Source organism: Anarhichas minor, unplaced genomic scaffold (assembly GCF_050575085.1).
Source record: "Anarhichas minor isolate MPS153535 unplaced genomic scaffold, ASM5057508v1 ptg000018l, whole genome shotgun sequence".
In the NCBI taxonomy this organism is placed as follows: Eukaryota; Metazoa; Chordata; class Actinopteri; order Perciformes; family Anarhichadidae; genus Anarhichas; species Anarhichas minor.
Window position 1 is genome coordinate 4,711,575 of NW_027466464.1, and position 144,179 is coordinate 4,855,753.

A 144,179-nucleotide genomic window follows, 5' to 3' on the forward strand; every position below is an offset into this window, starting at 1 on the left:
GCAACAATAGTGTTTATCTAACTGCCATAATTAGAGTGAATGTCATCATTTAATATGCTTGTTTAAAAACATATCAGTCAACAAGATTCTCATTCTCAAATTCAAGGAACAGAGGAGGAACTGATTTGGCCGGATGCGAGCTCTGTATTCACATCTAAGATTTCCAGGGTTTCATCTCCAGACTTCAAGTGTTCTAAGGCAATTGACATTCACTCTAATGTATCCTCAGCTAAAAGACGAGAAGCTGCTGCTGAGTACGCAGCCACCCAAGCTGTGTTAAAGATTATGTCTGAGCAAGACTGCCACCAAGAGAAGCTGCAAAGACTTGAAGTTGTAGACCAAGAAGCATCTGCCTTAACTCGCCGTCTTCAAGGAGAAAGGGAAGAGGCTGAACGTAGGATAGAAAAGGAGAAGACGTCTATTCAAGAAACAGCAAGAAGAGAACGCTGCGAGAAAAAAGTCGGTAGAAGACTAGAAAAGAGACGTTGAGCGTTTTCAGGAGCTAAAAAGGCTGAAAGCAGCCCGAGCAAGGCTGTAAGTCTATGATGAAAGTGAGGTCCATCCAGACCAAAGGTTTATACCACATAAGTCTGAGCTGCCTACGGTTCAGCAAGCACTTAATCAGGTGAACCCTGCGTATCAGCACCAACAACCACTAAGAGTTGTGGCTCCAATAAGTGTGCTTCACAACGACACGGGAGAGCTTCCTGGCTGAGGATATTTCAGTATATAGGCTGGCCATCCCAGAGCCTGCAGTCTTTAGGGGCGATCCACTCAAGTTTCAGCATGGAAAGTCGTCCTTTCAGACACTAATTGAGAGGAAAAATATTACATTTGCGGAGAAAATCTTCTGCCTTCAGAAATAAGTGGGAGGAGCAGCCAAAGAGGCCTTAGAACAGACCTGGGCATTGTACGGCCCGCGGGCCGGAAGATTGGTTGGTTCTCTTTGGATCGACCTCCATATGTGAACAAATATTCTCCGTGATGAAGTTTAATTAATCCAGATCCAGATCCTCTCTCACTGACCATCACCTGTCAGCTGTCCTTCACATCTCAACTCACACATTCAACCTGACTTCAGTTCATCGTTCACTGAACTGACAAACAGAAAATTAGGTCATTGGACGACAGTAACAATAGTAATAGAAGTACTCATTTTGCAGAAACATGATCCCTGTCAGTGTTCTACTATTATATATGGATATTACAAATGTATATGTTGTTTGGATCATTATTCCTGCTGCAGATGTTTAAGGTGGAGCTTATTTTAACTCCTTTATACTCTGTTGTTCAGTTTGGGTAGTTAGGAAAGGTTTGACAAATGATATTGTGCAAAGTAACTAAAGCTGTTAGACAAATGTAGTGGAGTAAAAACTACAATATTCCCCTCTGAGATGTATGGAGTGGAAGTACAAAGTTGAATAAAATAGAAAGAAGTACCTTGTCTTTGTACATAAGTACAGACTTAAGCAAATATACTAGTTACATTCCACCACTGATCATAACATTCACTCTTACCACTCACAGCTTATCAAAACCAAACAATTTACTTTTTATAAAGAGATGGAATAATATCATGTGCCCCCCCCTGCCTTAGAAGGTGATTGATTCAGGAGATTCATATCACGCAGCATGGGACCTGCTCAATGAACGATATGGCGGGCCTTTTGTAACCCAACTGGTTAGGTACCTGATGGAACACAGAAGGTTCCCCAGCTTTAATTATTTTTGTGACATTGCTAACAATGGAAGAATTGCGTGCAACCCGACTGTGGACGAATGTGTTCTTTCTTATTTCAATAATCACCAGCCTGGTTTTGAAAATACTACAAACGTAAGTCCGTGACACACATATTCTAAAACCCATCTCAGTCTACAGAGGCCTCTCGTTTCCAACGCATCCTCACCTGCTGCTCATGCATCCAATCACATTGACAACATATTTCCAAACCACACAGCACATTCCCGCCTCTGACTGTGTGTTTTAAGCCTGTTTTCAGAAGCCATCTGCCACGCCGTTAGCATTCTGCTCCTCTCTCTCCCCCTGGTTCTCCCTCTGACTTACAGCACAGATCTAATATTAGCACAGACTCAAACAAAGCAGGGCTCGATCACTCGGCTCCATAATTAGGAAAATAATGAGTCGGATCATAATGAATGATGAACAAATACACACGTCTCGTTGCACTGAAACCACTCGGATGTTCTTCCAAGACTAACAGGTCTGGCCGCTGAGATCATGAATCCCTTCAGCATCGCACGGATCTGGTCGGCGTGTAGCTTCTTGTCCTCCGTCAAGGCTCTCGCCTCTCTCTGAGATAAGGGCCCTTCCTCTTTGTCCGACCGTCGCCTCAGGATGAAGCTGTCATTAAGATAAAAGAGGAGCGCTTGTACATCCCTGAGCACCTCAACACTCTGCTCTCACAATGTGTCAAGTTCAAAGTTGCATTGTTACGGTGGGAAAGGGAAATAGTTTGGGTGGCAGGGTGTTGGACACAGGACAGGGAACAAGAACAGAGGTGTGTTCAAGCTGATATTTTAGTATTCTTAAAGTAGTAAAGAACCCACAGCCCTTGGATTCAGCAGCTTACGCTTCGTGACCGTTCTCATCCCGTCTCTGGAGGCAACCGATCCCTATCCGAGTAGTTATGGTTGATCTGCAACCTCTGGGGTAAAGGTTTGGCTACATTTGGGCCGACAGGAAGGCTCTGACGAACAAAGAGCCGGATCACAAAACACTTGAATGATCTATTCTGTTCGCTAGGTATGAGGAGCAGTTGCATCGATCAGCTGGTATTCTACTCTTAGCAGGACGGAGAAACAACCTTCAGATCAGTTGTTGCCATCACTTTTCTTTTAGACCTTCAGGTACCACACCTGATTCTGTTTATTTCCATTCATCCATTCTATCTGTTGATGCAAACCCAGGGCCTATTAGAGACAGTGCCCAGCACAATGTCCAACCCTTCAATTTGATCTTCAATGTGATGTCAGTGTTTGAATCAACAACAAAGCATTGCAACTATTTCAGTATTCAACTAGAAGAGCACTCAGAGAGCGCAGACCTCCGGAATAATGGGTTCTTCCTCGTCCACGCTCCACCTTCTTCCAAGTTTCATGAAAATCAGGCCAGTAGTTACTCTGTTATCCTGCGGGAAAACAGACCAACAAACCAAAGCGAAAACATAACTTCCTTGGCGGATAAAAATATTTAAATGAATGTTGATGCTCAGTCCACTTTTGGTCCACAACCCAAGAGTTGGGAACCACTGCCTGGAAACATCTCCGCCAGCAGACATAAAGGATAATACTTTAGAGCTTGCCTGAATGTCTCGGTGTGATTCCAAAAGACTAAAGTGAAGAGGACAAACTGATTTGATGAACCATGATCCAGATTAGTCAGTGCCTTGTGAGTGTGCTTCCTTTTCAGTCCTTGTCCTCACCAATCTGACTGCATGGTGGTGTGAAAAAAGACGACTGAGTCATGTAAGACACGGGGTTAAGCTGAAGGCACATTAATTGTCTAAAAGAGGATTCAGCAGTCTACAGACCGGTCGGACCATCCAGTCTGCTCCGCTAATCCCAGACAGTGGAGCGACTCGGCCCCGGATTTACTCCAAGAGACCATCACTAAGTAGGTCTAATATCAGGGAGAGGACAGGCAGAGACCCATTTAAAGCACTTTCTATTCCTTTTACACCTCGAGCACACTCACTGAGTGGATATGTGCTGAACGATCATTTATCAAGCAAACGTGTCAAACATTGGTCCAGAGTGAGGTTTGATTCTTTCCTCTGTTTTATGTCATTCATTGAATTTCTTTGAGATGTTGGGCAGACAAGGTAAAATGCTACTTGAACACACTGCCTCCTGCATTGGCACTAAACGTGGACGCTGAACGTAAATCCCGAGGTGTGGAATGGTCCATTCTGAAAGTCCTATACTGGGCTGCTCATTTAGAAGCATGCAAAGTGTCACAAACATCCAAGTGGAAGAAACGGAAAAGTCAGAACTTGATTGTATGACGTGTCACCAGACGCACATCTAAAAGAAAAAGTGTGTATGGCTGTTCTGGATGGACACACTCAAAGGCATTAAAGAGAGGACGGAGCGTTCAGATGGGAATAAAGGGGTCTCACCTTCAAAATACTCATGGTGAATATTTTCTGTTTATTATGAAAATGTGGCGGACCTAATTAACGGGAAAAACTGGAACCTCGACTCTTTTTTGGTACCAACCACAATGTGAACTAAGCATCGAGTACCAGAACTCACCAGTACTCATTCAATGTCTGATCAGAATCCCAATCTTCAATAATAATGTGTTTAAATTATAATTCAATTATAACTACAATGTTGCCATTTTTAGACTGTAAGGCAAAGTTGTTGTATGGCTGCTTGTACTTGGACATCATTTCATATTTGAGGACTTCTCAAAGGTATCCAGAAGAGATAGTGTTGGTCATTGTACCAGCACTAGTACCCAAAACATCAAACAAGATTCAGCCCTCTGCGCTGGATCCCTGTTTCAGTGATGTGCAGTAAATACAACAGAATGAGTCCAGTTTTGCTGAAGATGCCCACTGATTGAGTCACACCTAACCGACTTTGAGTACACATGCATGGAAGTGAACATGCATTTTGTCATCCGCCTTTTTTAGTTCTATTTCTGTGCATGTAGGCTAAGTGGAAGATGAGAGCAAACAAAAAAAAAAAGAAGCCCACGGCGAGTTGAGCCGAGCCATGCAGAGGCCAGAAGTAATCGCAGCACAAATGAATTTGCCAAACAGTCGTTGTGTTGCAGCCAAAGGCAGTTTTCCTCACAGGGGAGTAACACGGGATGATCCGTCTTCATACTGGAATAGTCTTTTAATGTGTTATGCATAATTAATGCGTGTTTCCAAGGAAATGGATGTTTAACACACTCCTTCTATGAGCCGTGAATTTACAACTTCAACAACCTATTCGTGCTGAACTGACTGTGCTTTTATTTATGTTTTTTGACAATACCGTCAGCATAAATTTATCTTTTTTTTGTTGCATCCGTTTAGTTATTTGGAGTTCTGAGGTCAATATTCCTCAGTCTACCTGCATGAGGAGGAATTTAAAACGATTCTCATCGGAGTCGTTTTAACAACAACAACAGCTGAGTTTCCATGAAGCTTCTGCTGCCACTGCTTGTCATTAGGGTCTGCAGCACAGCATGGAGTGCCAACCAAAAGGACCACATGTACGCATATTTCCACTTACATAGAGTAAAATGCACAAAGATGAATAATGTGAAAAACATGTTTTGGAAAATGTGGGCTGTAACGTTTCCACCAGAACCAGGAAGCAGAGAACAGCGAGTCAAACCTGCTGATAAATGATGATTTCAGGGTTCTCTGTTAAAAAAGCTTGCGTTGTTAACGAGTCTTGTTTCCCAGAACAGTTCTCATTATTTATGGGTTCTACGCCTCACAGACTACAGTGTTTACTTCTAAGAATATCCTACTTTTATGAATGTTTCTCCTTTCACAACACAAACATGTTGCCCTAATTGAAAGAAATTGGGCATTTTTCCTATAAGGTTTGACTTTGACCAAACCTGATGCATGATTTTAAAATGTTCTTGTTTCCATGTCTATGTATTTTTGCTGATTAGAGAATCAAGAATAAATGTTGTCATAGAGTTTAGTGTGACACAGGACATAATACAGAATAATAATTTAGTATAATGGTGTCCTTTTGTGTGAAAGAGTAATTGTGTTAATAAGTTGCTAATTCTAATAATATTACATAATTGATCATTCTTCAAATATTGCGATATAGCCTACAGTAGATGCTTTATGAGTCGTGCTCGCTGAGCGTTTCCTCGCGTCAAGAGAAAGGCGTGCAGAACTTCATCGAGTTAACTATTCATTTAAGGAAGACTTGATTGTCGGCTAAATGGTATTTTACACAAATAAACTTGACAGACGGTCTTACTCATTCGGACGGATCCTTCCATTCGGCGTACAGATAAAAGACGTTGCAGCGCTAGTTCCAATATTACAGCCGCTTTGCCTGCTGGATCACCTGTATATTCCGGTAGATTCCCCGGGCTGTGCAGCGGCGGGCAGCGTTAAGAAGTTGTGTTTTAATATGCACCACCGTTGCTTTTCACCTCATAGTATACACACCGTGTTCATCAGCGTGATTTATTTCTTTAATAAAACACAGTGTTTGTTTCACGCGCCGTGTGTTTACATTACGTGAAGAGAGACTAAATTGACACATTTTACAACGGAGTTTTGAATGGGCGAAGATGTATACCTCGCTATACAATTTTAACAAGAGCAAATAAATAAATAAAATAAAAATATGAAGGCGACACATGAACGGGGACTTACGGTGAGCGTTCAGTCTAAGATCACGAGGAGTCTCTCTGGAGCAGGTGATGCTGCAGCGTCCGAGCTCCACGGCGCTCCGGGGAGGGGGGGGGGGGGGGGGGGGGGGGCGCGCAACAGGGGTGAGTGTCGCTCCGCGGGGTGAGGGAGGGAAAACGCGCACCACACGGAATCACTGGGCAATATCACCCAGGCACGGTCTCTCCTGGCTGCTCCAAAAGCTGCCTGGTCTCATTGGACGGGAGGGAAGAGGTGGGTGCAGGAGGAAAAACCAGGCCACATGAGCGCGTTACGCAGCAGCACGCGCACTGATTGGACACACTGGCGACAGAGGACTGTTTTTATGCGCCATGTGTAACACGCTATGTGTGTAAGTCATAGACTGTATAGAAGGAGGTGAACGCTCCAGTGTTTATAATTATCTTTAGATAATAAATGTGAGAAATATGATCATTTAACAATAAATCAGTGTAAGAAACACATCTGAGGAGCTTTTATTCTGAAAATATTCGGGCTATCTCTTTGTATGACTTCATGAATCCAAAATTCTGTCAACAGCCATAAAAATGATTTATTTATTTTTTCAAAATCTCAATGTTTTTAGAAATAGAAATGCTGTATAAATCAGGCTGTGAATGATATCTGAACAACCCCCTCTGTACAAACCTTCAGAATAAGACAAACATTTTATACTATGTTTAGGCAACAAAACGACTTAGTTCCCACAGGACATGTTTATCTCCATCAACCGTCTTCTGGGTTTAACTGCTCCACCACCCAGACCTCATCTATGTGGACTCATTTAAATTCATTTGTGACACATCAACAGCAAACATCCACGACAAAATAAGTTTCCCTCGAAACGTAATTCACAATGCAGATTTGTTGAGAACATCTTTATTGGGGACACGGCTGCTGCAGCAGTTTGTTCTTCCTCGTTATGTTACAGCCTCCTCATGTAGAGAGCTCAAGGGGTGACCTAGTTTCCCAACAGGAAGTTAGCATCACTGGTTCCCTGCACTGAAAGCCAATGTGTTTTTTTCCATTGGATTGTGGATTACTGTAGAGAATAAACTCTGTGGACAACAAACATTTACAAGTTTTGTTCAGCAAGATAATCTTCACGAACACCACTTTATGATTTCTAAAGCGTGAATGCAACGTTAACCACAGACCATATTTCAGACATTCAACCAACAAACACATTCAAAAAACACTTGAAACCTTGTAAAGTGTAAAAATGCTGACTCATTCCTGGTTTTAAGACTCGTTCATTAAGCTCTCTATTGAATTTTTCCATTGTGCATGTTTTAATTCCCCATTTAACCACGTTTGTGTTTATGATCAGGCAGAGACGAGGACTTGGACACACTGACTTGGATTTGCAAAAAATGACTTGTGAGCATCTCTGCTATCAGGCAGTAATGGCTTTGGGTTCCCCAACCCATTCCATCTGGTTTAACCTTAGTACACGTCTGTGGATAAACCTGCACTTCATCCTTACTCTCAATTATATTACTTGTCGAATTACAAACAAAAACGCGACAAGAGTTGTAATTTCTATTGTTGTACTCGGAGTGTGTGAATCTGTGAACCAACACATCTGGATTTATTGGCACTTATTAACATTCCTCCGTCTACTGGAAGCACAGTAGACGTAAATATGGACTTTGAGAAAGCACATTAGAATTGAATAGCTGAGGCGTTCCACACAAACATCGTTTAGGAGCGCTGAGGACTTTGCTTGTGTTACAGGATAACTAAAGAAGAGCTACACATGGCCTCTGATGGCACACTGTGACCTTTTGACCTCTTCTTTTTAGCCTTTTGTTTTGTGGTTTCGTTAAGAACAGCTGTGAGTTTTATTAGAATGAATATGAATGCCTCATACATCTTCATGAGCGCCACAGAAGTGTCAAAGCTCTGCTTTTTTCAAAATGTAATTGATTGTTTTAAACATCTGTGGTTATTATGTCTGGACGACATATTTCATCCTTTATTGTCCCTGTTTTTATGTGTCGCTATCACATCAAGCATAAAGGAACAGCCTGCCATCATCCTTTATTTGTGTATGAACCTCAGGTTTCCAGAATACCGTACATGTACCATATCATATAAAAAACGCACCAGTCCCCCTTCAGCGTCTGTATGAGGCGCACTGGAATTTCGAGTAACTAAACTGTAGACCCCGACAAAGTCTGTAGAGGAGGTCTGGGTGGATGGATGTGTGTAACAAACACAGGACTTTCACAAAGGAGACCGCTGTTAGTGTCCTGTGTGATACCAGGAGTCAACAATGATTTATTTAGAGTTATGTATGTTTAAGTACTTCACTTACATCACTCACATAATGTAGGCTGCAGTAACTGAAGCCAAGTAACAAACGCAGTTATTCTAACCGAAACCACGATTCTTTACGAAACCAAACAAAGTAGTTGTGTTGCATAAACCGCCAAAGAGCCAGCAAGCTGCCGTATTTGACGAGTTGGGAGTGAGAACGTGTTAAAGTCTGGGTGTTCGGAGTGATTCACAACACAGAAAAATGCGTTATTAAGGATTAAGGATTAAATCAATTTAGGTTTCAAAGTGTTGATTACATATGTACAGTTACAGGATGGACAGTACGTGTGCTCAATCGGCAGAGCATACGCACCAGAGACGTCCGCCGGCTAACTTCCTGTTTAGCCCTATGCTAACTTGAATGGAGATTAAATCATTTCTGGACTTTCCAAATGTCATCGTTCTGAAATTATTAAAATTCTGATCGTGGAACAAGTCATTCCTCTCTAAACAATTGAATTAGCTTGCTGTTACATTAGGGAAATGTGATATTCATGCATTTCAAAATCCATGACAGGCTCAAATAGAATGTGCTGGAGAACGGAGACATCATTGCAACATTAGAACATTACAGTTTTATTTCATACTATTGAAAAACCAAGGCCACAAGCAGAAACATGTTGGTCAAACCATAAAGTTGTGTTGGTGGAGTTTGGACCTCCTCTCCGTGCCTCTTTAAGTAGGTGAAGTTGTGCCACAAGTCTTTACTCCTGAGGTCAGCACAATGTGATAAATGTCTCTCTGCCAACAGCAGCTTTCATACTCGGCTTTCTTCATGTTCAGAGTTAGTGAAGGAAACTTTTCCATGTAGGTGTTGCAGTGCAACCAAATCCCACGCTGATTATTTTTGGCGCAGCAGAGACATGGCACCAGTTGTGTGTTGCTTATGACCTCATGACAGCTACTGGAAATCATCCAATGTGAAGAAACTGACATCAGGCTTCACATGCGACTCTGGGTTAGAAAGTAAACGTTTTTTCTAACAACATGGGACTCAGTAGATATCGGTATAAACCCCTTTTCTGTGAATAAACACGAAGGTGGAGGCAGAATAACTCTGTGAACACGTTAGTTAGCTTTAGCTAGCTTAGCAAGTTTTATGTTTACTTGTTTTTAACAAGAGGAAAATAGGAGTTTCTTTGAATATGTGAAAAAAGTTGCTCTTCCAGCATTGGCAACAGTTGCCGACATTGCAAAGCAACCCAAAAAACGTCAGTCAAGAGAGTATTCCAATACCGCCGAAGCGTGTCAGAGTTGTGCTTGTGGCTATGGTTAGCATAAGGCTAAACTCTTAGCTACATTTTCTCTCTCTTTCTAAGAGTTTAGTCGATTATCAACATTTCATCTCCGTCCCAGCCCAGTTAGCTCTTCTCCAGTCAAAGAAGCTTTAGATTCAGTAGTTGATAAATCTATATGTCCCTTCAGACCAAAGTCACGCCACCAAAATGATCATTACGTACATAAACAACCACCATCGGTACGGTTCGTACTCAGAACTGTCAAGAAAGAAGCTTGTGGAAGACTCTGGTGAGGAGCAATGAAACATCTTTGTTTTTGTCAAACCATTGGATTCATTGATTGCTGTCAGAATGAAATGAGAACAAATCAAAAGAAAATTACCAACCCTGCCTTTTAGATGTGGTTGGGATTATCTACTTAAGATAATTCCATTATAAACTAAGTGAAAATAAAAACAACTACAGGTCCGTGGAGTAAGAAGAAGGTGTGACACAAATACCAAACACATGTCTTCCATGTTGCAGAGTGTTGCAATCATTTTGGCCCTGAACACATCCCTGATTGATCACAAAACATAAGTAGCTGCTGTATTGTCACATTTCCACTGAAGTTATGAACTAGTTAAAACAATAATGGTTCAACACGTGGGACCTGTATTTGTGTTTTCGCTCAGGTTAACTCTGTAAAAGGAGGCAGCAGACAAGAGGAAGCCCTGCAGCAACCGTTCCTGCTTAATCACCAACACACTCAGGATGATTTCTTACCGCCAGGAATGTTCTATTATTCACCAAACATGTTGATCTGATAAATTGTTTGTTTTGTTCCCAGGTTGGGCAGCATCCCGCAGCAGACAGGAATGAGTCATGAATGAGAAATATGTGACTGAGCTGGAGGGGCCCGGAGCTGATCCAGAGTCAGAAGAAATGTACACACCGGAGAACAAACACACGAAGGTGCTCGGTCACTCCAGTCATGCTCCTCTTATACAGCTCTGGTCTTTGAACAGAGGGAAATATCATTCATATAAATGTACAGTGGCCCAGAGGGGCCATGCAGCACAACTTTGATCAAACGCAACACTGAGAACAACAAGCACCTGGAGGAAGAATGACTCTTCAACTCGACTCAGCAAATACTGCATTTACATTTCTGCTGCCAATAAAGACAGGAACAGAGAGGTATTTATTCAAGTCGGACATGTTGCCTTCAAAATAAAAGACTGAAAGCTGTGAGAATAAAGTGGATGGATTGTGATCTGGTCCGACATTTTCGACTTGAATGAATAATGTATTAATAATGTATGATCTCTCAAATAATAATACTCATAGATGAATTAATGTAACATAATGTGTCGTGTAGGAGAGCAGGCAGCAGGGGAAGAAGGAAGTCACCATTCAGAAAGTCCAAAAACAAATAGCAATAAAGTATAGAGAGACAATATTATATATATATTAACAAATTGTTGGTTGATAGGTTTTAGTCTTTTCATGAGTTTGGTGACTAGAACAAAAATACAGGATAACAGTAAATAAATAATGGTTCTTTAGTGCTAACAGAGCTAACAGAGTTCACCAAGAGGGGACCTCTCGCCCTCTGTAGCCCGCTGCTCATCTCTGCTGCAGGACAAAGGCTCCAGGATGCATTACCCCAAACAACCAACTGGCAGAAATCAAGATGCATTGTGGGTAATGTAGGCGCCAGGTTTACACAAAGACAAATGTGTGGAATAAAAAAAGAAACTGTGTTCCTGGTTCTGCTGCATCGATTTGATCCCTTTTTAATGGTTAATGTTCCTGTAGTTGAGGGACTCTAATCTGTAATCCCAGAACACACAAAGCTGACACACTGACGAGTGATCTAGGATGTGAAGCGGTTCACCTGCAGCTGTCTTCTTTTATGATTTCTATCTTTTTTTCCCTTTTCATGTCATTCAAAGCACGTCTTTCATTCTTCGCCGGGTGTTGTGAGTTTCCGCAGGAGTTGAAATGAAGACGTTTGTCTGTGGAGAGACTTGTTGCAGCTCGGCCCCTTAATCCTCTTCCTGCCTCTGCCTCTGGTGTTGACTTTAGGTCAGACTCTGCTGTCAGAGTATCAGCTGGTGATGAAGTCTGTCTCCAATGGTCCATTAGGCAGAGCAGGAATGTAGGACAGTCAAAATAAGAGTATGTCCGTACCTGTGTGAGGAGGTCCAACACATCCACTGCTCCATAACGTCCGTGTATGTAGAGAACAATGAGCTCTGATTACTCTGTGCTCTTATCCATTATTAATGAGCCCTAATGACAGCGCTGAAGCCTGTATTGATCAGGTTTTTCTTACCTCTAATCTAATCATAGCCGACTCTTCCAGAGGGCCGAGGGCTGAGCCTCCTTCTTTTCTTTGTCGCTGACATATCTTCTTCCATCTCGGTGCAGAGGAGCTCACAAACTGGAAAACTTCACTAAAAGTGACTGGAAATGTCTGATTTCATTGCAATATTATTGTGCTTTAATTTAGTACTGCACTCAAGTACATTTTAGAGGTGTACTTTACTTGAATGTGCCCAAAACTTTCTAATTCTACTCCACCACGTAGACATTTTACTTCACCATATTTATTACCATCCAGCCATTTTAATATTGATACTTTAAGCACTTTTTCCAGATATTTACATAGTTTTCCAGAAGTAACATTTCCAATGCAGGACCTTTACTTGTGAGTATTGTTAGTGTGGCATTGATACTTTTACTCACAGTGATAAAGTATTTCCTCCACCACTAATAAAATAACTACAAAATAAGTCATAATTATGATGTTGCCTCTGAAATAAGAGATAATAGTTTGTGAATTAGTTCAAAGAAGTCTGTTTTTTTACTGCAATAGAATGTTAGAATCATGTGAACTCATTGAGATGATGAATTTTATTCTGAAGCGGCAGAAACGAGATTCTGTACAAACAGATATTGAAGTTTCTGAAAATATTCCACAACATGTTGATGTGCTGACTGATGATAGTCTGACAATATTTTCATTCAGCGCTCGGCTCGGTGTTGCCCTGACAAGATGTTCATTTACATGGATCAGTGCAGTTGCTATGGTTATTGCTGATGAGTCACTCGCTGCTGCTGATCTTATTCTCAACACGGCACGATGAGAAGATACCCAAAATAGAAGAGAGGGGATGATTGTGGAGGTGTTGATGGAAACAAGGCAGATTTGTTTGCATCATTTGATTATCACATCTTTTTGACTCGGAGCCAAAACCAACATACCTGGAGACGTTTCATCATATAGAAAACACACATGAGAGCTGATTGTTGAGTGTACTGAGATTTATTACAGAAGAGGAGAAGTGGCTAATAAAGCTGGGAGGATATCGGTTACAGTCAACACTTACAAACACCACCCTTTCTGCTCCTCTCCTTCTTGGTGGGGGAGCAGTCAGCAGCATCCTTCAGTCCGGGGTTGAGAGCGATCGGGTTCTTCCTCCTCCTAAACCCAAGGAGGTTCCGGGGTCGGGTTCCCCCTGACAGAAGTGTTGACTGGGATTTGTTGATTAACGTGTGTGGAAGCACTTCCCCCGCTGCTGTTAGCTGGGACCCTGCTCTTCTTCCTGCCTCATCCTCTTCCTCAGCTGCTCACCGATGTCAGACAGAGGGTTCATTTTGGCCGAGAGCGTCTTAACTGCGTCGCTAAACCGGCTCGTCTCCGTTTCCCTGCAATAAAGGGAAACAGAGGAATGTCCAGATGTTGAAAGGGGAGTGTAACATATGTAAAATGAATAGTATGAATATTCGGATTATAGCATAGAAAGCTGCTTACATGAGTTTGCGTTTCTGTGACTGTTTCATCTGACTGAAGTCTGTTGGTTCGGGCCTCTTCACGGGCCTGAAGGGAGGAGACAGGACAAAGACGGGGACATGTTCACATCAGGACATCAAGAGGACATTCTGCAGCCCGATGCTGCATCGTGGATAACTCACCTGTACGACCTGTTTGGTACTAAATAGACTTTTATCTCCGTTGGTGCTGAGCAGGATGTGATGAGAAGGAGGCCTGCGCTCCGAGCGGTGAACCCTCAGACATTTACGAGCGCGTGAGTAACGGCCTGAGCGGGAGGATCCGCAGCAGAGCCGGACTCCGAAGAGAAGAGAGGTAATTAAAAGATTCCACCATACGAGCCTCACCCTGACACGATTTATGTTTTCTGTGGAACGACTGCCTTTAATTGGCTTCTAGATCAGATAGGGAGGGTGGTCTTTGTTGGCGTCTCTGCTTGCATTAACTCCATTATATATATATTCAGTATTTTGAATCCATGGCGGTTGTATGATATGTGAAGTCTATGGGCTGTGAGGGAAGTGGGGGTGGCCTGTTGTAATGGATTGAACCTGTTTGTACGTCAGGTTATCGCTCAGTTATTCAGAGGTTAACGTAATGCTGCCGTAGTGGTAGTATCGGTGTAGATCTGATCTGATGAACACATTACTGGACCGATACAGATGAAATGGTAGAATCATGGAGGGTCACCTTGGCACTTACACTCTGTTTTTCCGGCTCTTGCGGCGAGCGGCGGGGGCCGTGGCGGCGGGGGCGACCAGCTGAGAGAGCTCCGGCAGGGCGTCGGCCAGAGGCCTCATGTCCCCCACCACGGGGGTGGCCTGTCTCCTCGCCTCGGCCGCCTGCTGCTCCTTGGCCTGTTTGATGGAGCTGATCTCTGAGAGGAGGGAGGGAGGGGGGGGACAGAGAGAGAGGGAGAGAGACAGACAGAGAGAGAGCGACAGACATGAGTTAGACATTGTTCAGTGTTCATACAGGTTTAGGTAAGTTTGAATAAACTTAACTTGACTAGTTCCACTGGTCCATTATACGTCTTTACCTCCTTTTCAATCATGTACTATCTATTTATTTAGAATTAGCTGGATAAGTGTACTGTTCATTTTATTGGTTCTGCTTGTTGTTTTTCTTGTTCGAGATAAATCTAAATAATAAAGACAATGTAGATAAATAAAGAAGGTGAGAACGTTTTAGCAGCTCTGTAAAGGCTGTACTTCAGGAGAACTGGACACCGCATTCAAAGATGGCGCCCCATTCATTCCTATGACAGTTGGGCCGGTACTGCTCTACTGTCCCTACCCCGAGTCTGTCATCTGAAACGGCTAATATTCCTCTCCATTTTCTTTTTTTAATTCCTGAAAACTGTCCGCTCTTGGGTTTCAGCCATTAGCACCTAATTATACGTCTGGACAGGATACGCGTCGTGTTACCCGGGAATTGATTGGCTCAGCAGGCGGCTACGGTTACACGCCTCAGCGCAATTACGGGAGATGATGGCGCTGGTGTTGGGTCGCCCAGTTATAATTACAGGGAGACCCAAAGATTCATCTTCAGACGAACAGATTTTGAACAGATGAGGATGAAAAGCTTTGATGGATAGCTCTGCTGGTGTTGACGATAAGGATGTGGGCCGACCTGAACTATTTGTTTCAGATTCACACACACCAAGTTGGATAAGATGTGCTTAACTGAAGTGCTAGAAGAACCATAATAATAATACCATAAATACATAATGTCCAACAGGATGTGTGTGGATATAAACTCACTGTTAAGCCACCTCTCCCTCCTCTCCTTCATCTTCTCTTTCTTTGACTTGACTTTCTTCTCTTCTGGGCCTGTGAACACACACACACACACACACACACACACACACACACACACACACACACACACACACACACACACACACACACACACACACACACACACACACACACACACACACACACACACACACACACACACACACACACACACAGTTATATGACAGCACATATGAAACCCGACTGTGTTTTAAAGGTTTACCTGTTCACAGTAACATGAGATGATGGCAGAAGCATAAAGTAGTTCAGGCTGTGACACACTGGCTCTAGTGTTTTGTTGGTAGAGGAAAATGGATTCAAAAAACAACTTCATCAAAAACAAATCAAATATGTTTTTATTGTTATTGTGGAGGAATTCAATGGTGAAAACGTTCAAGGTTGTGTATTGCCCAGCCCGACCTGAACCTCCACTCGACACTCATCACAGACCACCACAACAGCTGAGTGGAAAGAGTCCATCATGGGAAAACCACCAGAGCCACAACACCATCAGTGATGTCACTTCCTCTGTGTTCCCCTCATGATAGTGAAGTGATAGGAACAGGAACATGTCAGTGAGAGGGAACATTTAGGTACTACGTCTGCCGTTCCTCTACAAACATCTGTAGTGGTTCTCTACAGTTTTCTGCTCCTCTACAAACATCTGTAGTGGTTCTCTACAGTTCTCTGCTCCTCTACAAACATCTGTAGTGGTTCTCTACAGTTCTCTGCTCCTCTACAATCATCTGTAGTGGTTCTCTACAGTTCTCTGCTCCTCTACAATCATCTGTAGTGGTTCTCTACAGTTCTCTGCTCCTCTATAAACATCTGTAGTGGTTCTCTACAGTTCTCTGCTCCTCTATAAACATCTGTAGTGGTTCTCTAGTTTTCTGCTCCTCTACAAACATCTGTAGTGGTTCTCTACAGTTCTCTGCTCCTCGTTTCTACCCATCGATCGGTGTCAGCTCCAGCTCTGTGGGGGGGGGGGGGGGGGGGGGGGGGGGTCACAGGTCAGAGGCAACAGACAGCTCATGTCGTTTCAATGAGCACAGCAGCGAGTGATGAGTCCACTGTTTACCCGTCTATTGATCCAGTTTAGCCCAACTTGAGGCCCGAGGACTGGAGCAGCAGCTGATCCCTGGTCCCAGAACTGTATTCTAGCCTTCATGTCAGCTGATAGGAGACAGTGGCTGTCTGGTCTAATCCACACGTTCACAAGCCATAGTCGCTCTGACTCGTCCCAATCACAGGGGAATTGATACTTTTGGTTTTTCCGTTTTTTAATTCTAAATTCTGTTCTGAAATAAAAACCAGGACTTTCACCCAGGAGACCGGGGTTGTGTCCCGTGTGAAACCGTAACGTTAACGTTGACTTATTTGAAGTTCTGTACATAAGTTAAGTTACTTAACGTTATGTAACGTAGGTTACATATAACGTAACTTGTGTCATGTTCTTATTTTAATCCAAACCACGTTCTATTCCTCAACCTAACCCAGTGCTTCTGCTGCCTAATATAACCGTTTCCCTGAGAACACAGAAGTTTATTTTGAGATCGAGATTCATTTTTAACCAGAGAGTATCGGTTCATTTTAATATTCAAAAATAACTTAAGAACATATATGTTGTTCCTGTCCCTTAGGATGGGCCAGAGTTATAACAATTCATCATCATCTGGGGAACAGGAATGTCCAATAGTTGTAGAGATATTCCAGCCTTATGATAATTAGATGGAGGCTTCTAGCCGACATAAACATTAATAAAATGAACATTCAGAGATGAAAGGACTTTTGTGCGGAGGAGCTTTTAGAGTTAAATGCTAACTGTGAGAAGGAGAACGGAGTTTTCCTTCAATGAGCTCCATGATCTCATTGAAGTCCTAACCCAGAGAAGGTGTGTTCAGACAGGCTCAGTATCTCCAGAGATCCTTTATCTGCCACAACAACAGCCGTGTTTCTGCTGCTGTTTGCAGGAACAGAACAGGCAGAGATAGGCATCTGCTGCTGGCTGCTCTGTGGGGAGAGGAGGAGAAACCTAACCCTCATGAGTGGGGGGGCTTTACCACCACTCTGCTCCACCGGGAGCATCGTCTTCCCACTGCTCAGTGAAATGGATAGCTGTGATTACGGCTGGCTGGAGTCTGCCCCTCACCTACCTAGACCGCAATCCACCAAGCCCGCATCCACATCCACCCAGCCCGCATCCACCCAGCCCGCAATCCAACCATCCCGCAGCCCGCATCCACCCAGACCGCATCTACCCAGACCGCATCCAACTCCACCCAGCCCGCATCCACATCCACCCAGACCACATCCACCCGCATCCTTGTCCACCCAGACCCTATCCACCCAGACCACATCCACGTCCACCCAGACCCTATCCACCCAGACCACATCCACCCAGACCGCACCCTGCTCAGACTCCTCACCCTAAATGCATTTTATTTGAGTATGAGAACCCCTCTAACGACTAAGACATAATTCATAACATGCAGTTGATTTGCAGTCTAACAACACTAATAATCAGTTATTTCTTCATAAGCTCTTTATGACAAGTGAAAGTACCCCAAAATTTTAACTAAATTTAGGTTTAATAAGATCAGGAATTTGTTTCTGAACGTGATGCTGGTATAAAGCAAATACACGTTCTGGTGTATGTTTAATATCACTCTCTCAGAATAGTCACTTAAATGCTGTTAATGCACGAGGACCAAAGGAGGAGAATGCTGCGGTGTCTCTTCCTCTTTGCAGCATCACTGAGCCACATGCAGATCAGCATTACTCTCACTGCATGCTCGGATGCTCGGACGCATGCAGTGATGCAAGTCAACACGACAGTTGGCCCATCACACTCGTGAAGAACAACAGACACGGGTGAAAAGTGAACTCATCACTGAGTATCAGCACTGATAACATGGGAATGCTGACAGGTAGAATGACACAACCATGGCCATTTTTCACGAACAACCGAAGAGAGAGGAGGGGAGAAAGCGGTCAGGAGAGGAGAGGAGGATGGAGGAAAAGGAGAGGAGGGAAGTGGGCAGTCTTTAGGGAGCTGACCTCAGAATAAAGAGGATCTGGGGTCTACCCCCCAGGGTCTGGTAGTGATACGATACCTCTAATTAGACTGCAGACGGAGCACTTTGTCAAGAGGCCATGGGGGGGGGGGGGGGGACTTTACTCTACTGCTTCAGGACAAATCACACACTATGATTCGATTTGACAACAAGAGACATTGGGCCTCATTCACTATTATGTATATAATATAATATATTGATGTTCTTTCTTTGGCGACAAAAAAAGTGCTGACGCAAATCTACCGTGTGATTCGTGACGTGCACATCAGCCCATTTTGTTTTTATGCAGCTTCTTTTTGTTTTTAAATACTGTTGTCTTTTAAAGCCTTTTTTAAATGTAGTTTCATCCTGAGATGCATTTAGTTCAGGCAGATCTAAATTAGTTTGCAGAGTGAGAACAAAATGAGGTAAATGAGGTAAACAGTGATGAATCCTGGGTTTGTAGTCTTGACTCGGGTTTGCAAGTTAGATCCACATTGACTTGGTTTCCCACAGGACATGAACAGTTGTCTCCTGAGTGACAGTCCTGTTGGTTTAGTCTTTGGGTTAAAATAGCCGACGTTTGTTATGTAACTTACGTATGTGGTGTTAGTTACGTACGCAGGTTACACGACAAAAGCACAGTAAAATAAGACAACATTGTCTTTTGGTTTTAAACAGCAGTCTCATGGGTGAGAGTGTTCGTCTGACTCCCCCATCCTCCCCCAACTAATGCACACATTGTACGACATCACCTGTATTCTCCTTTTGCTCCCGTCGTAATCACTACGGCCACTAGAGGCCAGCGGTGACTTCTTGTATTTGTATATTTTACGAAACACTTGACAGCACTCGGTGGTTTTTAACCATATATTTTAAACCGTTTAGGATCATTCGTGAATTTGTTCTACGTTCAATTTCTAAATATCAATACTTATAAATATTAGTGAATGCCACAAAGTCTCAATCACTCATACTGAAGAACAAATCTGCTCATTCAGTTCTATTTGGTATTTTTGAGGCAATGTTCAAATATGATGATAGTTAATGTAGGATATGCATAATGACTCATCACACGGGGCTCAGTCTGTCTCCTGGCATCAAGTAGTCTGGACCCACTTTAGAACATTCTAAACTAGTCCCGCGCTGTTGTTTGAGGTCTCAGGAGTGTCCTTAAACTGACACAGAATCAGCCTCAGCAAGGGAACACTGAGGCAGCTAAACCGTGATTTCATGCATGAGCTAAATTTGTACCACGCCTGCTCTATAAATAGCAGCGGGCCGTTGTCTGGTGAGGCTTCATGCGGCACAGCGTGCTTAGCAACTAGGCCCCCGTCCATCACCGCCTCCTCCAGACATGTCCTCAGTCCTACAGATGCTCCCTCTCTTCCTCTTCCTCTTCCTCAACAGCTGTGGAAGGAGATGTACCAGCAGCCTTAATTAGTACCACAGAACCCCCCCCCCCAAAAAAAAACCTTTACTGTAGTCTGCTGTGGTGCTGCTGCAGCAGGAGGACAACAGTAAGGCTCACACACCATCTAGTGGCCAGTCAATGCAACAGCAGAGAGGAGTGATATTAGTCCTTATTAAAGTCTACATATTAATTAAGATGAGTCGCTTTCTTGTGGAATAACTGCAGAAAAGACCCACTGCTGTGGACTCATTTAAGGGTCTTTTTCAGTTTAAAGGAGACTAATGCTGCTCATTGTCAGGTTCTTCTTTGTATTTAGGGTTCTACTAGAACATGTTTTAATGTTCTAAAAACACAATGTTATTTGAATATACCCGTATTCACCCTCTGTCTGAAAGGCTCCGTTTTAGCACCCGTCTCTTTAAGCCCCGCCCCCACAAAAGACCAGTCCGCTCTGATTGGTCAGCGTTTCCAGTCTTTCGCATGTCGTCAAAGCTCATACAGTATCCCCCCCCAGCTCACTGCCCCCCCCCCCGTGAGCTGGATGGAACCGGTTGAGCCGATCACTGCTTCACCGCCATTGACTTCAAGGGGGAATATGTATCGACGATAAGCATGATATTCAAAAGTGAAATATTGATATCACGTTAACATTGTATTTTTCTTTGAGCACTGACAGACAGCCTGACCTCGGTCTGAGTGTGTTACCTTTGTGGGCCGGTACCGGTTCGTCTGGAGGTTCCTCAAATCTCAGCGTCTGTACCAGGGCCTCCGGGCTGATCCTGGTGCCGGCAAAGATCCCAGAGGGGAAGGAGATGGCTCTCAGAGGCTGTGAGGGGTCAGAGCACAAGTCCACAACCGGGTTTTATTTCTGAACAAATATAATGAATGAAACATTATTATTACAAGTTTTATGAATCTGCTCTTTTGGTTTACTGAATATGATTTTACAGGAAAACATTTACAGGGGAATGAAATGTTCAGACCAAGGCTATATGTGTAAACAAATAAAATAGTTATTTAACTATAGCAAGTTTTGTCTTTAAGCTTTTGGGGCATTATCTACAATAATTAAAATAATGGTCCAAAATGATGTGCAATGGCATTGTTTTAATTTTATAGTCAATTTACTGGCACTTCATTTGTGTCTATCATAGCAATGAGCACCATATCCATGACGTCACTGCTCTGGATCCGGTGACGTCAGCCTTCTGGTTCTGATGGACTGACGGGGAGACTTCAAAGTAAAGCCGCCGTTATTAATGAAACACCCGCTACATCACTGTTACTTCTACGGTAACGGAACCACCGGGGTTCTGCAGGCTCTTTTTATTTGCTGATATAACCGGACGGTAAAACATATTGACCGACCGATATTCAACTAATATATTGTGTATTCATCGGGCAATTCTTCCAACAAACCTGTTCATTATTGGTCGAGGGGTTGCTCTTCGTGTTCCCCAGACATGGAGCGCTTGTTTTGTGTACTTCCGATGCAGGAGGCTTCTCTAAACTCGGAGGGAACGCGGAGCCGGGGGTCTGTGTGAGGCTGCCCGGCCTGTCGAGCCTCACCGCCTCCTGGTGGAGCTTCTGACGGACGTGTTTTATCTTTCCAACCATGTCCACAAACGCGTAAGAAACTTTATATAGAAGCGAACCTACGGTGTTTCACACAATCCGTTGTAATGGTGCTCCCCGGTGTCGACAGCGTGTGACGTTATCAAGTGAGCGCCACTACCACCGGAAGTGAATCTGTTTTACTTTCAAATGTAAATGTCAAATCTCAGTTTTACCACTCTTGGCAAATGTTTCGCTTCTAGCGACGGCCGTGGTTTGGATTATCCACGAGAGACGTCATCACGTTTGTGTTTTTTTCTTTTTTTTTTTGGCTTACATCTTAACGTTAATGATATGTGTCTAGTAGCTATTGCTATGCTATTCTGAGAAATATGACATTTGGGAGAAAAATACAGTTTCATTTAAACATTTAACTACTGTACCACTCATGAGCCCACGTTTTTTTTTCAGTTTGGGAATCATTTCTTAAAGCACCTGTACGTAGCACATGAATGTCTTAATAACCGTTTTAATCTGAAAGTAAATTCCGGAAATACATGTTTATACTCCGGGAAACTTGATGTTGTTGTCATGACAAGCGTGAATGGTGTTCCGGTTTAGTGGTTCGGTGGAAAACGGCACAGAGAGAAAGTTCCGCCTCCGATGAATCGCCATATTGTTCCGGTCTCAAACTATTTGGTTTTATTTACTATTGCTTTAAATTATTTGATAAACTGATCACATCGATATCAGCAGCATATTATCTACCACTAGATAGGCTATCGGAAAAATACAAGTCTGTTTTGCACCTGAATTTGCTCAAAATACATATTTGTTTGAGTGGCTGGAAAACCAACTGATTTCTGTGCTTTGTCCCCTGAGTTGATAAGAAGAGCACTTACTTCAGTATGAAGGATGAAATAGTTGCATCATGAAGTGAAAATCATATTTATTTGCAGGTGGAATGGCAAATGAAAATAAGGTGTTCTACAATAAAAAACAAACAAACACTACAATGTGCTATGCTGTACAGTACATATGAAGGTTTCCAAGTATACAAAAATAGACATATCAAAACACATTTACACAAACAGGTAATATGTACATACCATAAAATAACGTCAGATGACACAAGACTACTCATGAGTACTGAGCAGCCTGTCACTCTTTAGCTGGAGATGGATGCAAATCAAGAGAGCTTCACTACAGTCACTTTAGCTTTTTCTGAAGGGCCGACATGCAAAGGAGTCTGGTGTTAGTGGAAAGAGCAGACTAGCAGCCGCAGGATGCGACTGGGAACACTGGGAGGCGTCATAATGCCCCAGAGCTTCAACCTCCAGCTGCTCCACTGCAGCTGCTCAGTGGACAGCAGAGAAGAGTAAACGTAAGAAAGAGGAAGTGAGGAGGGGTTGCTGAAGTGAAGCGCGCCTTCTCTCAACGAAAGCACATTATGAAAAGAATCCATACATCCATGGCGTGGTGTTCAGATGTTTGTAAAGCATTTGATTTAGAATTTGGTAAACTTACATTTGTGTTTAATCAATTTGAGAATGAACTATAAAAATGAAAAAATTTAAACTGTGGAGGGACGACGTTCTGAAACAGTATATTTAACTTTCTGAGACACATCTGCAGCATTAACAAACCAGTAGAGATTCTACTGGTTCAGCCATTCCTACACCGGGTCCCTATGAAGCCTCTACTGAACTAATGTGCTGTAGACAGTGCAAATATAACTATTTCTTTAAATCAAAGGTGTGAACCAATAAACACCTGACTGACAGTTTCAAATCTGAGAAAACAGGATGATGTTTTTGGCCTAAATTATTATTTTTAATTTATTTGTTTTGCAAGTTGTCACCAGGACCTCTGTGCTACTCTGTATATAGTTCCAGCTGCTGAAGCTCAACATCCTCAACCCTGTGAAGAACACAAAGGTACATTTAAGGTACATCTTCTTTTAGTTTATGGTTGTCTTTCAAGTCATTTCTGGTAGTGTCTAATAATCTAAACAGGTTATTTGACCTCTGAATTATAAACCTCTTACACTGTAAAGAATACTGTTTTTACACCTATGTTAAATATTTATGGAACTTTGAGATTTTGAGACAAACGACTGTAGCAGCACAGAGGAACATGACTGAACACTATAATAACGGCGATATCAAGACAAATGTAATATTGTAGTATACTTTACAAACACTGTTCTCCCTCTTACATGTTCCAAACAGGAGACTATGGTGCTGTCTGTGTAGCTGGAGCTTTGCATGTTGGCCACAGTGAAAGCTGAGGACTGTAGCGGTCACACAGTGATGATGAAGTGCTGTGGGTTAAAGGGAAATTCTGACAGGATATATATACATCCTGATCCAAACACATTGGTGGCACGTTCTTCTCTACAACACAACATTTCAACAGAAACAAATACTTGTGCTACGGACACAGTACACCAAACATGAGCAGCAAAGTCAATCACAGGGACAAGTTACACACACTATAGTGAGCAAAACAGAAAACATGCAGATCGCATATCCATCTGCTGCCTAAAGGACCTCTAGAAGATTTGGCATAATATTTATTCACATCAAATAAGAATAAAATACTAGTTTAGGAGCTATTAGTATTTTCTAAGGAAGGAATGACTCTACTCTCATAACTACATAACATGTGCCGGGGAGGTTCTTTCCAATACCTCTGTGTGTTAGGGAAGCCAAGAAGGATTAGTCCAGTTCCGTGATCCTGATGTGTACGAATAAGGAGGAAGGAGGAATACCGGTTCCATCTCTGGACAACAGGTGAATGTGACGATAACCTGAGAACACAAAACAGAACCAGAGGGATTATTTATTTCTTTAAGAGGACACACAAAGTCAAACGTGGAGCGGGAGCGGCAGCAGAACGGCAAACTTGGCAAATTTAGAAGCTTTCACGTGTCTTAAAAAAGGCGGTTGCTAACAAGTGTCTAAATGAGACTATGAGTGATACTATAACATTATTTCCACATCCAGCAGACATAGAGCAACATCATCATTCATCTGGAGTTGTGTTTGTGTTCACCTGGTAAATGTAAGTCCAATGTAAACTCTCATTGAGCTCAGTTTTGGTCTCCACCATCTCCTGAGAAGAATACATGTTTAGCTGCTAAACGCTCCGCTGTGTTCAGCTATTCTTTGTGGGAAAATGTATATCTCTGCCTCTTTCATAACAGATTTCTCTGTGCAAGGTTGCGAAATATATATTTAAGGAAATTATAAACAGAAATTAGCAAATAATTTGACTGTAAATGTACTATGTATCAATGTGCGCTGGAAGTTAAAGAAGGGGCCTCACCTTGCTGCATGCAGCCGAGAGGGAGCGTGTACTGCCCCACAAAGTCATTTTTAGAGGTCTTGTCGTAGTCTTCCACCACAAAGCGCACCATGGCCAGCTCCGGAGTGTGGATGGTGAAGCGCAGAGTGTCATACCACACCGGGTTGAATCCTGCACAAAGGACAAATCCTTCAACATCAGCGCGCATGCTGCAGAGACAAGTCCTAACTATGTGTGGCGCGACACCAAAGTGACCCATTCATCCATTCATCATCTCCACCAGGAGGATCTACGACCGGTCACATGCGTGAGTGACTGAGAGTGCAGGTGTCGGTCCATGGCTAATTGGCAAAAACGGCAAAATATTTTGTGTGTTTTGAGGTGGGACAGACAGCAGTACCAGCATGGGAGCAAAACAATGTAGTGCTGTGAACAGGGGCAGCAGTTAAATGTATTTTAGACACCTAAAAAAGCTTTAGTGTATGCTACGTTTAGAATATTTTCTGACAGAGTACTGAAGTAAAAGTTAAACTTATTTATACTGTTTTTGGAGATTTAGTTTTGGAGTCTTAGGACTTTGAAGATAGAATAAATAAGATCCACTTTCCGTTCTGTTCCCCGTTAGAAAGAGCTGATGGCAAGATTAAGCATGAAATATTCTAAATATATATATATATATATATATATATATATATATATTGATTTTTTTCAGGTTGGTCTTTCTTTTAGGTGTCAAAAATACATTTTGTTGCTGCCCTTGTTCACAGCAGTGCATTGCTTTGCTCTCGTTCTCCTGTCTGTTTCTACAAACTGAAGGCGTGCCGACCACCATAGGTAATATGCTGACTATGGATAAGTACCTCGTACAACCACTAACAGCTAACAGAACTACAAGCACACACTCTGCTGAGTACATTGCTGCTAAACGGGCAGATAGCTTTGTGAGTTTAAGATATTATGTGGTCTGTACTCTCTCCACTGAGAGCACCTTCCTAGTTCTCTCCTGCATTGATGTCTATGTAGGTAAGTGTAAGGGCCCACAGCCTCTACTGCACCATTGTTCTCGATGTATCTGGTCTCCTGCTTGGCCTGGTCCATAGGAACACCATGGATCTCCACTCTGACCAGAGGATCCACGATGGCATCCTCTTTGATGTTGACTTTGGGCAGCTGTTGACCACTGATCACCTTAAACACATAAATACGGTTTCCTCAATAAAGCCATGAAACAGCTATTAACTGCAGGGACACCTTTTTCTTACTTTGTTAAAGGTCTGTACCTGTATAGTGAGGACGACAGGTTGGTAGCCATCCCTTTGTTCGGGTGTCTCAGGGTCAAATCTTTTCTCGACCTCTCTCATGAAACTGGGCTTGAGGACATAGCCACAGCTGCCATTCTGACCAAACAGTCCGTCGTTCAGATCCATCCCCTCCCCGGCTGTCTGGAAATTCAACGCAACTGAATGAAATGGAAAAAAACAACAACAATGACTTTTTGACTCATGCTCTTGCCATTAAATTTAGATTCACAACACACCATATTCAGGCACTTTGAGAGGATGTTGTTAATGCTGCACGGGGCTTGGATTTGAACTTCAATACATGAACAATACCGAAGGGAACATAACCATGCAAAAAGTACCATGAGTTTTTGTTTTGCTTCAATTTACAACATTAACCACATGTTTAAAAGAAAGAATTCCCTTGTCCCCAGGTGGACACTCGAAACGTAATTGACAATGCAGTTTAATTGTACGGGAACATCCTTTTGCCCTCTACACAAGGACATATTAAAAGAGGGAGAGGTCCCAGGACGAAGCCGTGTGGAACTCCTGTTGGCTGCGTGGTTCAGACACCGATCCTTTCCATGTTCCCGGGAAAGGAGCGACTCGTGCTTTAATAGTGGAGAGGAGGATTTGGTAGTACACCAATAACCTTAGTCCACTGGGGATGACATGTCCTGTCTTTAAGGATATGTTTCAATTGTATTATGTTCCTTTCCTGTGTCTTTTTTTATCACATCCAAACTTATTTGCATCTGTTGTCACTGACAGAAGTCTAACCTATCAGCTATTGCCATGGACAGCGCCCCATGTTGAGAGAGACAGTTCAGTCAACTATGAGTCAATACTAACCGAGACCAAAACTGTCACTCCTCATTCTCTCTCTAATAGTAAACAGTTACACTAGAGCAAACAGTGAATTGAGATTTCTCCCAAACTGCGTTTGTTTTTGACAGATGACAAATTCCTTTCTAATCATAGTCTGTGTAAGTCTGCACAGAGAGTAGGGCAGAGTGGATCGGATGGGTCAACACAGGACCTTCACCCAGGAGAATGCTGTTGTTGTCCCGTATGAAACCAAAAGTCAAAACTGACATATTTAAAACGGAATTGAGAAGCTTAGTTGTATGGGAAGTTGCTTGTTAGCCATAATCTAAACTGCTTTGAGTCCTAAAGAATTATGCCTTGATATTATAGTTAGGTAGTTATTATATTGCCTACCTAGTGCTGTGGTGAGGTTCTATGTGACTCTTTCTGTTATCCAAGCCCTCAAACAGTCAAACGTTTTGGGAACTGCAATTCTTTTTGCTGTAAATTGTATTGCCAAACTCGCCTCTTAACCCATTTAAGTGAAGAATAAATAATTATGCAAACCGTAGCCCCGTGCAGCAATAATAGTAAAAACAATACGACAGAAATGCAAATAATGAATGGATGGAGGTCTGCTTTAGAAAACAGTCAAGTCTGTATTTCAGTTGCAATCACCAATTTGGCACCCAGCATTCCACATTTCCTGAGGATTAAAATTGGAGGAGTCCGTTCGGAAGCCACTGGGATAAACCCGGGTCAGCTGCCGGGAGTTATGGTGCACAAACTCGGTCCCTGAAATGGAGATGACATCAGATAGTGAAAGTCGACAAATAGGGTTTGACTGAAGCCCCTGATACATATGATTGTGTCAATAATAAACACAGCACAAGAATGACTAGAGTATTAATTGCTTCACAAAATGTATTACTGCTTCTAAAAACTGAAACAAAATCTGATGTCGATAAAACTAAAATCCCAGATTACACTGTATTAGTCAAACCTTTGTGTTTACAGTACCTATCATAATCATGTAAAGCAGAGAGGAATGATGAGGCTGGACTCACCAGCCTCTCTCAGGTGCTTGCGGGCCTTGGACTCCGTGAAAGAGGCCACCTCATAGAACTTGGAGTGGATGCGGGAGTGTTTGAAGTTACTGAAGTGGACGCTTTTGCAGTAAACAACACAGTCGGACAGCTCCTTGGACAGACGCTGCTTTGACTTCTGTGGAAAAAGGAAGAGAGGGGATAAAAAGGTAACACACTGATTAATGCATATAGCTTATTATAACGTCCCATCATGAAATGGTTTTCGGAGGCACAGACAAATGACGTCGTCCTCCTGACGTGGACGTCAGATCAGAGAAGGACCAACAATACATTTTGTTGTTGCATTTGGAGAACTTGTTGGTAGACTTTATCCAGGGCCACATCCAGCTTATCAACCACTTGTGTTTGTCCCATCAGACAGCTGCCTATGTATCATTTTATGGCATAGGCTAAGAGATTAAGATGGTACGTACTTGCTAGTCAAAACCGGCATCTGTCAGTGGGACAGAGCTGGCATGCAGCACTGGCATACCAATAGTCAGCAAGTGTACTGCATGCCAGAGTGGAGTGCTGTGTAGCAGTGGAGCATGAATGAAATACCATTTTTATGCCAGATATGCCAGATGATCAGCGGCGACATTCCACTAGTCAAAGAAGCATGCTGTTTAGTGCTATTTTTTTTCCTCTGGCCACAGAAAGGATTGATTGCAGGTATTGTTTGACTGGAGACATTTCGATACTACTCAGTACCTGGTATTTTGGTAATAGTGTAGTGTAGGTCTAGAACGAAGATGCAACTTAAAGAAGTTTCATCATTCTGCTCACTTGTAGGAAGAGGCCCAAACCCAATGACACAAAGAGGTATTTGAACATCTTTGGGTCGTTAACACATTGAAGTCACATGAGGCTCATTGAGGTCGACCCATGAACTGGCTCCGTGTAACGTCAGCTGACCCACCACCACGTGAGAGGGTAAACCCCGGTGATGCAAAGGAATCCTGTCATGGATGGAAGCCCCGGGCACATCGAAACCCTGAGACAACCCCCTCTTGAATCGTGAAAGTGATACTCGACCACAATGCCAAGCAAAAGCAGGTGTGCTGCCAGAGTAGCTTCCATGACTATGAGATCCGAGGTGTGGCGTCCCAAACAGCCCAATGACAGCGTAACCTGCAGAGCACCTCTGCATGCACGCCTGCCTGCTTCCACATGAAAGCCGATCCGGCTGCTCCACCTTCACCCGTCTACCAGACAGCAAGACAGGTTCTGCGCAGACACCTACACCATCAGCAGGGGCACCGGCGAGCTCACATCGCTGCCAAACTCGCCGCTGGCCTCACCTCTCATGACCGTGTTGACAGGAGTCCCAGTGTGGTGTTTCATGCTTCTCAAATGCTTATCAATAAACATGACTCTAAGTGCCCAATGATTCCTTTTGCACACTTAGTTTGCCAGGGACATCAAGCGTTATCCTCTATTGCAGTATGCACTCAAGACTGTGCCATCAATATGAATCCATTTTACAGATACAGTACACACAGCAATCAGGGGAATAAAAAGGAGCAGCATGTGTTCCCTGTGATGCAGTGGTATGAACACAGAAGGACAAAGTTCAACCTTCATCAGAGCTGGAACAAGAACTTGTCCCCCGGCCCAGCTTTCTCAAAACTCAAAATGAAAACCCAACTGATTGCCCAATGCAGCAACTTGCCGGAAGCTGTTGTGTTGCGTTGCAGCAATTGATGAGCCAGAGCCCCCCCACACAGGCCTAAAGTCCATCTGAACGAGGACGAGCAAACTCCACGTCTTGATGAAGAAAGCAAGATTCAGTAGAAAGCTCCAGAAAAAGCTTGAAAGTGGACCTTCAGTTAAAAGGTTCTTTGTAAAAATACATTGATCCAGTCCGCAAATTAAGGTGCCTGATGCACATTTTATTTGAAATGATGCAATTTGACAAAAAAAGTCTCTGGACTTCGAGAACCTCGCTAATGAGTTTCAGTTGTACTGATACAGTATATAAGGGTTGGCTTTTTAATTTGTGTTTTAAAATGTTCAGTATCAAGCTGCTAGGTCAAATGACTGTTTGATTTGTTTAGTGATTTATTAATTATAAGTATTTTAAGAACCCCTGTTAAAATGTAATTACCCAGTGAAATATTTGCAACAGTTGATACTTGATACATTCTAGCCCTACTTACACCTCAGTATTTACCAACAGAGGTGATTACTGACTGCAATTAGTACTGTTCAGGGTATCAAATATCCCATTTTAGAGGAGACCGTACAACCTTCACCTGCTGAACTTAGCCTAGTTTGGCCCAGCATGGCTTGGTCTTGGTCTTGTTTGACAGCAACTATGAGGTCCTCTTGTTCGTCCTTCTCTATCGTGTCTACTTGTACATGTGACTTGTCCAGTGGTGGAAGATGTGTTTCCTTGAGTTAATAACCTCTTATTCTCGGAGCCGTTTTTGAGGTCTCTGAGCGAAAAAGCATAGCCCTACAAAACTGACCATAGCTCTGTAACTACAAGGTCGATTTTAATAATTTTTGTTGATATAATCAGATCACAACACCTGTGACATAGTTTACATTGGTCATATTGTGAATATGTTGCTGGTTAATATAGAAAATAAGACATAACACAGCTGAAAGTGAAAATATTCAGCCTCGCCTGGGAAAAATGCACTTTCAGTGATAAAAGGTTATTGAAATAATGCAGCTAGCTCCCTGAATCTTTCCCAAGTCATAGCATAACTGATCAGTAGTTATTAAAAAAAGGTTAAAGTGGAATAAAGTGGAATAAAGTTAAGAATAAGAGGTTTTAGTCAGGCGAGGCCATCATTTTCGAACCAGCTGTTGCAGCTCTTACATTGTACTTTTATACACTATATAACTATATATTTCACTTTCTTTATCACTCATATGATTCAATACATCCAAATACAGATAATAGGAATCATATTCATATTCATAACATCATCAGAGCCAGTTTTGGCTGTCATCTGTAGGATTTTCTCATTTCATGTGTGTGTGTGTGGCTGGATCTCAGCCTATCCTCGGTCGATTTCCAAAAACAACCCCTCCTTAGACGCGTCACAGGCTTAGGAAGACTCGTGCCAAGTATGGTGGTGATCGTCAAAAGATTTCATACAATAAAGTTGCCAGAAGTGACGCGTGTACCCCGGCGGAAATTTCCGGTCGCAGGCAGTCTGACCACTCGCCCAAGCCCCCTTGACCGCTCTTATTCTGGAAACAAGTCGGAAGTCAACAGTATGCAGTTGGCAGCAATGACTACAGCTTTGGAACGGAAATTCCGCGACGTTATTATCCATATTTTGAGAAAACTTGGGCGCATAACCACGATTTTTTTCGGCGAAGTTCAGCATGAAGGTACGTTTGATCACACACAACGGTTTAGTGCTTCTACGGATCGTAAAACAGAAGTTAGTTACGTGTTCCGCCACGTGTGCTAATGCTATTACATGCTTTGTATGACTGGGTAGCTGTTAGCATGAGGGTACAAACATTGATTTACTGTACTCATAGCGCCGATTTCTGGCCCGGATTTGGTGCTTTTATGCCACGATATACTTGTGCTTATATGAGTAGCCTATAGTTGTCTTTGGAGTTTATAATAAGTGACTTATATGATGTTGTTGTCCAGACGTTGCTGGTTCATCGGAAAAAAAAAGTGGCCGTGTCCACACTACTGGCTAACAATCATGCTATTTTCAGCATGTGAGTTTGAGGGGTTCTGAGCCCGAGAGCCCCCAAATTTGGGGGCGTCGTGCTAAAGAGGTTTTAAGTAAGAGTTGATGTGTTTGTTTAAGTTTTAAAAGTTCAGATCAGGATGGCTGTGGGTCACGAGTGGTTGACAGTGTTGAATCCTCGTTCACTCTTTCCTCCCTGTGTCTTTCTCTGCTATTACAGTGTAAACAGATCACCATATCTAACACCCAGAGTCTGCTCCCTGCCCTTAAATCCTCTGTATTTTTCATGAGGAATGACAGGAGTTCATGCAATCCTTGTCCGCTGGCTAAAAAGGCAACCAGATTTGTGGGCATCCCTGAGAGGCTTCCTGCTAAACACACACTACCAACACACACCAAAAAGATAAACATATTTGTCATGTAGTCAAGTCGACTGTTATGTGCTAAAGTAAATGTGTACTGTATGTTACAACAAAACACAGTTACAACAGCAGCTAAGTTTCTGTATTTCCCAGCTAATCAGCGCAGGGCAGAAATGTCTATAGGCTAACGATAATTTATAATTTAATCGGCTACTCATGACGTAACGAATGGTGTCCCATTTCCTGGGTCAGGATTTCAACCACTATCCCTCGTGGATCCGTTCTGAAGGGCCACTACCCAGTTGAAGGTACTCAAAGGGAAGGTATCTGGGATTGAGCCTTTGTCAGTGCATTGATGAATACAATGAATGGACGTACCAGAATTACCTCTTGGTAAATAAAGACAAAGCTGAGGTCCAACCTGCCAGAGCTCCTAAAAGAAAGCAGGTTCAGTGGCATTGGTTTTGAAGGAGGTGAAAGTCATTAACTGGTCTCAGAATGCTTCAGGGATTCAAACAGGCAACAACCTTCTAGTCCATCCCACAGTTGTAAGTCTAAAGAGTTTAGTAAATAACCTGGACTGCGCTGCAAAAAAACATTCTACCAACTGCAATCAACAAGATGCATTTAATCTGCCCTCATTTTGGGTTAGTCAGCTTAATCTATTAAGTGTTCTATTAATACATTGAAATCTGTCTCAATGTTGCATCATCAGCCTAAAAAGGACGGAAATAGAGGATCCTGCTTCTATACCAGGCTGGTTCATCAGACTGTGTATAATAGGGTGTCTGGGTCTGAGGCCTAACAGGTGTACCGCCGTGTGCTAAACAAGCTGACCTACCTTTACCCTGCGACAGATACTCTCGCGGTGGAGGTTATCTTCGTTGATTTCAGCCACCTCGTCTTCATCGCTGACCTCTCCGGTCTGAGAGTCCTCCACCATCCCGTTGAAACTCTCCTCCAGACCACCGATTTTCTTTGCCTTCAGGAGAATCTTCCTCTTAAGATCCTGACAAAGAGATCAAATAAACCTAGGGTCATCCGTCACAATCAGTGTTCAACACAGATCATATGGCCCAGGAGGCTCTGACATGCTTTGGGGTGAAAGCGAAGGTGCCCTCTGACAGGCTCAAATCAAAAAGGATCGGTTTCAATTAAAGAACAGAAATGAGCTGCATTTAAAAGGCTCTGTACACCCACAGATTTTCTTTCAGTTATTCTTGCTAATTAGATAAACAAGTGCAACATAACAGTTTTGAGACATAACTCAATGAATACTACTTACATGTATATACTAGCTCACACAGTAAAGGTGATGTAACGTTGTGTGTGTAGGTGCCTCCAAGTCTTCATCTGCAAGTTTACTTCGAGGTTCATACGTTTTTGTTTTGGGTTTCTACTGGAACGTGTTTACAAGTTTAATGTAAAAAAAACACTTTCTTTTTCTCACACTGTCTGTCTGAAACGCTTCGTTTTAACGCCTCTCCAGGAAAAGCCCAGTCTGCTCTGATTGGCTTGCGAGAAAAATATAGTGCACCTTTGCAAAGGTATAGTTCTCAAGCTGTGGCCGGTACATTCTAATGAATGTATTCTCATTCCATGAGGCTGCATCGGACATCATAAGGGGAGCCAAATCTGATTGGCTTGTTGAATCACATGTTTTCTGATCTAGGTAGCCTGAGAAAACTGCGATACCGAGTTTGTGGGTTAGTAGGCACTCCAGATACCCAAATGTAACCACGTAGAGTGGAGTAGGGTTGAGACATTGGACTGCACTGCTCACCTCAGGAGATGGCAGCCCGACGGGGGCCTTGCCGTCTAGTGTGCTTTTCAGCAGCTTGTCACCGAGGATGTGGTTGAGGTGTCGGGCCATGACTCTCTGTTGCTCAACACTGCAGTGGTTCTCGATGGACAGGATGACTGGATATTCCGATACCTGGGTGGGGGGATGGAGGGAGGGAGTTTGTAATTGAACACTGGAGAGCATTATCATAGGGAAAGCTAATACGCCTGCTGCCATATACCTGTGGGTTGTGGCTGGCTGGTTGAAATACCTCAGACAAGGGGTCATGAGGCCTCAATATTCACTGAGGACAGATGCTCAGACCCAACAGGCTCTGTCATGCATGTGAGCCTGGCTGCTGTTCACTCTGGCATGAGGCTGGCACTCTAGCAGATCCCTGGCTAGCTGACTTCATAGGGCTTTCACATGATGTCTTGGATATCATTGCACTGTTGTCCTCCCTCTCATAAATGTACAATGAGAAGCTGAGCGATTTGTTGATACAGCTTTACTAGACAATGAAAGCAAAAGCAATTGCAATGCCAGAAAGAGGGGATTACACCACATGCTTGGTATACTTGAAAAAGCCCCATTTGGACCAATGTGATCATCTCCCCAATCGGGCTGAGGGTGTGAAAAAATGTCTTCAAAAAGAAGAACTATGTTGTTTACTACATGATCCACTGAAGGACGAGTACATCAGAAAGCCAACATTCAGAATATTGCTATTTATTGCAAAGCTTATGACTAGATGTTTTGATTGATTCACATCCACTTCTACACTTAAGCAATCAATTGAGTGATACAACAAGACAGTGGATGCTACCTTGAAGGCATAGTTGCTCACTGCGTTGACTACATCCTTGAAGAGTATCTTGGAGGTGAAGGTGTGTCCATGATAAACGATGGGCTCTCCATTGGCACCATCCCAGCAGTCCACTTCCACACACCGACAGCCACGACTCAGAGCCCTGAGCAGCAAAACAAATTGTGTCTTTTATTCATTATTTTATCTTTTTACTCAGGTTCACAGGATGGCAGAACATCTACTGGCCACCAGTTGAATTCATTTGTTAATGGCATTATCAGACTTACGTTTACAGCTTGATTAATTTCAATGAATCACTTAGGAAGAATTGGACTTTATTCTGTTGATGAATTTTGTAAAATTAATGAATGGTGGAAGATAAATGCAGGGCAATGTCTCAGTGAAGCTCATCACCCCTGAGAGGAACACATTAGGTAAGGGATTTGCGCTGATGGAAATCTATAAAATTGGTTCGTAAGTGGATTTGGAAATGGTTAGGTGATAGTTGCAGTGGCGTTCCTTTAGTTGTCCTGCAATCAATTATAAGTCTCCTTTTATGATTTCCCAGCAGATTTATGGATGTTGGTGTGCATGTGGATACCAAAGATACCACTGTCCCTGTTTAAGTTGTGCTCTAGGACGCAAAATGAATTAATTAATAATTAATTTGAAAGGCACTGAAAGATTCTTTGTGGAACCAGAAATGGTTCTTCTATGGCATCCCTCCGAAGAACCATTTTCATCTCCAGATGGCACTTTTATTTTAGTATTTCTTTTAAGTAATCTTCCAGCACCAGTTACAGTATTCGCTGTGCAAATGCACGTTTTGCTGTTAGTGGGCACTTATTGTGGTCACTGGAACATCCCAAAGACATTTCCATCGGTTAATTTCCATCACCTGATGTATCCCTCCACACTGCTCTGCCCTCGGAGCTGGTCCTCCATCAGGTAGGTGTTGTGGGAGGAGGAGATGAAGTAATGGCACAGCGGCTGGCTCATGTCCTGGAAGACACCCCGCCACTGTGGGTTGAAGATGGACCCCTCAGCTGAGCCGAGGTACATCAAGAAGCCGTCAAATGTCATGGCATTTAGCAGCTTGGCTGGAAATACAGCAGGGGTGTGTCAGACCCTCCTCACATAGTGCTGGCACCCAAACTTCAGTACCAAGTGACAGGCCTTCACAATAATCGTACACCATGGTTCATTATATACAACATACAGGCTGTGTACCTGTGTCAGACGGCTCGTAGCGCTTAATGAGCTGCTTGGCATGCTGCTGGATGTCAACCCCGTCCAGCTGTTTCTCTCTCAGAAAGTCCTCCAAGTCACTTTGGGATAACTTCTGGCCATCAACCGAGTACTCCTGGAAAACCTTCAGTACATCATCCCGCTGGGTCAACATCTTGTAGAAGAGCACAAACTCATCGTCCTCCAGTGTACCCGACTGGGACTTATCAGCCATCTGAGAAGAGAAAGGATCATGCTGTTGCTGTATGGATAAATGCATCACAACCCAAGAGGTCTTACAGCGGCCATAGAAACCAAACAGTAGATGTGGAATGCTTCAATCACAAGTGAAACCATAGTTTAGGTATTCAGCTCGAAGGCTCTCACTGTGAAGAGACGGTGAGCGTGGTGCTCGTTCATGTCCACATTCATCATTTTCAGTAAGTCTTGCACTTCCTTGAAGTTCATCCTGCCATCGTTGTTCTTGTCTGCCTTCCTGAACCAGTCACCAATCCATCTGGGTAGGCCACTTCAGGAGTGTCACATTCAATAGTGACTGAAAAATTCTAAGAGCTTTGGAAGAGATACTTGATGAAGACTGACACACTGCACAATCAACTTTACTGTATATTTACTCAGTTCTTTAATATGTATCGCAGTTAAGCTCTGACTGTATCAAGAATCCAAAAGATGCATTTAACAAGAAGGTGCTCTGGGAACCATTTGTACCAATTTGCTATGTTTTATTTAATTTGATCTAATGTTTTCAATCTCACATTAATTGTTGGTCTTTGACAGGAAGTGAATGTGCCCATTGTCCAGCCTGACCTCCACAGCCTTACCTTCCACCTCACTACATGACACACTACTTTGTACACTGGCACTGAACATCGGCACTGGGAACAAATCATGAGGTGCATAATCTTTCAATGTGATCATAATTCAGAGGATGCTGAGGTATCAATATACAGTTGGCAGGTGGCCATGAGGTGTGGGGAACTCCATGCTACAATGGGGATACAATTTATGATTGCAATTCAGTCTTTATTGACTTGTTGATGAGATTTAGTCCTTTTGCTAATGACCACAACTTTGGTTGGACTGAAAACCAGCAAACACTTTGAAAGCATTGATAACTGAAAACCCTGAGTGAAAGATACTGGTCAAGTTTCTCCCTCTCCCCCATGTTCTCCAGGTTCTCGATCAGCTTCCTCATGCCTCTGATCCAGGACTGCGCCTCCTCGGCTGACTCGGTCACCAGGTCCAGGTTGCCCCTACGACCACGGAAGACCAGTGTGAAGCATCGGTCCGCTGGGAACTCATCAGCGATGCTGAGCAGCACCTCGGACTGGTGTCCATCTCGTATTGCCTCCACATCACTCACTGAAACTGGGCACAAAGACCAACACAAAATAGAGAACTAATTATATTAATCACATTTTCTCTACTGGAAGAGCACCCTGAACAGCATTTTCTCACTTTTTATCTCCTGGAAAGGCTCCCTGGAGGGTGTCTAATCACATTTCCTCTACTGGAACGTCCCAACTTCATCTCGTTTTCTCTACTAACAGGGAAACCTAGAGGGCACTTCATCTCGTTTTATCTACTAACAGGAAACCCTAGAGGGCACTTCATCTCGTTTTCTCTACTAACAGGGAACCCTAGAGGGCACTTCATCTCGTTTTATCTACTAACAGGGAACCCTAGAGGGCACTTCATCTCGTTTTATCTACTAAGAGGGAACCCTAGAGGGCACTTCATCTCGTTTTATCTACTAACAGGGAACCCTAGAGGGCACTTCATCTCGTTTTATCTACTAACAGGGAACCCTAGAGGGCACTTCATCTCGTTTTATCTACTAACAGGTCATGTCTTAATGTTTGACCAGAGAGGTCCATCACATGAGTAAATCATGTGGTCTTACATGTGGAGTGAGTGTTGCCAGCCTTCTTGGATGTGTACCAGATGGTCATACAGTCGTCCTGCAGTTTGAAGTAGCGCTGCTTCTTCCAGGTACGAGACTTGATTTTCCTCATTACCGTCCCCACCAGCATGGACTGGAGGTTGTCATCCCCCTGGAAGCCTGGAAAGAGAAGGACAGGTATACCGATTAGTTTTATATTGATAAGAGTATGATTAGATAGTATTTCCGCTCTTATAGCGAAATCCAACTGTTAACATCTCATTATTAATTTCATTACCAAGTTTAGGTTGCATGTTGCCTATACCAATTTGAACATGAAGAGTCCATTTCACATGCTATGGAGTACACTAAAAATCATATGTTCATGGAGTTTTCAATTCTAATCTTCATTTTGGCAGTAATTATGCCATTTCAAACATGGAAATGAACACTTTTGAATTAAGATTTGGTCAGACAAGCTCTATAAATAATATACTATAACGAGTTAATTCAAGCTGTGAATCATTCTTTACGACAATATCTGAAATCTTACTTCATATGCACTGACTAGACTAGAATGTAAGTGTTAACAACCTGGCCAGTATCAGTCATATGTTGTTCTAACACAAACTCAAATGTACATAGTGCACTAGTGGTGAATTGACACATGTTGTCCTCAGTCTAATATTTTGAATAGTAAACCATAAAAAACAGACTTACGGAGGCCAGACAGTGTGGAAGCCATTCGTTGTTGTCTCACACTTCTGCCATCTAAAGAAAAGAGGTTAGTTATTCATGGAAGTTTTAGACATTCAGACCTGATGGTAAATTCATCAGCGAAACAAATGATTATTTATTTGTATTTGACAGTCCACACTCCATTTCAGGACTTTAACTACCATTCAACACTATGCAGTGGCCATCTTGTTCTTTATTTATTGCCACCAGAAGATGAGACAACAAATGCAATAAATAACAATGAATTATTTTGCAAGCTATTCTGAATCTGGTCTTCTGAAGGCATCTGGATGCTCTGACATTTGATTACTGAGCTTTTGTTTTCACTTTTTACTGGGACTTTGGGGAAATCCCTGCCAGGCCTGAGACCTAATCTGTAATAAATAGATTTGAATTATTCACTCCTGATTTAGACAATATGGTAGATTTATACATCTTAAGTAAAGCTTAGTCTACAGAGCCTTTTGCTGCAGAGAAAAGGCTACTTACATACAGGTACATTACAGCAGATGTTGCTACGATGTTGTCCAGTGTTGCTGATGGTGTCACCACGCAGCTCGCTCAGCTGCTCTGGATGTTCTTTTGCTGCTCTGTGATGTTTTCACTGCATTCTCTGCTGTCCTGCACTTTTTGTTCTGTCTGGGTGTCGCGCTCACTAAGTCAACTAATCTCCCCAAATCCCTGTCATGGTCTCAGCATTCCTTTCACTAATGACCTAAACTAACTGAGTGCTGGTCCAACACGTGCTCAAAAACACCTAACGTCATGAATAAAGTTCATTCTTATGTACAGAACAATATCGTTTGATCAAAACCACCTTTTCTCAGCCGGCAGTAATGCTATTATGATTGGCTAAGCTTCCACTGGGTCACTTGGCCTAGACAATAGATTCACTGCAGTAAATACATTACAATAAAACACAGCAAATACAATGACATAGACAAAGAATACACAAAAACGCACAAGATGAACTCGATCAGAAAGTCCAGGGGGTTTAGAATTGAAATATTCATTCAGTTCTAGAAGGACAACGGTGCTGTGTTTCTCTCACAGGTGGCACATCTAGTTTAAATAAAGTCAGAGATAACATGAAAATTTTGTCTGTTAGCAAACAGACAGATTAGCAATTCACTCGACAGTGTTGTCTGGTTTTCTGTCTCGTCCTACATTTTCCTAACGAAGTGTTTAAAAAGCCAAATTGTGCTGAATATTCCTATGATTTCTTCTTTTACTGTTGTCATACATCCGCACATATTGAAGGTCCAACTATCACTGGCTGTTCACGGAAGGGTCGTACCTTCATAAGTAAAGTAAAAAGAAGCCTTTTGTCATATTGCTATGTGAGTCTGACCTGTTGCAGGATCATCCCTGAGTCCCGGCCGGTGCTGCAGAGCTGGAACAGATCAGATGGCCCGGGAGCTGCTGCCGTCCCTCTGCATGCCGAGCTGCAGTGATGGAGGACGAATGAAGCCAGAGTGTCCTCTCTGTGACGCTCACCTGGCCCCCTCCCCCCTCCTCCTCCCCCCTCCTCCGGATCCCTCTCTCTCTCTCTCTCTCTCCAAATCCCTTCAGTCCTGTTGCTCGATCAGCTGTTTGGCCCCGCTTAGCATTTCTTACTACTCTGAGAGTTGTATCCTCATCACGTCCCGTGGACGAGGAGAGGAGGACGGTGTATTGGCAAGAATATGGCAATACAATAAGCATCACGATACAGTTACCATTCAATATCTTGGGATTTCTTTTAAATATAATATTAGGGAAACTGTCATACATAAACAAATCTGAGTTACAAATGTTGCTTTCTCTGAGCAGAGTGGTGCGCCTTGTGTCTGACCGGACCCTCCCAGCATCTGATCCAAAGACCCTTTATGGTCCTCATGTCGGACCAGATCTGGTCCTGGACCCCCTCTATCCCATCAGGTGGAGGACCAGCAGAGCTCCACCGTGTTGTCTGTCCCGTGTAATCTTACTAAGCCGCGCTCATCAAATTTTGATCAGGCCAGTTTAGCAGCAGGCCACGGGGACAGCACAGCAGGGGGGGTTCACCATCACATTAACAAACTGACCCCAGATCACCTCTGCAGTCATCGCTGACATCCCATCACATCCCAGCGGAGAGCTCACACTCATATGTTCAGAAGTTGTGAATATTAATATTCTCTCTGTGGTCTTCACCTGTGTTCCCTGCTCAGGTTCTGAGGCATTAATAATCCACAGCTTCAGATCAGCTTCCCAGCTCAGATTACACACAGCGAGCCAAGACTAAAATGGAGGGGCTCCCTCACAATGACCTCCTCTCAGGAGAGACAAACTACAGTACCCAGCAGCCACCTCTACAATAAGTGACCTGAAGTCATTTACACTACATCCACTCCTTAATGTAATGGCGTCTTCTCTGGCCCATTCTACACCCTCCCACCAAGTTTATTAGGACGTCTTCTATAACTTCCTGTTGGCAAACAAGAATACATCATCCCTGCAGCACTAATGAAAACATAGTTATGAGTGCTATATTCTATAAATCCCAAACACTGGACCATTGATTCCTCGTAATGGAGCACCAACCCACTAACCCAAGAACACATAAAGCTTCCCCTGGTGACTCCTGAGGACAGGGATGAAGCTCCGGGTCGTCCTCAGGTCCACTCACCCCCACTAGGCATCCAGCTTCTGTGGTTCCTGCATCAGAATCAAGCCTCATATTGTTACAACGGGTTAGCTAATTATATAACATGTAACATAAATATCAGAGATGAGACACAGCGGACACTGAGCCTAAACTACACCAAGATGGTACCTTTTTATTTTCTTTTGGATAATGCATTTATTAATAATGTTCCTCTCTTTTTCAGCACAAATAGAAAGAACGCCCCAAAGCTTCAACCGCCCATCACCACCCTTAGAATTCTAAATACTATAATAATACTGCTGGAGAAGGCGCCAATGTTGATGTACAAACAGCTTCTGGTCTCCAGAACATTAGTGAACTACTCAGATCAGGAACACAGAGGGCAGGGCTACTGCAGCAGAAGGAGGGTGCTCAAGCTGTTACTTATGGAGCACCAATTTATTGTAGACGTGTAAATATGTTGCAGAGCATGAGGCGACACATGTGAATGACTTTGAAACCATGAGAACAGAAGTGCAGGAGCTCAAGCGACTCGCTTCTGAACACAAACACCCTCAGGTGAGCTGACCCTCCTGCAGGTTCTTCACCAGCTGGGCCAGCCAGCGCTGGGTGGTGGTGTGGTCCTTCAGGACCTGGGTGGAGGTGGTGTCGTTGAGCTGGTCGGGGAGACACTGGCGCAGAGCTTCGCTGGCTCTGCACAGGTGGAGACGAACCCCGGTCAGCTGCATTTCCAAGTGCCCACACAGGTTCACAATATTGACATCCTCTCTGTGGAAGCAGTCTGATGTTTTGTCTCCAGACTGTTGGTCTCAACTACACTTCCTTCAGGAATTCAAGGCAACACTTTGGGGTGAAGCATTCCTTTAAATGAGCAGATTCAGAGTCATGATTAGTGTCATAATAATCCATATTCTAATGTGTATGTCTGCATTAATACCATGATAATAAAACTATAGGGAATCATATGGACATGGATTAAATTAAGCAATATGGCATGTTGTGAGATGTGATGTATTTTGTTGCTGTGCGTCACAAACTAAATATAATGAGAATGTTACATAAATCATGTGGGATTGTGCGTATGAGGACTAGTCTCATGAGCATGACCAGCTGTGGTTTATGCAAAAAGCTGCAGTAACAACAGTGAAGAGGCTGAACTGGTCTAAATAATAAGCTGTGTGCATATGATTCCTCTATCAGAGATGGGTAGATGTTATAGATTTCCTAGCAATGGTAGAGAATATTTCATTTTGGAGGATAACGCCTGAGAGGACAGATGCACCGACTGTGTATAAGTGCCTCTCCTGTCTAACCTGGCGGGATTCCAGCACGTGTAACCCGAGATGTGTGGAAAACACTGGCCCGACTCACCTGCAGCAGGTCCGCTACGGTAAACAGCGTGGGAGCCAGCTCGGGTGCGGACTCCCTCTTCGTGCTGAGCTCCAGCAGGGCGCTCTCACTGGTCTCTGGACCGGACAGCTCGCTGATCCACTGGTGGATCTTTTCTCTGTCCACTTGTGCCAGTGCTGAAAGCATGATGGGACATGTAGTTCTCTCTGGTACAGGGACCATGACACATTTAAAACCCGTCAGTGTGATGAAGACTGGCCAAACGTGTTGCATCTGGTAAACTCCAACTTTCTAGGAAACAGTGTTCCAGTGTATGTGTCTGGGGCTTTTACTGTGAAGGCTAGAGCGGAAGAAGAGAAAGGGGGAAAATGCGCTACTGTGTTCTGTGTTTTGAGAGGAATAAAGTTGTTGCCATCTTGGCGCAGACTACGGAGCTCTGTGTTATCATTGTATTACTATGATAAAGCATAGGCGCAACATACGTCTCGGCTACAGCACTGTACTGTAGCGGACTTATACCACGCCTGAGCTCGCCACTGTTAGCTCACGCTAGCTAGCACAACTATAGCACTTCCGGTGTGCTGTTTTCAAATTAAAGGCACAGTTATTGCAAAGTACTGCTACAGATTTATTTCGAACTACACACACATATAGACATTTATATTCCTTCGGTTGTTGAAAAAAAAGTGAATAAGCATAAGTCTGTGCTTTTGTTGTGATGTAGTGAAACACATTCCACACAGTAAGTTAATGTTCTGCCCCAAACTACAAAGTATAGTATACTATACAGCTCTGCGTTACACTGTGTCAACAGAAACATGAATCCCATTAAAACGGCTTGTGAGGGAAAAGTTTTATTATAGAATATTAAATATGTTCACAGAGAAAACTGCTGCTATAGAAATGATAGTTTCCAGTTTCCTTGTACATGCTTATGTGTTTTTTAACCACATTGTGAGGTCTGTTTATGAATGTGTATGATACACAGATACAAAATCTGAACTTCATACTAAAAGGATGTCACATTTAATATTCGTTAGGGCTTTACATTCAGCACCGATGTTTTGTATTAAAGAACAACAACAACAACAACAAACAATGTCAGTTGTCTTGTGTGGAGGTGTGACATCTGGTGATTCCTGATGAGGTTCCTGAGATGAAAGAGAGACATATGGTAAATAATAATAACAATAATCTCATACTTATTAACATAGTGTGTAAACTGAATTTGAATAATACTGCAGTAAGTAAAACAAATCGTATTTGTGCAGGACGGCCCTTGGCCATGTTGACCATGTTTTTAATGTACTATCTCAACGAAATTCAAATTAATCAGTATTTATTTTGACATGAAAAATGTAAGATGTGCTTAATTTCCACATCATCTGTATATTTATTTGTGGTGGGTGTTTTACAGTAGATCTTATTTTTGGCACTTTGCTGCCCTCTAGTGGATTCTCCAGGAAGCTGTTCTCTGTTCATGTTTTGGTCGTTCCATAACGTGCACGAGGCTCATGTTTGCTCTGACTCAGTTCAAGGGTCACCTGTGTTGTCCTGGAGGAGAGAGGCCTCGCTGCCTGGACCTCCTGGTGGCCAACGGTCTGCGGCTCTCTAACAAAACGGAGTCCTGCACACAGTTTCACTTGTCATTCAAATGTTTCGTGTTTTTCTCACCAGAGGGCTGTTTCATGGAAGACAAGCATGTGTTGAATGGACTGAACAAACGGAACCAACCTGTTTCATAAAGCAACTCGGAGCTGATGAGTAGGCTACAAGATGTGTTTCAGAAAGAAAACTAACCCTGAGATGAAAGAGAGTTAACTTAAACTCTGGGTCTGTTAACACCATGGCACCAATGATGATGGCTTTCTTTCTTTACAAAGCACGAGCTTAACTCAGGGGGAATAAACTCTAATCAGATGCTCTCGAACCGAAAACTCAGAGTTCTCCTTCTCAGGATTATTAAACTCAGAGTTCAGGGTTAGGCTCAGAGTTGTTAAACCTGCTTTCTGAAACAGTCCAGGAGGGACCAGTCAGACTTATTCAAACCTGGCAACAACATATATAATCCAAAGGAAACCAACGGGGTCAACATATCCACGGTCAATATGAAGTAGAATTTCCTTTGACATGTCAATGTGAATAGAATAGCATCTGGTCTTATTGTTAGATGTATCAGAGGGAAAAGGAGTAACCTGAAGAAGGGGTCCTTGAGGTCCAGGACGTTTCCAGATCTGAAGCCTGATTGGTCAACTGTGGCGGTGATGTTGATGTCATAGCTCTGCCTGGGATGTGGAAAAAGTTCATGATTATTCGTTACACTCACAGGTCACAGACATAAATCATGAGGGTGTTCACTATTGACTGATTGATCTGGAACTGTTCTGAAGCAAACAATGCTGCAGTAGCAAGGAGACTGCCGTTATAAAGCTGGACAGACGATCTACGTTTCCCGTCCCACTGAAGGATCTTCAGGGGGAACATTATGAAGACCGGGCTTGATGGAAGTACAGTTGTACCTGTCGTTGGCGACCAGCAGGACCGTCCCAGACAGAGTCTGTCCCAGCTTGGCGAAGAGCGGCGTCTGAAGCAAACATCTGACCTGATACCAGCGGGTCAGAGGCTCTGTGGGAGCTGTGGAGAGCCACACTGTTGACCTGCAGAGGCCCAGAGAGGGAGAGGGGGGGGGGGGGGGGCGGGGGGGTCACTAGTACATCTAAAGCAGGCACCAGCCTCCGGTTCTGAAGAGTGAAGCCAATGCGTAAGTGTCTTAAACTTGCATTCTTCCTAATGGCCAGCAGGGAGCGACTCCTCTGGTTTCAAATATAAGTCTGATTGTATAGAAGTCTACGAGAAAATAGACCACAAAGCAGGGGATGCTTTAGGGCGGGGCTACCTTGTGATTGACAGGTCTCTACCAGAGCCGTATACGGCGTCTCTACGTTACTCCTCAGTCCAAATATGGTCACTTCCTGTTCACTGTTACAAAAAGCCAAGATGGTGACGGCAAAAATGTCGAATTTGAGGCTTCAGAGCGGCAATCCACAAACCAATGGGCAACTACGTCCACTTCTTATGTACACACCATCTTATAAAGCAAGGCATCTCTGTCTGTCTGTCTGTCTGTTCTTCACATATTTCGACCACTGTGGATCAACTGTTGTGCATCTCTTACTTGGATCCTCTATAGGCCACATCGAACCAGAAGGCCAGTCCATGGACCAGACCGGACTGCAGCAGTGTGAACACAAAGGGAATCTCCATTCTGGAAGAAACAAACAGGTCCTAGACTCACTATCATGTGTCAATCAAACAGCTCTGGCAGTACGCCATTTCATTTCCTCTCAATGTTCTGCTGATTCAGCACACATTTGTAGTTGTTAGTGGACTTAATAAGTTCTTATAGTAGAGGCATCTAAAGCCCCTTTCAACAAACAGGAAGTGTTTACCATGAAAGGACATCAGAATAGTGCTGATTGCTCGATGAGCATCTGTGGTGCATTATAGTGTTCATTAAATGTGTATACAGTTACTAAATGCACTGATTAAAATCCAGTTTTACCGATAACACCTCATCATCCATCATGATTATGGATCTAACCTGTGCAAGTCTTCTTCTTTAGCCTCCATGAAGTTGATGCAGTGCTTGACAGACCTGGCCATCAGGATCTGAACATCAAATGAGTCCTGAAACAGACAATGAATAAAGAATCTGAAAATGAAATTTAATTTAAATATACAGTATATACATATGTTTTATTGTATTTTAGCCATACTTAGAGTTGGGGCATTTTTCCTTCTGGGGAATATTTTAGATGCCCTCTGCATTATTCTACACATCTGTTTAGTGTCTTTACAGACTTTGAAATCTAACATTTCCTTTCTTTACACTGAAGGTTACCGAGTTGTGCCACACATACCACTATCGGCTGTCTGAAAAACTCCTCCATTGTAGCACTGTGGAGAGCACTCAGGTTAACTCCATAGAAGCCTCTCTGCTGCCTGAAGAGAGAAGAGAAGTCAGTCAGCTGACTGACACAGGTTCATGAGCAGATTCCTTTATTCAACAAATGATCAAATCATTCTTTAGTCTCTGCTGTTACTGTGGTTCCTGTGGATACTGTTACATGTTTGTTGGATTTATCAGGAGTTGCCTCTCGTGTCGTTTAGCTGAGTGCCTTTTATCCACAATCTCATTCTTTCGGTCGCTACTCAAAGCCAACGACCACACGTGAGGGTCGTAACGTAGATGGTGTTGCAACGGTCGATGAACCAATAACTTCATGTTTTTTCCACAGTAATGTTGCTAATTGCATCAGTATATAGTTTACCTTCATTCCTCAAGGCTGACTGAGCCTGACTTTCACACATAGTGGAGGAGCAGTGAAGGGCACAGACCATGGCAGCGAACACACACACACACACACACACACACACACACACACACACACACACACACACACGCTGGTATGCTTGCATGCACTTGTGCACAAACAAACTGTACAGCAGATGTTGTATTGTTTGCACAGGTTTTCCAGGAAACATGGATACAGCAGAATAGATCTTTTCCACTTTTGTGGAAGAAGAAGAAATATTCTGTGGAACTAAATAAATGAGTGAGTCAAACAGAAATGCTTCTCATCTTCATGTCTGTGTATCACTATGGGTTCCATGTCTATCCCATTTGGTGAACTCGGTTATGTTCATTGCATCACTATATCCAGGTGTAGCAGCTGCTCAGGCCAGAATACTGGTTCACTGTTACACAGATGACTTGTATTGTTCAGCCTGAATGAGGCTCTTGACAGGGTCCTCTCTGCATGATACTGTAACATCCTGTTTTGATAGAATATAGTAACATTCTATATACCTGAAGATTTATACATGGTAGTCAATCAATTGTACGCTGTGGTTGGATGGGGATCTTTCTAACTTTTTTTTATCTTGAATATCTTGTTTTCATAATCATTGGTTGCAAAAAATGTAATTGCATGGACTGTAAAATTTGACTAATGGCCCAGGCCAACCCTACCACTTATTCTCCATTTAGGCGTCATGTCCTGTCAGACAAAAACATTCAGCTGACTGAGAGGACAATGTAATCATATCAATGGCACATAACATCAGCTTTAACCCCAAGTTATCGGCCTCCAAAAGCTCATAGCAGTCAGTCTCTTGGTTCCCCTGCATGAGTCAGGACTGGACTGAACTCGAGCGTTTAACACCCAACAGGAAACATGGCTGACTGAGGAACATGTGTGTCTCTGTGAGAGAGACGGAGACAGGGGGAAAGAAAGGGAGCCAGTGTGTTTGCGTCCTCATGCATGGATTTATGCCTATACATGCTTGTGTGTGTGTGTGTGTGTGTGTGAGTGAGACCAGAAACTAGCTCGTGCGTAGTGTTCGAAGTAAAGCTGCTCATCACTGAAAGGAGCCAGATGAATATCACCATAGGAGGGAAACATCAGACCTGGAGACAGAGAGAGAGAGAGAGACACATAAAGGGCAAATAAGACAGAGAGCTAAACAGTGACAGTAAACAGAGACAGAAATAAAGTCAGAGACACAAGCAGACGCTTAGACTGACGAGGTAAACAGCTGGAGTAACCCCTTTGAGGGCCTTGGGGAAGAAATGAGCTGTCCCAGGTCAAGAAAGGATATTCTAGTTCTAAGTGCCAAGTCACTACCAACAAGTCCCAAGTCAAAACCCAAGTCAATACCTGAAAGTGCAGAGTCAACATGGGAAATTCCCAAAGAAAGTCCCAAGTCATCACAAACTAGTCCCAAGTAATTCCCCTCCTCAAACTAGAGTTTACCATAGGCCCCCTACACAAGACAGTCCTCAAGATTGGGACCTTAATTGGGACCTAATACCTTACATCAGTACTAAAATGAAAATGTATTAGTTTTATTCACTGTCATGTCAACACTTTGGGTAAACAGTGACTGAGGTTTTGTCCTCTGCATCCCTGATGTTTCTCTACTCATTGAGTCCATTGAGTACCATTGGGTCTGAGCCATTTTTTGGCATGCAAGAAGCTCTCCATGAGTTTTAGATTGAGCAGCATGTATCCCATTGGCTCAGAGACAATGACGTCGACCATGTCGGGACAGCTGACCTCCTCCACCTTCCCTTCTAGAACCCTGATCCGCTCAGACAGACAGTTATTCTGGACCAGGATCTGCACAGGAGAAAGACACATGTGCATTGTAAGACAACATAGCTACTAACGCATCCCAATTTCCCCCATAAGACCATGACAAATACATTGGACCACGCTGTATGGAGAAGGCAGTAAATGTCTCATTGTTGGACAACCAGACCTACAGCGATGAACATATGGATTATCATTTCAGGTTTCCAGTTGCTGTTATTTGTGCCAAACACCAATCTTACCACTACAACCAGCCAGTAATTCCATCCTTTTATTTAAATGACACATGATTAGCTGTTCACATAGAGCCGTTAATTACAGTAATTATCTGAATAAGAGCCCAATCAGAATACAACTTCCTTCACTGACAATTCACTGATTTTTAACCTCATCTCTACCTATCCGAGTTAGCTATTTAGTGTGAAACACGCCTGCAGGTGTTACTAATGTTCTCTGTGTCTCTGGGGCGCGGCTGCAAAATCTGCTGTTCTTTCCGTATACCAGCGGCAAAACATATTTTAGACACCTAAGAAGATTCTTCTAAGAAGAATATCCGTTTCAATGTTGGAATATTCCGAATATTGTCACCGTGTTACCCTTCTGACGGGGAACTGAAGCCGTTCTATGCTCTCTTCACTGCCAACATCGATGAGTTCAGTAAAAGATGAAGAAGAAACACCACGTTATCTTCTTCTGATGCTGCTGCCAGAGTTCTTTTATCCTCTATGGTGCTTAACATAGAAACACAGAAGTCTCCCAGATAATGAAGCAATCCTGTCGGTTTTGTATTCTGGCCAATTTTTAAGCTTCGTCCATCATTTTGGCATGGTTGATTGCTCAAAATATTACAATGGTCAAGTGCCTCCGACATTGCCGTTGCCATGGAGAAGAAGCCAGTCAGAGGCAGGAATTTAAGTGGGAGCCAATTCAGAACACTTTGAGAACAAAGCACGATCATTTCAAGCCGTAGGTGTGCTCTGACGACACGCATTGTTGTCTATGGGAACATTTTTTAATTCATAAACCATTCGTTCCATTTGTTCACTTTTCGAGGGATCTTTCTCTGAGATTTCCACCCCAATACATTAGAGGTCAAAATCATTGAGTTTGTGGCGTCCACAGAATCGAAAACTCTTCAGAAAGACTTTCCAATAAAAACAGGGGACAGTTCTGTGGATTATCTTTGGAAAAAGAAAACTAGAAGTATAGAAATCCATCAGATTACCTGCTGTGGAGCAGGCAAACCTGACTCCATGTTAATGTTTAATATTCCTATGAAGGCAGGTACAACCCAGTACTGTGTGCAGCAGCATCTCTCTGCTGCAGCCCATATCCTTCTGAACATCAGGCCAGATGTTGCTGCAACCCATTAACTCCCTAGTATGCCACGCTCTGCATGTGATGTATGTACTCTATGTGTGTGAGAGTGCGTTTAGTGCGTTGCTGTGGTTTCCTTTTAGGCTCTATCAAGGCCAGCAGACACATAATATTGCTCTCCAAAAATCTGCATGGGAGATTCAGTCAAAGTGTATTTCCTGCAGAGTTTTAAAGCATGTGAGCTTTAGAGCTTACGCCATCATGAAGGTGACATTATAATGACAAAGATGGAGGATGACCTGTGTGTACTTGGCCATCGGGTTGGACTCAACAGCATACACTCTGGTGGCTCCTGCCTGGACTGCAAAGAAAGACAGAATACCAGAACCACAACACACATCCAGAACCACCTACAGAGACAGGAAGAGAAAGGGAGGGCTGGTTAGAACAAACTAAATACATATGCACTCCCAAAACATATACGACATGCGTCTCTGAGAGATTTGAAGCGGGGAGGTTGCTGTTAGCTGGTATGAGTCGTAGACCACTAGGCCCCGCCCCCCATCATTTCTTTTCTACATTTCTTTATTTTGGAAGCATTGAACTGCAGGAAGTATTTTAAATGATCATTCCAAGTCTTTTTGTACTTTTGGTCATCATTTCTGTGGGTTATGATGATAGTGTAGTCACTAAAGTAGCATGACAACATTATTATGATAAGGTCCAACAACAAGAAACACTAACCCTCATACAACCAGTACTTCAGTGTATCTGTGTGGATAAAACCACTTTTTTTATTTGGTTCGTGATCTTATTTTTAGGAAGCAGAGCTGGATTCATGTAGTATCAGCTACTGTTGGTTGGTTTATTTGCTAATTATATTAGCTTACATTCTGGTTCCATTTTACCCAAAGTGTTTTTTTAATGGAAAAACTAAAATGAAAATTTTAGTTTATCACAAATTGGGTCATATTTTTAAAGTTTTGCCATTATTCCTATGACATATTATCACATTATACTCACCAGAGTAACTGTTCTCTGGGAGATGTGGGAACATGGTGACATCACTAGAACAAATAGCAGTTGAAGCAGGAAGTGGGTCTGTAAACTGTGATGGTAACTTACTGTTACATCACAAATAACTTGTGACCACTAACCTGTTTACAACACGTCTCCTCGTCTGACTGAGGTTCACGACCTATGACCTGTTTCTTTTAGGTGACATAGTATTATAGTAAGGTAGACCATTGTTTGGAGGGTTGGCTGATTGAACGATCTTTCAGTATGCTGAACCCCAAATGGTGTGTACAGAAAAATGTAGTACAGCTTTGTCCCATAGACTCTTGACGTCCCCCATTGGTTCGTGGACTGCCGGTTTGAAGCCTCAGGTTTGGCATTTTGGTCGTCGCCTTCTTGGTTGTTGTTGTTTTTTTTTTTACCAAAAGTGACCATATTTGAACGACAGGGTGGAGCTATGGAGGAGCTAGGCCTTAAAAAAAAAAGAAGCTAGCTAGCTTGGTTATCAAGGTGCATCAGTAGTTCATGTTTAATGTGATAATAATTGGCATGCTAATTTTGGCTCGCGAAAAAAAGGCTTGTTTGTAACGTACTTACCGGAAAGATTCAACGATGTCATTTAGCACAAGTAGACACTGAGCAACGCCATTAATTATGCATAACTTTACGCCTCTATAAGCGAATTGGATGGAGTTTGATGTGTGTCTTGGGGAACATGTGAACACACGCTGTCACCTTGTCTCTGAAGTCACTCTCATTGAGTAGAATGGCTCTCTGGTAGGTGGTGATCCTCAGGTAGTCCTGAAGCAGGTTCTGATGCTGGGACAGACAGCTGTGGAACTAAACACACAACAATGAACAGTTTGAAGTTCTTTTTCAAGTATCTCTTTATACCTACACCTGCAAAGTCAGAACTACTGAGTCTACCTGGTAATCCTGTGTAGAGCCATTTTCAGTACTTGGATGTCTTGTTTGGGCTCTCTCTACATCCTTGTTTCCCCTCTCATCTCCTTCTGTGCAACCTTTCCTAGTCTCTTCATCATCCCCTCTCTTCAATAACCGCTGGAAGTTCTTCATATCTGGAGAGTCAGAGAGGACATGATGTTTTAGGTTAAAGTCCTGAACCCCAGGATCATAAGCAGTGTGAACTTAAGCACGTATGTACAAACCAGTTGGAGTTGTGAACTGCAGCAGGAGACTCTGTTTGCCGACGGTAACCAGGAAGGACTGTCCTCCGACCTGGCAGCAGTCCATCTCCTTGGAAACAGTGAGCTGGAAGACTGATGCTCTGTTGGCTGAAAACATATTGCTTTAATTAAACCACACAGGAACCGAAATCTGAGACACCAGAAATAAAGGTGCTAACTAGAACCATAGAGGGTTCTTTATACATGTTTCACTTATTTCACACATTTTTATTCAAGACATTCAGGTCCCCATAATTAATTGATACTTACACAATTACTGGTTAAGATGGAGATTAATGACCATTGTATAAAACATGATACACTGTTATCCAGGAGTTAAAGTTAGCTCCATGTTGAGCAGCTAAAACCTAATCATCCAATGGTATGATATTTAATGATAGAACACTCTGCATCATACATTTAGTTTTTAATACTCAGGTACAATTTATATTTCTCTACATTTGAATGCAGAGCTTTTTCTTGTAATAGAGTATTTCAACACTGTGGTACTTTCACCAGTAATAGATAATATAATACATCTTCCACCACTGACCAGCTTTAACTTCACATGATGTTATTAATGATCAGCTGTCATCAGGACTCCAACATTCCATCTCTGGTTGGGTCCTCAGCTTTATCCAAACACTGCACTTTTGGCACACACTTTTTCCACTACTACAGCCATTCTCTAAATAAACAAACATGGCGTGTGTGTGTGCGTGTGTGTGTGTGTGTGTGTGTGTGTGTGTGTGTGTGTGTGTGTGTGTGTGTGTGCGCGTGCACGCTCACCATCCTGCACAGTGAGCTGCTGAGCCTCCAGTCCTGGGCTGAGGAGCAGAGTGAGCTCCTGCTCTGCTCCCTGTCTGCACACACTGACCTGCTGCTCTCTGCTCACCTCCTCCTGGACCTGCACCTCCTTCAGAGAACAGCACACTGGATTGTATGACTGCACACCGCATCGGGCCAAACTACACCAGATCAGATCCAGTAGGAAGTCCTCTGTGCAGCTACTTTTAATATTCACCCTGCAGACTATTCAAATCTACATTTGGGCAAAGAGGAGGAAGCCCGAGGTGTGACAAGCCTGCTGACTGTGATAGGCTGAGACACCTGTCAGTCTATTAAACACGTTTAGCCATACCTCTTATTGAAGTATGATTTTAATTTAACAGAACCTTTCCAAATCATCACCAAAACAAACCTCCAAGTGCTACAGTTTCCTCTCACAGGTTTGGTTCAGGTTTAGTTATGTGTGGTTTAGGTTAAGGCCGGTTGAGGTTAGGTTTGGTTGAGGTTAAGTTAGGTTGAGGTTAAGTTAGGTTAAGTTAGGTTTGGTTGAGGTTAGGTTAGGTTGAGGTTAAGTTAGGTTAAGTTAGGTTAGGTTGAGGTTAGGTTTGGTTGAGGTTAGCTTAGGTTTAGTTAGGTTTGGTTGAGGTTAGGCTAGGTTTAGTTAGGTTTGGTTGAGGTTAGGTTAGGTTTAGTTAGGTTTGGTTGAGGTTAGGTTAGGTTTAGTTAGGTTTGGTTGAGGTTAGGTTAGGTTTAGTTAGGTTTGGTTGAGGTTAGGTTAGGTTTGGTTGAGGTTAGGTTAGGTTTAGTTAGGTTTGGTTTAGGTTGAGGTTAGGTTTAGTTAGGTTTGGTTGAGGTTAGGTTAGGTTAGGTTTGGTTGAGGTTAGGTTAGGTTAGGTTGAGGTTAGGTTAGGTTTGGTTAGGTTAGGTTTGGTTTGCCTGTAGCTGTGAGAGTGAATGTGTCTGAGACGATAAGCAGGCATAAATAATGGATGGATGGTCTTTGGACCAGCTCTTAGTGGATGAAATTAAACATCGTATCCACATACTATGGTTTGTACGATATCTTACAAAAAGTTTTGTTACTTTTTGTGCATTTTCCAACGAATGTCCAGCAACGTGAGCAATCAGTGTTGCGTTACCTAAGTACGGAAGTTTCATGACGCATAAGTCAACGGTGACTTCTGGTTTCACACAGACTGTCTCCTGGTGGTTTTAGATTCACACCTCCACCCTGACCTCCTCCCTTAGCCGACTTTATAGATCTTTGTATTGAGTCACGTGTCCTGGCTCACAATAGTTTGTATATGAATGACATTATCTTTCTTGGTTTACTGTAGCTACAGTGTATGAGAACAGCCTGAGCACATTACTCCACACAGACCAATCCTTTTCTCCTGTCTCATTATTACAAAGTAAACATGACGACTTTACACACTAAAACCTTTACTACCAGGATTGTGCACTTGCAGGTGGTTGGCCAGATGATGTTTCATCATACTGGGGTATGAAAAGTTGAGCCTGGATGACCCTTCAGTTTTGCTGGAACAGCAGTCAAGTCAATTTGATTGTTTCACACAAACAAGAATAATCACTACACCAAGATTTCAGAGCCTTAATTATGCATAACTTTAATTAAAACTGGTGAGTTATGAAAAAATTCCCGTCACCTACGTTGTCATGAACGTGGATATTAGTTATAGAGACAAAAATAGGTAATCTTAGGTCCAGAGGTTTATCAGCACCGGAGGTTGCCGCTCGGTTGTTCTATCTCTTAAAGGGCAACACCACCTAAATTAGGATTCCCAATATGTTATTTCCATGCAGAGTTCAATCAATACTTGTGAACATGGGCTGCTGTCTCGCAAAGCCACAAACCAGAGAAGTCAGTCTCTTACTTGTGATGTCATCAAGCTGCTCCATAGACAATGACTTTTATTTTCTTAAACCCAATTGAGCTTTATTCTTTTGTGTTGTTCTCAGCAGAACATGTTCCCATATCCTCAGAACATTCCTCTGGGTGCTCATCTCCCCCAATTCATGGTCTATGGAGCACACTTTATACTTAATGACATCACTCATTTGAGTTTTTGCACTCTACTTTTTGGATTTGGGAGAGAGTTGTTCACGTTCACTTAGACCATAGGAGTAACATGTGTGCATTTTGAAAATGTGTGTAGTTCCCCTTTAAAGCAACATATTTCTTTCTCAACAAGACAAACCTTAATTACTTAAAAGTGAACTGCTCCTAACAACCGCTTCTTTGTAAAGTCAAACAATGTTCATATTCACATCAACATGATGTCAGACGACATAATGATAACAAAAGGGCAATTTAGTCAGAAATAATTGATTATGAAAAACCTTACATCTTGAACCCTCAACTTAAAATGCATGAGTATTGACGAGTGCGCCCTCTACAGCCTCCACTGTTACCTCCTCAGGTGTCTCCATGTGCTCCTCCTCGGCCCGCACCTCTTCCTGCAGAGTGAAGACCCTCACAGAGAAAGCCATCGGCTCTTCGCTCTTCTCCTCCATTCTTCAATGTGAAAGCAAGCTGCTCCTCGAGAAGAAAGAAGAGGAGAGAGCAGAGGGGGTGGAGGTGGAGGAAAAGGGGAGGAGAGATGGAGGAAGGATTAGAGGGAGAAAAGTGGGGAACAGAAGTTAACTTGGGAAGAAATCTTTAAATCTATATTTTAGTCGTACTGGAACCAACAAATACTGTTGGCATTTTACAGTTACACAGTTACTTTAATGCATTGTGATACATCAAATACAAGCATCTACTTTACAAATGCATAACTGTCTTAATACTTATTCTGAATCATTTTACACCTAAAAACAGAGTGAGGCCCCTTTGAAACAATGAGGATTATTCCTCACAGTCCTTCTGATAAAGCCCAAAGGTTCAGAAGTTGCAACTGATGCAGCTTCTTCCTGTGAGGCAGCAGCGTTAACCTCTGCACTACTGTGCCACCACTTGTTACCATTTATTAATGGTTTACAAAGCTGTATAGCTGTGACTAGATAGATGGAATGTTAGGATCCATCCTCTGTGGACCATGGATGTCTGAGCCAAATATCATACCTATACATCCAATAGATATTTCAGCTAAACATGTCAACCTGCAAGTGCTGCAAGAGGAAAAGTCATTTTAAAATAAAGCCACTGCCGCTAAAGTTGATTGTTGAGATGTAGTCCTCTCTATATGAAGGCCAGTGAGTACTTGGTGTAGGTTGGGATCATTTTCTGATTTGATGACTTAGTTTATAAGCTGCTTTCATTCACCAAGAAGACTGAAAGACAATTCATGTTACAGACGTAATAAAATGTAACTCTGTCATCATCGTGGTGGAAAGTCAGTACATTTACAATAACGACACTCCCTCTGCAGGATGTACAGCATCACTGCAACAACAGATGGAACATGAACCCATCTCATTTCACAAGAACTTTGAAGTCTTTTGCTGTTTTGCTGCAGTTGTGTGGCAGGGGGCGACTCGTCTGGTTGTATAGAAGTCTATGAGAAAATGACTCTACTTCTCTCTTGATTTATTTAACATGAGTTTATGGTCTCAATCTCCAGTTTCAAGTCTTCTTCAATACAGCATGATGTTCATTTAGTAAATGATGGTCCATTTAGAGTCAAACAGACCATAAAGCAGGGGATGCTTTAGGGGCGGGGCTACACAGTGATTGACAGATTGCGACCACAGCGTTGTCCGGTTTGGGAGTAATAATGTCTTATTCAGTGTTCAGTTGTACTGAGCTCCACCCAAGAAACCAAGATGGCGATGGACAAAATGCCTCTTGCGCAGCTTGCGATTGGTCCGTAATCAATATATGATTCTCATATGCAGTCTATGGTTCAAGCTCTGGGGTGAGAATTTAATTATAATAATAGGAATTTAATACTTTTTCATAAATACACTACATGTATTATGTTTTTCCCATTAGCTTATTTTGTCATTGCACAGCTCCTGTCTTCCTCAGTTGCTCTGCTTCCAGTGCAGCTTGTTGGAGAGCTTTTATCCAATCAGATTCAGCCCCTATGTCTCTAGGTAAGGAGAGAGGCTCAATGCCCGCTAGAGAGCCTTTGCAGTTTAAGTGAATGGGGACGATATTGTTGATTGTCATAGTCTTCAACCAATCAGATCTTTAGTTTGACATGTTGGGCGTATTCTTTGACGTGCCAGTGGTACTCAGGTAGCCTGCTAAGTACGTCTGCATTAACGTGCGCCGTGATTGGTCAGTGGGCCAGCGTGACTTTTGTCAAACAGGAAAGCTAGCTAGCAGATCTTAGTGTTTAGTAAGAGTTCAGGTTGAAACATATGTAAGAGAAGTTATGACATTTTTAGCATTTTGCTTGGTGTAGATTCTTTTTTTTTTTTTAACCTAGCTGTGTTTTTTAACACTCAATGGCTGAAGGAGGAGAAACGGATTTCTGGAGGACATTTCCAGAAAAGCTGGACATCGTAAGAAAGGGTCGACCAACCCCACAGCTAGCAGCCCTGACCCAGCATGGAAAAGGATTTGAACGAACGGTATTTCTGGCTGACAGCGTTGGAGAAGCGTTGCACATTTTATGGCTGGGAATGCGTTTTATTTGCAACTGAGCTCTTGGTGTTTGGATCCGTCACACACAGACACACACTCCCAGCTTTTCTTCAGAGTGTAGCAGCATGTTATGCCTTCTAGTCTGTAGAAAACAAGGCGTCGCCGTGCCATCACCCACTGGTTTCAGAACTAAGTTTTGAAATTTGGCACTTTGGCCAAAAACAGGCTTAAAACAGTGTGTCAAAAATAAACCAAACTGGTGACCTGTCACTCCTTAAGAGCCTTCATAGAATTCAAACAGGGGAGTTATATAAAAACTGAGATAACGTTTATGACGAGACATGGAAGTGAAGAAATCCCAAAGAGACGTGTGAACGTGGATCTTTATTCAATAGTAAATGTGTCATGTTAATGAGCTGGAGCAGCAGCAGTAGAGACGCAGTGAGTGGAGCTCCTCCAGGAGAGAAGCTGCACAACTGAAACACAAGCCGGTACCACTATAGAATGTCACAAACCATAACCAGCAATATTAGACACACACACAGTAAGAACACAAGACATGAGCTGATGGACACAGCAGCAGCACCAGAAGAGGCTGAATAACAGCTTCACTTCTCCGACGATCCTTTCACAATACTTTTTAGGCCGAGCATGAACTTTAGCTCTGGTTCTTTTTTATAGACAAGACATCAAGGTGGGTGTGGCCGACGCCCTCACATTAACGAAGGCTGGCGTTGTGTGTTTCGCATTCAAAAAGAATGATGTGTGTGTGTGATGAAGCTCTGTTAAATGTCAAATAGCAACAGTTGTCAGCTCAACAAGCAAAGCACAGACTGAATAACACACATCCAGATCATGATGATGAAGTGAGACAGACTTTATTTGCTCCTGACCAGCTTCTCCACACACACACACACACACACACACACACACACACACACACACACACACACACACACACACACACACACACACACACACACACACACACACACACACACACACACACACACACACACACACACACACACACACACACACACACACACACACACACACACACACACACACACACACACTTTCAGGAGTTGTTTTTTTTTGTGCAAAATATCACCACAAACCAAAAAGAATCCAGCAAAGTCTCGTCATCGTACTGGAGCACTACGATCAAAACACGACAAAACACTAGTTCCTACATTTCAACACTAACATTCGCTTCAGTTCCGTCAGGCAGACATCTCATTCATCATAGTGGTTTTCCAATAGGAAGGTCATGTCTCCCGTCTTTCCCACAGGACATGAACGCAGCGCTGGTCTCTACGGGACACGGCAGCACCCTCGGGTGTCTCTCCAACGTCCCCCAAACCTTCAGAGCTCCGAGAGCGAGTTGAGCTCTCGACCGATCGCGTCGGGATCAAAACGTTACAGCCGCTCACTGCTCCTCTCCGGGCGTGTAGTCGGGCCGGCGCGTCTGGACGATCTTCGGCCGCAGGGGGCGGGGCTTGTCGTCTTGGTCGCTGTCGTCGGGGGCAGAGCTGTCGCCGGCGCACTCGTCGTCGCAGACGTGGACCACGACGCTCGGGGTGGTGGGGGTGGCGGTGTGCAGCTCGTACTTGCCCCCTGGAATCACACAAAGAAAAGGTTCAGGAAGTCATGCAGGAGCCTTCAGGAGGGGGCCGGTATGGAGAAAGAATGAGGTGATGATGTAATGATGCTCAGTTCTTAGTGGGAGGAGTGGGAGGAACACACCAACTTCAGGATGGGGTGTGTTCAAAGGCGGGCGTACCTGGTCCGAGCTTGGAGATGGCACACAGCAGGTCGTAGTTGACGACCGGCGTGGCGTCCAGAGACTGGGACCAGCCCACCGGAGGGGAGGCGGGGGGCGAGATCAGGAACTGCTTGTCTGGCTTGGGGGGCTCCAGACGAGGATTCCCGATGTGGACGGACTGAAGACACAAGACAAAGAACATACAATTGTAAATATATGCAAGATGAAATAACAGTTAAATTTATTAATTCCATATTGAGTTATTTTGGGCTCCAGGGGGGCGTTGGTAAACTACAACCCCCCCTGATAGATCAATGCAGCGTGTGGAAACAGGTTCAAACACACTACCTGGGCGAAGTAGAGCCTCATCTCTTTGCCGCTGAAGTCCGTCTTGTGGAGCCGGAGTCTGGCCTCGGCCGCAGCCAGAGCGTCGCTGAAGCTGATCCTCACCCGCCGGAAAGACTTAAAGTACTGGAACTGCACCTCCGGGTCGAAGGAGCGGAACAGGGCCTCAAAGGTGGTCTGCAAAGAGGGACTGAAGTCACTCAATGTGTTCCCTTCAGCTGGAGGCTGGGAGCCAGAAGCAGCCATGAATACAGTTATGAGACATGAAGTATATAAATAGCCTCACATCACACCCTCCTCTGTGTCTGACTGTGTGAGAGCCTCGTGTTTAAATGACCAATCAGTGATACAAGAGAGAAGACAGAAGAATGAAGTAGACAACACACACACACTGAAACTAAACTGTCCTTGTTCACACTGACAGGGTCTCAGAGGAAAACACACCGTTCTCTTGGAAACTTAAGTCATGGAATCCAAAACTATTCAGAAGCCATGAGCACCATGGAGCTCATGGCTCCATGGGCACTCTCTTACCTGTGCCTCGGGACGGTGGAACACTTCCTGGTTGGTCACCGAGGTGACCAGGCAGAAGCGGTTACACTTGGTGGTCTTGATGTGCATGATGGGAGATCCGGGGAGCCGAAACCTTGTCCACCCGATACCTGAGACGGCCTTCAATGGGGCCGACAATGACGATGAAAAGGAAGAGGAAGGGGGAGATCGGTGGAGCGTTGCCTTCCCCAGGGTGACAGATGAGGAAGTGACAGATGCTCCTTTACAGGAAGCTGCTCCGTTTCCTCCAGCACTGGCCTCGTCCACCTGGATCTTCTTCTGTGGTGGTGAAGCCGTCGTTTCTCTTCTTCTGTCTTCACACTGAACCATCCACGATGTTAGCGATACCCTACTCTACAGTCACAGTCCAAGGTCTGGGTCTGCCGGCTCACTGAAGGAATGTTCCAGAGATTTAGGTGTGCAGCAGAAAATGTCACTGGGCCTCTTCTAAGCTCACTCTCTCCTCCTGCTGCTGCTGCTCCACCGCCGCTTAAATGAGCTTGAGTCAGCCGATGACGCATTACCCACAATCCCCTCCCTCTCCTCCACCCGGTCTCATCTATTCGTTCATTCAGTGCGAGCCAATCGTCCGCGGAGGAGGGAGGGGCGGCCTCTTTCTACTTTTTCTGCTTTTCCCTCTACTGCCAGATACTAGCCAATGCTGACTAATCACACAGAGGAGGGCTGTGTGTGTGTGTAGAGAGAGATACTGGAAAATAATGACATCACCCTTGAGCAAACTGACGCATTAATCTGCTTTCTGTTGCATTCACAAAAACCCTTTGTTGAATGGAAAACATGTGACTAAGAGCCTCTGAACTCTTGATTTCACACATGCCGAAGACGCATCAGCTGACTGCAGAACACATGTCAGCCTTACTTAGTATGGATGAAGCTGAGAGAGAGGGGGAGACAAAGGGAGAGAGATAGAGAGGACAGCTGACAGACAAAGAGGGGAGATAGGAGAAAAAAAAGAGTGGAAGGAGACATGACTGGTAGAAAGAATGCAGGATGGAGGGCTAAAAAGCAAGAGGTGGTGCTCATGGAAAGTATGCGGTTTGATAACGTGCTTTTATGAGGTATTAATAGCAGAGAGCTTCAAGTGGAGAGGAAGTGTGTGCGAGTGTGTGTGTGCAGCCAGCAGTTGGAAAAACAAGAGCAGGCTGTGTGGCCGATCCACCAACATTTGCACTTTGTGTGAGTACTTAAACACTTGTGGGTTGGGAAGAAGAGCACGACGCCGCTGAGACAGAGAACACGGGACGACACCCAGCTGTTATTAGAACAACACAGGAAGAAGCACTCTGTTAGACTTGTTAACGTGTTCATTCTTGCTTTTGGAACATTAATTATGCAATCAATAGCAACACAGACGCATTTGACGAGACAATATTCAAATCCACCGTGCCTGGAGCACACTGAAGTCTGAGGCTCACCGAGTGCAGGTGTAAATGCATGGTGAAATGATTAATAGCACTGTCCTGTGTGTGTGTGTGTGTGTGTCGGATGGAAAATAAAGCGTTGTAATGCTGCCGAGCCTCCTGACAATGAAGCCGATGCTCTCATGTAAGTGTTGTTTGTTGGTGTTAAACATTACCGTGTGTGTGTGTGTGTGTGTGTGTGTGTGAGAAGGTGCTAATCATCTCCAGACCTCCCCCCGCTGTGGCTGCTATATGTGAGCGTGTGCACAGCCCCGCATTTTTTCCATCGCAGTGTTTTTGTTTCATCTTCCCATTTTTTTTTTCCATTCCCTCAGTAGACAGGGAGACAGGCGACGCGCAGACAGACAGGTGTGCACACAGAGCACACATGCACCGCTCTTGGTTGGCCAACACACACACACACACACACACACTGCGCTAATAGCCAGCTGCTACATTTTTATTGGTGAAAGTTATCGGTACAAAATGACATTTGAACACACCATAACAGCGTTTAAATGTACCAATACTCCTCTGCACTGAGTAGAGCTTGAACGCATCATAATGAAGTCCGTGAGAGACCCCTCTCTGGGTCCAGTCTCTGAACTTTGACCTCTGCTCTGAGAAGACAGCTGCTTCACTAGACCCACAGTATGAAGAAATGCTCATAAACTAAAATAGACTTCCTTCATGATCTTCTGTAGAAGAAACACTTTTTACACACTTGATTACAGTTGACACTTTTTGCAGTGATCCCTAAAATACAGTTATGAAAGAAAACAACTGCGTATCAGCAATAAAGACTGAAATTAAATCCTTATAAAGCTTAACAATAAACATGGAAATGCAGTCCCTTCAGCAGCATCTGTCTCCCAGTAGTTAAAGACATGGAAACAGACTACAACACTCTTTGTACTTTTAGGTGGATTCCAGTTTCCCTCAAGTCAAATTACAATGACACATCATGACCCCCCCCCCCCCCCCCTCCCCAGCTCTGTGTTCGGTTTAGACTCCACTGACAGAACGTTTCCTTGTGTCTTTAACAGAGGCCTGGAGCACCGTGACACACGTGTCCCTGAACACCTCACAACAACAACAGTAGATCTCTCACTCCGAGTCAGTGGTAACGAGTATCACTGTGAGAGAGCTTTAGAGTTGAAAAACGTTTTTACCCAGCTGTCCAATCACAATGGAGGGGCAGGACAAATGCCTCAAAGACCAACCGTCTCATCCTGTATGTACGCTACAAATGCTGAACAACAACAACAACAATAGAGGAGAATAACATCCAGAGACCAGCAGGACCATCTCTACCGTGTGCCGACATTTTTACTTCTATAAATAGACAGAGCAGCACTCCGCTCTGACAGTGCGCTGCTAACACAACGGTACGTTCCAACAGCGCTCGCTGGGACTATTTATGAACTGTTCTCGAGAATTCATGAAACATTCACACACCCTCAGTGGAATATTCGGTCATACGATACATCAGCTGACCTGCTGATCCTTGAAGATGCTCAGCAGGAAAGCAGCAGGAAGATGGAGGAAAGGGGAGACGGGGAAGAAAACACAACACCGGACACTTTTTCACCAGACGCCCTTTACTCTGTTGTTTTTCCTTTTCCATCGGCGTCAGCAAACCTCATAGCATCTCCCAAACACTGGCCTGTGTGTGCATGTGGCTGGTACAAGCTGCAGAGAAGTGGTAGCATGACGTCCTGTGATGAGACTACTGGGCATGCCCACATTGTAATGTCCATGAATAGAAGAATATGGTTTTCTACCAGAGCTTTTCTTCCATCTTAAATGTTAAACTTCATCAGCAAGGCTCGAGCTTCAGGACATCCCGTTGTCCCCGAACCAAAGAAAGACCGGTAGCAAACGCCAACAGAGTATTATTATTTTTATAGTATTATTAGAAACTTCCCAATGATGCATCTCTGTGGCTGATGTGTGTGTGCGTCATCCAGCATTACATTAAACTGAGGCAAGTCCAGCCATCAAGTCACTCACAATGACGAAGGAACCAGGAAGTGAGGATGCTTTTTTGTCAACTTAGTCATAACCATAGCAGTATTCAAATAACTCATAACTCCATCTAGTGGCGCATCTCTGTTACTACAGCTAGAGTGTGTAGCACCAAACTCCATTCAAGCTGGTCTCAAGTTTAAGCGTTTCCTGCACATTTGCTTAAAGCAATGTTCCACAGGACATTACTTTACATGTTTTACAATCCAAATGTGACTCTCTAAAGGTCCGCGTGCAACACTACACAATAAGGCCCGCAGCTGTATTAAATACCAACATCTGTAAATGACACACAGCGCTCCGTCCTTACCTTCAGGCTGCTGCCTTCACTGAACAAATCCTCCGGTACTTTGCAGGCTATCAGGGCATTCGGTAAATCGGTGAACTTGACGTCCACCGTCGCCTCCTCTGCGCCGCCCTTCTCCATCTTCTGCATCGCGACTTGTAACCCGGACAGCTCTCTGGAAACACAGGGACGAAGCCGCTTTACCACAACGCTAATACATACACTTGAATAATCAGGCTTTGGCTAACGCCCACCGTCCACGGCTTAACGTTACTAGCCGCGTCGTTAACGAAGTAGCTAACACAAGGATGTATTTACGGTAATGCATACCTATAAAGCTGGAGGCGTTATTTCATGATACTCCCTCGACGAGGTTTTCCTCTAAATAGCCGTCAACAGGAGCGTTAGCTTACGACCCGCTTTAAGCTAACTAGCAACTTATGCTAACCAGGAATATGAAATGACGCTCCTAAAGAAGCGAAACACACGTTATTCCGTGAATATCTCCTTCCGGTAGTGATGGATGATGTGTCTGGTGTTGTTAGCACAATGTTCTCTGATATTAACAGTAAATAGAGCTCTCGGATAGATGTGTTAGCATGGCGCAGAGGATAAAGGAGATGACGTAAAATGAACAGCGGCTTCGCCTTCTTCTTCTTCTTCTTCTTCTACTTTTTATTCTTCTTCTTCGGTGTTTAAGTGCAGCTTCCATCCTCCGTGTTGCATTACCGCCACCTTCTGGTGTTAGCTAACGCGTACAGCTGAGCGAATGTGTCCATAGCAAACACTGACACAATAACAATATTTGTATTAATTGTAGCAAAGGTTGCAATGAAAATATGAATACATTTAGAAATTAGGCACACACACACACACACACACACACACACACACACACACACACACACACACACACACACACAAAACACTTTAAAAAATAAAATGTTTTCGCCGACTATCTGAAGACATTGACATCATAATAGTTTTTTTTTGTCATTTTCTACATTGTGCAAATACTCTCAGTGAGACAAGTTCTGATTGTAAACGTTTATTCAAATCATAAAACATTACATTTAGTTTTTTTAACTTATATTGCTCACTGTATTAGTCAGTATTAGTAGTAATTTGCATAGTCATACCAACACATCAGCAGTTCCCACCAGAAGGACAAAGAAAACCATGTGACACAGGCTACAATTTACTTCTATTAGCAACAATTTAAATATGACGTGAACAATGTTCTTTAAATACAATGACAATTGAAAATACATGATTGGTGCAAGGAAAATAAACAAAACAACAATATCTTCCTTTCTTTCTTTAAATGTTTTTGTTAAAGCCACCCAGTAATCGGTGCCATATTTCAGGAGGACATCTGTCAATAAAAAAAAGTATTCAAATATATCATATAGGAAAGGGCTAATTTTCTTTCAAGGTTTGATATATATTGTTGAACATAACTGCAATTTCTGTAATTGCATTTTGATATACACAACTAAGGATAACATGATGTTGTATTCCCATCCTCCACATTTCTATTGTATTTTCCATGTGAAATGGCCTAAAAGCTGAATCTGAAAGGCTACAGCGACAGCCCATGAAGCCAAACGCATTAGTAAGCCAACATTAGACACACGTGCAGTAAAGATAGTCTGTGTTTATGTTAACTGTTTATTTATTTATTTGTAACTAAATATTACAAATAAATAACTTGAAACATTCACAATATGTGATTTTATATACAGGAATTATTCCATTACATATTTCAAGATTCAACTTTCACATTAAAAGAGCAAAGAAATTAAAAACTGATTTATATCGAGCTTTATATTCAAAATACTTGAACTATTACATAACAAAAAACGATCTAAAGTTGACTTCTTTGCTTTTGTTATATTATATAAATATTTTCACCTGCTAATGAAGTAAATGTTTATTCACGAACCTCCCAATGTTCCTTATAATTAGGGTCAACAGTTGTAAAACATTCTGCAGACTTTTACTGTTTGCTGTCTGAAGATATTATTTGAAGTCAACATTCTGCCCTCTTGTGGTGGCCTCTACGTATTACATAAGCATGTTTAATACTGTAAGTGCATTTGAAGAGAGAAACATTTGACTTTATTTAAATAAATAATACTATATATAGAAATTGCGCTCTTCCACATCTGTTAAAAATACAAAGATAAGAAAAATGATTATGTGTTAATAACAAGTTTAAATACATTGCAGAATGTGTGTGTCTCAAGACCATTGTTCTGTTCTGGCTGTTGCTGTGAGTGAGCAACAGCACAATACCATACTGTGTTACCAACTTCATGATAATACAAGCTTACACAATCACTTTCAAAATGACGGTAGAAATAGACAAAACAAATCTAGTGTGTTAGTGCTGTAAGCAAACCTTGAAAAGTACACCATGCTGAAAAAGATTTAAACTAAGACTATGTGCTTCCGTGTAGTGTACTGTTCTGTATGTAATGATAGTGTGTGTGTTTGTGTGTGTGTGTGTGTGTGTGCGTGTGTGTGTGTGTGTGTTTGTGTTTAAGGAAATCCAAGTCAAGTGGTGCTGGTCCCTGGGTGGCAGAGGGGTTTAAGCTCCAGGTCATGTGGGGATCAGCCTCCATTTAATCCTTTGGAGAGAGAGAGAGCGAGAGAAAGAGAGGGAGATTGTATTTATTGATGTCTAACTGGGCTTAAGGTGCAGTACTAATTCGAGCACCATAGCCACAAGCAAAGAGTAAAACGAGTGTGTACTTCAAACCGTAAACCTGTGTGCCTGAATAATATACGCTGTCTCAGGATCGGTGGAGGTAAAATATCAGAATACGGATTGTCTTCCCTTTGCCTGGAATTTTGGAACTTCCTGGGAATCCAACAGGTCTTTTACGATCTTCAGGGCTGTGTAAAAATTCAGAGATCCATCTCGGAACTACTCTTCGAACTTGGACTCATCTGGAAATCTTACTTTCGACCATCAGAAACACTGTGAGATCCTTTCAAACTATTTTTCTGGAATATTGGATATATTTTATGATCTTTGGTACCTTGGCCTCCTCAGAAACACGCTGAGATTCACTTTGGGGTCTAATTTGGAAACTGGATCCATTCTGCAATCTTATTCATACCTCCAAAATTCGTCTTTAACTGTTTCTGGAATACTGGGCCCAAACCACAAACTGGACATCTTGTAGAACTTGACACTGATCTTGGTCACTTGGGTGAGTAAGTGTCGCATAATTTCCTCAAACTTTCCCAATGGCTCAGTCAGGATCCTGCCCAAACCCAGACCTGTCAAATGGCACCATTGTCTATGGCCCACTAGATATCTGTTCAGACCTGGATACCCAGAGAGGAAGAGAGGATGAGGAAGGAGAAGAAGATGATGAGGAGGTGGAACTAGCCGAGGAAGTAGGGGAGGAGGTTTTGATGATGACTGAAGCAGAAGAGGGGCAAGCTGAAGGAGACAGCAGAGAGCAGAGTGAAAGGGAGGAAGTGAGGATTATCCAAGAGGCCCTCTTACCAAATGAAGTTATACTGGAGGGGGAGGGAGGAGGTGCAAGACTAGAGGAAAACAGGGAGGCAGGAATAAAAGTGGGGGATGAAGAGCACCAAATGATAGAAGAACAGACAAGAGAGACCCAAGGTGAACAAGAGTCAAAAGACACAAAGACGATGATTGAAAATCCATGTCACTTTTCAGCATTGATTAAGGTTGAGAAAGGTCAAGCGTATATATTAGACAGCAATGAGAAAAAAGAAGAAGACAAGGAAGATGAAGAAAATAAACAAGAAGCAGTGATAGCAAGTTTGGAAACAGAGGTAAGGGAGGATAAGACCACTGACAGAGACAATGGGTTGGAAGACCACCAGATGGTGTCCACTTCTGATGATGCAGAGCATGTTGGGGACTCAGGTACTCTTGTGGAAGAGCCGGGAGAGGGTCCACAGTTGTGTTCAGATAACACAGACAAAGCAGAAGTTGTTACTCTTCCCACCAATGGTGATGTAAGAGAAAGCTTTGAGGACTCAGCAGTAGATGTGACCCCTGTTACCGCCGGGATAAAAGAACAAGTCGACTATCAAGAGGATCTATGCCAAACCTCAACTGTTAGCAACAATGGAATACCCTTTGGTACAATTGCTACAATTAAACTGGTGGCCAATGAGACCAACCAATTAACCAGTGAGAAGAATAATAAAATGGAAAACACTGATGAGAAGGACAATGCAGAATCCAGCAAAAAGGAAGTTGACACCAGTAATAATCACATCACATGGCAGGAGGATTGCATAGAAGCAAAGGTTGAGCATAAGGAAACCAATGAGTGTGTGAAATATGCAATGACCTCTCCTGATGATGTTCTAGAGATAGTGGGTGAAGTAAATCAGAAGGTAGAGACACCAGACGTTGCCCTTGAACCCTCTGAAGAACAGCAGACAGAAGGAGGGGTTGAGGAAACGAGGATGGTAGGGATCAACAAGAGGCAGCAAGAGGAGAAGCAAGTGCGACAGGGTGAGGTTAATACTCTAGTGATGGATGGGACAGGACACAGTACGGAAGAGGATGGGAAGACGGGTGATAAAGTTAGTAGAGAGTCAATGGGGGAGGAAGAGCACAGAGGAAGAAGTGATCTAAAAGTGCAAGAAGATAAGATTGCTCAAGCTGAAAACCAGGCTGAGGAAGATCTCCCAGAACCAGTACCTCAGTGTGTCAAGGAGGTACCTTTAGCTAAACAGCGAGATGCGCAATTGGACCAGGTGGACGAAGCATTTGAACTAGAGGAAGGAGGTGCAGATGTACCTGATAACCTTAGAGAAGAGGGCACCTCAGACGATAATGAGTCCACAACAGAGCAGAGAGGTGATTTGCAAGAACATCCTTCAGAGCTCCTCAAAGAAGGAGGAACAGATTGGGGAGAAAAATTGAGAGAACAGCTAAGAGAGCAGGCCCTTGTAGAAGACGAGAAGGGAGGAGGAGCAGAAGAAGAAGCAATGGAAGGAGAGTTAGAGATGGCGGAAGAGCCTGTGACGGTTTTAGATGATGATATTGAGGAGATAGAGGACAGTCTGAGGAGAGAACTTGAAGAACAAAAGCCTGCCACCATTACACCCCCTTCTGAACACACTATAGCGGAGACAAAGGATCCAGATAATCAAGAACTGCAAGAAGAGGAACTTGAACTTGTTAAAGAGAAAGATGAGAAACTGAAAGATGAAAAAGAAGAGGTAGAGAAGAATGAGAAGCAGAGAGATGAAGAAGCAGAGGTGGAGAAGGATAAGAAGCAGAGAGATGAAGAAGCAGAGGTGGAGAAGGATAAGAAGCAGAGAGATGAAGAAGCAGAGGTAGAGAAGGATAAGAAGCAGAGAGATAAAGAAGCAGAGGTAGAGAAGGATAAGAATGAGAAAGATGAAAAAGAAGAGGTAGAAAGGGATGAGGAACAGAGGGATGAAAAAGAGGTAGAGAGGGATGACAAACAGAGAGATGAAGAAGAGGTAGAGGACGAGAAACCAAAAGATGAAAAAGAAGAGGTAGAGGAACAGAGAGATGAAAAAGAAGCAGAGGAAGCGAAGGATGAGAAACAGAAAGATGAAAAAGAAGAGGTAGAAAAGGATAAGAGGCCAAACGATGACAACAGAGAGGTAGAGTTGGATATACATGGAAGAGTTAAAGGACTGAAACAAGCAATGGAGAATGGGATCTTGTGTCGTGAGCCACAGCCGCTAAGGATGGAAGAATGGGGGACGGCAAGAGTGCTGTCACCCAGAAAGAAAGATAATGAGTGGATTAAAAAAGTTCAACCTGAGGAAGAGAGTGCACCAGAAATTAAACTCTGGAGGAAAGAACTGAGGCCTGTGAAAAAAGACGTATGGGAATCTGAGAGGGGAAGAAATGAGAGAGAGAAAAGTCCTCCAAGGAAGGAGGACTGGATAAAGGAGCTGAAGTCAGTGATCAAACATGATTCCCTACCCAAAAAGAGGGATGATCAGGTAAAGAAAAAACGAGTGGTGCTGTTGGAGGATGGCCATTCATACATCCCCCAGCGGGAGGAGATGATCGAAGAGAAGAGAGAGGAGGTGAAACTGATCTCCCATAAGAGGAAGGAGAGCCCTTTGGCCCCTGGGCGAGGGAACAGCAGAACACCCCTAGACCAGGACTACGAGATCTCCCTGTATGTCAAGGTAATGAACCATATGAACCGACACATGCTGTAAACATACCGTATGTCATCCCTGAGTCAAACAAGGGTTTCTTGGTCGAGGTCAATGACTTTGATGGTTCTAGCACCCTATAATGACCTAATGAAGCTGAAAGCTAGAGTCATACAGAGGACCTCCACACAAAACACAACAGAAAAAAAGAAACAACAGTTAAAAGATGACAATTCATTTTTGACTTCTGTCAACTTTTGCAATTCGACATTTCTGGCAAATACACTGCGTTGACCAATAAAAGGCCCATTGTTAGTTTGCCTGAATGCCGCATTGAAATCATTTCAGAGTTGTAAATTCCTGTATTACAGTGCTTTTAATAGCTGTGCAGTGTTTTGATGTGTGATGAGCTTTTAAACTCGATCAATTGACATCCATGACACACAGAATGTGTCATGCAAACAGGAAGAAGTCAACCAGTATTTATGACTTGCTGAGAAGTACACTGGCGTACACTGATGAGTTGACGTGTCCACCTATAATGAAACACGTGAAAATGCAGACTTCCTGGTTTGTGTTTCATGGGCTCACTGGTACCTAAAACAACCAATGCAGCCGCTTGTACTATTTCCACGCAGCTCTATTTGGGCTTTGAAGTCTTGCTAACAGTTAGGGAGTCAACACTGCCATGGAAACCAACTCTTTCTGTAAATGTACTCCATGCAAGATTCACATTGATTTGTTTTGTACTGAATGTGGAAGCCATCGGCTAGAAGCTTTTGGACACAATACATATAGTCAGCTAAGTTTGGCTAACTACAGGTAGAATGGCCCTTGCATTTGTGACACCGCAGATCCAAACATGAGGCGGCTCAGGTACATGGCTGCCCCAAGGCCACGTTCGGGAGAAATGTGGACGAAAAAAAAGTCCCAATTAGCAGCACATGAACAGCTCTGGAGCCGTAAACTGGGGCCAGTTTTGCAGCATCCTTCATCAGGAGACTGGCATGGCTCTCACAAACACAAATGCCGGATTCAGGCCGCTGTTGAGCCAAGCCATTTTGGCTACCGGGTCTGGACAGGCAGAATGTCCCGTGGCATCTCGGAACTAAAACTAAAAATTGTGCTCTTCTGTCTGTTTTGCCTCAGAAATATCACAGTAAGTGAGTGAACAGATTCAAACATAAATGTTCAACTATATCCTTTCACATTAGCCGAAAACATCCTTCCAGCAGACACAGACATACCTACAAGCATGTTGTTAATGGCTCCATTGTTGTTGTACTGTGGCTACTTTTCTGAGTGAGTAATAAATACACAGTAGAATTGAACATTTAGCCACCCGCTAATCTTAACATAATCAGTTCAAACCAAGCCATCCAACACGGTTAGCTTGCAGACTCAACTGACATGCCACTGATAAGGTGTACATGTACTATCGCACCTACCTATGTATGATGATATTATTTCATCATTATTATTGAATACTAAATAAAGCAGTATTTGGCTGCTTTATATCCAGGACATAACGAAACAAACCTCTCAGGGACTGTAGTGTTTCAGAGCTGTTGATCTGCTTACCTCATCTCTTTTAGTCAGTGATATCCTAATCCATCCGGCACGGTAGCCTACATAGCTCCATGCATGCAATCCTGAAGGTTGCGGACAAAATAACAAGAACACACATATTACAATACAAGCCAATGCAATAACCTTGTTAGAACTTTGACCTTTGTGAAGCTTGTACTGGTGAGTTTATGTAGGTGTCCATTCTTAAACTTGAATGAACACTAATGTATGTATCAGGCGAAGACCTACACACACAGAGGTCAGTTTTGCTCTCTGGTTCAGCAGCACATTCCTAAGTGAGGCGGAAATAAAAGAGGCCAGCAGAGAGGTTTAACACCATGAAAAAATGCACTAATATCGTCACACGTACACACAACAAGCCTGTTCTCCGTGGGAGCTCACATTCAAACAATGGTCACTCTGTTGGCAGCACAGACTGAAGTAGAAAAATAATGGAAAGGCTCAAGCGTCCTTCTGTGTCGCTGGACTTAATAGCACCCAAAGGACACAATTTAGACTGGCTTTACTCCCCCCCACTGAGACAATGAGCCAGCCAGTAAATACAGGTCTGTGGAGGATTTCATTGAGAAGTTCTTTCATGATTACAAAACACCAGACGAACTAATAAAATGGTGACTTGTCATGAAATACAGTATGTCATCTGTCTTGTCTGACACTCTGTCTAGCTGGTGTTAGGGCACTAATGAGTGAATAACAGAGCTGTGCTGCTGCCTGTTGCACGCACGGTTAATCTCTGCATTCTCACTCTGTAAGCTGATTAGCCTGCTGTTTGGTGCTGAGAGCTCTGGGCACAGCGTTGCTGGAAAGAACACATACTCTCCTCAAACTGAATGCTGCATGTACATTATGTTTAACAGCCCAGCACCAAGGGTCGACTCAAGGTTTACTGGTTGTTGTTTTTAACACAGGGCATTCATTATAATTAGATCCGTGGCACTGGCTGTGGTCCAGTGCTGATCTGTTGAACCGAGCTGTCCCGTCTACTTACACTCCTACCCCCCCCCCCCCCCCCCCCCCCCCCCCCCCAGGAGATGTACAGCACATGTACTTACACTACACTGTCTCACTGCTACTGATTCATGTAAAGAATCCATATTGGATGTATTGAGTGTGGGAAACATAAGAGACGTCTCAGCTGCTGTGGGTGTGAAAAACATCTTTCCATTCACACTGGTTACTTTGTGTGTGTTTGAGATTCCACTCCCACCCACTCCTCTGGGAAATGAAGGAACTCATGCACTATTCTGTGCCTCCCAACTTCACACAGACATTGACCTCAAGTCAGATTATCATTTTATGTAAACTAAGCCACGACACTAAATTAGACCAGGTGCATAAAGTGGCCCAATGGCACCTTCCCCAATGACTACCCCCCTATATCTGGCGCCCTTACTCGGACCACACCCATCTTAAAGTTCAGTCTTCATTTTGATCTCAACTACACACCTTTAAAGACTACATCTTGCTTCAACCCTTACCATAACCTCAAGCAATGCTCAGCTTCCTGCTCCTACATGGCTTTTTATTCTCATATTGTAACTTTGTGAACATATTTTACCCTCACAATGTGGTTAATACACACACATATTTTGACTTGAGACTGAGTTTAATATTCGTTCTGACAAAGAGGATTTGTGTGTGGAGGAGACACTGGCATTCCAGAGAAAGCAGAAAAAACCAAGCAGCAGTCTGAGGAGCGGGCAGATGGACAGACAGACAGACAGACAGACAGACAGGCAGACAGACAAGCAGACAGACAGACAGGCAGACAGGCATGGTGCTGGTTTGTGGTATATTATCGTGGCTGAAAGGATAAGAGGGCCGCTGTTTTGGACGAACTAAACATGGATTATACTTTTTGTTGGGGTTTGTTTTTTGTTACTGCGGTAACTGGGGGAAGCTGTCTTTGAGGGGTCTTCAGAGGAGTGTGAGCTTTCACACCACCTTTCACTTGGCCACCATGTCCTGGTGTGACATTGCAGTTAAGAAATTGGGCTTCCCTACCATTGAGCTATTTGTAAAGGTAAGTGATGAGTAGAATCCTTCCCTAATTACATGCATCCATGAATGGCAGCGTTGGGGAAAGGTTGGGTTTAGTCAGGTCAACTCACATGGTTATGGTTGATAAGTGCAGGTATATCCACAGACACAAGGTTAATCCGTGGATTTACTGGCCAGGTCATAAAAAATGTTGATGTCACATGATGTCATGGTGATGTCATACACCTCCAGTCTTTCTCTCAGAGGAGCTTCTGTCTTTGTTCAACTATCAACAGACCGCTATGACCTGGTCATAGCTCAGGTCTAAAATATAGGCACTGACACTCTATAGGCTTTGTATTATGTGATCTATGGCATTCTCTCAACTCTGCACTGGTGTGTGTGTGTTTGTCTGTAGGCGGGAAGTGATGGGGAGAGCATTGGTAACTGTCCATTCTCTCAGAGACTCTTTATGATCCTGTGGCTTAAAGGAGTCATCTTCAACGTCACCACCGTCGACCTCAAACGGTAACATGCTCCACACACATCCATTCTATATTGGCAGGATGTGCCCGTAATGCTAGTTTTTCCTCTGGTATGCATTTAGACCTTTGTGCTCACCATGTAGAACATTCAGTGAAGCTTTTATTCTTTGTCTAAGGAAAGAAAGTCTCTGTGGTTGAAATGACGCAAATGAAACAAAATCCCCAAATTAGTATTTTTTCACAGCTGATTAAATGTTGTGCTAATTTTGAATGCCGATAAAAACAAGACAGCCAATAATAATAATGACTCTTTCTCATGGGATGAGTAGATTTTCCCATAGTTTCCATTATTCAGACTGTCACAGACAGTGATAAACCAAGTAAAGATGATAAAGACCGTATATAAAGAGAACAGCTGGGGAGGTGAAGCAGTCGAACTTGATTGTGATAGTTAAATGAGACAAAAGAGGGGTAAACATAGTTTGTTGTCAAGGTAACGTATAGAAAAGCATTTATTACCAAGTGCATTAGCCAACGCTAACATGGACATCATATGTGTCAGAACTGACATGTATTCGTTAAGAAAGCTATACTATAAAAGCTGACAGGTCAGGATCAGTGACACCAACGGTCTCCATGATAAAGGTTTGAGCATCCTCAACGAATATTCCATATTTTTGTTTGTTTCGTCCCTGGTGTGTAAAGGCGAGAGCAACAACCATAAGTCTACTGTAGTCTCTGTCTTTCTTGGTGTCTACACCGTATGTTGTATGTTTTGTGTTGTCAGGAAGCCGGCTGACCTGCAGGACCTCGCTCCAGGAACAAACCCTCCTTTTGTGACCTTTAATGGCGAAGTCAAGGTCGATGTCAACAAGATCGAGGAGTTCCTGGAGGAGAAACTGATCCCACCACGGTACAGGACACACATTTACACACATTTACTTCAAGTCTACAGGGGTATTCAGTGGACTACTCTAACATGTCTTTAACGTCAGCTACCCCAGACTGGCTCCCAAACATCCTGAAGCCAACACAGCGGGCATCGATGTATTCGCCAAGTTCTCAGCTTACATCAAAAACCCGAGGAAAGACACCAACGATGGTAAGAGAGAGGATGTGTGAGGGCTGGCTTCAAATGATTTCACTCAGGAAAAGGGTTTTTGTTCCAGCCAAAGGGATCGACAGGCCGACTGATATGGGCTGAAAAGCTTTGATGAAAATAACCGAATAGCAGAAACACAGTTAGGTGTTTTCCCAGATTGGGACCAGAGCAAATTAACTATAGTTCATTTGCTCTGGTCTCAATCTGGTACCAATTTGCTACAATAATGCATGTAGCCTCGAGTTTAGTTTGTGTTCACGTGGCAGCATTTACAATGCAGGAAGACTCTCGGAAGTAAACAAAGAGTGAGAGAAGAGCAGATTGTTCCAGAAATAGATTAACGTGCCACTTTCCAATGCCACAACTACTGACATTGATCTTGGTCCTGGTCATTAATTATTACATTGTTTGCATTTATCACTTTATGCAAACAATACAGTTTGAAAATGAGACACATCTGCGGATAAAATGTATTAATCACACAGCACAGCTGGCTACAGTACAAGAGTTTGTTTGTAACCGAACCTAGACCACCTCATCAACAAGGTCTCGGTTCAGCTATTTGGATTCGTACCCAAGTGTGATTGCTGTGTTCACACCTGTCTAAACAAACCGTACCCAGGGGGTAAATGCTCCAGGGTTTGATTTAACCAAACTAAACAAGCTGGTATTAGAGACTAGCTGCTGAACATTGTGGAGCACTAAGATGCCAGATGTTAGTCTCTAAAGGTGGTAGAGACCAAAAATGGAGCTCAGAGAGACAGAATATTAGACTTTTGAACTATGATGTTGCTCTGTGTCTGCTGGATGTGGATGTGGACTGTTTGCTAACATGCTCACCATATCAACTTTATAAGGTGATAATGTGTCAGTGTTGAGTTTACAGCTTGTTAGGCTGCTCTGATTGGCCAAAAGCATGCAGCTCTGCTGTAATGTGTATATAGCTTGAGATCTCTACCTCTTAAGGTCTTAATGTGACGGTTATATTTGTTACTCAAGGAGCTATCATATCATCTGATCCATTGTCTACTGCTCCATCTCTATCTCTATCTGCAGCCTTAGAGAAGACCTTGCTGAAGTCTCTCCGGCGTCTTGATGACTTCCTGAGGACTCCCCTGCCGGAGGAGATTGATGCGGACGCCTCAGGAGACCTGCCCGAGTCCTCCAGGAGCTTTCTAGACGGGTCTGAGCTCACCCTGGCTGACTGCAACCTGCTGCCTAAACTACACATCCTGAAGGTTCACTGATATTTCATACTGTAGGGAAAGAATGGTCTACAATGTGTTTATGTGCTCCAAATCTAAGAGATAATGCATTCTGGGAATATTAGGATTGCTTAGATCACTCCAACAATGTTCCCAACACCTGTCAACTCACTCGTGGTTTAATTTTTCTGTTTGCAGGTCGTAGCCAAGAAATACAGAGGCTTTGAGATCCCAGCGGAGATGACAGGGGTGTGGAGGTATTTAAACTGCGCCTATCAGAGGGAGGAGTTCACCAGCACCTGCCCCGCTGAGAGGGAGATCCACTTTGCCTATCTGGATGTGGCAAAGCAAATTAAATAAGAGCAAGGGGGGTGAAAAATGAGAGAGAACCGACAGGAGGAAAATGTCTTTTAGTAAACCCTGGAGAGATGTATCATGTGTGACTGTAGGTGGTACGACAAGCAGACAAGGAAGCATGACAAGAGAGATGAGGGTAGTGGTAAGGAATGGAGAATACTGGTGATGAGGAAAGAAATCCAACTGGTGGGAGAATCCTGATGAACTTACATTACCATGTAGGAAGCTATATGAAGAATATGAGCTCCAGGTTATAGACTAGGCCGATCCATACTAATACATCTATTAACTCCTAACTTTTAACTGTAATATCGCTGCATCAGTTGGAAGTGGAGCCCTCATCCTGATTACCTGTTTGTGTGTGTACAAGTCTTCAGTGTGTGTGTGTGTGTGTGTGCTCTCACAGGTTGGGTTGCACAGTCATCTATTGTGTCTTTGTACCTATAATTCTACAAATAATTACAAGAGGTTTTGTAGAATGATTATTAGTTTCACTTTTCAGATGATGGCCGGTCCAAGTTCACTGCAAAGACTAAATAAATAGCACAATGAACAATGTTTAGCTCATCTAACAGAGTTTAGTTAACAACTTGTTTTGTGAATTTGAATCAGAACCTTTAGCATATAAATGTATGGAATCTGAAAATCAAATCTTATTTAAAATCATGGCAACATCCAAATATGTGAAATTAAAGAACAATGCACACACTGACCCACAAATAGCTCCAGCGTGGAACTGTTTTTGTACGGTACATGTTAATTAGTGAGCTTTAGAGGTGCATCTTTATTTTGTTCGGGCAGAGCTGGGCTAGCCACTTGTTTTCACAGTTTATGCTAAGCTAAAGTTAAGCATCATATTTAGCGTACAGGCATTTCTTCTTAACCTGCGGCAAAAAAGAAAATAATAATATCTCCGAAAACCTTCTAAAGTATTCTTCAAGATGTGTCTCTAGGTCCTGTTTCAGAGCTTTGGAGTAGAAGACATTATGATGTCTTATGACCATGACCTCCAATGTTGATCTGTGTCTGGGATATTACCATCGACATGTGAATGCATTGGATTCTGGGAGCCACGGATGTTTCCGAGACTGGAAAATTATTAACTTATACTTATAATTATTAATTATCACACTTGTGCGTAGTGAACATTAACACCATAATGCATAATATATGTATACATACACAAGATCTGTAGCTAAGTTAAATATCACCAGACTAAAGCATCAGGTATAAACCATCCTAATGTCATGTGATGATCATTTAAATAGGTGGTAACATCAAAAGGCACAACACTATTTCACAGCAATAGAGACAGCAAAGAAAATAAAGGCCACATGTTGAGGACATGAAGTGATGTCCACATCAGAGTAGTGTAAGACGACTGCACCAGAATCAGTCCTCATGACCTTCTGTCTCACTTTGGCCTAAAAATAAAGTGATAAACTGTTAGTCGGTTAATTATCGGATCATCTGACTGCTTGTGTTTCTTGACCAGCTGGTCAAAAACTAAAAAACTTAAGTTTTCCCTCCAGTCCTGCCGTTATAAAGTGATAGAAGCAGTGCAGGTGGAACAGGACTAGAGATTTCAGTTGCAAACACTTTAGCTAACGTGATGCGTGAACAAACGTTAGCTCGCCTGCGTTAGCCTCCTGACACTGCAGGACAAATTCAGTAATAAGTCATATTCAAGCTGTAATAAATCAGACACTTTTCCTGTAAGCCTTACTTAAGAAAAAAACATTGATGATTGTAAAAACAACTGCACTACAGTGTTCAGTGGATCACAGTGCAGTCCACCCTCCCAGTATAGGCACAGTGTATGAAATACATTTCTTCACTGAATATCTGTCTTAATGGTAATGAGGAATCTGAGGTCAAATCAAGATGAAGAGCGTTGTGTACTTGTACATGAACATTTCATTGTACTGAATGTGTACTCTCTATACTGATGCTTTGCCACTATGTACTCAGATTGTGATCATCGTGGACATCCTGCTTTTGTATCTAATACTGACTGGCTGAGTGTGGGCAGGCCTCGGTGCTACTTGGTTTAACTTTTTGATGGACTCATTCTGAAAACACCACCGTTGTAATCCTGTCCTCACTTATCCAAAGTCTCCCTGCTCCTGTCGGCAGCATCAACAGTGCAGCGCGGGTGAAACTTGCATTTATTTTCCTACAATAATCACCTTTATCAGTTAAAAACAGTGCCTCCTGTCATGGTCATTTACTCTTTCTAAAAACAAAATGATGTGAGTGTGACATCATTTGTTTTATTTTAATCAATTTGGTATTTTATTACAGGTTTTTGAGAATAGCAGAATTCAGGAAAAAGTTCTAGTTCCCTTGAATGCAGCTTTATTTCTTTCAAATCATTAGTTTGATCGATGAACAGAAGTAGTTTAGTGTGTTTCTGCACCAAACCACCACTTTGATAGACGTCTTCCAGCCATTCAGTGTTTGGCAGAGATGAGAGACAGCCTGCTGTGTTCTGGCCTTATATCCTCTCTGGGGACAATCTTTAATAAACTGATTTTATCACTGATGTCTCCGGGTTTCTGTCATTATCATTTCATTGTGTAAATACTGAGTTATGTGCTCTTTCTGTTCTATTCCATAACAATTTGAGTACAATATGACATGCATTGACAGTAGCATATACATGCTGTACTGACTCGACATTGTTACTGACCGAATACATTAGAGCTCCTCCCAGTGGTGATGGGTCTTTATCACAGCAGACAGTTGGACTCGTCACAATGAGAGAAGCACAGATGCACTCCAGGTTCCTGGGATGGTTCATGCTGGCTCACTGTCACTCTCACTGGAACACTTGAATAGGACTGAGCGATCATTGGTGTTATTAGTAACAGAGTCAAAATATGTGCAACATGAGAAAGGCCTTCACTGTGATCCAAATCCCAGACTTCTGTCTTTTCACGGTGCTCTATACATTCAATTGGGACATACTAGATCTTGTTCTGGCATACTAAGTAGTATGGTAGTATGGGTATTGGAATGCACAGACTGTTATATGCTCAGCGGAGACATGCAGCATGCTACTTCCTGGTTAAAAGCAAGGCTATCACGGTCACCTGAAGGCTGGGACTCGGTCTTTGACCCCTTCGGAGCTATGGAGTAGGACACATGGGCAGCGTAAGTGGAGCTCTTTGGGTGCACTCTGCCTGACAAAACTGTTTTGGTCCGCACGAATTGAGCAGAGCAGATGTGACGCATTTCAGCTTCTTTGGTTAAAAGCTTATTGAAAGGCAGTGAATGCCACAAGAGAATCACGATGTGATGTTATTGATTTATCAATGTATTATTGATCTGTAACTATTCACTGTAAACCTCAAAAAATATTTCAGTGTCACTCTACAGACTCCATATGTTGGAATAGATTAGATAATAAAATTCACTCGCTCTGTTATTTTAAAATAATCTCTTATTTCGCTGCTATTTGATTAAGAACACGTTGTACTTTTACTTCATATCGAGGACTCTTCGCTCAAAGAATCCTAAATAATTGTATGTCCAAGACTCGGTATACTTAACACATACGCACCCTTAAACACTGGAGCATGTGCAGACACACACACTGATCACCGGGGCGACAGTGATGGTGACCTCTGTGGAAACCCTCTGAATGTAATGACCCAGAGTGTACACACCCAGACCGCAAACACACAGCTCAGTTACCATAGGAACATCCAGAGGAGGAATGTCCTTCTGTTCATATCGTGGTACTGTGAACTCATCACGCTGGGTAAAGTCACACTTCAAATCGAATAATTGTACAGTTCTGGGACAAAACACAGTTATCGACAGCTCATCATTGGAGGTCTGATCTTTCACTTTTAGTCCTGGTTCACGTGTAGTCCGAAAGTACAGGTTTCAACTGATTTCAATTAAACAAACAATGAGTGATGGAGGTCCATATTTCCACACAAACTCACCAATTCTGTTATGTTACGGTCTACCGTGTGAAAATAAATTACACAAATTACACACAATTTCCAGTCCTTAAAAAGGTTTGTTCTGATCACTAGTATAAAGCTGCTTGCTCTTCAGAGCCCCCGCTTCCTCAATAACGAGCACGTTTATATGTGACGACATAATGGTCATGTCATGAACTTTTAGGAATACAGGCTTAACAGTTCTTTGTTCTTCGAGTGTAATAATAACTAGAGATCGACCAGCCACGACACTAAATTAGACCAGGGGCGTAAAGTGGGGCCCAGTGGCACCTTCCCCAATGACTACCCCCCTATATCTGGCGCCCTTGCTCGGACCACACCCATCTTAAATCTCAGTCTTCATTTTGATCTCAACTACACACCTTTAAAGACTACATCTGACACAGCTGTGATGCTATCGAAGTGATGTCCACAGACAGAAAGAGACACAGAGATATGTATGACCTGTGAGTCTGGCTGCATCATGAACAACTGAAGAGAGCTTAAGATAAAAAATGAAATCTTTATTGTCACAGTGGGGTTTTGCCAGAAATTAACTTTATTTCAAAGTTGGTGCACACATACAAAAACGACGTGTGTCTGTCTTATAAGGAAGAGAAAGGGTTAACAGGGATGTTTGTTCATGTGCCCGGCCACGAGCACACATCGTCTTCTTTGATTGGTCAGTCTTGTTAATTAATGAGTGAAGGAAAAGGTCCAAGTCAAGGCTGGCGCCGGTGTGGAGGGAGGTGTGGGGCTTCCTGATGTCACAGCAACACTCTCCTAGCACGCAGAGGTCCGGGAAGAGCCAGAGGAGAGGAAGAGAGACTGGATGGAGGGATGGAGGGAGAGATAGATGGAGGGATGGAGGGAGAGATAGATGGGTGGATGAAGCAGTATGAGCTTCTGGAGGCCTGCACTGATGCTGATATTTTAGGTTGGACCCATCAATAACAATGTTCCAATTAACAATTACCACTTTAAATTAAAATGTTACATTTTCACATCAATAAATGAACCAGTTTCATAGACTGATTCAGTGACGGCTTCTACTCTTTTACTGTTAAAGATGTGCACCCAGTAGTTTGATGGTGATTTAAAGGTATCTTTATGGTATTTGCCAAAAGTTGAAGCCAGCAGCCACTTAGCTTAGCTTAGCATAAAGACTTTAGCTCTTTATGCTAAGCTAAGCTAAACTACTGGGTGCACATCTTAAACAGTAGAAGAGTAGAAGCCATTTTCTGTTGTCACTGGTTCAATTTGCAATCTTGTGAATGTGAATATATTTCCTGAAAAAAACATTAAAAGTTAGGGATTGTAAACATTATCGATTTTCTGTTGAAGTTCTCATTACATTCTGACAGCAATCAATAAGTCAAATGATCTGACAAAAGAAGAAAAACATCTGGTATCCCGGCTGTCACAGGACTGTAATAAGCCCAACCTACCTGTCTACCTCCTCGTATTCTGCCCATGCACTCACTGTTCATCACACAAGTTTCTATCTTGACAGCTGTGTGTGCTAACAATAGCCATGTTGGTTGTTTACGTTCATAAAGGATCATTTTGGGGGAGTGTCTTTGGAGGGAGGCCTGAAGGGACAGCTGTCCTTGTTGCCGACTCGATAGATTGAGTGACCTTTGGAGCTAGTGCTGCTAGCTACTTTCATTGGAAAAGAGTTGGCAACACTGGGCGTGGTTTACCCCACACAGTTACCCAGCTGCATTGTATACATTATGTAAGGATCATTTCATGATAATGACCACAATGTGACCAGATGGATTAATTGCAGCAGAGTGGAGGTAAGATCTTTTGGATGCATTGATGGATGGTTGGTTGGGTGGATGAATGGATAGATGATGGATGGACGGACGGATGGATGGATGGATGGGAGAAGGTGATTGGTGGGTGAGGTGTGGGATAAAGTGGGCGAGTATGGAGGGAGACCAGCGGTGGGAAGGTAAACACCGGCTGAGAGACGATTAGTTCTGGGAGCAGTACTTCCAGAAACACACTGTTGGACAAGAAGAAGAAGAAGAAGAACATCCTGTCATAAAGCAGTTGCAATACTTGCATGACAGCTGAAGACAGTGATAAACATTGAGTATAAATAACACATTCTGACTGTTGTTTGAAGGTTGCATCCTATTTTCCACTCAGAGTTAAATGATAATTCTGGTTCATTACAACTTGGATCTTACAGTATTTTAATACTTTCAGATGTTGTTTTTCGGAGCTGCTTGTTGCAGACAGTCACCTTCAACTTTCTCATTAGACAATCTGCACTTTGTATTTATATAACCTGTTCTTCTCTTTGATGTGAACTAACAAATTGTGGAGTAATTTTAATGTACTATTTCCCATAATGTAGGCAGCGGGGAGGAGATTCTGGCTAAGAAAGGGTAACATGTAGTCCAACCCCTTTGGGAGCACTTGGGCCAATGATGGATGGCCTTGGTTTTGGCTATAATTGATCAAAAGTGCTGGTAAAAGACAAATCCTGGTTCAATATAATAATGATGCTTTTTTAAAGGCACATTGTTATACATAGCAAATAGGGCTGAGGTGGACGCCATGTTGGTGTTCTGTGGGTAGTTACCAATCCATGCCAATGAATTCTGCTTTTATTCCTTGTAAAGATACTACGATAAGGCGCCGTTTAGGCCTTTGACTTTCACCTCTTTTGTTGGTCTTCTTGGTCTGCGGTGGGAGGGACTTCTTGAAGTTTCGACCAGTCAGACTGGGGACGACGACACTTGCTCTGGACGCAGTGCTATAAACTGCTGCTGGGGCCGCAGTGGTGGGCTTCACCCCTCCTTCAGGAGCAGGAGGCTTCAGCCACAGCGGCAGAAGAAAGAATGGAGAATGGAGAGAGGATGATTACTGAAACGAAGGATCCTCAACTGCCTGCATCCTTGTAAACCCACAACAAATCCCTATGGCATCCATTCCCCGCCCTTGGACTCCCTTTGTTTGGAATTTATACTGATGTACCATGTATTGATTACATATTTCTCTGGACTTAAATTTTGGTTGTAGCACAAGGACAAACTATATACAGACACAAAGAGAAAGTAAAAAATAAGTAATAAGAGGTGTGAACCTAAAACAAGAATATAAGTAAAAATAGGAAGTATACAAGAATAAAAAGTGGCAGTGGAGCAAGCAAGGTAAAGTATTCCTTTCAAAATATATGAGTGCAAATATTTTTACAACTCACCACTTTATTTCTTCTTCCTGAATTTCTGCCGTTTGCTGAAATGAAAACCCAAACAGGCTTCAGTGAAAATCCCCTGATGGAGAGCAGGACAGTGTCTCAGTAGTGAGTTTATGTGGGGAATAAGAGAGCCAATGGGCGGCGTGGGGACAGACATCAGGAAACGGCCTCCCTGAGTAACTTGGGCCTCAGCCTAAAGAGCCTTTCAACAGAATTGCATTGCAAAGCAACAGCTCGGGTCCACGTTTACTTCCTGTCAGCTGATGTCATCACATCCACAACAGGAAATAAACTGTGACATGTTTGAAATGTTTAGTCATAAAGTGTAGAAATGGTGCTATATTATGTCCTCACCTCAATTCTTACTTCCTATAAAAAATCTGCAACTTTTCATTTCTTTCCATTGTTTCAAAGCACAGTAAGTGAACCTAACATGTTCACAGTATGATTACCTCGGGGCATGATGGTGATCCGTGAGCTCAGTGTGCTGTTAAATGTCCTGTGCAGCTCCTCCAGGGCTGAGATCATCTTCAGAATCTGGGCTCGTTTATCTGGACCGGCTGTCGCAGGGTTGGTCCTCAACCTCCCTGCTCTGTTCCCAGCAGCGATAGTCCTTGTAGTGGTTTTGTCAGTGATTCTTGTTGTCCCGTCCACTCCAGCTTTGGTACTCAGGAGCCAGTGTTTCAGGTACTGGCTTGGATTTAGTGCTGAAGACTTCTCTGCGTGAGTGAGACTGGGAAGAGGTTTCACAAAGCCTGGGGAAAAACAATTGTAAGGGGACTGGTTTTTGATGTCGTTTTTGCCAGCACACAGAAGACTTTCCCTTTGATGAGTCATTACGTGGTCCTGGAAAAGCTAAGCTATGATGGAAGTGCATTGTGCTCTGCCAGAGGACTAAACGATACCCTTCATCAGACCTTCATAATTTTGATCATTTTGCCCATTGTGCACTGTATAATTATGGTGGGCGCTGCTCACTAGCCAGTCCAGATTTATAGTTGACCCCTTCTTTCTAGAACTGCACCACTGCTCATGCCCATGTCCTTCTAAACAGAATGGTTTCCAAAGGAAACTCGTCAGATACCGATGCTTTATTCAGTGGCGAGACAATTCAAACTTTTCAATGCAATCTATCAATTAAATTCAATGTGCTGGTAACATGCAAAGTGTCCTTACTTAGTCTGTAGGTTTACTTGGTTACGTTTAGGCAGAATAACTAATTGTTTAGGTTCATGGTTCATGGTTTGGGTTAAAAACCTTTGTTACTTGTAATAGGTATGTTTGTTACGTAACTTACATTCACAACGTTAGGTATGTATGTAGGTTACGTAACAAAAGAAAGGTAAAATAAGTCAATGTTGATTTTGGTTTCACCCAGGACATGGACAGCTGTCTCCTGGGTGAAAGTCTGTTTGTTTGACCCAACCATTCACCCAAACCTCCTACCTTAGCAGATTTTTCAGTTGCTGTGAGCGTCTAATTCTGACCTGGATGGGTTTACATTGAAGTTAGTTGAAAGCTTGGTGCGTCCCGTACAGATGCTGAAGTGTGCCTTGGTGGGCCAAGCGTTGGTATTCAACGAGCTGGGATTGAGAATGGGTTAGTTAAAGAGAAACTATACCCGGCTACTAACTCAGATTAGGTTTTGTTTGGAAAACCTGAGTTCAGGGCTTTAATATTCTTAGTCTCGTATAGCCAACACACACACACACACACACACACACACACACACACACACACACACACACACACACGTGCTGTTTTGGTGGGATTCCACTGCTTTGCTGGTTGCTAGAAGAGTTGCTACGAGACCTTCAGCTGTGACATAAGAGTTGTATGAATTGTGTTTATGTGTGTGCGTAATGACGTCTGAGGTTTTGCAACAATGCAGCTCAGTGTGTTTGTGTTTAGACAAAACGATCTCCTCACACACACACACACACACCTACACACACTCGAAGGTAGTTTTGTAAGGAATGAAAGGAATGTCAGCGGGTCAAAAAGTCAAATTACACAACTGCTGTTGTTCTTTTTAACAATATAATTTACTATCCAAATCTTAGTTTGTCACTTTCCAAAATCCCATACTCTTTATCTGATTAAACCTATGTTATTAATGTTTTATATTGGGATATAAGTGATATTTATTCCACAAACATGTTTCACTATTTTGAATCAGTCAGCAAAAGGTGTCTGATTCCAAACATGTTCTTTGTAAAGGCATTGAGTTTGTTAAAAGGTTTAACAGCTGCATCCACATTCACTTTGTCTTTGTCTACATTAAATGTCGTGAGCTTATCATCTGTGTCATTACGTGGAGCAGATGTTAATGCAGTCTAACATATAATGTCACATCTTTGAGAGAAACTTTGTTGTAACCATCCAGTTACAATGTTACTGGACCTTGTTAGGCAGCTAAACACATGGTTCAATTTTACATTTAGGATGGAAAAAATAACATGACATTTCCTCATTTACTATTACTATATATTGAGCCAATAACATATCTGTTATATAAGTAACTTTTGCTGTGAATATTTCATCCGTCCTTCATATTCTTGTACATTTGGAAACAGCAAATGTAGAAGTGAAATTTCAGCAAACTAACAGTACAAATTAAAGTATGCTCACTTGGGATGCCTACTGACGAACCCTATTGGAAAAAGGCTAATTTTAATGTGACAAACTCCTGCATGAAGGTCAGTAGCACTACAGGTCCATCCAGCACCCCCACACCTCGTTTCCCCCTCTCGACATAAAGGCTACTTCTATTGGTACTGAACATGCTGCTGTGAACAGAATTGCTAGGATAGGCTTTATAAGCTTAAAGGTATCTGGTGAACCAACATGAGCTTGGTATGTGATCTAAACCGACATGCTGGTCCTGCTCTGCCCATAAATATGGCTTTAGCTGACGATCGCCTCATGATGTTTTCTTAGGAAATGACCATCTTATCAGGTCTACCACCGCTCTATCCTTGAATTCTCTTAGTATGTGACAATCTGTAATCTACATCCAGTAAATCATCCAGGAAGTAGTGTCCTTCATGTAGAGGTGGAAACCATAATGTTTCCCTCACCTAACCAAGTGCTTTAGTTTTCAGACTTTCACTGTCAGCTTAACTGTAGCTTCACCATGACATTTATTTTCTAATAATCGTTAAAAATGATGGTAAATGTTGGGGGTACCTGTAGGGTCATGTTGTTGGAGGACATGCAGCACTTTGAAAAGCTTCACAGTGTGTGTGTCTAAGACCAGCTAGCTTAACTAGTAACCCTTACCTCTCTCTGTGGGTGCTGCCTCCGCTCCCGTCCCAAGAACCATCAGCATCATCATGACAACCTTCATCACAGACACGAGCGCTGCACTGTTAAGCATGGCAGCTGTTGCTGAGCACCTAAAGATCAGCACGTTATTTATGTCGCGCACAACTATTATCACAACTGTCTTCTGAAGATTTGAACTCTGTGTTCAGGATTTTGTTCCAAAAAGCTTGCTGATGAACAGGTTTTCAAACGGTGTTGCTTCTCCTCATGCTCAACTCATTCTTCTGACCCTTCCGAATTCCTGTTGATTTCGGAGACGTGTTAGGAAGGTGTGGACATTAGCTGCGATGATGTTAAAGTTGGTCTGTTGGTCTCAGATCAACCAGCTTGTTCTAGAGTTGAGTTATTTTAGTTACTTGTCCTGAGAAGCTCAGTTGATCCTGAAATGCTGAAAAACCTCTTCAGGTGTGATAGTTTCAGAGGTTTCTAAGCTTCTTCTGTTTGTCAACCAGACCGTGGTATTCGTCTACTTAATTCCAAGTCTTCTCAACAACTTTACAGTTAAATAGCTTTCTTTTTACCTGTATAACAAAGTTAAGTCTCTCTGTTCATTTTCCAAGGATGCGCCTCTTGAAGAAGGCTTGTCAGTATCGGATGTGTTCTTTTTCCTAACGCAGCGACCAATCTTGCCTTTATAAACCTGAGTTTGTCCCTGAATGACTGATTGATGGCTCAGCATCAACCAATGACTGGCCTGCAAGGAACTCTAGCCCCGCCTCTTCCTCATTGATGGATTGGTGACATTTGGGGAGTTTGGCGGCGATCTTTGTGTGTTTGGAGTCAAAGCTATCTTTTTGTGAATGTGGTGTGTGTGTGTGTGTGTGTGTGTGTGTGTGTGTGTGTGTGTGTGTGTGTGTGTTTAAGCTTGTATTTAAAGTGTGTGTGTGTGTTGTGTGTGTGGCCCTGGCTGTATAAGCAGTGATAAGGTAGTTCTTAATATGTTTGCTCAGGGGCCACAGAGAGAAAAAGGCCCTCTGACGCATGAGGGCCTGGAGCCACACTGACTGCACACACACACACACACACACACACACAAGACGCTCACAAATACAACATTCAAACACAGAAAACGACATGGCGAACTCATGTACGCACACACACACACATACACAATCCTGGAACTCAGTTTGAAGAAAGGGTTGAAGACACACACACACACAGAATGTAAAAAGAAGCGTGGGATGCACATCAAAGGGCACACAAAGGCTGAAAAGTCGTGTCCAAATGATAAAAGACCAAGAGAGAGTTTTTGCCTTTTCCTTTCTTCTGCATTGTGGTAACTAATCCCTCAGACAGGAAGTTGACAGAGTGACGGTGGGACTCCACCTCGCCAATAACCACCACGAATACCCAAACCCCCAGATACATGGGATGGAGGACAGAGACAGATGAATGAATGAGGGAGGTAGATACAGAGGACAGTACTGAACACAGCAGAGTGAGAATGATATGAGATGTGTGTGTGTGTGTGTGTGTGTGTGTGTGTGTGTATGTGTGTGTGTGTGAGTGTGTGTGTGTGTGTCAGTTGCTGGGCGAAGAGAATTCAGTTAAAGAACATCCACTCATTACTGCTCTGTCTGTCTGCAGAGCTTTGACACTAATACACTGTGTGCATGTGTGCTGATGCTGAGGAACAGTACAATTTTTCGCTCAGCCCCGTTTATAAAAGTGTGACAAATAAAACTCTTGTTTTCTAGTCAACCTGCATCGTTTCTCTCTGAGTGTTACAGAGTTAAAGTACATTAATAAGGTCCAGTGAGCGCAGCGCCGACGTCCTCCGTCACTTCCAGGCTGTCAGAGTGTGAGCGGCAGCGCTCAGAGCTGCTGAGTCACGTTTACCTCCTGCAGCCGTTCTCCCTCTGCACACTGCACACAATGTCTTCTCCCTGCCAGTCAGAGCAGACGTCACATCGGTATGAATGAGAGACGTGTGTGTTTTCTGTGCCGGGACTTTGACTCATACATTTTGTGGTGGGAGAAGTACTCAGAGCTTGAACTCCTCTAAAAGTAGCAATACTACAGTGTAAAAGTGTTTATCTGTCCAATACATTTTAGGTGATAGAATTTTTAATAATTAATTAGCGGATTGACAGAAAATGAATCGGCAACTTCTTGATGATATTACTGATAATAATAAAGTCACTTTTCAAGAAAGAAAATCCAAATATTGCATTGTTTCATCATAAATAAATAAAATATATTTTGGTTTTGGACAAAAAGAGTCTGAAGAAACCATACATTTTCAATTAAATAAAATTTATTTTGTATAGCCTATATCACAAATCACAAATTTGCATCCTCTGACCTTTGACCCTCACATCGGAACAGGAAAAACTCCCCCAAAACCCTTTAACAGGGAGAAAAGAGGAAGAGACCTTAGGGAGAAACCTGAGCCAGCTCTAACTACAAACTTGAGCCAGCTCTAACTACAAACTTGAGCCAGCCCTAAATATAAACCTGAACGAGCCCTAACCATAAACCTGAGCCAGCCCTAACTATAAACCTTAGTCAGCCCCAACTATAAACCTGAGCCAGCCCCAACTATAAACCTGAGCCAGTCCTAACTATAAACCTGAGCCAACCCTAACTATAAACCTGAGCCAACCCTAACTATAAACCTGAGCCAGCCCTAACTATAAACCTGAAAAAGCCCTAACTATAAACCTGAGCCAGCCCCAACTATAAACCTGAACCAGCCCTAACTATAAACCTGAAAAAGCCCTAACTATAAACCTGAGCCAGCCCCAACTATAAACCTGAACCAGCCCCAACTATAAACCTGAACCAGCCCCAACTATAAACCTGAGCCAGCCCCAACTATAAACCTGAGCCAGTCCTAACTATAAACCTGAACCAGCCCTAACTATAAACCTTAGTCAGCCCCAACTATAAACCTGAGCCAGCCCCAACTATAAACCTGAGCCAGCCCCAACTATAAACCTGAACCAGCCCTAACTATAAACCTTAGTCAGCCCCAACTATAAACCTGAGCCAGCCCCAACTATAAACCTGAGCCAGTCCTAACTATAAACCTGAGCCAACCCTAACTATAAACCTGAGCCAACCCTAACTATAAACCTGAGCCAGCCCTAACTATAAACCTGAGCCAGCCCTAACTATAAACCTGAAAAGCCCTAACTATGAACCTGAGCCAGCCCTAACTATAAACCTGAACCAGCCCCAACTATAAACCTGAGCCAGTCCTAACTATAAACCTGAGCTAGCCCCAACTATAAACCTGAGCCAGCCCCAACTATAAACCTGAGCCAGTCCTAACTATAAACCTGAGCCAGCCCTAACTATAAACCTGAAAAAGCCCTAACTATAAACCTGAGCCAGCCCTAACTATAAACCTGAGCCAGTCCTAACTATGAACCTGAACCAGCCCCAACTATAAACCTGAGCCAGCCCTAACTATAAACCTGAACCAGTCCTAACTATAAACCTGAACCAGTCCTAACTATAAACCTGAGGGTTAGGGTTAATTCTGGTAAAGAGAGAGTTTAAGAGAGTTGGGGATCAGTAGTTTAGACTTCATCAACTGGCCCGGTCTGAACTTCTTTTCCAGGAGGTTTTGAAGAACTTCTGCTTGGACCGGAGCCTGGCTGGATCAGTCTGCATCTCAGAACATCAGTGGCCACAGAATTCAAAAGTAAGCAGAGCCTTTATTTCAGCTAATTCTGATCGTGTCTGGGTGCAGGACTCCACCCAGTTGAGGCAAATGAGAGTGTTTTTCAGCCTACAGAACCTAGCTAAAACCATTAAGAGTAACACAAGTATAAAGTATAAACTAATAGCACTGTCCGGACAGAGTTGGATGTAAGTAGATATTTTATGTGAGTCTAAAGGAGCTGAGGGTCTCAGCAGACCTGCAGCTTTCTGGGACTTTGTTCCAGATATGTGGAGCAGAACAACTGAACGCTGCTTCTCCATGTTTAGGTCTGACTCTGGGAACAGAAAGTAGACCGGTCCCAGACGACCTCAGGGGTCGGGATGGTTCATAAGGTAGCAGCACATCCGAGATGTATTTTGGCCCTAAACCATTCAGTGCTTTATAAACCAACAGCAGGATTTTAAAGTCAAGTCTTTGTTGGACAGGAAGCCAGTGCAAAGACCTCAGAGCTGGAGTGATGTGATCCACTTTCCTGGTCTTAGTGAGGACTCGAGCTGCAGCGTTCTGATTGACTTTTTACAGAGACGGAGACTGAAATCCTGCCATTGTCTGTGTTTAAGTGGATAAAAGTAAATTCAGTGAAGGAGAAACACGCAAACCGACACACACATGTATGGATCACCATAGCAACACACAGGAAGGTGGCTGGATGTGCTCACAGAGATATTGATCTGTTGATCGACAGTCAGATGGACCAGTCGGTTTGTGTACAAGCCTCACTTAAACCGTGGGCAGGACTGAAAGTGTTGATGCAGCTAAAAACAACACAAACAGATTAACAGCTTCAGATCAATTTCAAAATAAAAAGCAGAGATTGAAAAATGAACCTCCAGAGCGAAACAATAAGAGTTGATGTGAATAAAGAAAGCAGCAGAGCTGGAAACATGCTGCAGCTTTATGAAGCACTAATTAAAGTGAAACAACACAGAAAGATGATGCAGTGAAGTGAGTGAGACACAGTCAGTTACAGTGATAGAAATACACACAGACTGCAGTAGTAGTAAGTAGCTGTAACTGCTGTTAACACATCTATCAGAAATAATAAGACGACACTGACAGCATTCATCAGATAGGAACAGCTCAGCCTGTCATGGAAACAGTCCTATAATCTGCAATCAGTCAGCAGCTTCTTGTGAAATCAGATAGAATCAGTTTCACACAACCGCAGTTCAGAGATGTGTGAATATGATGTGTGAAACTAAAGACCAGTAACTCATCAGTGAAGACCATCAGAGCAGGAAGCTCACTCATATTTCTCTTGAATCATTATATCGGAGAATAAAGTGCTCACTCACACCAACAACAACGTTTTTCATTCTGTTCTTCTTTCAGTCAAGTTTGAATCTATTATTCAAAATCCAGTCAGTGTATTTAAGATAGTACTGGATTTATGCAGAGGGAAGTTGCTGTGCAGCAGTTGCAATGAAAAGTGTGAAGAGTGCAAATATAAAAGTAACTAGAGACCAGCGATGTGATCACACCGGCCGCGGCGCTAAATCGGGCCAGAGGCGTAAAGTGATGGAGCCAATGGCCACTTCCCCCCCTTCCTTTGATCTCAACTACTCACCTGTAAAGATTCATGACTGCACCGTTGTGACGCTATCACAGTCACAAGAATCTGTTCACAGACACACGAGGTGTGTTCTCTTGCTTCTTTCTTTCTTTCTTTCTTTCACTACGACTACAGAACACAGACACGTGATGATGATGATGATATCTATCTATAACTTATTCTATGATTAGTTGTTAGTCTTTGTTTTATATTAAATGTGAAAGTCCATAGTAGTCAACAAGCTGAACTCAAGGGCGGCAGTTTCAAAAGTCAAATAATTCTTTCTCTGACCACTTCTCCTCGACCTCGATGGAAAACGTCATGAGGTCAGATGAGAAGGAGGATTCATGAGGACAGGCTACCAGTCTCAAAGGTTTATAAGATACATATTTAGTTCAATGTTTGACTTATGGAGAGAGAGTTATGAAGAGGAACAAATAACTTTATACTTCTTCTAACTCCTTTTAGGAAATAATATATTTATTTATGTTGGTTATGAGTATTTGTTTATTGACAGTTTGATATATTTACTGTTCATTTTATTTGTTATTCTTATAGTTTTACTTAGTTGTTACATGTTCAAAATAAAAAGTGAAATGAAGCTAAAAGGCAAATCACAGAGCTACAGTGCAGCGCAAGATATGAATAAAAGTATAAAAAGTATGAAATTCATATTTCCAGTGGCAAACAGAGAAGTCTTAGAGAACTGAGAGCTGGAGCAGAGCTGCAGATTGTTTCAGATTTGTGGAGCATAAGAAGTGAATGCTGCTTCTACAGGTTTAGTTTGGACCTGAACCAGATCCTCAAAGTGATCCATCGTTTACATTAATATTACAAAACAGCTGAAATAATAGTTTGATCACCTTTCTGTGTTAGATGTCAAATATGTGAGGACACACACACTCACCTCTGTTGTCTGGTTAATCATCAGGACACTGTCACTACTTTTCTTTAGTGTATGACAGAAAGATGGAGGTGGATTATGATTCAGACGCTCTGTGGCAGCTTTTAAATGTACAGAAAACTGGTGGAAGTTTGGAATGGTCTCAGCCAAAGGACTTCTCTTGAAGAGCTGGACAGAAAGGAGCTGGACTGTAGAGCATTGGTTCTGATAGAACTGGTTCTGGATCAGGACTCCAACAAGACTTTCTTGTATTTGACCTGTGAAAAGTGAACGGCAGGTGTGTAAGTTTGACTCCACTGAATATCTTTGGCTTCTGGACTCTCGGTCGTACAAACCAAGACATTTGAAGATGTCACCTTGGACTCAATCTCAACAATGTGTGCTGCACTAAACACCACTCGTGTTTTATAGACTCAATGATTACTTTAAAAACATATGGATTCATCAACTATTAATATTATGCTTAGTTGCAGCTGTAATGTCTCCTCTGAATGACTCTCTGCTGATGTTGAAACATTTACCGGAAATAATAAGAGGACGCAGACATCATCAATCTGATAGGAACATCTCAGCCTGGCCTGGTTGTCATGGAAACAGATATAATCTGCAATCAGTCAGCAGCTTCTTGTGAAATTAAAGATGATCAACGTCACAGAAACACAGTTCAGAAAGGTTTGCCAAGACTCACAGAGTGTAAATATCATCTTAAATGGACCGATTTAACAAAGGCAAAGGCAGCGAGAAAGAGACTCAAACAACCACAAAAAGTTAAAAAGCAACCCCAAAGAGACATAAACTGACTACAAAGAGACTCAACACAACAACAAACTGTAACAAAATGACTACAAAGAGACTGTGGTGGCTGGGCGTGGTTGGGCGCAGCTGCAGAGGGGGCAGAGTGGGGAGGAGTGGTTCAGGGAACGGTGCTGGGAAGAGCTTTGATTAGCCGCAGCTGAAACTGGGCCTTGATTGTCTCTCTCCCTATATGAACAGTAGTAGGGACGGAGACACGAGAGAGAAAGGAGTAAGCAGGAGTCAGGAGCTGACGGAGCGACGGCAGGACGAGAGACGAGCCTGACGGACGCATACAGGGCGGTGTGCTCGGGGGCACGGCAGGAGAGCGCACGGCCGAGAGCTTCGTAAACTGCATTACTACTAAATAAAGAACATTGCTAACGCCATTTGAGTGTGTGCGGACTCTTTGTGCTGACAGGATCCACGGCGGTGACAGCGACGTGTCACACTGGAGCCCAACTTGGATTACGCACATGGCGGATGAGGAGAGGTCGACCCAGCCGATCGTTGCGCTGGGGCAGATGCTGGGTGGGATCGCAGCCATGCAGAGGGAGCAAGCGGAGATGAACAGGCAGTTCCTGGGGGCGGGAAATCATTTTCCAGGCGGCTCACTATAACCCGATGGCTGGCCACATGGGATATGAGAAAACACTGGACCGGATAATGACCCGATTTTATTGGCCAGGCATTCGGGGGGATGTGCGCCGATGGTGTGCATCCTGCCCGGAGTGTCAATTGGTAAACCAGCCGGCCATTCCGAGGGCGCCTTTGCGTCCTCTGCCATTAATGGAGGTCCCGTTCGAGCGAATCGGCATGGACCTCATCGGGCCATTTCACCGGAGTGCACGTGGATATCGCTTTGTGTTAGTCCTAGTGGATTACGCAACACGATATCCCGAGGCAGTGCCATTGCGCAACATTTCTGCAAAGAGTGTCGCGCAGGCTCTGTTTCAGGTCATCTCCCGGGTCGGAATCCCGAAAGAGATTCTGACTGACCAGGGCAGCTCGTTCATGTCACGCACACTGAGAGAACTTCACGGATTACTGGGTATTAAATCTAGTCGGACCAGTGTTTATCACCCACAGACCGACGGTCTGGTGGAGCGTCTGAATAAGACTTTAAAATCCATGATCCGTAAATTTATGCACGACGATGTACGAAATTGGGATAAATGGCTTGATCCTCTGTTGTTTGCAGTGCGGGAGGTTCCCCAGGCCTCCACGGGATTTTCTCCCTTTGAACTACTGTTTGGCAGGACACCATGGGGGGTGCTCGACCTGATTAAAGAAAACTGGGAGGAGGGTCCGAGCACCGGCAAAAATGAAATTCAATATGTCCTGGACCTGCAAGAAAAACTTCACACACTGGGTCGAATGTCACGTGATAATTTGCTCCAGGCCCAGGAACGTCAACAACGGCTGTACAACAGAGGGGCCAAGCTGAGACAATTCACACCGGGAGAGAAGGTACTTGTATTGCTTCCCTCTTCCAGCTCTAAACTTCTCGCCAAGTGGCAAGGGCCCTTTGTAGTCACACGGCGGGGGGGGGGATGTCGACTATGAGGTGGTGCGTTCGGACAGGGGCGGAGCTACACAGATCTACCACCTCAACCTCCTAAAAGCATGGAGGGAGGCGGAGTCTGTTTCTCTGGTGTCCGCGGTACCTGAGAGAGAGGAGCTGGGGCCGGAGGTTCCAAAGTCCTCCGATCCAACCTCGCTCCTTTGTGAAGCCCATCTCTCCGCGACCCAGAGGACAGACATTGCACAGTTACAGGAACAGTTTGCTGATGTGTTCTCTCTCCTGCCAGGGCGCACAAACCTCATAATGCACCAAATTGAGACTCCTCCGGGAGTGACGGTGCGGTTACGACCCTACAGGTTACCTGAACACAAAAGAAAAGTGGTTCAGAGGGAATTAGCTGCTATGCTGGAGATGGGGGTAATAGAAGAGTCCAACAGTGCCTGGTGTAGCCCCATTGTTCTTGTTGTCAAGAAGGATGGGTCTATACGGTTCTGTGTGGACTATCGCAGGGTGAACGATGTGTCACGATGGGGGGAAGCCGGAAGCTATCCGAGAGGGAGACCAGGTACAGCACGGTGGAAAAGGAGTGCCTGGCCATCCGGTGGGCGGTCGACTCCCTGCGCTACTACCTCCTGGGACGCCCTTTCACCCTCTGTTCGGACCACGCCCAGCTCCAGTGGCTTCACCGCATGAAGGATACTAACGCCCGGATCACTCGGTGGTTTCTGGCTTTACAGCCTTTTAACTTCAAGGTGGTCCATAGGCCGGGGGCGCAGATGGTCGTGGCCGACTTCCTCTCCCGTCCTCAAGGCGGGGGGGTGTAGGTTAGGCCGGATGGCTCCCCGGCCTAAGTCGGGCGGTGGGGGTATGTGGTGGCTGGGCGTGGTTGGGCGCAGCTGCAGAGGGGGCAGAGTGGGGAGGAGTGGTTCAGGGAACGGTGCTGGGAAGAGCTTTGATTAGCCGCAGCTGAAACTGGGCCTTGATTGTCTCTCTCCCTATATGAACAGTAGTAGGGACGGAGACGCGAGAGAGAAAGGAGTAAGCAGGAGTCAGGAGCTGACGGAGCGACGAGAGACGAGCCTGACGGACGCATACAGGGCGGTGTGCTCGGGGGCACGGCAGGAGAGCGCACGGCCGAGAGCTTCGTAAACTGCATTACTACTAAATAAAGAACATTGCTAACGCCATTTGAGTGTGTGCAGACTCTTTGTGCTGACAGGATCCACGGCGGTGACAGCGACGTGTCACAGAGACATAATGCAGCTACAGCGAGACTCCAAACAACCACAAAAGCTTTAAAACAATCACAAAGAGACTCAAAACTACTACAAAGAGACTTAAAACTACTACAAAGAGACTTAAAACTACTACAAAGAAACTCAAAACTACTACAAAGATACGTAAACCGACTAGAAAAAGACTAAAACAACCACAAAGAGACGTAAAATGACTATGAAGAAATGTAAACCGACTATAAAGAGACTCAAACAACCACAAAGGTTTTAAAAGAACTCTAAAGAGAATCTAACTTATTCCTATATTTCTATTTCTCTAGCTCTATAGCTTCATAGTTCTATGGTTCTATACTACTTCCATGACCCCACATGCTGTACAGGACAATAACTCAACAGGTTGGTGTCAGACCAAAGTGAGAACAAGACACCAGAGTGAAGAAGTGTCTGATCCACTGGTCACACTGGAAACATGGTGGACAGAAGAAGCTGATCATGTGACAGAGACTCTTCTCTGTAAAACTAAAGACAGATAAGCACTTCCTCTTCCTGTACGCAGAGATACACCGAGGACAGCACACAGACACTCAGACGGGCAGAGACACGGTCTACCTGGACGTCATGGAGCACCTGTTGATGCTGCTGCTGTTAGTGTGGAGCTCAGGTAGGACTCTGATTTAGAGATGATGTGCTTAAATATATTTATTTTATATTTAAATATTTCTGTTGTATCTTTAAATCAGAGAACACACACACACACACACCAGTCATTTAGCAAACACTTTTATCCAAAGCAACATACAATTCAGGGTTAAGTGTCTTGCTCAAGGACACATCAACATGCGACTAGTGGAGCCGGGGATTGACCCGCCGATCCTCTGATTGAAGGACGGCCCTGCTCTCCACTTAGCCACGGTCGCCCCAAAGGTGGAGCTTTGTCAAGTCTGAGAAAGTAACCCTGATGATGTCATAGTGATGTCAAACCTGAACCAGCCCTAACTATAAACCTGAACCAGCCCTAACTATAAACCTGAACCAGCCCTAACTATAAACCTTAGTCAGCCCTAACTATAAACCTGAACCAGTCCTAACTATAAACCTGAACCAGTCCTAACTATAAACCTGAACCAGCCCTAACTATAAACCTGAGCCAGCCCTAACTATAAACCTGAACCAGCCCTAACTATAAACCTGAACCAGTCCTAACTATAAACCTGAGGGTTAGGGTTAATTCTGGTAAAGAGAGAGTTTAAGAGAGTTGGGGATCAGTAGTTTAGACTTCATCAACTGGCCCGGTCTGAACTTCTTTTCCAGGAGGTTTTGAAGAACTTCTGCTTGGACCGGAGCCTGGCTGGATCATTCTGCATCTCAGAACATCAGTGGCCACAGAATTCAAAAGTAAGCAGAGCCTTTATTTCAGCTAATTCTGATCGTGTCTGGGTGCAGGACTCCACCCAGTTGAGGCAAATCAGAGTGTTTTTCAGCCTACAGAACCTAGCTAAAACCATTAAGAGTAACACAAGTATAAAGTATAAACTAAGAGCACTGTCCGGACAGAGTTGGATGTAAGTAGATATTTTATGTGAGTCTAAAGGAGCTGAGGGTCTCAGCAGACCTGCAGCTTTCTGGGACTTTGGTCCAGATATGTGGAGCAGAACAACTGAACGCTGCTTCTCCATGTTTAGTTCTGACTCTGGGAACAGAAAGTAGACCGGTCCCAGACGACCTCAGGGGTCGGGATGGTTCATAAGGTAGCAGCACATCAGAGATGTATTTTGGCCCTAAACCATTCAGTGCTTTATAAACCAACAGCAGGATTTTAAAGTCAAGTCTTTGTTGGACAGGAAGCCAGTGCAAAGACCTCAGAGCTGGAGTGATGTGATCCACTTTCCTGGTCTTAGTGAGGACTCGAGCTGCAGCGTTCTGATTGACTTTTTACAGAGACGGAGACTGAAATCCTGCCATTGTCTGTGTCTAAGTGGATAAAAGTAAATTCAGTGAAGGAGAAACACGCAAACCGACACACACATGTATGGATCACCATAGCAACACACAGGAAGGTGGCTGGATGTGCTCACAGAGATATTGATCTGTTGATCGACAGTCAGATGGACCAGTCGGTTTGTGTACAAGCCTCACTTAAACCGTGGGCAGGACTGAAAGTGTTGATGCAGCTAAAAACAACACAAACAGATTAACAGCTTCAGATCAATTTCAAAATAAAAAGCAGAGATTGAAAAATGAACCTCCAGAGCGAAACAATAAGAGTTGATGTGAATAAAGAAAGCAGCAGAGCTGGAAACATGCTGCAGCTTTATGAAGCACGAATTAAAGTGAAACAACACAGAAAGATGATGCAGTGAAGTGAGTGAGACACAGTCAGTTACAGTGATAGAAATACACACAGACTGCAGTAGTAGTAAGTAGCTGTAACTGCTGTTAACACATCTATCAGAAATAATAAGACGACACTGACAGCATTCATCAGATAGGAACAGCTCAGCCTGTCATGGAAACAGTCCTATAATCTGCAATCAGTCAGCAGCTTCTTGTGAAATCAGATAGAATCAGTTTCACACAACCGCAGTTCAGAGATGTGTGAATATGATGTGTGAAACTAAAGACCAGTAACTCATCAGTGAAGACCATCAGAGCAGGAAGCTCACTCATATTTCTCTTGAATCATTATATCGGAGAATAAAGTGCTCACTCACACCAACAACAACGTTTTTTATTCTGTTCTTCTTTCAGTCAAGTTTGAATCTATTATTCAAAATCCAGTCAGTGTATTTAAGATAGTACTGGATTTATGCAGAGGGAAGTTGCTGTGCAGCAGTTGCAATGAAAAGTGTGAAGAGTGCAAATATAAAAGTAACTAGAGACCAGCGATGTGATCACACCGGCCGCGGCGCTAAATCGGGCCAGAGGCGTAAAGTGATGGAGCCAATGGCCACTTCCCCCCCTTCCTTTGATCTCAACTACTCACCTGTAAAGACTCATGACTGCACCGTTGTGACGCTATCACAGTCACAAGAATCTGTTCACAGACACACGAGGTGTGTTCTCTTGCTTCTTTCTTTCTTTCTTTCACTACGACTACAGAACACAGACACGTGATGATGATGATGATATCTATCTATAACTTATTCTATGATTAGTTGTTAGTCTTTGTTTTATATTAAATGTGAAAGTCCATAGTAGTCAACAAGCTGAACTCAAGGGCGGCAGTTTCAAAAGTCAAATAATTCTTTCTCTGACCACTTCTCCTCGACCTCGATGGAAAACGTCATGAGGTCAGATGAGAAGGAGGATTCATGAGGACAGGCTACCAGTCTCAAAGGTTTATAAGATACATATTTAGTTCAATGTTTGACTTATGGAGAGAGAGTTATGAAGAGGAACAAATAACTTTATACTTCTTCTAACTCCTTTTAGGAAATAATGTATTTATTTATGTTGGTTATTAGTATTTGTTTATTGACAGTTTGATATATTTACTGTTCATTTTATTTGTTATTCTTATAGTTTTACTTAGTTGTTACATGTTCAAAATAAAAAGTAAAATGAAGCTAAAAGGCAAATCACAGAGCTACAGTGCAGCGCAAGATATGAATAAAAGTATAAAAAGTATGAAATTCATATTTCCAGTGGCAAACAGAGAAGTCTTAGAGAACTGAGAGCTGGAGCAGAGCTGCAGATTGTTTCAGATTTGTGGAGCATAAGAAGTGAATGCTGCTTCTACAGGTTTAGTTTGGACCTGAACCAGATCCTCAAAGTGATCCATCGTTTACATTAATATTACAAAACAGCTGAAATAATAGTTTGATCACCTTTCTGTGTTAGATGTCAAATATGTGAGGACACACACACTCACCTCTGTTGTCTGGTTAATCATCAGGACACTGTCACTACTTTTCTTTAGTGTATGACAGAAAGATGGAGGTGGATTATGATTCAGATGCTCTGTGGCAGCTTTTAAATGTACAGGAAACTGGTGGAAGTTTGGAATGGTCTCAGCCAAAGGACTTCTCTTGAAGAGCTGGACAGAAAGGAGCTGGACTGTAGAGCATTGGTTCTGATAGAACTGGTTCTGGATCAGGACTCCAACAAGACTTTCTTGTATTTGACCTGTGAAAAGTGAACGGCAGGTGTGTAAGTTTGACTCCACTGAATATCTTTGGCTTCTGGACTCTCGGTCGGACAAACCAAGACATTTGAAGATGTCACCTTGGACTCAATCTCAACAATGTGTGCTGCACGAAACACCACTCGTGTTTTATAGACTCAATGATTACTTTAAAAACATATGGATTCATCAACTGTTAATATTATGCTTAGTTGCAGCTGTAATGTCTCCTCTGAATGACTCTCTGCTCATGTTGAAACATTTACCGGAAATAATAAGAGGACGCAGACATCATCAATCTGATAGGAATATCTCAGCCTGGCCTGGTTGTCATGGAAACAGATATAATCTGCAATCAGTCAGCAGCTTCTTGTGAAATTAAAGATGATCAACGTCACAGAAACACAGTTCAGAAAGGTTTGCCAAGACTCACAGAGTGTAAATATCATCTTAAATGGACCGATTTAACAAAGGCAAAGGCAGCGAGAAAGAGACTCAAACAACCACAAAAAGTTAAAAAGCAACCCCAAAGAGACATAAACTGACTACAAAGAGACTCAACACAACAACAAACTGTAACAAAATGACTACAAAGAGACATAATGCAGCTACAGAGAGACTCCAAACAACCACAAAAGCTTTAAAACTACTACAAAGAGACCCAAAACTACTACAAAGAGACTCAAAACTACTACAAAGAGACTTAAAACTACTACAAAGAAACTCAAAACTACTACAAAGATACGTAAACCGACTAGAAAAAGACTAAAACCACCACAAAGAGACGTAAAATGACTATGAAGAAATGTAAACCGACTATAAAGAGACTCAAACAACAACAAAAGTTTTAAAATGACCACAAAGAGACTCAAAACAACAAAAGTTGAAAGAAAACCACAAACAGATGTAAAACGACTACAAAGAGACTCAAACAACCACAAAGGTTTTAAAAGAACGCTAAAGAGAATCTAACTTATTCCTATATTTCTATTTCTCTAGCTCTATAGATTCATAGTTCTATGGTTCTATACTACTTCCATGACCCCACATGCTGTACAGGACAATAACTCAACAGGTTGGTGTCAGACCAAAGTGAGAACAAGACACCAGAGTGAAGAAGTGTCTGATCCACTGGTCACACTGGAAACATGGTGGACAGAAGAAGCTGATCATGTGACAGAGACTCTTCTCTGTAAAACTAAAGACAGATAAGCACTTCCTCTTCCTGTACGTAGAGATACACCGAGGACAGCACACAGACACTCAGACGGGCAGAGACACGGTCTACCTGGACGTCATGGAGCACCTGTTGATGCTGCTGCTGTTAGTGTGGAGCTCAGGTAGGACTCTGATTTAGAGATGATGTGCTTAAATATATTTATTTTATATTTAAGTATTTCTGTTGTATCTTTAAATCAGAGAACACACACACACTACAGTCATTTTGCAAACACTTTTATCCAAAGCAACATACAATTCAGGGTTAAGTGTCTTGCTCAAGGACACATCAACATGCGACTAGTGGAGCCGGGGATTGACCCGCCGATCCTCTGATTGAAGGACGGCCCTGCTCTCCACTTAGCCACGGTTGCCCCAAAGGTGGAGCTTTGTCAAGTCTGAGAAAGTAACCCTGATGATGTCATAGTGATGTCATCAGGGTTATCTCAGCTTGGGCGTGGAGACTACAATTCAATAAAAGAATACTAAATATCAACCGGTTCCCATGACAATCTGTTTGGGATCATTTTATTGACCCAATGGTGAAAAGGCGTCAGCACATTGAAAAATGTAGAAGTAAAATAATATTGTGAGGTGAAATGAAGCTGTGAGCTGCTACAGACGTAAAGCCTCATAATGAAAGGGTAATATTGGCCTCAGTCTAATCTCTAACTACTACTATTAAAGTGCACTTCCATACATTACAATATGTCCATCACCATCATAATGAAGCCATACCGAGAAATGAAGAGTCTCCCTCTGTTTCACCTCGTCTCTCTTTCTCTCTCCCTCTCTATCATCCATCTCTATCTCTCTCGCCCTCCTCCTCTCTCCCTCTGTTTGTGTCCTTTGCCCACTGCGGTGGTCTCTGGTTTCCTTAATGGTTCCCAAGATGCATTGTGGCTTTGTGGGAGCGGTAAGGTGCAAGGGAATGTTTGTGCGGGTGTGTGTGAGTGTGTGTGTGGGCAGCGAGAGGTGATGCGGTCATTTCGACACATGAGAGGTTTTCCATCAGCAGCTGGAGGCTGAGCGAGCCGCTTCAAAGGCACTTACACACATTATATTACAGTCATTTCGCAGACGCTTTTATCCAAAGCGACTTACAATTCAGATTCTATCACATTTCTATACCGTAGGCACAGCTACAGGAGCAATTTTGGGGTTAAGTGTCTTGCTCAAGGACACATCGACATGCAACTAGCAGAGCCGGAGTCGGGTATTGAGCCGCCGCCCCTCTGATTGAAAGAAGGCCCTGCTATCCACTTAGCCACAGTCGCCCACACACACACACGCGCCCACTCACACACACAGTCGCCCACACACACACACACACACATAAACACATACACACATACACACACACACATGCTGAAACACACATTAAACTCAAATTTAAAAAAAGATTACTGTGTATTTATTAGTTATTAGTATTATTAGTTACTAGTACAGTGATCATGTGACACAAACTCATCAAAAGTCTCTCCAGCTGTTAAAGCTGAATGACAGCTGATCCAGCTGTGATCAGCTGATCCTCCGTCATCAGAAACAGATGTCGCTTCACGTGACGCAACTGAGGAAAGGACGTCTCATATCTCTTAAAACATATTTCCTCGTTTCCTCTCCTCGCATGGAAAGGAAAGGACGCAAGTGACTTGGGATGTACCCCAAGTCTCTTAATTGCATCCTTGTTTCCCTCACTTGGGTCCTTTCCTTGCGTCTTAGTCCCTCCCACCAGGGATGCATGGAGGAAACCATGCAAGGAGAGAGGAACGAGGAAATAGGCTCGTTCGACTTAAGCCAGGCGTGCGCAGAATCGATCACCGGCGATCGGCGCACACTGCATGCTGGGTAGATTTGCGTCCGACTTGCTCTGACGTCATGAAAACGTGCGTAACGATGATCTCACGTGAGCGAGGCGGCCGCAGATTTTAGAGCCAGGCGATGCAGAATTGCTCTCCACCGACTGCATGACCCCAGGGCATGATGGGACTTGCGCTGTCTTCGGATCAAAGAGCTGATTGGCTCTTAGATTTTCTTTATTGGAAAAGGTGGGTGACCTTGGCTCACTGGGTTAAGAGGGTTGTCTGGTGACTACAAGGTTGGTTGTTCGAACCATGGCCTTTGACGTGTCGCATATCAAAGACAGCCCACTGCTCCCCATATATAGGGATGGGTCAAATGCAGAGACAAATTTATCCTTAATTAACAGGATAAATATAGTATAAAAAAATGTTAATCGTAATACTTAACACTAGATTGTTGGCTATTAGTCTTATTTTGTGCAATAACAATAATAATATATAAGGTTATTTATTTAGCATCTGTAAATAAAGATATTTATTGAGAATGCCTAAATCCTACTTGATGTCAACATGTTCTCAGTCAGAGCACTGAATGTGTCCATCGATATATGATTGTGAAGCATCACAACACGTATTGATAGAAAAGCACAATTGTCACTAATGGAAACTTGCAGCGTTGCTTTTCCTCCGTGTGGAGCCTGTTTATGTAGCTGTGATGTTTGGACAGTTGGTTCAGTTTTTAAATTTCTTAAATTTACGGTTGTATGATTTAGAAATGACGCTATCTTCACATATATTTATTTATATGAATGTTTAAATAAATATGACATCCAAGAACTAAGATATGCCCAATCTTATATCCTCAATTATAATAATAACATAGTTAAATACATGAAAAGACATCCAAACTTAAAGACCAGCAATTTTGGGGTTAAGTGTCTTGCTCAAGGACACATCGACATGCTCCTAGCAGAGTCAGGGATCGAACCGCCGCTCCTCTGATTGAAGACTCTGACTGAACAGTTCCCTCTGTTATTAGAAAGCATAATAATGGAAAGTGTAAATTGTGTGGAGAAGAAGAAACCATGGACCATGTTTTATTGTCCTGTCAGAGAGAGAAGTTTTGAAAAAAGGTCTAAGAGAGATTGGAGAGGAAAGCTTTAGTGACAAATGTTGGAAACTTTTTCTGGAATATTTAGAGTCAACAACACTAATGAATAGAATTTGAGAAAGAAATGTATTATTATTTATTTTTTCTATATGTATATATATATATATATATATTTATTTATATACATATCTTTATTTATTTACACACATATGTATATGTATGTGTGTGTATATATGTATATGTATTTATTTTCGTTTGGTTGTCGTATTAGAGTCCTTAGTCCACTCCAGATCAGTGGGAGGCGGTAATGCACCCGAAAGCTGTTTGCCAACCGCCAAAAAAAGCAAAAGAAAGAAGAAGAAGAAGCAGGCGGCTGAAAACGGTCCGACTTGAACGCAGTTATTTGTCAACGCCCCTTTCTACGTCCGCCTGCTCTCGTCTGCTTTCCAGTCGAGGCGCAGTTCAACTCGAACGAGCCTAATATGTTTTAAGAGACACGAGACGTAATTTTCTCAGGTGCGTCACGTGAAGCGACGTCTGTTTCTGATGACGGAGGATCAGCTGATCACAGCTGATCAGCTGTCAGTCGGCTTTAACAGCTGGAGAGACTTTTGAGAAGTTTGTGTCTGTTCACATGACCATTGTACTTAATAATAGTAACTAATAATACTAATAACTAATAAAGACACACGTTTCTCTCTGTAGTCTGTTAACAAACTGTGTCCTGTGTTCTGTTTATAAGCACAGGATCCATTTCTACCGGCGGAATGCGATCGTCTTATTTATGAATTATTTGCATCTGTACGTTTTGAAATTCAGATTGTGACGTCGATATTAAATAACCCAGAATATGATTATTGTTTCTCTTAAATGATAAAACTCATCAAACCCGACAATCAGGAATGAACAGCCTCACGTGACTGAATGAAATGATGATAAATGATGTAAAAAGTGTTTCGTCTCTCCAGTTCCCTCTGACTTTATTTGTTTCCATAATAAAAGTTCATATCATGAAAAGACAAATCTTTCTAATAAATGAAGAAAGTCGTTTGTGGTCCTTTTGTTGTTCAGTCTACAATGAACATTTATTTAAACCAGATGTTGAATCACAAAACTAATCAAATATAAACTAGAGTTTAATCTGTGATCCGTCTTCACTGTTTACATGTTGAAAACAATCTCATCAGTCCGATCGGCTGCAGCGTCCAATCACATGACTGATGAACAACGAGGGGGCGTGTCGGCCGTTAAAAGACTTCCTGGAAGTCTGTTCTCGTGGGTCCTTGCTCATGGCTCCTCAGAGATCCCTCCTCTCTCCTCGATCCTTGCTCCTCAGAGCTAAATAAGAGCTTTGGGACGGCCGTCAATATGGCGGCGCAGAACAACTTCCGGTTCAAGCGAGAATCGAGGAAATGACAATTAAGAGACTTGGGATATACTGTTTCCTGTTCACTATTCAATATTTATATATCTAGATACATATATTTGTGTGTGCATGTATATATATATACACACAAAAATATATGTATGTATATATGTATACATATACATACATACATACTTTTAATTGTTTATATATTCATACATATATTTGTGTTTGTATAAATATATACATATATAGATATACATTCACATACAATTAAAAAATGATGGCAACAAAGTGACACTTAATATTATTAAATAGATTTTAAGTTCGACAAATGTGATTAAAAATATTGAATACATTCACTCAATTTAAACAAAAATAATAAGTATATCAGAATCAGAATCAGAATCGGCTTTATTGGCCATGTATGTGTGCGCATACATGGAATTTGACTCTGGTTACACATTACTCTCATCGTACATACACACATATGAAATATATACAATAAACAAATGAAATATAAGAAAAACAAGGGCATTTAACAGCTATATACAATATAAGTATAAATATATCCCAAACAAAAGTGTGTATGTATATATATATATAAAATACAATAGTGCAAACAGAGGTAGTGCAATATGACTTATTTATTGTTCATGAGAGTGACGGCCAGTGGAAAGAAGCTGTTCCTGTGTCTGGTGGTTTTGGCGTACAGAGCTCTGTAGCTCCTACCAGAGGGGAGGAGTTGAACAGCTTGTGTCCAGGGTGTGAAGGGTCTGCAGTGATCTTTCCAGCCCGTTTCCTGACTCTGGAGGTGTACAAGTCCAGGATGGAGGGCAGGCTGGAACCAATGATCCTCTCTGCAGACCTGACAATCCGTTGTAGTCTGTTTCTGTCCTGTTTGGTGGCCGATCCAAACCACACAGTGATGGAAGAACAGAGAACAGTCTGGATGATGGCTGAGTAAAACAGGATCAGCAGCTCCTGAGGTAGGTTGAACTTCCTGAGCTGGTGCAGGAAGTACAACCTCTGCTGTGCCTTTTTCTGGATGGTGTCAATGTTGGGAGCCCACTTCAGGTCCCGGGAGATTGTGGATCCCAGAAACCTGCAGGTCTCCACAGCGGATACAGTGTTGTTGTGTATGGTGAGGGGGGGCAGTGTTGGGGGGCTCCTCCTGAAGTCCACTGTCATCTCCACAGTGTTGAGCTTGTTTAGCTCCAGGTTGTTCTGACCACACCGGAGGACCAGCTGTTCAACCTCCCATCTGTACGCAGACTCATCACCGTCCCTGATGAGGCCGATGGCCGTTGGGTCATCTGCGAACTTCAGGAGTTTAACAGATGGGTCCTCTGAGGTGCAGTCGTTGGTGTAGAGGGAGAAGAGCAGTGGGGAGAGCACACACCCCTGGGGGGCGCCAGTGCTGATAGTCCGGGTGCTGGATGTGATTTTTCTTCTTTTTTTTTTTTTTTTAGAAAACTTTATTTAATTTATATCAAATCTACAGTTTCCACAAATACATACATGGTTCAACTGTCTGAACTTTACCAGCTCATTGTCAGCATCACATGTTTTAAAATCTGGAAAACCAGATGTATAATGGTAATACAACAGACTGTAATGGATGGCAAGATGGTGGTGAAACATGTAGTCACTGAACTCAGGAGAAGGAGAACTATTGATAAGAGCCAGTCCCTCCCGTGGCATTTGTTGGACTTTTGACCCAAGCACACAGCACTTTTTCTTGTATCTGTCTTTGTCTTTGTGTTCTTATGTTTGTATACTCGTGAACCATGTATGTATTTGTGGAAACTGTAGATTTGATATAAATTAAATAAAGTTTTCTAAAAAACAATATCTGAATATAAATGTAACAACATCCAAATAAGTTTTGATGAAAATTGCAAATACATTTAAAAACAAATATGTGTCTTTTTTTTTACATTTACTTAAAACAACAAATATGTGTCTATTTCTCCAGAACTCCAGGCTGAAGGAAATCACACATCAACAGGTAAATAGAGAAATAAAAGAACCAATGAAGCAGAATCAGCACTCAAGTTTTAGTTTGATATATTATTTATTACATTTATTTCTTTACTGACGACTCTCTTGTTTCTGTTCAGAAGCTGTCAGGTTGGTGGGAGGAGACAGTCGCTGTGCAGGAACACTGCAGGTGAAACATCATGGAGACTGGAGACCAGTAGGTTACTCTCACTGGACTCTGAAGGTAGCAGCTGTTGCCTGTAGAGATCTGGACTGTGGCTCTGCTGTTTCTATCAGACAGAGAGAGGAGTCCTCAGAGAGATCTGTGTGGGGGATCAACTCTCACTGTGATTACTCTGGATCTGCTCTGAGAGATTGTTTAACATCAGGTTTCTCTTCCTCCATCGTGGATCTCACCTGCTCAGGTAAGCCCATCAGTGACATCATCTATGTAGCACCCCAACACTCTATAGAGAGTAGACCTAAGTTACCCTTTAAACTGGAATGATGGGGTGTTTGGGTTCGGTATCCTAAGGTAGCTACCACGAAGGTTTACCTGATGTGGGTGAAATTTATATTATTTATATTACGCTCTTAATAAACTTAAGAAACTGTCAAACTTAACAATAGATCTAAACCAGGGGTCTCAAACTCATCTTCACTCTGGGCCACATCAGCATCACGGTATCCCTCAAAGGGCCGGTTGTAAATGTAAGACTGTGTAAATGTAACTACTCCTAACATATTGGTAAATAACTGTCTCTGCATTTGATTATTGTTCATTCAAGTGTTAAAATATTGTACATAGTTATATAAATGTAAAAATTAGTGCTGGGCAAGTTAACGCGTTAATTTCGCGTTAACGCATTCATTAATTAACGCCGACAATTATTTTATTGCGCGTTAACGCATTTCTTTTTTTTTTTTTTTTAATTGAAAGACAAGAGACAATACATAGACATAACAACAAGAGGATGACAAGAACAGTGGGATATTGTAACAGACTGTCTCATGTTTATCGTTTTGTATTGGAGATATGTCCCTTCAGGGTTGCCGTAGAGCACATGTGTCAAACTCAAGGCCCGCGGGCCACATCCGGCCCGTGAATGAATTATCTTTGGCCCGCATGATAAAATCTATTTACTATTAGAGCTGGCCCGCCCGTATATCGCACGCACCACCATAATACTACAAATCCCACAATGCACTGCCCGTGTGTCGGCAAGTCAATCGCGGGCCTGCGAACGTGCGCCTCACAGTCTGTATTACATACCACTTTTGTCAACTTTCAACTATCCCTCGCCCCAAAAAATGGCTAAACGAAAGGTGGAATTTGAAAACAGGAATTTTCAAGACAGGTGGGAGGCATTTTTTTCCAGTTGCGTGAGGAGATCTGTGAGTTCATGGAAAGCAAAGGGAAAGGCACAACAGAGCTCCGAAATAAAATGTTTCTGTGTGAAGTGGCGTTTCTGTGTGACATCACGAGCCACCTGAATGTGCTCAACCTGCAGCTTCAGGGGCGGGGCCGTGTCATCACTGACATGTACGCTACAGTGAGGGCTTTTAAAACCAAGCTGCGCCTGTGGGAGACACAGATGCTGCAGGAAAACTTGAGCCATTTTCCGCACTGCCAAACAATGAAAGAGCAGGTCGCTGCCTTCCCAACTGCACAGTTTGCTGAAAAACTCGGCATACTTGGTGCTAACTTCACACGGCGATTTGCCGATTTTGAAGCCCAAAAAAGCAGGTTTTAACTGCTCAGTAATCCATTTGCAGCTGACGTGGAAAACGCACCATCAAACCTCCAAATGGAGCTGATTGAGCTCCAATCTAATGACACACTGAAGGCAAAATATGAGTCTGTGGGCGCTGCAGAGTTTCCACGTTTCATCCCCGACACAATGCCCCAGCTGCGCTCCCAGGCTGCTCAAACGCTCTCTATGTTTGGCAGCACATACTTGTGTGAACAACTGTTCTCTTTGATGAAGATAAACAAAACTTCACACAGGACTCGTCTTACTGATGAGCACCTTCACTCAATCCTGAGGATTTCCTCAGCTCAGAGCCTGACCCCAGACATTGATGAACTTGTATCCAAGATGAGACACCAAGTGTCTGGCTCAGACCAGTGAGCATCACAGAGCAGCAAACGGTGCTTTGACGCATTTTCAGTTTTTAATGCAGTTTCATTTTTGCATTTTTTTTTCTCTTGCTACTAGAGGACATTTGATTTTTCTTTGATGTCACGGGGCATGATGAGGACTCAAGCGCAGACAGTCAGAGTAGGGGACAAAAAAGGTCTTTAATAGCTCACAAACAAAAACAGGTAATCCAAGGACAAGACAAAAGACGAGGGGAAAAATCCGGCAGGACAAGGCAGGGCAGACAGACTGGGAAACCGGGAACAGGATGAGCAAAACGGGCGGGTAGGTAGGAAACAAACAATGATCTGGCAGTGAGTGAGTGAAAGACAGGGGTTTAAATAGTGAACTAGACAGAGTGAACAGGTGAGACTAATGAGCTGATGAGGTGAGTGTGACTAGCAGGTGCACTGAATGAACTGATTAGGTGAGTGAGGAGCTACAGAAAGAAACAAAGACACAGAACACACAGGGCAAAGCCTGATCGTGACAGTACCCCCCCTCCAAGGGACGGATTCCAGACGTCCAAAATAAAAATAAAAAACATAAACATCTTCCAAGGGAGGGCGGTGGGGGCCCGGATGAGGGTTATCACTCCTCCGAGGCCGAGAGTCAGAGTCCACAACCGGGTGGGTGGAGGGGGTCCGGAGGACGGAGCTCTGGAGACTGAGGGTCCGGGGTTCGGAACTCGAGAGACTGGGAACCAGGAGGGGGTCGGAACTCGAGAGACTGGGAACCAGGAGGGGGTCGGAACTCGAGAGACTGGGAACCAGGAGGGGGTCGGAACTCGAGAGACTGGGAACCAGGAGGGGGTCGGAACTCGAGAGACTGGGAACCAGGAGGGGGTCGGAACTCGAGAGACTGGGAACCAGGAGGGGGTCGGAACTCGAGAGACTGGGAACCAGGAGGGGGTCGGAACTCGAGAGACTGGGAACCAGGAGGGGGTCGGAACTCGAGAGACTGGGAACCAGGAGGGGGTCGGAACTCGAGAGACTGGGAACCAGGAGGGGAACTGCACTCGAGAGACTGGGAACCAGGAGGGGAACTGCACTCGAGAGACTGGGAACCAGGAGGGGAACTGCACTCGAGAGACTGGGAACCAGGAGGGGAACTGCACTCGAGAGACTGGGAACCAGGAGGGGAACTGCACTCGAGAGACTGGGAACCAGGAGGGGAACTGCACTCGAGAGACTGGGAACCAGGAGGGGAACTGCACTCGAGAGACTGGGGATCGGACTGGGAACTGCACTCGAGAGACTGGAGATCGGACTGGGAACTGCACTCGAGAGACTGGAGATCGGACTGGGAACTGCACTCGAGAGACTGGAGATCGGACTGGGAACTGCACTCGAGAGACTGGAGATCGGACTGGGAACTGCACTCGAGAGACTGGAGATCGGACTGGGAACTGCACTCGAGAGACTGGAGATCGGACTGGGAACTGCACTCGAGAGACTGGAGATCGGACTGGGAACTGCACTCGAGAGACTGGAGATCGGACTGGGAACTGCACTCGAGAGACTGGAGATCGGACTGGGAACTGCACTCGAGAGACTGGAGATCGGACTGGGAACTGCACTCGAGAGACTGGAGATCGGACTGGGAACTGCACTCGAGAGACTGGAGATCGGACTGGGAACTGCACTCCAGAGACTGGAGATCGGACTGGGAACTGCACTCCAGAGACTGGAGATCGGACTGGGAACTGCACTCCAGAGACTGGAGATCGGACTGGGAACTGCACTCCAGAGACTGGAGATCGGACTGGGAACAGGGCTCCAGAGACTGGAGATCGGACTGGGAACAGGGCTCCAGGGGCTGGAGATCGGACTGGGAACAGGGCTCCAGGGGCTGGAGATCGGACTGGGAACAGGGCTCCAGGGGCTGGAGATCGGACTGGGAACAGGGCTCCAGGGGCTGGAGATCAGACGGGGAACAGGGCTCCAGGGGCTGGAGATCAGACGGGGAACAGGGCTCCAGGGGCTGGAGATCAGACGGGGAACAGGGCTCCAGGGGCTGGAGATCAGACGGGGAACAGGGCTCCAGGGGCTGGAGATCAGACGGGGAACAGGGCTCCAGGGGCTGGAGATCAGACGGGGAACAGGGCTCCAGGGGCTGGAGATCAAACGGGGAACAGGTCTCCAGGGGCTGGAGATCAGACGGGGAACAGGTCTCCAGGGACTGGAGATGAGGCTCCGGGCAACCGGAGTCCATAGACTGGGGCTCAGGGGGATAGACTGATGACCCAGCGGGGTAAAGGGCTGGAGGTCGTTGCAGCGCGGAGGCGGCAGCGGCCGGGACTGGAGGTCGCTGCGGTTCGGAGACGGCGGAGGCCGGGACTGGAGGTCGCTGCGGTTCGGCGGCGGCCGGGACTGGAGGTCGCTGCGGTTCGGAGACGGCGGCGGCCGGGACTGGAGGTCGCTGCGGTTCGGAGACGGCGGCGGCCGGGACTGGAGGTCGCTGCGGTTCGGAGACGGCGGCGGCCGGGACTGGAGGTCGCTGCGGTTCGGCGGCGGCCGGGACTGGAGGTCGCTGCGGTTCGGAGACGGCGGCGGCCGGGACTATCCCCAGTCCGGGCCGCCGCCGTTCGCCGCTGCGGTTCGGCGGCGGCCGGGACTGGAGGTCGCTGCGGTTCGGAGACGGCGGCGGCCGGGACTGGAGGTCGCTGCGGTTCGGAGACGGCGGCGGCCCGGACTGGAGGTCGCTGCGGTCCGGAGACGGCGGCGGCCCGGACTGGAGGTCGCTGCGGTCCGGAGACGGCGGCGGCCCGGACTGGAGGTCGCTGCGGTTCGGAGACGGCGGCGGCCCGGACTGGAGGTCGCTGCGGTTCGAAGACGGCGGCGGCCCGGACTGGAGGTCGCTGCGGTTCGAAGACGGCGGCGGCCCGGACTGGGGATAGCTGCTGCTCCGAGGCGACAGCTGGAGTCGGCTGGATCGCCGACCGGACACGGGGAGGTGGAGTCGGTCGGACCGCCGACAGGACACGGGGAGCTGGAGTTAGCTGCGGCCCAGCGGGAGCGGGGAATCGCTGCGGCCCAGCAGGAGCGGGGAATCGCTGCGGCCCAGCGGGAGCGGGGGATCGCTGCGGCCCAGCGGGGATGGAAGTCTGACCCTTCTTTCTCTGTCTCCTACGAGTGTTGAGCTGGCAGTCCATCAGGTCGCGGTTCGCCTTCTGGACACTCCGAGGCCCACCAAAGGCCAGGCGGGTTCCCATGAACTGCTCATACCACTCAGGGAGACGGCACTCCAACCCATGGTCTGCTGAGTCCATTGCGGTCGCTGCGGTTCGGAGACGGCGGCGGCCGGGACTGGAGGTCGCTGCGGTTCGGAGACGGCGGCGGCCCGGACTGGAGGTCGCTGCGGTTCGGAGACGGCGGCGGCCCGGACTGGAGGTCGCTGCGGTTCGGAGACGGCGGCGGCCCGGACTGGAGGTCGCTGCGGTCCGGAGACGGCGGCGGCCCGGACTGGAGGTCGCTGCGGTCCGGAGACGGCGGCGGCCCGGACTGGAGGTCGCTGCGGTTCGGAGACGGCGGCGGCCCGGACTGGAGGTCGCTGCGGTTCGGAGACGGCGGCGGCCCGGACTGGAGGTCGCTGCGGTTCGGAGACGGCGGCGGCCCGGACTGGAGGTCGCTGCGGTTCGAAGACGGCGGCGGCCCGGACTGGAGGTCGCTGCGGTTCGAAGACGGCGGCGGCCCGGACTGGGGATAGCTGCTGCTCCGAGGCGACAGCTGGAGTCGGCTGGATCGCCGACCGGACACGGGGAGGTGGAGTCGGTCGGACCGCCGACAGGACACGGGGAGCTGGAGTTAGCTGCGGCCCAGCGGGAGCGGGGAATCGCTGCGGCCCAGCAGGAGCGGGGAATCGCTGCGGCCCAGCGGGAGCGGGGGATCGCTGCGGCCCAGCGGGGATGGAAGTCTGACCCTTCTTTCTCTGTCTCCTACGAGTGTTGAGCTGGCAGTCCATCAGGTCGCGGTTCGCCTTCTGGACACTCCGAGGCCCACCAAAGGCCAGGCGGGTTCCCATGAACTGCTCATACCACTCAGGGAGACGGCACTCCAACCCATGGTCTGCTGAGTCCATTGTGGGCCAGATCATTCTGTCACGGGGCATGATGAGGACTCAAGCGCAGACAGTCAGAGTAGGGGAAAAAAAAGGTCTTTAATAGCTCACAAACAAAAACAGGTAATCCAAGGACAAGACAAAAGACGAGGGGAAAAATCCGGCAGGACAAGGCAGGGCAGACAGACTGGGAAACCGGGAACAGGATGAGCAAAACGGGCGGGTAGGTAGGAAACAAACACAATGATCTGGCAGTGAGTGAGTGAAAGACAGGGGTTTAAATAGTGAACTAGACAGAGTGAACAGGTGAGACTAATCAGCTGATGAGGTGAGTGTGACTAGCAGGTGCACTGAATGAACTGATTAGGTGAGTGAGGAGCTACAGAAAGAAACAAAGACACAGAACACACAGGGCAAAGCCTGATCGTGACATTTGAAGTAAATTATTTTTGGCTGTTTGCCAGTAGAAAATGTTTTCACTTGAAATTACTCTGGAAAAACTGCAGATAGAGCCATAAGCAATTAATGAAACTGATTGTATTACTTTTATTTTTATTTATTTATGTATTATTTATTATTTTTATTTCATTTATTTCATAATTAATGTTGTTTTATAGGCAATACTCTATAGGCCTTGTTAGTTCCAGGTTCAATATGTGCACTAAGGTTCTGTTGGAGCTATTTATTTGATATTGTATTTTGTTATTTCATTTATAAGTAGTATTGTTTAATTATTGTAGATGTTTTATATATTAAGATTATTTTTCTCTTTAATAGTAATTTGTTTAGTTATATTGTTTTTTGGGTAATTACTGTGGGCACCTGTTGCTATATATATATATGAGTAGAAGGATAGGACCAGCATGCACCGGGGTGGGCGTATAGTTTTTAACCAGCATATCACATCACAGGAGAGACAGCAGGACAGGAGTTTTGTTAGTTCGTTTGTTTGCTTGTTTTGTTTGCTTTATTTAATAAACACGAAAATCGGAATCCTGCATGGACAATCCACTCTCTTCTGGCTGCGTAAGAATACCGACCACGGTGCATCAGTGGCGTTTGATTATTGTTTGTTTAAGTTGGATTAAGTCGACAAATGGCCACTACAGGTTATTTCAATAAGTTTTCAATAAACATTGAACCCGTCTGGCCCTTGACTTGTAGAAATGTTTTAATTTCGGCCCACTGTGTATTTGAGTTTGACACCCCTGCCGTAGAGAAAAGGCGACTTCCGCTTCTGGTCGAGGAGGGGGGGGGGGGGGGGCAGAAATAAAGAGAGAAGCTGCACCAGCTGTTGCTCTCCCTGGAGACTACTGGACATCGCTGCGGTAAAGTCAGCAAACACTCAGATCTCCGTGGTCAACTCAGCAGACACTTACATGTTAGTGCACCTATATGCTGACATTCACGGTAAACGCATTTAAACGGCACAGATCGGGAGCGAGCGAAGGACTTTGAAAGTTAGCGGAAAGATTAACGTGAGACAACATCCGGTTTCTTCAGACGAACATCCGGTTTTCAGAATAAGATGCCAACAAAGTATGAATTATATTCACATTAAGTATAAAACATGCTACCTGCATCTCGTGAAGCAAATGTTATTGCCCTTTTGTTCATATAGCAGTACTTTTAAAATAAAAGTGCGCAATACACTACTTTTGAATTCATTATTGAACTTTGCCATAACAATGCAATTAATCGCGATTAATCGCAAAAAAGCCATGCGATTAATCGCGATTAAATATTTTAATCGTTGCCCAGCACTAGTAAAAATTTATTTAAGCACATTTCTGTTATAACTTAAATCCTATATAACTTAAAAACTTATAACTTAAAAACTTAATTTAGGGTTAAGAAACCCACATTACACTCAGATCTATCAAAGATCAAACTATTAAAGAAAATATCAAAGACAAATATCAAACAAGTTATTACAATAACTTTGTTCAAAGCTTAAAATCCTTTCAATGGTGCATTTGCACAATCCCACGTGAAGTATTTCATGTGTTTTAAAGCCACGTTTAAAGTAGTCTTCAATGTACTCACAATACATTTCATGTCAAGTGTACAGTAACCAGCCAAAGAGCTGCTTCTGTGACTGTGTGTTCAAGTATCTCATAGTTATGACTTTCTATCTCATAACTTCGACTTTCTATCTCATAATTTTGACTATGGGGATATTTTCATTATCAAATCTAACTTTAAATTATTAGGGCCCGAGCTACCGACAATGTCGGGCCTGCGAAGGCCCTATTGAAACTGTAGGGGTTATTATTAGGGCCCGAGCAACCGACAACGTCAGGCCTGCGAAGGCCCTATTGAAACTGTAGGGGTTATTATTATTCATATATTTATTTTTGTTGGGATGGAGCTTGTAGGGGTACTTGCCATGCATGAAAACTCACCAATTTTGCACACATGTCAGGTCTGGTGGAGAAACTCTGCTGCCAAAATTTGCATATTTGTGTGTAAAAAAATGGCTCTCTAGCGCCCTCTACAAGTCGGATTGGCGACGCCCCTCGGCCAGTATGTCCGATTGACTTGAAATTCGACACACATGTCCAGCTCTGATATATCTAAAAAAAAGCCTCTCAGACCCCTAAGCTCCGCCTACTTAGATTTTCCGCCATATTGAATTTAGTGTAAAACACATTTTTGCATACTCCTCCTACATGCTGGGTCCGATTGCTACCAAATCTTCGTGGGATCATTATTGGATCTAGATCATCAAAAACTATCAAAAGCTTTTTGATAGCTCTTAGCATGTGCAAGATATGGACCAATAAACTTATTAGGGGCGTGGCTTAATATCAATACACATAACTTCTCAACCGTTTGTCCTAAAATTACCAAATTTGCAGCATATGTGCACATCCCATCCTGTAACATACCCTGTGAATTGTTTTGCATTCAACCACTAGGGGACGCTACAGTAAACCCGCGAAGTTGTGCTTTTTGTCACTTTTTGTCACTTTTTGCAGGCTTCAGCCTTCGTACTTTAACAAACTCCTCCTAGAGAATTTATGCGATCAACTTCTCCTTTGGTCAGGATGCTCTTGAGACCTTTGTGATTAAAAGTTATCAAAATCGTAACTTTTCATCGAAGAACCTTGACGTGGCGTGGCGGCCATTTTGCCTCATTGTTTTTGAAAAAATAAGTTCATATAAGTTGTTATACCTCTAAGGTACATTATCCAATCCGCACAAAACTTATTATGCATGATGCTACTAAAAGCTTGAACATATTTCAATTGAAAATAATTCAATAACTCATATCGCCGCCTACTGGCTAAAGGAAATGTCATATTTTATACTTTTATTTATTCCTCCTAGCCAGGTGACCTGATGAGTCTCAAATTTGGTACGGATAGCCTTAAGACATTGATGATGCATCATCATGAATATTGTGCATTTTCAATTAACGCTGTTGCCGTGGCGACGCATCGTTCGCCATGAAAAAGGAAGCTGATGGTTTAGTAACTTGGGATGCTCAAAAACTCATGCAACTTTGTACATGTGTCAAAGGTCATTGGAAGAAATATGTTATATGATTTTTTTAATCGTCCGTTTTAAATTGCCTCTATAGCGCCCCCTACAATATTTCAAAAGAGCAGCCCCAGCGCTACGTTTCAGCTACATGTATGAAAGTTGGTAGGCACATGTATCATATGGAGACTTAAATATAAGTCTCTTGGGACCATGCTCTAAACTTTAACGAACTCCTCCTAGGGAATTTGTCTGATCCTCTTCAAATTTTGTCAGTACAATCTTAAGACCATTATGATTAAAAGTTATCAAAAGCTTTACGTTTGACGGAATGGCTTAGCTGTAGCGGGTGGCTACTTTATGTGATTTCCCATGAAAAAAGCTGATGTAACTCAGCTGGCCTTGTTCCAAATGGTCCCGAACTTCTCATGCTTGATAAAACTCATGGCCTGAGGATGTTTACAAGCTAATTTCCACTAATACTCACAGGAAATCTGCATTTTGTGACAAACACCATCCGATTTAAATGACTTTTACACAATGTGGTTTACATTTGACACAGAGCAACATAATGCATGTTTGCACGCGTTGTGTAGCGCCAGGCAGCGGACACAGGAAGCATTGGACTATTTGCAAAGCATCATTTCCAGCATCAGGCAGTCCACGCGGGATTAAAAATGTCTCGCTCGCGGACGCGCCGTCCGACGGTCGCGGACGTTCTCGGACGCGCAGGCCGGCGGAGTCCCGCCGGCACCCCCGACGCGCTGCAGATTGCGAGGGCCCGTTCATCGCTGCTCGCAGCTTTAATTATTTTTTTTAACTTTAAATTTCTTTTTTTGCTGGTGGATTCGCGAGCCACATAAAATGACGTGGCGGACTGGTTCCGGCCCGCGGGCCTTGTGTTTGCCACCCCTGATCTAAACACTTAGACCACACTCTATTTTAAATAAATGACCACAGACAACTTTTTGGGATGAAAAGGAAATAAAGGTTTACTGACTGCTTTTTACAATGTTCAAATAATATTTAGCCTTTCAGGGGACAAGAAACTAAACACCAATAACACAAGTTAGAAACCTCTTAACATAAATAGTACTTTCAGAAATAATATGAAACCAAAAGTTAATAAGTAAACAAAGTGTTTGGACAAATATACAAAACTGAATTAGCTCAAACTGAAGGCACTATCAGTGTTTTTAAATAGTTTTTACTCTCACTTACTCTAACTCAGTGGTTCTCAACTGGTCTGGTCACCATCACCCCTTAAAGACAAGCCGCAACCCAAATGTTCAACTTCTCAAATGTATTTAATGTGAAGATGGAGCAGTTTGAACCTGAGCTGAACATGTCCTCTGCAGTCGTAGTGTAGGAGCTCTCTTGTGCAGAGACATTGTTCCTGTCTGTCCCCGTCCCACACATGTTTCACATAAACGAGTAAACTGCTTTGTTTGTGATGTCTGTAGATTCGTCCATTTGTAATGCAGAATGACCACTTGCCTTAATTCGAGCTGTGGTCTGTTGTTTGATGTCATCCGACTTGTCTTCAATTCGCCTACTCATAGTGTCATTTGACAGAGGTATAGTTTTCAGTTCATCCGCTGCGGATTGATCCAACACCTCTCTCACCATGACTGCAGGTAAGATAAGGTCCTCAGCAATGGTGTGGGGCTTCTTTAACTTATACGATGTGTCACCTGGTAAGATGCACGGAGTGCCTGTTCTTGCTTCGAGCACGAAGAAGAAAGACACTTTAGTGACGTCCTCAGGTCTTGAAGTCGTCTACGAAAGTACTCAACAGGTTTATCTTTGAGAGAAGGTGTTTTGTTTGCAAATGCCGCTTCAGTTTTGGCGGCTTCATGCTTTCTTGTGCCAGAACCTCGCTGCACAAAACACACTGAGGTTTTTGCCCTCTTTTGTCCTCAATGTAAGAAAATCCATATCTCATGTAGTCGGTGTCGTACTTGCGTTTTGCTCAATTTGTATATTAAAACAAACTTTGTGAGTGTTCTTCTATGCTGTGAAATGGTGGGTGTCTATTAGCATTACAAGGCATTAACGCCAAATACTGTGAAGGAGTGTGAATAGACAAAAAATCTGCAAAAAATCCCCTTCAAAGTAAAAGCACAGGATTTATTTTTCCAGGCAAAGGCCCGCAACCCAATAAAAACAGTTCTGCAACCCAATTGAGAATCACTGCTTTAACCCATTGTTTGCCATCAATATTGTTTAGAGCAGTTTATTTCAACTACTTATTCAACTATTTACATCCTACTTTATTTAAGACTAAATGATCTTAATCCCTCAGTTAACCACTTTTTCTTTATTAAGCTAAATTACTTCCAGGTTCATTTCCTTACTGAGTTATTTCATCCAACTTTATTAGGAACTAACTTGTTTTAATACCTAACTTCTACACCAGGGCTACATCTATGTGCCAATCTACTTCCTATGTTTTGGTCCAGTCCCTCCCTCACTACATCCTGGGAATCTGTCTCTAAAACACTCTCTGAGGTGCTCTGTCGCTTCATGAGCTTTCACCTGTCTCTTCCTTATTCGGTGTACCGTTAGATTCCACATTGTCTGCTTTCAAACGTGACTTTTCTGCATGTTTAACTCTACTGGCTCAGCACCTGGTGTTGCTGAAGTGGAGACATGTTTCTTCCTCAAGTTCAAGGCACATCTTCTGAGGTGTGGATACTTGTGTTCATCAGTACGTCCCATAACTCTTCATTCATGCCAGGTGTTTCCCTTGATTTGATCTCAATGTAGATGTGCAGTGAGAGAATCTCTTTCTCAGCAGCAAAGCTGTCCAGGTGGAACACTGATACTGTTTAGCTCTCAGTAAAGCTCTCAGTAAAGCTCTTCTGATGTTCTCATGTTGCTCCTCATAGATGTCAAGCTGCACAACGTCTTTGCCCTGATGTTTCTCTTCTGTCTGCATGTGAGGAAAGTTCACAGTGTTAAAGCCTACTTGACAGCAGTTGTGTCTTTTAAAGGTGTTTCCTTCACTGATCCTGTTGATGACATGTTCATCATAATCCTGCAGCTCTAAATCAGCTTCTTGAACAGTAAAGGGAGATCTGTCACAAACACTGAATCCAGAAGCCACTGGTAGTCCTCTAGCTGTGCATCTTCTGCATGTAATGAAAGATTCAGAAAGTCTCACTGAATGTCAACAACAATGTTCCTCTGCTCAGCATCTTACATCAGTGTGCAGCAGTAGGTCTGTGTTCAAAGCCCTTCTCCTCCAAGTGAGTCCAGAATACCAGAATACCCAACACAACTCACAATCTTCAAGGCAACATCCCTCCCTTCTTTCATGTTGAACATCTTCCACCTCAGCGCTTGCTGCTGAATTCTACATGATAATAAAGGAAGTAGAGGAAAACTCTCTCTGTTAGCACAACATGATGAACCCAGTAGCACTAATCCGTCTCTGAGCTTCTGTGCACCGTTTTGTAATGCAGCTCCAAAGTGCCCTACTTTGGTAAGACCACGCTCACATTGCAGACAAGACAGACGCTGTTTGAAGTTCAGGAAACATTAAAATAATTCTCCTCTGACTAAATATGTTAACTTTATGATCTGTTGATATTTGTGTTTTGAGATAACTTAGCTAGCTGGTTGATCACATGGACAGTTGTAAACTTCTCCAGCTTGTCACTGAATATGAGCAGTGACCACGACTCCCAACATGCCTTGCAACAACAGGACAGAGCCATGGACCGTTTATAAGAAGTAGACGTAGTCACTGTGACGTCATCCAATGGTTTCTGGATTATCATTTAGAAACCTCAAATTTAGGTTGTTGGACGTCGCCATCTTATTTTTCTGCAACCAGAAGTGACACGAGAGGGTGAAGCTCAGTACAACCATTGTTATGCAACCAAAATATTACAATTAACTTTCATGAAGTGAAAACACACTAAAGGGTTAAAGTTGTGAGACTACGACACTGTGGGAGAGACCTGTCAATCACAGTGTAGCCCCACCCTAAAGCATCCCCTGCTTTATGGTCTGTTTGACTCTAAATGGTCTATTTGACCATCATTTACAAAATGAACATCATGCTGTATTGAAGAAGACTTGAAACTAGAGATTGAGACCATAAACTCATGTTTACAATGTTTACTGAGGGAATAAATCAAGAGAGAAGTAGAGTCATTTTCTCATAGACTTCTATACAACCAGAGGAGTCGCCCCCTGGTGGACACTAGAGAGAATGCAGCTTTAACACATGAAGCACTGACTTCACTTCTCAGAACCAGAAGTTGCCTCCTGGACATTACCCAGCATGCACCACAAGCCAAAGCTTTAATGTGATTTGTTATTGAAGTTGTTAAAGTGTTGTTTATAGTAGCCTACATGTAAAAGTGTTTTTGTGTTAAGTGATAATTATTAATGTGTGTAATCTGATGTGTTGTCACCCTCGTGTTGATTTGTATCTGGCAGGATAGAACACCTGTGTGGTTACACCGTTATAGAGCGGAGCGAGTACAACAGAACCAGATTAAATCCTTCCATGGTTCTAGTTTAGGATTAAGCTTCTAACAATCAACTGTAAACCAGTCAGATGGACTGGTTGGGCTCCACTGGTCTGGACCTCGTGTCTGATCCACTTACTTTAGTTTTTACCATTGTGACCCATTCTACTTATGAAAACTCCTCAGTCAATACAACGTATACATTGAAACAGTATTATGTTATGATGTATTATGATAAATATTGCTTATTATTATTATTGTATTATTTATTTGAATCTCTGAATTGTTGTTTCATGACATCTTGTTATTTAGTGTCTGGTGTCTCTTCTCTCTCTCTCTCATCTTCTATCATCTCTCCAGACTCTGTCAGGCTGGTGGATGGGACTAGTCTGTGCTCAGGCAGACTGGAGGTGAAGTCTAACCAGTCTAACCAGTGGTGGTCCTCAGTGTGTGAAGGTGACTTTGACCAGCAGGATGCAGAGGTGGTCTGTAGGGAGCTTGGCTGTGGGGCTCCTTCAGTCCTCCAGGGGGTGCTCTATGGAGAAGTGGAGGCTCCAATGTGGACCAAAGAGTTCCAGTGTGGAGGCCATGAGTCTGCTCTCCTGGACTGTAGAAGCTCAGGCTCAGATAGAAACACCTGCTCACCTGGCAAAGCTGTTGGACTCACCTGCTCAGGTAGAAGAGGAGCTGCAGCTTTGATCTGGTTCATTTCTGTTCTACTGAAACTCACTTTGTTCTTTTACTGACGACTCTCTTGTTTCTGTTCAGAACCTGTCAGGTTGGTGGGAGGAGACAGTCGCTGTGCAGGAACACTGGAGGTGAAACATCATGGAGACTGGAGACCAGTAGATTACCCTTACTGGAGCCTGAAGGAAGCAGCTGTTGTCTGTAGAGATCTGGACTGTGGCTCTGCTGTTTCTACCAGACGGAGAGAGGAGTCCTCAGAGAGATCTGTGTGGACGATCGACCGTTTCTGTGATTACTCTGGATCTGCTCTGAGACAGTGTTTAACATCAGGTTTCTCTTCCTCCATCCTGGTTCTCACCTGCTCAGGTAAGCCCATCAGTGACATCATCTATGTAGCACCCCAACACTCTATAGAGAGTAGACCTAAGTTACCCTTTAAACTGGAATGATGGGGTGTTTGGGTTCAGTATCCTAAGGTAGCTACCACGAAGGTTTACCTGATTTGGGTGAAATTTATATTATTTATATTACGCTCTTAAACTGTCAAACTTAACAATAGATCTAAACACTTAGACCAAACTCTATTTTAAATAAATGACCACAGACAACTTTTTGGGATGAAAAGGAAATAAAGGTTTACTGACTGCTTTTTACGATGTTAAAATAATATTAACCCTTTCAGGGGACAAGAAACTAAACACCAATAACACAAGTTAGAAACCTTTTAACATAAATAATACTTTCAGAAATAATATGAAACCAAAAGATAACAAGTAAACAAATTGTTTGGACAAATATACAAAACTGAATTAACTTATATCAACACAACTAAATGTCTTCAGCTTTCTTTGTGAAAATCCCGATTCCCTTTTTTCACTTCTTTACTACAGCAGAACTCAGTGTGTAACACAATACTGAAACTTTAAACACACATGGGCCCACACACACTCACTCACACACAAATCAGAAAGCTGCAGGCCTGTGTAGCTCGGGTGCGGTGATGCCTCCCGAATCCTTATCCTCAGCAGAGCAAAGACACAGAAAGTCTAAACTCACAGTTCAGCATCAGTCTTGGAGAAAACAGTTTGTGGTCCAAAGAATGAAACACGTTGACAGCGGAGGTGAAGTCCTCCTCAGGAACACACCAACAGTCCTTTCCGGTCAGCAATGGCGTCCTCTGGTCCAGTGACTCAGCAACTTTGACTTTTCACAGACACCCTTGCACTAAACTCTCGGCTCAATCAACTGAGATTAAGCAGTAAATGTGCAGTGCTGTCCACAGCGAACACTTTTCTTATCTAACCTAAACATTCACCAAGCTGTCTACCCTCACATGTCTCTGCATTCCTCCCGTTCTCTATTTATTTATTTATTGATTGATTTCTCTCTCTCTTCTCTTCTCTTCTCTTCTCTTCTCTTCGCCCCGCCCTCTCCTCTGCCTACAACCAATAACTGCAGGTGGGGCTGAATGATACCTACCAGTGTTTTTCAACCTTTTCTGAGCCGCGGCACATTTTTTACATTAAAAAGATCCCGCGGCACACCAACAACAAAAAAACGTTACAAAATGACACCTTTTAGCATAATACAGCATATATGAAGGGGTGTCAAACTCAATCCCAGGGAGGGTCAAAATTAAAAATTGTGACTACGTTGAGGGCCAAATACAGTCACCATTTAATAAACAGGATAGAAGGGATATTGGACTAAGTGCAAAAAGAATACATGTTTAGGTAGGCTACATTATTTTATGCGTATACGTACCAGAGCCAGATGTTTGGCATCTTTTCTTGCTGCCAGTTCATTAATATCTGGGGTTAGGTTCTGTGGAAACCCTCACGATGGAGTGAAGGTGCATCAGTGAGACGACTCCTGTGTGGGTTTGTGTTCCTCTTCATCACAGAGAACAGCTGCTCACACAGGTATGTGCTTCCAAACATGCAGAGCATTTGAGCAGCATGTAGGCAGAGTTAAGGCATCGTTTTGGGGGTGAAGCTTGGATCACAGACATGTCTGTGATCACACATGTCTGTGATCACACGTCCTCGTCCCTGAAGCTGCAGGTTTAGCGCAGTGAGATGCTTCGTTATGTTGCACATAAAGCAGCTCGCATCGCCACTTTTCGTCCCAGAGCTCTGTGGTGTGGCGGGCCAGTTATGATAAACATGATATTTTCTGGCGGGCCGTTGTACCGAGGGCCGGATATATGTCTCTCAATGTGTTGATGCTTGCTAGGCTTTTCATCTGGGTTATGTTGTCCCAGTTCAGAGTCTGCATTTTTCCTTTTCAAATATTTCTCCATCGCTGTTCGTCTTGTCACCGCAACCTCTGCCGCGCGTCATTCATTCCACTGTCCTAAATTAACACGTCATTACTGCTCTACTGCCACCCACTGGCATGGAAGAGTATTTATTACTTAGCCAGCCACTATATTACAGCTCAGACGCTCAACAATGGCAAAGTATTTGCAACAACTAAATAATTGGACTCATTAAGTGAAATTGGACATTTTCCCACGGCACACCTGACGATCTCTCACGGCACACTGGTGTGCTGCGGCACACTGGTTGAAAAATCACTGGTTTAACCCATTGTTTGCCATCAACATTGTTTAGAGCTGTTTATTTTAATTTATTATACTATATTGATCCCTTTAAGGGGGACATTTGTCTCTGCATTTGACCCATCCCTGTATATAGGGAGCAGTGGGCTGCCAATGACAGGTGCCCGGGGAGCCGGGGGTTCAGTGTATTGCTCAGGTACACTTCGACACGTGACACCAGTCGAGGATCGAACCGTTGACCTTGCGGTTACCAGACAACCCTCTTAACCCAGTGAGCCACGGTCGCCCTAATTTCAACTACTTATTCAACTATTTACACATCTCCTACTTTATTTAGGACTAAATGATCTTAATCCCTCAGTTAACCACTTTTTCTTTATTAAACTAAATTACTTTCAGGTTCATTTCCTTACTGAGTTATTTCATCCAACTTTATTAGGAACTAACTTGTTTTAATACCTAACTTCTACACCAGGGCTACATCTATGTGCCAATCTACTTCCTATGTTTTGGTCCAGTCCCTCCCTCACTACATCCTGGGAATCTGTCTCTAAAACACTCTCTGAGGAGCTCTGTCCCTTCATGAGCCTTCCTGGTCCCAACACAACTCACAATCTTCAAGGCAACATCCCTCCCTTCTTTCATGTTGAACATCTTCCACCACAGCGCTTGCTGCTGAATTCTACATGATAATAAAGGACGTAGAGGAAAACTCTCTCTGTTAGCACAACATGATGAACCCAGTAGCACCAATCCGTCTCTGAGCTTCTATGCACCGTTTTGTAATGCAGCTCCAAAGTGCCCTACTTTGGTAAGACCACGCTCACATTGCAGACAAGACAGACGCTGTTTGAATTTCAGGAAACATTAAAAGAATTCTCCTCCCAGTCTGACTAAATATGTTAACTTCATGATCTTTTGATATTTGTGTTTTGAGATAACTTAGCTAGCTGGTTGATCACATGGACAGTTGTAAACTTCTCCAGCTTGTCACTGAATATGAGCAGTGACCACGACTCCCAACATGCCTTGCAACAACAGGACAGAGCCATGGACCGTTTATAAGAAGTAGACGTAGTCACTGTGACGTCATCCAATGGTTTCTGGACTATCATTTAGAAACCTCAAATTTAGGTTGTTGGACGTCGCCATCTTATTTTTCTGCAACCAGAAGTGACACGAGAGGGTGAAGCTCAGTACAACCATTGTTATGCAACCAAAATATTACAATTAACTTTCATGAAGTGAAAACACACTAAAGGGTTAAAGTTGTGAGACTACGACACTGTGGGAGAGACCTGTCAATCACTGTGTAGCCCCGCCCTAAAGCATCCCCTGCTTTATGGTCTGTTTGACTCTAAATGGTCTATTTGACCATCATTTACTAAATGAACATCATGCTGTATTGAAGAAGACTTGAAACTAGAGATTGAGACCATAAACTCATGTTTACAATGTTTACTGAGGTAATAAATCAAGAGAGAAGTAGAGTCATTTTCTCATAGACTTCTATACAACCAGAGGAGTCGCCCCCTGGTGGACACTAGAGAGAATGCAGCTTTAACACATGAAGCACTGACTTCACTTCTCAGAACCAGAAGTTGCCTCCTGGACATTACCCAGCATGCACCACAAGTCAAAGCTTTAATGTGATTTGTTATTGATGGTTGTTGAAGTTGTTAAAGTGTTGTTTATAGTAGCCTACATGTAAAAGTGTTTTTGTGTTAAGTGATAAATTCTTAATGTGTGTAATGTGATGTGTTGTCACCCTCGTGTTGATTTGTATCTGGCAGGATAGAACACCTGTGTGGTTACACCGTTATAGAGCGGAGCGAGTACAACAGAACCAGATTAAATCCTTCCATGGTTCTAGTTTAGGTCTAAGCTTCTCACAATCAACTGTAAACCAGTCAGATGGACTGGTTGGGCTCCACTGGTCTGGACTTCGTGTCTGATCCACTTACTTTAGTTTTTACCATTGTGACCCATTCTACTTATGAAAACTCCTCAGTCAATACAACGTATACATTGAAACAGTATTATGTTATGATGTATTGTGAAAAATATTTCTTATTATTATTATAAATATTATTGACTTGTATTATTTAATTGAATCTCTGAATTGTTGTTTCATGACATCTTGTTATTTAGTGTCTGGTGTCTCTTCTCTCTCTCTCTCATCTTCTATCATCTCTCCAGACTCTGTCAGGCTGGTGAATGGGACTAGTCGGTGCTCAGGCAGACTGGAGGTGAAGTCTAAGCAGTCTAACCAGTGGTGGTCCTCAGTGTGTGAAGATGACTTTGACCAGCAGGATGCAGAGGTGGTCTGTAGGGAGCTTGGCTGTGGGGCTCCTTCAGTCCTCCAGGGGGCGCTCTATGGAGAAGTGGAGGCTCCAATGTGGACCAAAGAGTTCCAGTGTGGAGGCCATGAGTCTGCTCTCCTGGACTGTAGAAGCTCAGGCTCAGATAGAAACACCTGCTCACCTGGCAAAGCTGTTGGACTCACCTGCTCAGGTAGAAGAGGAGCTGCAGCTTTGATCTGGTTCATTTCTGTTCTACTGAAACTCACTTTGTTCTTTACTGACGACTCTCTTGTTTCTGTTCAGAACCTGTCAGGTTGGTGGGAGGAGACAGTCGCTGTGCAGGAACACTGGAGGTGAAACATCATGGAGACTGGAGACCAGTAGATTACTCTGACTGGAGCCTGAAGGAAGCAGCTGTTGTCTGTAGAGATCTGGACTGTGGCTCTGCTGTTTCTACCAGACGGAGAGAGGAGTCCTCAGTAAGAACTGTGTGGACGATCGACCCTTTCTGTGTTTACTCTGAATCTGCTCTGAGAGAGTGTTTAAGATCAGGTTTCTCTTCCTCCATCCTGGATCTCACCTGCTCAGGTAAGCCCATCAGTGACATCATCTATGTAGCACCCCAACACTCTATAGAGAGTAGACCTAAGTTACCCTTTAAACTGGAATGATGGGGTGTTTGGGTTCAGTATCCTAAGGTAGCTACCACGAAGGTTTACCTGATTTGGGTGAAATTTATATTATTTATATTACGCTCTTAATAAACTGTCAAACTTAACAATAGATCTAAACACTTAGACCACACTATTTTAAATAAATGACCACAGACAACTTTTTGGGATGAAAAGGAAATAAAGGTTTACTGACTGCTTTTTACAATGTTCAAATAATATTAACCCTTTCAGGGGACAAGAAACTAAACACCAATAACACAAGTTAGAAACCTTTTAACATAAATAATACTTTCAGAAAAAATATGAAACCAAAAGATAACAAGTAAACAAATTGTTTGGACAAATATACAAAACTGAATTAACTTATATCAACACAACTAAATGTCTTCAGCTTTCTTTGTGGAAATCCCGATTCCCTTTTTTCACTTCTTTACTACAGCAGAACTCAGTGTGTAACACAATACTGAAACTTTAAACACACATGGGCCCACACACACTCACTCACACACACATCAGAAAGCTGCAGGCCTGTGTAGCTCGGGTGCGGTGATGCCTCCCGAATCCTTATCCTCAGCAGAGCAAAGACACAGAAAGTCTAAACTCACAGTTCAGCATCAGTCTTGGAGAAAACAGTTTGTGGTCCAAAGAATGAAACACGTTGACAGCGGAGGTGAAGTCCTCCTCAGGAACACACCAACAGTCCTTTCCGGTCAGCAATGGCGTCCTCTGGTCCAGTGACTCAGCAACTTTGACTTTTCACAGACACCCTTGCACTAAACTCTCGGCTCAATCAACTGAGATTAAGCAGTAAATGTGCAGTGCTGTCCACAGCGAACACTTTTCTTATCTAACCTAAACATTCACCAAGCTGTCTACCCTCACATGTCTCTGCATTCCTCCCGTTCTCTATTTATTTATTTATTGATTGATTTCTCTCTCTCTCTCTCTCTCTCTCGCTCCCTTCGCGCTTCTTTTCTCTTCGCCCCGCCCTCTCCTCTGCCTACAACCAATTACTGCAGGTGGGGCTGAATGATACCTAGAGTAACCAATCAAACAACATAGCTCAAACTGAAGGCACTATCAGTGTTTTTATTATTTTAACTCTCACTTAGTTTAACCCATTGTTTGCCATCAATATTGTTTAGAGCAGTTTATTTCAACTACTTATTCAACTATTTACATCCTACTTTATTTCGGACTAAATGATCTCAATCCCTCCGTTAACCACTTTTTCTTTATTAAACTAAATTTCTTTCAGGTTCATTTCCTTACTGAGTTATTTCATCCAACTTTATTCTGAAATAACTTGTTTTAATACCTAACTTCTACACCAGGGCTACATCTATGTGCCAATCTACTTCCTATGTTTTGGTCCAGTCCCTCCCTCACTACATCCTGGGAATCTGTCTATGAAACACTCTCTGAGGTGCTCTGTCCCTTCATGAGCCTTCCTGGTCCCAACACAACTCACAATCTCCAAGGCAACATCCCTCCCTTCTTTCATGTTGAACATCTTCCACCACAACGCTTGCTGCTGAATTCTACATGATAATAAAGGAAGTAGAGGAAAACTCTCTCTGTTAGCACAACATGATGAACCCAGTAGCACTAATCCGTCTCTGAGCTTCTGTGCACCGTTTTGTAATGCAGCTCCAAAGTGCCCTACTTTGGTAAGACCACGCTCACATTGCAGACAAGACAGACGCTGTTTGAAGTTCAGGAAACATTAAAATAATTCTCCTCCCAGTCTGACTAAATATGTTAACTTCATGATCTTTTGATATTTGTGTTTTGAGCTAACTGGTTATTGCTTATTATTATTATAAATATTGTTGACTGATTGTATTACTTAATTGAATTTCTGAATTGTTGTTTCATGACATCTTGTTATTTAGTGTCTGGTGTCTCTTCTCTCTCTCTCTCATCTTCTATCATCTCTCCAGACTCTGTCAGGCTGGTGGATGGGACTAGTCTGTGCTCAGGCAGACTGGAGGTGAAGTCTAAGCAGTCTAACCAGTGGTGGTCCTCAGTGTGTGAAGATGACTTTGACCAGCAGGATGCAGAGGTGGTCTGTCGGGAGCTTGGCTGTGGGGCTCCTTCAGTCCTCCAGGGGGCGCTCTATGGAGAAGTGGAGGCTCCAATGTGGACCAAAGAGTTCCAGTGTGGAGGCCATGAGTCTGCTCTCCTGGACTGTAGAAGCTCAGGCTCAGATAGAAACACCTGCTCACCTGGCAAAGCTGTTGGACTCACCTGCTCAGGTAGAAGAGGAGCTGCAGCTTTGATCTGGTTCATTTCTGTTCGACTGAAACTCACTTTGTTCTTTACTGACGACTCTCTTGTTTCTGTTCAGAAGCTATCAGGTTGGTGGGAGGAGACAGTCGCTGTGCAGGAACACTGGAGGTGAAACATCAAGGAGACTGGAGACCAGTAGGTTACTCTTACTGGACCCTGAAGGAAGCAGCTGTTGCCTGTAGAGATCTGGACTGTGGCTCTGCTGTTTCTACCAGACGGAGAGAGGAGTCCTCATGGAGATCTGTGTGGAGGATCAACTCTATCTGTGATTACTCTGGATCTGCTCTGAGAGATTGTTTAACACCAGATATCTCTTCCTATATCCTGGATCTCATCTGCTCAGGTAAGCCCATGAGTGACATCATTTATGACAGCAACGTTTCCAGTATGTTCCTTCCTCTGTCACAGTGACAGTCTGTGGGTTTCCATTGGACTGAACTTTAAAGTTATCCAGGGCAACAACATCCTGAAGTGTAGAGAGGTGGGCTGGTTTCTGGAAGCTTCAAACCCTCCATAGACTGCTTAGGTCCACCTGACAGGACACACCTGTCTGTCTGTCAGACCTGTGACATCACGTCCTTATTCATCTTGTTCAACGGAGGGTAAACGTGAACTTTCATCATCTCTCTGTGTTTACAGACCTGCTGCTTCAGCCAATCATCTCTGTGTCCTCCTCAATGTATGGGGTCTCTGAGGCCCAGCAGCAGGGGGCTCCGGTGCTCAGGCGCTCCACCTTCACCATCTGCTGCTCCATCCAGCCACAGTACCCAGGAGGCTCCTTCCAGCTCACCTTCACCTCCTCCAACTCAGCACACAACTACACCCAGCCAGCTGTCAATCACTCTGCCCACTTCCTGTTTCCTGCTGCAGAGCCCACCCACCAAGGAAGCTACAGCTGTGTTTATCACCTCTATGTTTTTAATCATACCTTCTCCTCTGAGAGCCGTCTGCTGTCCATCACTGTCTTGGGTAAGCTGACTGTTTACATGCAGGTTTGAAGATGATTGGTCCAAACTGACTGAAGATGATCAGCTGACCACAGAGTCCATGCATGTTGTTGTTTCTGGAATGACACGGTGACTCCTGTCATTATGTTAGACATGTCATATAGTAACCAAACCTAAACAAAGTCTATAAATGACAACAGCTAACAATTTACTGTAGCACAGAGCAGGTTTGGTTACCAGGATAACTCTGGTTCTCTGAGAACTGAAGCAGCTTCTGACGTGACCAATCACAAAAGCTCCACTGCCACCACATCAGTCATAACACCCCTTAGCCCCCAACTCTCCATTTTCAAGTGTAGTTCCTCCGCCTATCAGAAGCAAGAAGAGCGGTGTGCTCCGATACCTCACTCAGAGAACCAGGGTTATCCTGGACACCAAATGTTGAGACAGTCGTTAACGATAGCAATTAGCCTTTCAATTGACTCTTCACTAAGTCCCGCCCCTCTAATGCTGACTGGCCAATCATAGCGTAGTATGGTCCAGCTCTGACCAGAAGCTCTGGTGATGAAAACAGGACGTAGGTGATGACATCATTGTATGAAACCAAGACTAACCAGATTCTCTCTAGTGTCCACCAGGGGGCGACTCCTCTGGTTGTATAGAAGTCTATGAGAAAATGACTCTACTTCTCTCTTGATTTATTACCTCAGTAAACATTGTAAACATGACTTTATGGTCTCAATCTCTAGTTTCAAGTCTTCTTCAATACAGCATGATGTTCATCTAGTAAATTATGGTCCATTTAGAGTCAAACAGACCATAAAGCAGGGTATGCTTTAGGGCGGGGCTACACAGTGATTGACAGGTCTCTACCAGAGACGTATACGGCGTCTCTACGTCACTCCTCCTCAGTCCAAATATGGTCCCTTCCTGTTCACTGGTTGTAAAAAACCAAGATGGCGACGGCAACAGTCCACAAATCATTGAGTGACGTCACGACAACTACGTCCACTTCTTCAATAACGTCTGTGGTTCAAACAGTGAACAGGAAGTAAACATGAAGAGTAATACGTGTCAGTGATTGTAGATTTCAGGGTCAATGGGAGCTGTTGGACTCATGATGTCGTGTGATGTGATGACTGTCCATGTGTTTGTTCAGATCCAACTCCTCTGATCATCAAAGCGATCGTCCTGCCGCTGGCTCTGCTGTTGCTGAACGTTGCCCTTTACTTCTACTGTAAGGTACGGACACACGTCTGCTGTTTAGACCAGCCACTGAGATGAAGCTCTCGCTCTCTGTTTAGTGAACTGAAGACAGGACTGTGCTGTCATGTCTCTCCAGGCCAACAGGGGGCAGATGCCGTGCAGACAGAAGAACACTGAGCTGGATCATTATAAACTGGGTGTTCCTGCAGCAGAAGAAGAAGAAGAAGAAGAAGAAGAAGAAGAAGAAGCTCAGGGAGCAGAGTAGCTCCTCCAAGGAGCTCATCTCACATCCAGATGATTTCTACCACACAACCACCACCAGCTCCCTTTGATACGCATGTTCCCTTAAACCAGAAGACTGAATATGATATCACATTATTATAGCCTGTCTGTCTTACTCTCAACAATGTGTTGGTCTCTCCATACCTTCTGACTTCCTGTCTGTGGCTCTCAGCTCCAAGCCCATTGGTTCCTGCTGAAGAGGTGAATCTTTAAAAACACCTCACAGATATAAAGTTTCATTTAAAAGTAGACTTGAGAGCAGGTTTACCAGAGTCCAAGCAGAAAGCAGAGACTATGAGGAACAATGTTAATAATAGATATTAGAATAAACATGAAACATTGACTTCTATCTTCTACATTCTGTACTCAATGTTGACAATCTGTTGCTGTTTGTCCTTTAAAAATATGATGAACTTCATGACTTCACTTATTGTAGTGAGCAAGATTTTGGCAGCAGGACAACATTGAGCTAAAAGATAATCATAATAATACAAATACACGTCCCGCTGTGATCAGCCCCTAAAACATCACTTATTTGTCATTCAGACATTTTACTATTTTGCTCATTGTTGTTCTTCATGATTTGACTTCATTTTATAATTGAGGATTTTCTTATTTTTTTTATGATTAACTTAAGCTGTAGCCCTATTTTTAGGCCTCTGCTCGAAAATGGCATACCCATACTAAAGAGACTGCAATTCTGTAACTACAAGGTCTATTTTAATAATTTTTGATGATATAATTCAGATAACACTTGTGAGATTGTTCAGATGGCTAAATATTGTGTATATGTTGCTGGTTAATATAGTACATGAAGATATTACACAGCTCAAATTGAAAATATTCAGGTTCACCTGAAAAAAAAGCAATTTTATTGATATTATGTTTTTGAAATAATGCAGCTGAGAGCCTAAAAACTCTCCCAAATCATAGCACAACCTGTCAGTAGTCCCACAAACAAGTTTGGCTGGGATAAAGTGAAGAATACGAAAGTTATAGAGGCTTTTAGTACAGAGGTCACGCGAGGTTGTCATTTTGGAACCAGCTGTTGCAGCTCTTACATTGTACTTTTATATACTATATAACTATATATTTCACTTTTTTTATCACTCATATTATTCAATACATCCAAATACAGCCGTTTGGCATCATTTTGAGAGCCAGGGTCCTCTCAGAGCCTGTTTCTGGCTCTCATCCATGGGATTTTCTCGTCTGAATTCCAGTTGCTATGTGTGTATGGGGGTCTAGCTCAGCCTATCATTGGTCGATTTCAGTCAATGAGCCCGCCTTCGACGCGTCAGAGTCTCAGGAAGGCGGTAGTTGAAGCCGGGTGTTGATTGATCCAAAATCCAAAAAGCGCCGCGCATCCCCGAACGTAAAATTCCATTCGCCAAAAGTCTGACCACCCACTCCCGGGTCCCACAAGTTAGATTGACCCCCATTCTACAGGAAACAGACGAGAAACAGGCAGGATGTACTTAGCAACAATGTTTTTAGCCGCTAACCGGAGAATTGTGCCGTTCTTTTCCTGACTCTTCATAAAGGTGAGCTGCTGACTATGATTTTTTCCGGTGAAGTGATCTCTTGTGCTGGCGTTGTTGGCTCACAGCTTTGTACTGGTTTCACGGAGAGAAAATCCGAAGGTATTTATGGATTCTGTGATGAATTCTCATGCTCTGGGATGTATTGATCGGCCGTGTAGCCGTTAGCTTGTTGTTGGAATATCGAAGCGCAGTTCATAGATCGCCGATTCGTGGCCAGAAATACGTGGTATTATGGCACATTTTCTAGTTGCTGATATTAGTAGTGTATAATTGTGTTTGGAGTGTGTAAAAAGTGACTTATATGATAGTGTTGCCCATATGTTGCTGTTTAATCCGGTATATAAAATGTATACATGCACAATATTCGCTCTCAATATGAGCATTTTTTTGGACGATATTTGCTGCCCCCTCTAAGCCCGAGAGCCCCCAAATTTGGGGGCGTCGTGTTTAAGAGGTAAGGCTTTTCTTATTTTTTTTATAATTAAGGCTTTTCTTATTTCGTAAGAATGTTGTTATTAAGGATTTTGCTTATTTGTTATAATTAAGGATTTTGCTTGCATCATAAGACAATTTTAATTATTGATTTTGCTTGTTTTTTAGAATTAGAGGGTTTTACTTAAAACATGCATTTTGGTTAATTTTGTAATTTAGGATATTACTTATTTCATAAGAATTTTGCTTATTTTGTACTTCATGAATGTAAATAATGTTGCAATCAAGGAATTTACAATTTGTGTTATAGTTAAGGCTTTTGCTTATTTCAGCAGAACATTGTCATTATGTTTTTTATAATTAAGGATTTTGCTTATTTCACAATAATTCAGCTAATTTTTGTTCTTCGTAAATTGAGTTAATTTTGTAATTAAGGAATTAAAAAAAAACTATAATAAAGTATTTTGCTTAAATCATGAGTTTCGCTTGATTTTGTAATTAACGAAATTATCTTTTTCATTAGAGTTGAGCTTATTTTATACTTCATGAATTTACAATATTATGTAATTAAGGATTTTGTTTATTAATAAGAATGTTGTATTTATGGGTTTTTCTTATTTCATGAGTTTATTTAATTTTCTAAATATGGATTTTTCTCATTTCATAAGAATTTTGTTAATTTTTGTATTTAAGTATTTTGATTACTTTTGTGTTAAAAGGATTTTGATAGAAAATATCCTCCTAATCAAACAATCTGAATAAAATATGAACACATACGTGAAACTAAACACACGTACTTGGACTGCACAGATACATGTAGTACTAGTACTACTTTAACAAAGTACTTTAAGGGTTGTTGAACTTGGGTCCAGTCGGATCGTACTTGGACGAGGAAAAGACAACATGTGACCGTTTACCAACCAAAACCAAACGTGAGCGTCATCAGAAGGACTTAAACTCACATGTGCACATCTGTGTTCAAACATGTGCAGATGATCAGTTTTCATGTGTCCACACAGAGAGATGAAATGATGAAGATCACTGTGATAAATGTATCTCTATCATCTATGTTCAAAGAAAACTAAAGCAGTTTAATAAACTCTGAAACTCTGTGAATGAGCTGAATCTAACAGATTGTAAGTCATCACCAAAGCCTTCGTCTTCTTCTCTGGCAAAAGTAAAAAGAAGCCTGTGAAGCTGCTGTTGCTCCGTCTGTCCACATGATGGCGATGTTCTCCAACACGTGAAGCTGAAGCAGCTGATGAAGAAGACAGAGTTCACACAGGTGACACGAGTCACTTCATTCAGTGGTTGAACAGCATCCATCAGCCTCAGCTGCTCTCTGTTCACTGGTAATGAGTGAAGTTCAACACATCACATATAAAATCAGGCACTTTGTGGAGGACACTTCATGGTTCATTCTTTCAAATGTGACGGGCTGCTTGTGATTAAAATTGTATTCCTTCATCACCGACACAGAAGACACACCGCTTTTTCTCCTTGAAGCACAAACATGTATTCTCTTTCCCATCTTTCATTAAATTGTCTTCCCTCTGCATCAATTTTTCTCTTCTTGGACATTTTGGGATAACTGCCAATAGCTCCCCCTTATTGCTCCACACTCATCAAGACAATGCAGGGTCCTCATGAGGCCCTCCTAACATATTTATTAAATAGTGGTGCACGTTCCTAAAGAAAGTGTTTTGGTGCGTTTAGGGTCTGAGGCCTTCATAGGACAGCCTGCTGTCTTCAGTTCAGCCAGTAAAGTTCCCATTAGAGCATCTCACCTATGAAGTGACCACAGTCACTGAACTATGAACACACTCATCAGTCCATTGCACAGATGTGTTACACGTTGCCTTGTTGTCGTCCAGCGTGAGTGTATCTCAGTTCACGTGGGTCAGACTGGTGTCCAGATCAGCAATGCATGCTGGGAGCTCTACTGCCTGGAACATGGGATCCAGTGATGGACAAGACCATCAGAGGAGATGATTCCTTCAGTACCTTCTTCAGTGAGACTGGAGAACAGTCAGGTTACCGTAGGTCACACAGAGTACTCACCACTACACCGAGTCAGTCATGTCAAGTCAATAATTAAGTGTTGGAGACACATAACACACGTGTTGAAGGTGTGTGTGTTATATTGCATTGAAATAAGACGGGTCCTTCACAGAGCTTCTCTTGGAAGCACGAATCATAAATTGTACCAAACCTTTTTACCCAGAATGAAATCAACATCTGGATCTCCCCCTGGTGGCCCCTGATGTGATATGCAGCAGTTTTCTATGAGCAGAGCATGCATTTATAAACATCAATATGTTCATTTAATTAAGGGACGCCAAAATCATGATCACAATTAATATCCTCCAACTCACTCCCAACAGTGTTAAAGAGATGAATCAAAAGTATCACAGATAACATGATATACAGCAGAAAGGATCATAAAAGTGTAAAACACTCAGGACTATAAAATGAACTCAGACCAGCAGCGCTTTTCATTTTCCTTAAATGTGATTTGATTAAAGTCAGCATTCACATCTAGAGTGGTTTGTTCCCATTAGCAACAAACAAAGTGTGTTGGTTGAGCTGCTTCTGTTTCAGGAAACATAAATGATCAAGCTTGTTGCAAAAGAAAGTGATATTCTGATATTCACGTTGACTCATCTATCAACAGACATGAGGTCACAGAAAACATCAACAGCATATGAAGAGGTTACTGTGTTGACGTTATGTCATAGACGTCTATGTATTCATGTTGCAGAGATATCTACTGATATGAGCATGCTAACCAGTTAACAATAGTGATAGTGAGTCATTGTAGCGTCCAGTATGCTGTCCAACATAAAAGGGCTCAGACTTAGATTAATTCAAAAAGTCATATTATAGTATGATGAAGAAAGTCATAGTATTGTATGTATGTATATTTTTACATTGTTTTAAAGCAAGATTGTGTAACTTTTGCTGAGCAGTAGCTGCCACAAGTGCTAATTAACAGAATAAATGCACATTCAATTTCGATTCATTTACTTTAGATTCTCAATTCTGTTGCTTTAAAGACATCACCATTAGGTCACCTGACTAAAGTGAGTGGAATGAGACCACTGCGGTCACAGGATAGAACAACTGAAATATACACAAACCTGGAACACGCCTTAAATGCACACGCGCACAAATACATATTAACACAGAGTGAGTTTAGTGAATAACCTCTACAGCGGAATAAGATCTGCAGTATCTTAATATATGAAATAGAGGACAGGTACCTTCACTTGAGTCAGTTCATGGGTTAACAGAGCACACATACTTCCTCATACTTTATCACTGGCAAGGTATTAAGTATAAAAAAGCTCACAGCATTTGAAGAGAATTGAAATACCAGTTTACATGAACAGCACATGAGTTGTACACGTAATAATCCTAAAAGGATTAACCTGTGCCTGAATAATTCACACTTTACTCTACCTGTTCTACTATAGAAGAACAGCTGGTTTAGTTTAACAGACGAGGAGTAAAATTCCCTTTTTAGTAGAATCTAATGTGTAAAAGTGTTCCATCATTTATTTGTCATGCAGTCCACCATGCATTTGCTGTCAGACATGATGTCTTCATCAGGGAACAGAAGTATATATATATATATATATATGCAAATTGTGGGCATATTTCAGCATTATAGACTGTAATAAATTGTGGTAACACTTAATAACTACATGCTATGAAGCAGTATGCAGTTCATAAACAGTTATAAATGTTTTATACTTGATTAATAAGCTTGTCTATTTTGTGTTTCATGATTGTGTTTTCATATTTTATAAATGATAGATTCCCCATTTGTAAATGAAGTATTATATATATTACAAACCAATTATTAAGGAGTTGTAGATAATTAATAATATAATTTACAAAGTGTAAGTAAATGATTGAGAAATAATTAAGATGTACATTATTCATGCATTTATACATATAATGATTTAGATATGCACTAATAGTTAGGGACTATGTTAATATAAAACGCGTATTAATACTGCAATTCATGAATAATTCAATAGTTAAGTATTTTCTGTGACCTCATCTAAAGTGAGGACTATCTATGTCAAGGGAGTTCTGGACAGGACCCAACAGCAAGACCACGAGACAGAAATTGAGGAAAAGAAAATACTTTATTTTATACGGGAGAGCATGCAGGATCGACGGTGTGGTTCTCCGTGGACCGATACCGGAAGGCAGGCATGATTACTGTGTTGATGCCTTGGTCCGACACAGGTTTGCAGGCAGATCGACGGTGATGTCCCGTGGATCGACACAGGAGGGCAGGCAGATTAGCAGGCACGAGGCAGAAGACGGTACCGGGTTGAAGCTGGTTCGGAAATCAAGACTGCACAGACTGACAACACACAGGTCTGGAGGACCAGGGTTCAGATACTGCCCAGATCTCATTAGTAGGATCAGGGTCAGGTGTGTCAGCCCCAAGGGCGTAGGTTTGCATATGGTCCATAGGGACTAGTCACAACCAAAGTTTGGGAAAGACACAATTGTCCCCACCAATATTTTGTTAATTTGAATTGCCTGTGTTAGTATGTTAGCCATATACCTGAGTGGATGGTTCCGGTTGAAGTCAGGCTGTCTTTCCTGCAGAATCTCAAAGATGTTTGGTTGTCGAAGAAACGGCACAATCTTCTCGTTGTAAGCTGGAGGAAAAGTGACAGGTGTGTCTCTGTGATGCTCATCTGATGCTGATGAGATTAGATGACAGGAGGACAGGTGGTCGACACACACACTGCACATACATTATTGAGTAGACACACACACTACACCACAGTAATATATACTGCAGCCATGTATACACCGTTGTACTTCAATCTGAACTGCTCCATACATTACAGGACTATTGCTCTATATTTCTGTGACTCCTCCCCTCTTTTGTGACGGATTGTTGGATGAGACAATAAAGAAGTTGTTTGGATACTAGAGCGAGATTAAACTTATTCAAAGTGATGTCAAGTTCTGCACGTTTGGCCAGCTGTTTGTGGGAATTGAGAAGAATACAACTAAACACTGATACTTAGTACAAGGACTTACTTGAGTGTGTTGTTGGACTTGATGAGCTCCTGGATTAGCGCCCGTCTTCTCTCGGAGTCTGTGAGCATCGTCCTCAGAGTCGTCCTGATCTCACCGGCCGACTTCTTGTCCAGCACAATCAGATCTGAGGACACATGGAGAGTCATGTGACGGAGTAATTCCACCAGAGCAAAAGTAAAGTCTAGAGGCAAACGTGCTAGAGAATACTCCGCACAATGGAGCAGTGACAGCCTAATTACATCAGAGAACCGTAGACATTGGAAGCGTTGACTCTCACCTGAAATATTCTTATTCTCTACAGGATCTGCTAAATGCACCGGCTTGAACCCGTGATGCTGCAGAAGTTTATTCACATCCTCCCACTGGACCTGCTCCTGCTGAAACACACACACAACCAATGAGCACACAAACAGCACAGAGCAACGTGGACCCGCTGAAGAAACCGGAGCTCTGAAGTCACCTGGAACTGCCTGCTAGTCCACAGATAAACATAGGTCTTATTGCTGCAGTGCACAAAATGAGTTGTCCTGCTGTCCCTGTCCATTTCTAAATGTCCTCTACTGCAGCACACTTCAATCTGAACACAGCTTTGTGAGCCTCCTGTCACAACCAACCAGTGATCAGGTGTCTGCAGCTCCTGCACCCCCACAGGTGATGAGAGGCGCTGCGTTCTCTGATGAACACAGTGATGGTGTGGTGCTGATGGGGACTCACCTGGTCCATGTTTCACCGCACTGCAGGAGAGAAACAGGATGTGTTAGAGTTCATGGAGCTTCAGTGAGATCACATTCCGACAATGAATTCAATTAAATGATGAACATTTAAAAATCAGGCAATTTTCGGATGCCGAGCTGTTGTGAACACACAGACACACATTAGAAAAGAAACCATTCATGAGTTATTCTGCTATATTCAGCATACTAGTAGCCAACCAAGCGACACTTGTAACTCTTTAAAACAGCAACAAAAAGCCACATTTACAACGACCACGTTCCACTCTTCCGTCATTCAAACAAATGCTCTGTGACGAAATCCTACCGAACCAATGGGATGTGGCTGTTTGGGTCTTTCACCAATTGGCGTTGAGTCCCGCCCATTGTTCCACGTAGCCCCGCCCTTGTTTGTGCTGTGATTGGCTAGTGCTCCTGTGCTGCAGAAAGGGTTCCTTTAAAAAAAACGTCTTTAGTAAAGACATCATATAAAATACATAAAGATGCACAAAGACACAAGAACATTTGCATTTCTCTAAATGTTATGGCGATTTGACATTTTCTCAAAAGATGAGTAGTTTTACAGCCTTCCATTTGAGTCAAATAGTTGATAGTAATAAGGATGATATCATTTCTTAATCATTTTTTAGAAAACAAAGACATATTTCGTACACAATGTCCTTATTATTCCAAATGTAATATTGATGCAGGTAGAAGTATACAAGGGAGAACAAGACAACCACATCTGCTTATGAAGGTTTGACAGTTTGACTGATTTTTACTAATATTATAATTGCACAATTAAAGAAAGTCTAGTTCTAATTTTGGAGAATAGATCATTTTGGATCAAATTCCATAAAGATGGGTTTTTAATGAATTGTCTGAGCCATTTAATGTTTTATGTATTGTTCAGAGTTGATAAGTCCAGAAAATTCAAACCACCGCATTGATTTGCGTTCATTGTTACATTAATCATTACATATGATTATTACATGAGGAATGCTGCAGTCACATGAGTCCCTGTCTGATGATGATATAAGTTTACAATGGCTGACTGAGTCTATGAAAGAGTTGGCTGTTGCCTCACAATATTGAAATGTAAATTACTTTAAAGTTGAAGCAAGAGGCCGCCATCTCTCTGGGATTATCGAGTAGCTTGACTTTGTTCTCATCCACTTTAAGTTGATCAATAGCAGTTGAACTGTTTTTTCAATCTAAGTAGGATTATACATGTTGCAGCTCACTCATGCGTTCATGCTGAATGAACATGCAGGCTATAGAAACAGCTCCTGCAGTGACAGACTGCTTCACCTGTGGTGTGTGAGGAGAGATACTGCAGTTCTTACTCCCTGCTGTCACACTTTACCATTAACACAGATCCCAGTACAGATCCAAACAGACAATTCACTCATGTGCAATATCAACTGAAGTGTTTCACATCAATGTTTCCTCTGTGCAATGATGTGAATTTAACTAGCGTTTCTACTAATGAATGATTTATTATTGACCTGTCAGGCTTTGTTACCTGATGCTTCTTGTTATTGCATCATCCCCCTTGCTGCTGTCACACTGCACATTTCACCACCTCGGGAGTCTTACAGGACTTCTTGTCTTATCTTAAAGGAATTGTGGGACAGTATTATCTCCTTTCCTTTCATTAAGGATGGTCCAGTGTATCCTACTGTACAGGGCATAGAGGGGAAGCATGTGTGTTCCTTTACATATTTAAGGGGGGGGCACTTAACCAGGGAGGATACCAGAATGCTCTTCAGTCAAGTCTTTAATTAAGCTGCTGCTCCCTCAAATGTTATTTGATGTCATGAATGAAAATGCCGTCTACATTGTAAAGAACCATATATGTGCTGTTGGGAAGAAACATCTTCAGCATCATAGAAAGTCTCTGGAGAAAGGCATCTAATGTATACTAACTATGTTCCGTACACTTTATTTATATCTATATATTAATATTACATTGCATTACAGTCATTTAGCAGACGCTTTTATCCAAACCATACACCGTAGGCACAGCTACAGGAGATATTGTGGGGTTAAGTGTCTTGCTCAAGGACACATCGACATGCGACTAGTGGAGCCGGGGTGGAACTGCCGATCCTCTGATTGTAGGATGCATTTCTTTAGTGTATGACAGAAAGATGGAGGTGGATTATGATTCAGATGCTCTGTGGCAGCTTTTAAATGTACAGAAAACTGGTGGACGTTTGGAATGCTCGCAGCCAAAGGACTTCTCTTGAAGAGCTGGACAGAAAGGAGCTGGACTGTAGAGCATTAGTTCTGAAAGAACTGGTTCTGGATCAGGACTCCAACAAGACTTTCTTGTATTTGACCTGTGAAAAGTGAAAGGCAGGTGTGTAAGTTTGACTCCACTGAATATCTTTGGCTTCTGGACTCTCGGTCGGACAAACCAAGACATTTGAAGATGTCACCTTGGACTCAATCTCAACAATGTGTGCTGCACTAAACACCACTCGTGTTTTATAGACTCAATGATTACTTTAAAAACATATGGATTCATCAACTGTTAATATTATGCTTAGTTGCAGCTGTAATGTCTCCTCTGAATGACTCTCTGCTGATGTTGAAACATTTACCGGAAACATTAAGAGGACGCAGACATCATCAATCTGATAGGAACATCTCAGCCTGGCCTGGTTG

General features: G+C 43.2%; 5 protein-coding genes across 10 annotated transcripts; 1 reads left to right on the forward strand and 4 right to left on the reverse strand.

Annotated features, from left to right (window-relative positions):
• Window positions 1-13,240: 13,240 nt before the first annotated feature.
• On the reverse strand, window positions 13,241-21,752 carry slx9 (SLX9 ribosome biogenesis factor). Its single transcript, XM_076094990.1, has 6 exons — window positions 21,452-21,752; window positions 20,738-20,858; window positions 15,530-15,598; window positions 14,469-14,643; window positions 13,749-13,814; window positions 13,241-13,642 (listed from the first exon to the last, which is right to left on the reverse strand). Exons 1-6 carry the CDS (start codon window positions 21,647-21,649, stop codon window positions 13,516-13,518), a joined length of 756 nt encoding a protein of 251 aa, XP_075951105.1. The 5' UTR covers window positions 21,650-21,752; the 3' UTR covers window positions 13,241-13,515.
• A 2,554-nt stretch (window positions 21,753-24,306) lies between these two features.
• plcd4a (phospholipase C, delta 4a) lies at window positions 24,307-38,572 on the reverse strand. The gene is made up of 15 exons (XM_076094577.1): window positions 38,548-38,572; window positions 37,849-38,007; window positions 37,085-37,313; window positions 36,312-36,441; window positions 35,928-36,159; window positions 35,596-35,797; window positions 34,716-34,860; window positions 33,890-34,042; window positions 32,948-33,115; window positions 28,053-28,209; window positions 27,664-27,780; window positions 26,176-26,354; window positions 25,951-26,083; window positions 24,917-25,066; window positions 24,307-24,398 (listed from the first exon to the last, which is right to left on the reverse strand). The coding sequence occupies exons 1-15, from the start codon at window positions 38,570-38,572 to the stop codon at window positions 24,307-24,309; spliced, it is 2,271 nt and encodes a 756-aa protein (XP_075950692.1).
• A 4,975-nt stretch (window positions 38,573-43,547) lies between these two features.
• Window positions 43,548-55,830, reverse strand: carm1l (coactivator-associated arginine methyltransferase 1, like). 3 transcript variants are annotated; one of them, XR_012954760.1, is made up of 15 exons: window positions 55,443-55,827; window positions 53,010-53,136; window positions 52,203-52,328; window positions 51,961-52,112; window positions 51,769-51,873; window positions 50,316-50,426; window positions 48,549-48,726; window positions 47,924-48,014; window positions 46,465-46,576; window positions 46,146-46,231; window positions 45,720-45,809; window positions 45,064-45,201; window positions 44,740-44,829; window positions 44,089-44,171; window positions 43,548-43,695 (listed from the first exon to the last, which is right to left on the reverse strand). XR_012954760.1 is itself a non-coding variant. In XM_076095070.1 (14 exons), the coding sequence occupies exons 1-14, from the start codon at window positions 55,542-55,544 to the stop codon at window positions 44,195-44,197; spliced, it is 1,509 nt and encodes a 502-aa protein (XP_075951185.1). In that variant the 5' UTR covers window positions 55,545-55,830; the 3' UTR covers window positions 44,089-44,194. The 3 variants fall into 3 exon arrangements, 2 of the variants coding, with proteins under 2 accessions (XP_075951185.1, XP_075951184.1); XM_076095070.1 differs by lacking the exon at window positions 43,548-43,695 and having other exon boundaries at window positions 44,089-44,225; window positions 46,465-46,546; window positions 55,443-55,830; XM_076095069.1 differs by lacking the exon at window positions 43,548-43,695 and having other exon boundaries at window positions 44,089-44,225; window positions 55,443-55,830.
• Window positions 55,831-57,929: 2,099 nt separating this feature from the next.
• On the reverse strand, window positions 57,930-64,634 carry LOC142952552 (calcipressin-1-like). Of its 2 annotated transcripts, XM_076094336.1 has the most exons (5): window positions 64,295-64,634; window positions 63,989-64,139; window positions 59,681-59,854; window positions 59,351-59,510; window positions 57,930-59,184 (listed from the first exon to the last, which is right to left on the reverse strand). In XM_076094336.1, exons 2-5 carry the CDS (start codon window positions 64,112-64,114, stop codon window positions 58,997-58,999), a joined length of 648 nt encoding a protein of 215 aa, XP_075950451.1. In that variant the 5' UTR covers window positions 64,115-64,139; window positions 64,295-64,634; the 3' UTR covers window positions 57,930-58,996. The 2 variants fall into 2 exon arrangements, with proteins under 2 accessions (XP_075950451.1, XP_075950450.1); XM_076094335.1 differs by lacking the exons at window positions 63,989-64,139; window positions 64,295-64,634 and adding an exon at window positions 60,212-63,980.
• Window positions 64,635-67,222: 2,588 nt separating this feature from the next.
• On the forward strand, window positions 67,223-76,839 carry LOC142952551 (chloride intracellular channel protein 4-like). Of its 3 annotated transcripts, XM_076094332.1 has the most exons (8): window positions 67,223-67,709; window positions 67,815-69,193; window positions 69,569-70,147; window positions 74,106-74,215; window positions 74,960-75,085; window positions 75,168-75,274; window positions 76,331-76,512; window positions 76,678-76,839. In XM_076094332.1, the coding sequence occupies exons 1-8, from the start codon at window positions 67,223-67,225 to the stop codon at window positions 76,837-76,839; spliced, it is 3,132 nt and encodes a 1,043-aa protein (XP_075950447.1). The 3 variants fall into 3 exon arrangements, with proteins under 3 accessions (XP_075950447.1, XP_075950448.1, XP_075950449.1); XM_076094333.1 differs by lacking the exons at window positions 67,815-69,193; window positions 69,569-70,147 and adding an exon at window positions 73,707-73,730 and having other exon boundaries at window positions 67,596-67,738; XM_076094334.1 differs by lacking the exons at window positions 67,223-67,709; window positions 69,569-70,147 and adding an exon at window positions 73,706-73,730 and having other exon boundaries at window positions 67,964-67,980.
• Window positions 76,840-144,179: the final 67,340 nt, after the last annotated feature.

Excerpts from the sequence above, each read along its gene's own strand:
- carm1l (XM_076095069.1), bottom strand. The coding sequence starts at position 55,544 with ATGGAGGAGAAGAGCGAAGAGCCGATGGCTTTCTCTGTGAGGGTCTTC. Across the intron at positions 53,137-55,442 it reads ACATGGAGACACCTGAGGAG|GAGGTGCAGGTCCAGGAGGA; the intron begins GTAACAGTGGAG and ends TGTTCTCTGAAG. Across the intron at positions 48,727-50,315 it reads CGATGGCCAAGTACACACAG|ATCCTGGTCCAGAATAACTG; the intron begins GTCATCCTCCAT and ends TCTCCTGTGCAG.
- slx9 (XM_076094990.1), bottom strand. The coding sequence starts at position 21,649 with ATGGTTGGAAAGATAAAACACGTCCGTCAGAAGCTCCACCAGGAGGCG. Across the intron at positions 20,859-21,451 it reads CCTCGACCAATAATGAACAG|CCTCTGAGAGCCATCTCCTT; the intron begins GTTTGTTGGAAG and ends GACCCCTCACAG. Across the intron at positions 13,643-13,748 it reads TCACAGAAACGCAAACTCAT|GGAAACGGAGACGAGCCGGT; the intron begins GTAAGCAGCTTT and ends CCTTTATTGCAG.
- LOC142952551 (XM_076094332.1), top strand. The coding sequence starts at position 67,223 with ATGGCTCAGTCAGGATCCTGCCCAAACCCAGACCTGTCAAATGGCACC. Across the intron at positions 69,194-69,568 it reads TGAAAGATGAAAAAGAAGAG|GTAGAAAAGGATAAGAGGCC; the intron begins GTAGAGAAGAAT and ends GAAAAAGAAGAG. Across the intron at positions 75,275-76,330 it reads GAGGAAAGACACCAACGATG|CCTTAGAGAAGACCTTGCTG; the intron begins GTAAGAGAGAGG and ends CTCTATCTGCAG.
- plcd4a (XM_076094577.1), bottom strand. The coding sequence starts at position 38,572 with ATGGCTTCCACACTGTCTGGCCTCC. Across the intron at positions 26,084-26,175 it reads CTGTCGTCCTCACTATACAG|GTGATCAGTGGTCAACAGCT; the intron begins GTACAGACCTTT and ends TATGTGTTTAAG. Across the intron at positions 24,399-24,916 it reads TCTCGGCTGCATGCAGCAAG|GTTATCGTCACATTCACCTG; the intron begins GTGAGGCCCCTT and ends TTGTGTTCTCAG.
- LOC142952552 (XM_076094335.1), bottom strand. The coding sequence starts at position 60,559 with ATGGTTCAGTGTGAAGACAGAAGAAGAGAAACGACGGCTTCACCACCA. Across the intron at positions 59,855-60,211 it reads TCCACCGTCCCGAGGCACAG|ACCACCTTTGAGGCCCTGTT; the intron begins GTAAGAGAGTGC and ends CCCTCTTTGCAG. Across the intron at positions 59,511-59,680 it reads TGAGGCTCTACTTCGCCCAG|TCCGTCCACATCGGGAATCC; the intron begins GTAGTGTGTTTG and ends TTGTGTCTTCAG.